At 35.7% G+C, this 144179-nt stretch overlaps 6 protein-coding genes across 6 annotated transcripts; 2 read left to right on the forward strand and 4 right to left on the reverse strand.

The window, feature by feature from the left end:
* Positions 1-795: 795 nt before the first annotated feature.
* LOC117326223 (tetratricopeptide repeat protein 39B-like) lies at positions 796-44120 on the forward strand. Its single transcript, XM_033882886.1, has 18 exons — positions 796-851; positions 4306-4337; positions 20099-20203; positions 24148-24223; positions 24349-24481; positions 26223-26355; positions 26775-26868; positions 28265-28330; positions 29087-29198; positions 29549-29616; positions 30394-30453; positions 30664-30755; positions 31757-31915; positions 32682-32799; positions 33592-33703; positions 34721-34838; positions 35518-35634; positions 36026-44120. Exons 1-18 carry the CDS (start codon positions 801-803, stop codon positions 36273-36275), a joined length of 1896 nt encoding a protein of 631 aa, XP_033738777.1. The 5' UTR covers positions 796-800; the 3' UTR covers positions 36276-44120.
* Positions 44121-47730: 3610 nt separating this feature from the next.
* On the reverse strand, positions 47731-55192 carry LOC117326225 (adenosine 3'-phospho 5'-phosphosulfate transporter 2-like). Its single transcript, XM_033882888.1, is given in 11 exon segments — positions 47731-48843; positions 49825-49894; positions 50783-50894; positions 51278-51370; positions 51732-51829; positions 52349-52456; positions 52837-52977; positions 52980-52990; positions 53305-53426; positions 53995-54325; positions 55063-55192. Coding segments are annotated over 10 exon segments (1212 nt in total). The 5' UTR covers positions 54283-54325; positions 55063-55192; the 3' UTR covers positions 47731-48674.
* Positions 55193-55207: 15 nt separating this feature from the next.
* Positions 55208-72270, forward strand: LOC117326224 (THO complex subunit 1-like). The gene is given in 20 exon segments (XM_033882887.1): positions 55208-55274; positions 56249-56322; positions 57014-57074; positions 57669-57735; positions 59010-59128; positions 59680-59728; positions 60145-60240; positions 61657-61727; positions 62208-62266; positions 62700-62802; positions 63640-63735; positions 63737-63772; positions 64523-64623; positions 65119-65236; positions 66708-66805; positions 67902-68033; positions 68568-68651; positions 69104-69348; positions 69852-70033; positions 71132-72270. Coding segments are annotated over 20 exon segments (1941 nt in total). The 5' UTR covers positions 55208-55223; the 3' UTR covers positions 71231-72270.
* A 7481-nt stretch (positions 72271-79751) lies between these two features.
* Positions 79752-91010, reverse strand: LOC117326226 (myosin heavy chain, clone 203-like). The gene is made up of 11 exons (XM_033882889.1): positions 90872-91010; positions 89171-89228; positions 88506-88792; positions 86219-86300; positions 85168-85366; positions 84325-84392; positions 83982-84058; positions 83464-83573; positions 82151-82254; positions 81216-81374; positions 79752-80573 (listed from the first exon to the last, which is right to left on the reverse strand). The coding sequence occupies exons 1-11, from the start codon at positions 90947-90949 to the stop codon at positions 80500-80502; spliced, it is 1296 nt and encodes a 431-aa protein (XP_033738780.1). The 5' UTR covers positions 90950-91010; the 3' UTR covers positions 79752-80499.
* A 6861-nt stretch (positions 91011-97871) lies between these two features.
* On the reverse strand, positions 97872-99665 carry LOC117326573 (prostaglandin E2 receptor EP4 subtype-like). Its single transcript, XM_033883332.1, has 2 exons — positions 99204-99665; positions 97872-98141 (listed from the first exon to the last, which is right to left on the reverse strand). The coding sequence occupies exons 1-2, from the start codon at positions 99663-99665 to the stop codon at positions 97872-97874; spliced, it is 732 nt and encodes a 243-aa protein (XP_033739223.1).
* A 12848-nt stretch (positions 99666-112513) lies between these two features.
* LOC117326227 (prostaglandin E2 receptor EP4 subtype-like) lies at positions 112514-115872 on the reverse strand. The gene is made up of 2 exons (XM_033882891.1): positions 114955-115872; positions 112514-113850 (listed from the first exon to the last, which is right to left on the reverse strand). Exons 1-2 carry the CDS (start codon positions 115810-115812, stop codon positions 113569-113571), a joined length of 1140 nt encoding a protein of 379 aa, XP_033738782.1. The 5' UTR covers positions 115813-115872; the 3' UTR covers positions 112514-113568.
* Between the last annotated feature and the right edge of the window lie 28307 nt (positions 115873-144179).

A 144179-nucleotide genomic window follows, 5' to 3' on the forward strand; every position in this document is an offset into this window, starting at 1 on the left:
GTCGAAGGAGCAGAAGACGCTTAGCCTTCCGGAACACCTTCGTGTTATTATGTTTCTCTCGTTTTATTGATTTTGCGTTAAAATCATTTCCGTTGACCCATCGGTATCCTCTTTTTAATTCTAGAAATATCGATAAACTAAAAATACGGGAACCAGGTCAATGTCTCACAATTGATGCATGGCTTCACATGATATTTCAAATTATAATTATGTTCCTAAATCTATATTCTCGTATATTTACTTTACAAGTTCTAATTTTCATGAAACGTTAAAAGATTTCGTTTTTAGTTTGTGAAAATTTGCGTCAACTCGCGAACATTGCATATGCATTATCGGACTATAAAATTTCGCATTTTGTTAAAACAACCGCCACGAAAATAACTATAAAGACTTAACGCAAATTTCCAACACGCTGTTTATTGGTACATATGATACGCATACTGATACTATGGACCGTGGTTTGCGTATCTGTGCCAAGTACTCTCAATTGTTACGACGTTTTTAAAAGTTCATTTTCATTTGCTAAAGTTACTATAATCTAATTAAACCAAGAAACCTATATGCTACTGTAGTTGTTTCAAAGTTTCTGTTCTGGTATTCTGATTTAATAATTAACTGTTTACCAGTAATCTAAAGTTACCATATTACGTTTTAAGTCATTGTTTACTTACAAATTTTTTTTTATTTACTTTCGGTATAAATCGGACGTAACTCCGATCAGGTAAAATCCGTAATATTTAGGCCGTCACAGTGTATGGTAAGGTCTTTAGTACCACCCCCTCACAACCGGGAAAAGCAACATGGCGTCCAATGTTGTGAGTTCAACGACATCGGCTGAAGAAGACGACGAGGTAATGTTTCTGAGCACCTGTCAAATTTCATTTTATTCTAATCTCGATATCGAATTTCATTACTTGCTGTTGTACATGGATGGCTGGTGGTTTTGAGTGACATTCAGAGTAAAAATAGAAACTTGTGTTACATGTATTTGGATGTGTTGACGTTTTGCCAGGTGACAGCTTGTAAATGTTTGACAGCTTATCGACTTTTGTGTGGATTCAATTCTAATGCGCCAGTCGGTTTTATTTATCTTATCCATGGTTGCTGTATGGCACTCGCTTTTTCAAACTCGCATAGCACTTTTATCTTCACTGGATGTAGTGACTTCCGTTTACGCGTTCAGTCTTGGTAAATGTTACTAAACAGGTCGCGATCGGATACATTTGTAATGTGTAACAGGTTAAGACAGGATATGGACTTAGAGTACAAAAGTTGCCAAAAAAAAAAGTGACAGTCACTTACACATAAAAGGACTTCAACAGCTAAATGATTTACGATATGTTATTACTAGTGACCCTGTCCCTTCATTCGTTCGTTTGAAGTTCAAATGATGTGAAATTTATATCAAATTAAAGTTTGAAGTTTTTTCTATCAGATAAATGTTGTTATTGTAATGTTACTGCAGTATAGGTTTAATAGTATGTAAGAGCACACGGGTACAAAGGACAGTAACCCTGACATTTACAGTGCACTTGGGAACTCTACTCCAACAATGTAAGAGGTTTTACACGGCGAGATACTTTTGACAGGCGCTGTGTATAACCTCTTACTGCCCATAGCTGATTTTCGCGATGCTGACGATGAAATTTTCAAAGTTCGTATATTGTAAAAATATATCGTGTCAACTTACATTTAAATGATCAACAGGGTCCAATATATATTTCTTTCCATAATCCCATGATTAAATGAGAATAATTTCATAGCAAACACACAAATTATGAAGTTTTCTTTTTCCGAAGCGAAGCAGAGCTCAAGCAGACAATACTGCCGGTAGTGATATTAGAAATACCACGTGATTTGCCGGTTAATACAAAAATGGATTGCAACCTATGTCCTACAAGCGGAATACAACAAAATCTGTATCATTTCGTTCCGTTTGAAATAACTAAAACTATTTTGTATCAACCTTTAGGCAGCCATTTTTAAAAGCGACTAGAAAAGTGCAACACGGCATGGACATGTATTTTGTGTGTTCTATACCGGATTATATATACTATATATTTGTGTCTGCGACATGCATATGGGATATATATTACATACATGATGCGTAGACATCGTTGTAATGACCTGTCAACCTTTTAAGTGGTTTTTTCAAGCATATTTCGTTGCGCCCGGATTTCAGGCGGAAACTGCATCAAAGAATTAGTGCTTCGGAAATAAGAGGTCGCAGTCGGCAAAATCATATCCGATAAAAAAAAAGAGCCGACCAGCGGCCTCTTATGTTATAGGAGTATGGGGAACCCCACCTGGGGAATTTCCGCCTATGCTACACCTCAAATCCTACATCATTCTATTTTCAGTAGGAGTGTATGTTTTTGATTTTCCAGATCTCAAGACCCTACTCTTTATTCTTGTATATAGAAAGTATCCATTTCATGTGTTATTTACTCAGGAAAACAGCTACAAACCTAAGAAACATATATTTTCCTCAGGGACTTGGTTAAGGTGAAACACCAGCTGATTGGCTGATTTAGTTGTTTGAGTCCTAAAATGATAGAGAATATCATTGTGAGAATATAAATAAATCAGTAAAGTATGCTACGAGAGATTCTACATTCAAACCCCATCAATGATCAGATGCACTCATCCCTCCTCTTAACACCAATCATAACATATTCAATATCTGCCCCCTCCCCTCCTCCACCCCACCCAGACCCCCACCCCTAAGCCAGTCATAATGCAATTACCCTCTTCTCTTCTCCACTAATGATATTGCACGCATTCCTCCCATCCCCCACAATCATAATGCACTCCCCTCTACACTCCCTAATTACCAATCATAATGGAATTAGATTGTCCCCTTCCCCACCAATCCAATCATAATGGAATAATATCCTCTTGTCTCGACTCCCCTCCCTCACCAATAGTAATTATGCAATAACCCTCCTCCCCTCCCTCCAATCATACTTTAATTACCTCCTCCCTTCCTTCCAAATATAATGCAATTACTCCATATCCTCCATACCAATCATAATGCCATTATCCTTTCCCCCACATATCATAATCATCAATGCCATTAGGGGTTATAGGCGGGGGAGACAGTAACTGCATTATAACTGGTAGGGAGACTAAAAAATTCTCAGTCTTGCTCCATAAGCATCTCTGTTACCCCTAGAAAAACTTGAGGACAACTTCTTTCCTGGAACGGAAGGATGTAACCCTTGAAAAATACTAGCTGCAATATACCTCTCAGCTAGAGCAGAGGTTAATCTAGACCATTTTTACTACCAAAATTTGGTAGCATTCCCACTGATGGTGTTTTTCTCCTTTGAAAAAATCCCATAAAACAAGGAAAAATTCTCCAAAACAGGGGAAATCTCCCAAATTTTGATGAAATATTTAAGGATTATAGCAAAGAATAGCTGTAAAATTTCCAAAAGTTTAAAGAATAATTCAAGACACTACAGCCTTTCATTTACCCTAAATTTCATAATGGTTAGGTAGTATTCCCTAAATCTTAGATTAACCGCTCTAGAGCTTTTCTTTAGTTTGATCGGTTGAGCTTAGATTAGTAAGCAAGGGGTCCCGGGTTCGATCCCTAGTTGAGGCAGTGATTTAAATTAAATTAATCATGCACTCTGTTACATGTATTTAACCCCTCCGCCTCTTCAAGTTCTCTTTTCCCCATCTCCAGTGTTTGTTTTAATCGTAGAGTCATGGGACATCATTATCAAAGGGTGTTGATCTGATTCTAAACCATAGAGCTATTTTTGACTTGAAACATGAAATATTTTTGTGTTTTGATATGTAAGTTTTTATCAATAGTACTAAATAAGCTAGGCCATCTTTAAAAATATCCTGGTTTTCTGTAACCCGACCAGGGGGTTTTACATATGGGTAGGTAGGTAGTGCTGACCTTCTTTTTTTCATTCATTTCTGAAAACAGATTTTCAACCTTCAATACAAAAACAGACCAGAATATAAACTATTTAGAAATCATTATTTACTTTGTAATCTTAAACAAAAGAAATGCACACAAAGCTTATTTGGGTTTGCGAGACGTATTTTCAAACTTGCAAAGCAACTTCTGGGCATACATATCCAGAAAGGTCAAGTCATTAAAAAAAAAAAGTTTTATTTTTCACTATAAAAAAGGTAGGTACACTTTTTCTGGGTCAGGCGGGTTACGCCAAACCAACTATATTTTGGACCTAGAAGGTAATAACAGTTGTTTATGGTGAATCCTGATCATATATTACGGTAGCTGTATATATATCAGTATAAATGTTTCTCTCTGTTTTCTAGGAATTTGAAGATGCAGTGGATGTGGTGCAGATGTAAGTATCAGATTTATTAAGTCTTAAAATGTTTATAGGTTTCCAAAGCATGTGTTTTTATCTGCAGTCCATTGAAGTTTTGAGTCCAAAATGCTTGAAAAAAAAATGGAAAAAATTAATAATATGGAAAAGGAGCTAAAAGAGTTTTGAAAATACTTATAGAAATTTTTAATTGGCTATATGCTTATGATTCCTTAAACAAAAAGATACATCTTAATGCACCCAAACAGTCACAAAAGCGATGCACTTCATAAAATCATTTTCAGGGAAGATTTTTCCATTAGAAATCATGGTTGGAATAGAAAAATCAATTGTATAAAAAAATTTGTTTCAGAAATAGATATTCCATGTCATTTCTCTGTTCACAAAAAATATCAGAATCAGATTGTATTGCCATAATTTAATTTGCACTCATCCATTTTACAAGAAAAATAGTGTTACCCATGTCCGCCTCGTCCCGTCCTGATGCAATGTAACAAGCTAATCTCAGGAATTGTTGATGTGATCCTCACAAAAACTGTGTTTCGGGGTGTCAAGTGGCAGCGGGGGCATTTATGTCTTACAGACATTTTCTAGTTTTGAAAAACACATTTTATCTTAGGACTTATTGAAATTTGGTTGTGATCTGTTTTACATAACTGATGTGTTGAGGTTACAGACTAGCAGTGTGATGCTTAGTTAATTGCGATGGCTGTTATGGTGGGCTGTTTTGTACTGGCCAGACTTGTCCTTGTTAAAAAAAACCTCACTTGTATTTTGTAAAGGTATATGTAATTTGTGATCAGATTGAAACATAATAATATATATAATCTGCACACTCATATTTCATTGCTTAGCTAGGGGATGCATAATGTGCAATCAAATAATAAGAACTTTGATCATTTGAAAATTTGGGATGAGGGATATGAATGTACATATTTATGTATATAGAAGTGATGAAAAAGCTGTATGTGAGGAATTGGTAATATGAATTTTTCTGGTAATAATAATAATAATCATGATTGGTGTTTTTCTCAGGACATATCTTTAAGATGAGCATGACTTCACATTTTGTGTCAATCTTACATATATATATATATTATGTAATGAGTCCTACATGTATCTATGATTAGCTATAGGTGACAATTGTTTGTAGTGATTGGCTGTAGCCATATAGGTTATATACCATTGTTTACAGTGATTGGCTGTAGGAGACCATTGTTTGTAGTGATTAGCTATAGGTGACAATTGTTTGTAGTGATTGGCTGTAGCTATATAGGTTATATACCATTGTTTATAGTGATTGGCTGTAGGTGGCCATTGTTTGTAGTGATTGGCTGTAGGTGGCCATTGTTTGTAGTGATTGGCTGTAGGAGACCATTGTTTGTAGTGATTAGCTATAGGTGGCCATTGTTTGTAGTGATTGGCTGTAGGTGGCCATTGTTTATAGTGATTGGTTGTAGGTGACCATTGTTTGTAGTGATTGGCTGTAAGTGACCATTGTTTGTAGTGATTGGCTGTAGGTGACCATTGTTTGTAGTGATTGGCTGTAGGTTGCCATTGTTTGTAGTGATTGACTGTAGGTGCACGTGGCCATTCTGTGTAGTGATTGGTTGTAGGTGACCATTGTTTGTAGTGATTGGCTGTTGGTGGCCATTGTGTTTAGTGATTGGTTGTAGATTACCATTGTTTTATTGTGACAAGCATCACAAAAGAAAGAGGTGAGGTTTAAATTTGATATTGGTCCTACAAAAACCAATTTTTATGAATGTTTTCAAAATTAACACCAGTTATTTGAAAATAGGAATTTTACATTGATTTAATAGCTAGTTCCATGATTTCAAATTCAATTAATAAAAACAAAACCTAGTGAGTCACAAACTGGTCCCTTAATCTTGCTCACCACTGACTTTGTAAGGTTACATCAACAAAATTGTAATAATTCTTAGACTCTTTAATATGAATTTTTTTTTTTTGTGTAAAATCCTCGCTATATTGGCATGTACATGTAAAGCAACTGTTACAAACTCAATACTTTAATCAGGGAAGTGGTGGGATACAACAATTAAGCCTGGATTGTCAGTTTCTGTGTTTATTTGGGAAGATAACTGTCGACTTATGTTTCGCCTGGCTTCGACTGGACCTAAACTAAATAATTTATCACTTTACCTATATATATCTCTTAGGGAAGTGAACACTATCATGAGAAGTACAGCTGAACAACTAATTGTCAGGCCTAATTAAGCAATAACAAATTATCTGGCCAAAGTAAGTGATATATAGCGTATCATTTAATTAAATCCATTACTAAAAAAAGATTTTGTGAAATGAAAACGAAATGGTTTTCCTAATCCCCACCAGTGCCCATGAAATCCTGGATTAGTTGAGGCTGCAAAAACGTTTATTTGTACCAGTCTAAACAAGAAATAATCACTGAATTCTGGTTTGTTACTTTTTTTCATTAAAAAGAAAAAGGTTTTGGGAAACTTGGGTTTTAAAACAATGCGGAAAAGAAATTGAGACAATCCACCGGTTATTCTTAGGAACAAGAGAAAGCCGACTGCCAACAAGCTAAATGTAGAAATGAATTGTATATAGCCCACACAGTACACTTGACAATCAATAATGACGGGATGTAGCTTTAGATAGAGCTGCAGGGCACTCTCTGATCGCCAACATATTCATTTTCTGATCCACTGCATTTGGGTTGTGAAATGGCTGCTTCTCAGATAATAATAATGAGTGGGGCATTCAGTAAGGATTAAGTTCTCTCTGTTACTCCAGCCCATGGATTATTCACGTCCTCAACATTTCTGTGCCATTTTTGTGTTCCTCTGAGTTATTGACTTTTGTGTAGTCGTGGGATCTTCAGTGTAACCCTGGCAGTATGGCTTCTTCTCAGTCCCAGACAGCTCTCAGGTAATGGTAAACCTCATTCATGTATATGTTCTATTAAGTTTTATCCATGTGTTTGGAAACTGGTTTTCATTAAGTTTTCCTTTTGTTTATACAAATGTACATCTCTCAAACTGACAATGTTATAATAATCAATGTCCTGCTCAGCGTTGTTCTTTAAGACATGAAAAGAAGGTTGGGGAGGCTAAAGGTCAAATTTAAAGGTTATGAGAGTGAGCGATGGGAAGGTTAAAGGTCAAATATCAGATCAGGGTCATGACCCATGAGGTCAGATGTCAGGGTTGTATGACAGAAGGATCAGGAGAGATCAGATGTCAAATATTAGTCATGAAAGGAGATGAAAATGTCAAAGGTCAAATATATGGTTCATGACAGTGAAGGAGGAAGAGTTCAAAGGTCAGATCTGAGGGTCATGAAAGTGAAGGTTGAGAGACTTATGGTCAAATGTTAGTTTATGGTCAAATGTTAGGGTCATGTGAGTATTATGATGGCTGTAGATATCATTTTAGATTGCATTGTTGATATTTGAAAACTTTTGATTTCAACGAAAATGATGTGAATGTAAGCTTAATGATCTGTTAGAGTTGCTGACTGGCTGAGAAATGGTGGGAAATCTTGCTCTGTTAATATCACTTTGTAATTAAAATTCTCTGAACAATCATGCTAATTATGGCAGTTCCTAATATAAACACGATGACTATAGAATCTCGTACTTAACATCCAATATTGGATTACCAGATATTGATTTCTTGTCGTGTTTGTATGTAACTAATATCAAAGTTCACTCAATCATCTATCATTGATTTCTCCTCATGTATGTTTGTAATTAGGGCCCTGAATCGAGATGTGGTACCTTATAGTAACCTGCCTGTCCATCTGTCTGTCTGATTCTTGGTTTCTGTGTAATATTTCGAGTTCTGTGTCAATTGCAATACAGTTTATATCCAGTATGTGCTTCGTGCAGAAAGTGCTTGCTTTGGATGATAATTTTTCAAGTTCAGAGATCAAAGATCAAGGTCACTATTACTTTTAATAGAGAAAAATGTTTGTATGCATAATGATGATTTATTCTGTGCAGGGCCAATTTGCATTCAGTCTTTGTAGAGTGATTAAAAAATGCTTACTTGGGATAGCTTTTCAGACCAGAATAAGGTTTTCTAATTTAAAACATTTCATTTACTTAAATTAGAATCAGATGTATATACATGTACTGTCAAAATACATCATACAAGGCCCAACCAGAAAGCCAAACATTCTGAAAATCCACACGATATTAAAAAAAATGTGCTGTGATACACATTTTAAAAATGTCCGAAGGGTTCCAATCAAAGGAGTATGAACACACTCAATACAATGAATACATATATACCTAAAAAAAAGGATTTTAGAGGCTGAAGGTCAAGGTCACAAGTAGAAAATCAAAGTCAAGGTTACAAGGTAACAATTTGACATTTAAGGTCAACCCAGGTCATGTTGATAGATTATAATACAGTCAAATCTGCCTTAGCGACCACCTGGATTAAGTGATTCCTGCCATATGTGTATTTGACCATATTTATCACTCCCATTATTGTCTACTATAATACTACTTAACTGACCTAGATTAAGCGACCACCTGTCATATTTGACTTTTTTCATTGCCTCTGAAGGTCACATATGACAGGTTTGACTGTAAGGAAAATAAGTATTTCACAAATATTTTTTTTTCAACTTTGTGAAGTTTATGTTAATGCCTCTTTAGACTAAAAATGTCAGTTCTATTAAAGGGTAAGGAGTGCCTTCATATTGAAGAATACCTATAATGTTAGTTGGTGTACTGTTGGTGAGATGGTATTTATAGCCCTGTAATGATAGTCATAATTATATGACCTATTGTGTAATGTACATAGGAAGTGGCATTTAAGGTGACCATTATCTTCATATTACATTTATTTCTGTTCTTCAAAGAAAAAAAACTAAGTGAAATAGACAATTTTCTATTGTCAGGGGAACCACTTAATACCCTTAGGCATATTGATAGGAAATTTGTCAGGGTATTTTTGCATCTTAAAACCGTGTTTCTATAATTATATATACATACCTCAAAAACTGGAAAGGTCAGATGGTATGGATCTCACTTTTGACCTTTCTTCACAGAAAGTCTCCAGGTGAAGCAGTGTACATGTGTGACTAATTGGACATATATTGATGTGTAATTGACATCTACAAGCTGAAATCTCCAGGAAACCTGGGAGTAGAGTAAAATGAGAAGGTCAATATGGGTTGTATGTAGTATTAAATATAATCTCTGTCACTGAACTGTCGATGTGGCTTGTACATAGTATTAAATACAGTCTCTGTCACTCAGCTGTTGATGTGACTTGTACATTGTGTTAAATACGGTCTCTGTCACTCAGCTGTCAGTGTGACTTGTACATAGTATTAAATACAGTCTCTGTCACTCAGCTGTCGATGTGACTTGTACATTGTGTTAAATACAGGTGTTGGTTTGACTTGTACATAGTGTTAAATACAGTCTCTGTCACTCAGCTGTCGATGTGACTTGTACATAGTGTTAAATACTGTCTCTGTCACTCAGCTGTCGATGTGACTTGTACATTGTGTTAAATACAGGTGTTGGTTTGACTTGTACATAGTGTTAAATACAGTCTCTGTCACTCAGCTGTCAGTGTGACTTGTACATTGTATTAAATACGGTCTCTGTCACTCAGTTGTTTTTGTGACTTGTACATTGTATTAAATACAGTCTCTGTCACTCAGCTGTTGGTGTGACTTGTACATAGTGTTAAATACGGTCTCTGTCACTCAGCTGTCGGTGTTACTTGTACATTGTGTTAAATACGGTCTCTGTCACTCAGCTGTTGGTGTGACTTGTACATAGTATTCAATACGGTCTCTGTCACTCAGCTGTCAGTGTGACTTGTACATAATGTTAAATACAGTCTCTGTCACTCAGCTGTCGGTATGACCTTTACATAGTGTTAAATACGGCCTCTGTCACTCAGCTGTCTGTGTGACTAGTACATAGTGTTAAATACAGTCTCTGTCACTCAGCCGTGGTGTGACTTGTACATAGTGTTAAATACAGTCTCTGTCACTCCGCTGTCAGTGTGACTTGTACATTGTGTTAAATACAGTCTCTGTCACTCAGCTGTCTGTGTGAGTACATAGTGTTAAATACAGTCTCTGTTACTCAGCTGTCTGTGCGACTAGTACATAGTGTTAAATACAGTCTCTGTCACTCAGCTGTTGGTGTGACTTGTACATTGTATTAAATACAGTCTCTGTCACTCAGCTGTTGATGTGACTTGTACATTGTGTTAAATACGGTCTCTGTCACTCAGTTGTTTTTGTGACTTGTACATTGTATTAAATACAGTCTCTGTCACTCAGCTGTTGATGTGACTTGTACATTGTGTTAAATACGGTCTCTGTCACTCAGTTGTTTTTGTGACTTGTACATTGTGTTAAATACAGTCTCTGTCACTCAGCTGTTTGTGTGACTTGTACATAGTGTTATATACAGTCTATGTCATTCAGCTTATAATGTTAAATACAGTCACTCAGCTGATTGAGGGGGTCAGTGTGGCTTGTACATAGTTTTAAATACAGTCTCTAGCTGTAACTCAGCTGATTAAGCAGGTCTGTGTGTGACTTGTACATAATGTAAATAATGTCTCTGCCACTCAGCTGATTGAGTAGGTCAGTGTGTGGCTGTATACATGTACATAAAACTTAAAATGGGAATGAACTCCACTTTAAGTTAGAGTAACGAATCAGCACTCTTCATTGTTAAAGCTAACTTTGAATGAACTTTATCTTTTGGTAAAGATATACAGGATGTAATGGAGTTTAATTTTACTGTACTTACTCTGTTAAACACCCCGGGAGGCCACACAAAAACTATGTTCCATTTAAGGGGTCAGGGTTAATATGGTATATTTATTAGTTTTTAGCCCACCATCATCCGTCCGTAAACAATTTTTGTTATCGCTATTTCTCAGAAAGTACTGAAGGGATCTTTCTCAAATTTCATATGTAGGTTCCCCTTGGTGCCTAGTTATGCATATTGCGTTTTGAGACCAATCCGAAAACAAAATGGCCGATAGGCAGCCATCTTGGATTTTGACAATTGAAGTTTGTTATCGCTATTTCTGAGAAAGTACTGAAGGGATCTTTCTGAAATTGCATATGTAGGTTTCCCTTGGTGCCTAGTTATGCATATTGCGTTTTGAGACCAATCAGAAAACAACATGGCCGACAGGCAGCCATCTTGGATTTTGACAATTGAAGTTTGTTATCACTATTTCTGAGAAAGTACTGAATGGATCTTTCTGAAATTTCATATATAGGTTTCCCTTGGTGCCTAGTTATGCATATTGCGTTTTGAGACCAATCCGAAAACAACATGGCTGACAGGCAGCCATCTTGGATTTTGACAATTGAAGTTTGTTATCGCTATTTCTGAGAATGTACTGAATGGATCTTTCTCAAATTGCATATGTAAGTTTCCCTTGGTGCCTAGTTATGCATGTTGTGTTTTGAGACCAATCTGAAAACAACATGGCCGACAGGCAGCCATCTTGGATTTTGACAATTGAAGTTTGTTATCACTATTTCTGAGAAAGTACTGAATGGATCTTTCTGAAATTTCATTTGTAGGTTTCTCTTGGTGCCTAGTTATGCATATTGCGTTTTGAGACCAATCAGAAAACAACATGGCCGACAGGCAGCCATCTTGGATTTTGACAATTGAAGTTTGTTATCGCTATTTCTGAGAAAGTACTGAATGGATCTTTCTCAAATTTCATATGGAGGTTCCCCTTGGTGTCTCCTTATGCTAATTGCATTTTGAGATCAATTGGAAAACAATATGGCCGACAGACCGCCATCTTGGATTTTGACAATTGAAGTTTGTTATCTCTATTTCTCAAAGTACTGAATGGATCTTTCTCAAATTTCATAAGTAGGTTCCCCTTGGTCCCTTGTATTGCATTTTTGGACCAGTCTGTCCTGAAAAACAACCTGGCAAACAAACAGCCATTATCGTTAAATCTCAAGTTTCTTATATAGCTAGGATTCCCTTGTTTGAAAAGTACTGGAGGGATGTCTCAATTTGCACAGATTAGTAAAATGAAGGGAAAAGTAGAGAAAAGATCAATCTGACATGGAACCTATGAAGATCATTCAATGGTGGGCGCCAAGATCCCTCTGGGATCTCTTGTTTCATTGAACAGTTTTGGTGGGCTTATAACCAGGCATGGGTGTATTGGCGGATAAATGATGTATTGTTAACTGATGTGCTTGCCCAGACGGTGGTCAAAATTGTAATGGTCCATTATCATTATGATAAAGATTGTTTTCCTGAGATGTTAGTGTATAAAAGTTATCTACTTGGCTAATATATATATATATTGATGGTTGGATAAAAATTAATGTGCCTTTTACCCCCCTGTTTAACCTGAATGGACTGTCCCATCTATTGATGTAGCACTGTCCACTTTTGTGTGAAGGGTGGAAAGGTTACAGAAACTACTTCTCCAACAGCCGCCTTTTTCTGCCAGAATTGATTGAATTTCTATCCCGAGAGTTGTTGATCACAAAATGGATTTCCATATTTCTATTCTTATTTGGCACGCATGTGTATAGCTCTTTCCTGCCATCATTTTATTTCGGACAGTAAGGAGAATTTTTTATTCATTCTCTGGGAGAAATAACCTTCTGTCTCGGTTTCAAGTTACATCATTGCATTTTCTACGAAGATCAATCAAAGTTTAGGTTCAGAAACCTGTCTCTTAAATTAGATTTCACTCTGCACACTTCAGAAAGATACTGTTCCATTATGGAAGAGGTGTATCTGTTGGAAGTGTAAATGAGGTATTTTTATGGTTGCTGGTTATATTGATCATTTCTTACATGCAAGGTCACAGCTAACATCAGATCTTACAAAGCTAGTTACTGTGTAGTGTAGTTCACAGGGGCTTGACACGTTCCTATGACCAAGAATGAAAAATTTATTCCAGTATCTGATCCATTGATCACTTTATGTCCCATATGAGTAATAATTAAGTGATCTATAGGGGTTAGACCCTGAGGGGTTGTTCTCATTCTGGGTCATTCTAAGGAATGTGTCAAGCCCCTGTGCTGTAGTCACTGTATAGTTAGTGTACATTACGTTTCCATTAAGTTACCTTATTGGTCTCCTGAAAGTAATGGCATGTATATCTAACCAGCTAACAATTATTCACGCTGATATAATATTAATAGCCCTGCAAGGAAATGTGAATGGCAGGTTTTTAAAGATATTAATAGCCCTGCAAGGAAATGTGAATGGCAGGTTTTTAAAGATATTAATAGCCCTGCAAGGAAATGTGAATGGCAGGTTTTTAAAGATATTAATAGCCCTGCAAGGAAATGTGAATGGCAGGTTTTTAAAGTCGTGTTTTTGGAATCCGTCTGTCGACTGTCAGCACTAAAATAATTTCTGAAGATTACCACTAGTGTCAAGAAGGTCATTTTTCTTAAATGTCATTTTGTGATAAACAGTGCTGTGCTGTGCAGTTGTGTGACAGGGAATTAAATATTCCAAAGGTCAAGGTTGATACTGCTTTGTCATTTGAGCAGCAGTATCGAAAAATACCCTGCTTCAGCTTGTGATGGGCATTAGAACTCACGATCTTTCGCTTGTCCTCTGAACAGACATCCTACCATTAGGTCTGAGGGAAATTCCTTCTAGCCTGATCTAGTGACCTTATACACTTTTATAAACCATAGACTCAAACATATGTAAATGTGAAAAAAAATTCTTTATTTTTTCACCCAGATTAGGAAACTTTTCCTTGTACACAGTTTTATTTAAGAGCACCCTTTTGTGTTTTTGTTAACACTGTATCTATTAGGTTAAGTTAGCTATGAAAAATCTCAGCAAAATATTATATTGAAACCCGACAAAGTCATACTGAGTTTTGATTACCAGTATACCGTATATCGTTTTTTTTTTAGCGTATGCCAAAAAAAATTTGTTTTCTGTACAAAATGACACATTTTATTTTTAGCGTTTTTCACAACGTGTAATTCGAATTTTAGCGTACATATGTTTCATATACAACAAAAACGAAGAAGTACAGTAATAATAATTTGTCTACGTGTTTGTTTGCTTCAGCAAACTCAGGTCTGTCCCTGACCGGATTTTCTTTGTCCTTCCGTGTAACGGTTACAAATCGTAGCATGGCCATGTTTCACTTGGCAATGCCACTTTCGTTATAATTTCAAATAGATCTATACAAACGACAAAACATATGGTCAAAGGGTGTTCAGTCGAGTCATGGCCAATTAAGCACACCTGTATACGGCATGTGTAAACAGGTGATCAGTTCATGACAACACCCCTACAAGGGAGCTAACTCTTACTGTAAAATGTGACCAATTTTAGCGATATCTTATAATTCGCGACCGAGTCTGGTCGCGAAAATAGCGAAAATTAGACACTTGCTAAAAAAAAAACGATATACGGTATAATGTAATCTGGATATTCATACCTATCACGACTGGCCATCTGTTTATTCTAGTAAATCTAGCAATATCCAATCTCGGACTGCATGGAGATATAAAATAATAAAATGAATTTATTTTAAAATTTTCCCTAATTTAATCTAATGTGTTCTATCCTTTGAGCTGATGTTGTAATCAGACGTTTGAGAGACAAAAATGAAAACAAGCATAACCAATTTTGAATGGTTTTACGTTAAACTGAAAACCTCCAGTTTTCCTATCATGACTCATACTCATACTTATACAAACGTAGGTATAGGTATATGGAAATTCCAGGGACAAAATCTTAAACGAACAGACTGAAAAAACCTTTGAAGAATATTGGTTCAATACATTTATCCTGAACGTACCAGACAGGCTATAGATCTTACAGTCTTGGTGCGGGATGTTCAGTCAATACGGAAATGTTTCCCAGGGGACTTAACTCTCCACACAAATGTTATTTTTATTACTTTTGGCAGTTGGAGGGAATTGATCAAACACAGACGGCATATGACAACCAAAATTATGGTTGTGGTCTCTGAATGTTTTAGGAGGTATGACTGAGTGTTCACGTGTGTGCAATCTTCATTTCCCATTTATATGATGGCATTTCAACAGTTGAAAAAGGATGTCATGTTAAATTTGCAGTAATTTGATATCAGAAAACATTTTTTAGAAATATTTATGCTTGACCTTTTAAATTCATGAAAAAGTGAGTTGAGTCCTTGCAAAGATAACTCGTAGATTAGCCAAGAGTGTCCTTATCTACTGTACACGTGAATCAACATGTCTGGCCCTGATCATGTATAACTAATCCATCAGTGTTGGCCTTGATCATGTATTGCTGTATATAATTCATCAGTACTGGTCCTGATCATGTATAATTCATTTATATTGGCCGTTTCACCATGCAATGATATAATTATAAAGTCATCGGTTTTGGCCATGATGATGTATTGCTGTATATCATTCATCACTATTTGCCCTGATCATGTATTGGTGTGTATAGCCTATAAGTATAGGCCCTGAACATGTATTGCTGTGTATAACCCTCAGGATTGGCCCTGAACATGTATTGCTGTGTATAGCCCATCAGTATTGGCCCTGAACATGTATTGCTGTGTATAGCCCATCAGTATTGGCCCTGATCATGTATTGCTGTGTATAGCCCATCATGCAGTATTTAAGCCCTGATCATGTATTTCTGTGTAAAGCCCATCAGTATATGTATTGGCCCTGATCATATATTGCTGTGTATAGCCCATCAGTATTGGCCCTGATCATATATTGCTGTGTATAGCCCATCAGTATTGGCCCTGATCATGTATTGCTGTGTATAGCCCATCATGCATTATTAACCATGATCATGTAATGCTGTGTATAGACCATCAGTATTGGCCCTGATCATATATTGCTGTGCATAGCCCATCAGTATTGTCCCTGATAATGTATTTCTGTATGTAATCCTTCTGGCCCTGATAATGTATTGCTGTAATATAAAATAATCCAACAGTATTTGCCCAGACAGTGTATTACTGTTTATAATCCATTATTATTGGCCCTGATAATGTATTGCTGTTTATATAATCCATCAGGCCCTGATCATGTATTGGCTACAGATGTAACTTGCCAAGGTTAACCAATAGAAATATTGCTTAAGTCAATCTATGTATTTTTTATTGGGTTCTGCCAATGTTTATAACCAATCCACTCATAGAAGAAGAAATTGATTTTTAACTGTACAGATTATATTTACATTGGAATTGATTGTGTGAATAGTGCTTTTAAGATTATGTTCTTTGACAGTTCTCAATAAAGGTATATTATATTAACCCAATCCTAGGCCCACCAAACACTGCCCACACATCCAAACTTCTATTGAGAGCTGTGAATACAATTATATACACATCATATACCCAGGAGAATAAAAACTATTGACTTACAGGAAAGTTAATGGGAACATTTTATTCTTAGGCTTGGACGCTGTCCAAGAAACGCTTTTCCACAACAGTAGTCTGTTTAGTGTTAGTGAAAGAAAGAAATGCTAAGTATGCAGTGTAGTATGTCATTTTGTGTCCAAGTATAGGTATTGTAAGATGTCTCATTGGACAGGAGGTGTCCATTTTGATACTGTAATTTGATTTTCTAGATAACTAAGTAAATATGGTGTTACGTAACTGATTTTCAGACATTTTCTTTTTACCATGGAAACAACTAGCTGAAAAGCACACAGTTTCATGGCCTACATTTTGATCTTTGACCTACACCACAATTTCCTGGTTCTATTTCCTTTCACTACTTAACACTGAAACTTTCATGGTTGTGGCTTGGGTCACCGAAGTGAGGTGATGGTAAGTGTTAAGAGTAGGTCACCCTGACCTAAATTTTGACCTTTGACCTGGTACGACAAAGATTGTATCATGGCGCTATATCTCCTACGCATTACTTGACTCTAGAACATCAAACTTCGGGCATGTGTTCCCCTAGGTGAGGTGGTGTGTTGTGTGTCAAAATTAGGTCATTCTGTCCTTCATTTTGACTATTGACCTAGATCATGGGCAAATTTGGCTAAATCATCTACACTAGTCTACACGAGAATGTCATGCTTGTGGCTTGAGTTTACTTAGGTGAGGTGATGTTTTATGTGTCAAAAGTAGGTTACTCTGAGCTACATTTTGACCTTAAATTTTGCCTACATCAAACAATTTTTTTTTGATGGTCTATCACATATTCACACTGACCTATATTTTGACATTTGACCTACATCAAAGTTCTATCACATGTTCATACTGACCTGTATTTTGACCTTGATCAAAATTAAAGAACAAGTTTGTCAGTACTATATACAATACAGTATCTCGTGGAACAAGATTGTTTATTATAAATTCATCATCTATGCATATAATTTGACATCTGGTGGGGGACTAATTCGTTGAATCATCTTGTTGTAAGATTTATTTAGTGCAGAAGAAGGAACAGCACAATAATATAATTTGTAAGTTTGAAACTTAAGGAGGTCCATATATGTATTGTTCTTAGGTCTAAGAATTTTAACATGCCAAATTTCCTGTAGTAAAATTTCAAGAATTATATACTTGTACATTTATGTAACTATATGAATGTAGTATCATAACTGTCTGAAGCATAGTTCAGAATCCAATCAAGATGACTCCAGAAAACTGCATATGTATTAAAGCAATTTTTGGTGTACATACATGTAGCAGGCTTTTCAGTTTGTATTTTCTTGATATTTTGAAAATTAAGAGAGTTCCCCATCAATAATTAAACCATTTTTACATAGTATGCATATTATATGATCAGAAGCGAAAATATTCTCAGTAATGGGGTGACAACGTCCCAACTCGTCAAGGCTAATGATGTAATAAAGCAGAATATTTATACTCAAAAGCCATTCAAAATATCCTGCAGTATCTCAAACATGGTAATTTAAGTTTAATTAAAAATTGTTCTTATGGAATCAAATGATATTCAAGCATACACATAGCTGAACAAATCATGTGTCCTCAAAGTTTTGCAGATTTGCAGAATAATGTTTCCACCTCACTAGAAAACATTGAGTGTACGTGGTTTAAACCTGTATACATATTACATGTGTATTCCATTTGAGCATCACTTAACCTGTCAACAAGAAAAATTACTTGGAAAATGTTTGTTATGATTACCAGTATAATGATATTTATCCGTTACGTCCACAAAAAGGATATTAGATTATCATGATATAAAAGTGGCCCCTATATGCACAGACAGCAGAACATTTTGAGAGCCCAGAAGACTAAGTTCTTACAGCGGGAATGTGATAGATCACTTTATATATTAAACAACTGGATTTAATGATGGTACTGTTCAAATTCAGTGTATTCACACCTGTCACACTAATGTGGGAACAAGTATAATGTAAAACTTCAGAGAAAAGCTAAAATCTGTTTGAAATGGATTTAGTGTACAGAGTTATACTGACAAGGCAATGGCTGTCTGTTTGGCTGTTCCTGACACTGCTTTTAGCACTAACGAGACTTTCTGTGTCGTATCAATCATGTCGTTAAGTCAAATTGTATGGCTTTGGGAAACCTGTTTTACGATATGGGTTGCAAATTGCTAGATCAGTGTATAATTTGACAAGTGATCGTGATGTATCTCTGCTGTAATGGATAAACACGAAGGTTAGGAAGAGAGTATTATAATCAGTACAATTCAAAACCTTGTTAGTCTGGACACTGGTTTGTGTGTACAGTAGAACCTTGTTAGTCTGGACACTGGTTTGTGTGTACAGTAGAACCTTGTTAGTCTGGACACTGGTTTGTGTGTACAGTAGAACCTTGTTAGTCTGGACACCTTGGCTTGTGTGTACAGTAGAACCTTGTAAGTCTGGACACTTTAGTTTGTGTGTACAGTAGAACCTTGTTAGTCAGGGTTGTGTGTACAGTAGAACCTTGTTAGTCTGGACACTTTGGTTTGTGTACAGTAGAACCTTGTTAGTCTGGACACTTTGGTTTGTGTGTACAGTAGAACCTTGTTAGTCAGGGTTGTGTGTGCAGTAGAACCTTGTTAGTCTGGACACTTTGGTTTGTGTGTACAGTAGCACTTTGTTAGTCTGGACACTTTGGTTTGTGTGTAGAGTAGAACCTTGTTAGTCTGGACACTTTGGTTTGTGTGTACAGTAGAACCTTGTTAGTCTGGACACTTTGGTTTGTGTGTACAGTAGAACCTTGTTAGTCTGGACACTTTAGTTTGTGTGTACAGTAGAACCTTGTTAGTCTGGACACTTTGGTTTGTGTGTACAGTAGAACCTTGTTAGTCTGGACACATTAGTTTGTGTGTACAGTAGAACCTTGTTAGTCTGGACACTTTGGTTTGTGTGTACAGTAGAACCTTGTTAGTCTGGACACTTTGGTTTGTGTGTACAGTAGAACCGTGTTAGTCTGGACACTTTAGTTTGTGTGTACAGTAGAACCTTGTTAGTCTGGACACTTTGGTTTGTGTGTACAGTAGAACCTTGTTAGTCTGGACACTTTGGTTTGTGTATACAGTAGAACCTTGTTAGTCTGGACACTTTGGGTTGTGTCTACAGTAGAACCTTGTTAGTCTTTACACTTTGGTTTGTGTATACAGTAGAACCTTGTTAGTCTGGACACTTTGGTTTGTGTGTATAGTAGAACCTTGTTAGTCTGGACACTTTGGTTTGTGTGTACAGTAGAACCTTGATAGTCTGGACACTTTGGGTTGTGTCTACAGTAGAACCTTGTTAGTACATCTTTGATAAATGACAATTTACTTAAATTCAGCTAAGATGTCAGTGATATTGTACATTGCAGACCTACACCCCAGGACCTGGCTTCTTGCCTGGAACAAGCAAACCTTGCGCTCACTCTGTTTTTCAACAACAAATTTTCTCAAGCCAGGGAACTACTTCAGCCATGGTAAGTAAATGGAGGAAACTCTTTCTTGTATGACAGGGGAAGTAACTCCTTTTAAAGTATTTCCTGGGAGGAAACTCCTTCAGTCAGTATGTCAGGGAAAAGAAACTCTTTCTGTTGGGGTTTGTAAGGGGAGGAAACTCTGTCTGTTGGGGTATGTAAGGGGAGGAAACTCCTTCTGTTGGGGTTAGTAAGGGGAGGAAACTCCTTCTGTTGGGGTATGAAAGGGGAAGAAACTCTGTCTGTTGGGGTATGTAAGGGGAGGAAACTCCTTCTGTTGGGGTATGTAAGGGGAAGAAACTCCTTCTGTTGGGGTTTGTAAGGGGAGGAAACTCCTTCTGTTGGGGTATGTAAGGGGAGGAAACTCTGTCTGTTGGGGTATGTAAGGGGAGGAAACTCCTTCTGTTGGGGTATGTAAGGGGAGGAAACTCCTTCTGTTGGGGTATGTAAGGGGAAGAAACTCCTTCTGTTGGGGTTTGTAAGGGGAGGACACTCCTTCTGTTGGGTTATGTCAGGGGAGGAAACTCTTCTGTTGGGGTATGTCGGGGGAGGAAACTCCTTCTTATTGGGTATGTAATGGGAGGAAACTCCTTCTGTTGGGGTATGTAAGGGGAAGAAACTCCTTCTGTTGGGGTATATAAGGGGAGGAAACTCCTTCTGTTGGGGTATGTAAGGGGAGGAAACTCCTTCTGTTGGGGTATGTAAGGGGAGGAAACTCCTTCTGTTGGGGTATGTAAGGGGAGGACACTCCTTCTGTTGCGGTATGTCAGGGGAGGAAACTCCTTCTGTTGGGGTATGTAAGGGGAGGACACTCTGTCTGTTGGGGTTTGTAAAGGGGAAGAAACTCCTTCTGTTGGGGTATGTAAGGGGAGGAAACTCCTTCTGTTGGGGTATGTAAGGGGCAGAAACTCCTTCTGTTGGGGTTTGTCAGGGGAGGAAACTCCTTCTGTTGGGGTTTGTCAGGGGAGGAAACTCCTTCTGTTGGAGTATGTAAGGGGAAGAAACTCCTTCTGTTGGGGTATGTAAGGGGAAGAAACTCCTTCTGTTGGGGTATGTAAGGGGAAAAAACTCCTTCTGTTGGGGTATGTAAGGGGAGGAAACTCCTTCTGTTGGGGTATGTAAGGGGCAGAAAATCCTTCTGTTGGGGTATGTAAGGGGCAGAAACTCCTTCTGTTTAGGTATGTAACGGGCAGAAACTCCTTCTGTTGGGGTATGTAAGGGGAAGAAAATCCTTCTGTTTAGGTATGTAAGGGGCAGAAACTCCTTCTGTTGGGGTATGTAAGGGGAAGAAAATCCTTCTGTTGGGGTATGTAAGGGGCAGAAACTCCTTCTGTTGGGGTATGTAACGGGAAGAAAATCCTTCTGTTGGGGTATGTAAGGGGAAGAAACTCCTTCTGTTGGGGTATGTAAGGGGAAGAAAATCCTTCTGTTGGGGTTTGTAAGGGGCAGAAACTCCTTCTGTTGGGGTTTGTAAGGGGAGGAAACTCTGTCTGTTTGGGGTATGTAAGGGGAAGAAACTCTGTCTGTTGGGGTATGTAAGGGGAGGAAACTCCTTCTGTTGGGGTATGTAAGGGGAGGAAACTCCTTCTGTTGGGGTATGTAAGGGGAGGACACTCCTTCTGTTGGGTTATGTCAGGGGAAGAAAATCCTTCTGTTGGGGTTTGTAAGGGGAGGAAACTCTGTCTGTTGGGGTATGTAAGGGGAGGAAACTCCTTCTGTTGGGGTTTGTAAGGGGAGGAAACTCCTTCTGTTGGGGTTTGTAAGGGGAGGAAACTCCTTCTGTTGGGGTATGTAAGGGGAGGAAACTCCTGCTGTTGGGGTATATAAGGGGAGGAAACTCCTTCTGTTGGGGTTTGTAAGGGGAGGAAACTCCTTCTGTTGGGGTTTGTAAGGGGAGGAAACTCCTTCTGTTGGGGTATGTAAGGGGAGGAAACTCCTGCTGTTGGGGTATATAAGGGGAGGAAACTCCTTCTGTTGGGGTTTGTAAGGGGAGGAAACTCCTTCTGTTGGGGTATGTAAGGGGAGGAAACTCCTTCTGTTGGGTATGTAAGGGGAGGAAACTCCTTCTGTTGGGGTATGTAAGGGGAAGAAACTCCTTCTGTTGGGGTATGTAAGGGGAGGAAACTCCTTCTGTTGGGGTATGTAAGGGGAGGAAACTCCTTCTGTTGGGGTATGTAAGGGGAAGAAACTCCTTCTGTTGGGGTTTGTCAAGGGAGGACACTCCTTCTGTTGCGGTATGTCGGGGGAGGAAACTCCTTCTGTTGGGGTATGTAAGGGGAGGACACTCTGTCTGTTGGGGTTTGTAAGGGGAAGAAACTCCTTCTGTTGGGGTATGTCAGGGGAGGAAACTCCTTCTATTACGGTATGTAAGGGGAGGAAACTCCTTCTGTTGGGGTATGTAAGGGGAGGAAACTCCTTCTGTTGGGGTTTGTCAGGGGAGGAAACTCCTTCTGTTGGGGTATGTAAGGGGAGGAAACTCCTTCCATTACGGTATGTAAGGGGAGGAAACTCCTTCTGTTGGGGTTTGTCAGGGGATGAAACTCCTTCTGTTGGGGTATGTAAGGGGAGGAAACTCTGTCTGTTGGGGTATGTAAGGGGAGGAAACTCCTTCTGTTGGGGTATGTAAGGGGAAGAAACTCCTTCTGTTGGGGTATGTAAGGGGAGGAAACTCCTTCTGTGGGGGTTTGTAAGGGGAAGAAACTCCTTCTGTTGGGGTATGTAAGGGGAAGAAACTCCTTCTGTTGGGGTTTGTAAGGGGAAGAAACTCCTTCTGTTGGGGTATGTAAGGGGAGGAAACTCCTTCTGTTGGGGTTTGTAAGGGGAGGAAACTCCTTCTGTTGGGGTATGTAAGGGGAGGAAACTCCTTCTGTTGGGGTATGTAAGGGGAGGAAACTCTGTCTGTTGGGGTATGTAAGGGGAGGAAACTCCTTCTGTTGGGGTTTGTAAGGGGAGGAAACTCCTTCTGTTTAGGTATGTCAGGAGAGAAAACTCCTGTTACAGTATGTCAGGGGAGGAAACTGTGTGTAGAGGGGATTAGTGCGAGAGTTGTTGGTAACTATATATTATACGGAATCAATTCATATAGTTTACAGTGTTAACAGGAGTACTATTCTCTGGGATGGGGGAGTTGAAGGGAGTGGCTAGGGAGTTGGTGTAGGAGGGGTGGCTAGGGGAGTTGGTGTAGGAGGGGGTGGCTAGGGGAGTTGGTGTGGGAGGGGGTGGCTAGGGGAGTTGGTGTGGGAGGGGGTGGCTAGGGGAGTTGGTGTGGGAGGCGGTGGCTAGGGGAGTTGGTGTGGGAGGGGGTGGCTAGGGGAGTTGGTGTAGGGGGGGGATGGCTAAGGGAGTTGGTGTAGGAGGGGATGGCTAAGGGAGTTGGTGTAGGAGGGGGTGGCTAGGGGAGTTGGTGTAGGAGGGCATGGCTAGGGGAGTTGGTGTAGGAGGGGATGGCTAGGGGAGTTGGTGTAGGAGGGGGTGGCTAGGGGAGTTGGTGTGGGAGGGGATGGCTAGGGGAGTTGGTGTAGGAGGGGATGGCTAGGGGAGTTGGTGTAGGAGGGGATGGCTAGGGGAGTTGGTGTGGGAGGGGATGGCTAGGGGAGTTGGTGTAGGAGGGGATGGCTAGGGGAGTTGGTGTAGGAGGGGGTGGCTAGGGGAGTTGGTGTAGGAGGGGATGGCTAGGGGAGTTGGTGTAGGAGGGGATGGCTAGGGGAGTTGGTGTAGGAGGGGGTGGCTAGGGGAGTTGGTGTAGGAGGGGGTGGCTAGGGGAGTTGGTGTAGGAGGGCATGGCTAGGGGAGTTGGTGTAGGAGGGGATGGCTAGGGGAGTTGGTGTAGGAGGGGGTGGCTAGGGGAGTTGGTGTAGGAGGGGATGCCTAGGGGAGTTGGTGTGGGAGGTGGTAGGTGTGAGAGATGTTGGTAAGTATTTAATATATGGACAATTATCTATTTACAGTGTGGATTGGAGTATGTACCATTCTCTGGGATATGGTACCATTATGTACCTGCAAGCTATCATGACTTTTGACATGGTAAGTTTAATTTCTGAAGAAAACATTTGAGATCTAAGATTTGATAAGTATCTTATCAGAGTAAAGGCGATCCAGTTGTATATACTCAGTGTGTGTTTATTGTATACATGTATTGTTGTTTACAGAATGACATCGAGGTCGCCATTCAGACAATAAAGTCGTCACTGGTAGTGTGCAATAAATATCGACGGAAAGTCTCCATGTTGGAGGCAATCACGCGCAGCTCTAGTCGTAACAACTACAATGATCTCTCAGAAGGTAAGTAAGGGGACAGACAGACCGATAGACAGATAGACAGAATGACAGATGGACAGATAGACAGTACTTTACAGAAAGACCTCTAAGGCACATAGATACAGAGTGATTATATAATAATATTTCAGGTAGCTAGGGTAGATGAATGAACAGATAATACAATGGGTGAGGTGGATGAACGGACAGATAATACAGTGGGTGGGATGGATGAATGGACAGATAATACAATTTATTATACCTTTACGTTTTTCTCTATATAAAAGTAATGTGATAATTTGACTATCGGCCTCGAGAGGATTGCGCATGTGTTTCCAGGACTATCACGAAAAAACTGTCACACGGCAAACTGTCACACGGCAAACTGTCACACCCCTGTTGTAACGTAGTCAGAACGTTTGAAAGACACAATGACATGCAAGCGCTTAATTGACACAGATTGTTTGTTGTTGCAGACGATAGCCTAACATTTTGTTTTCTCTCACGAAACTGTCAAACATGGATCAACACACATGTTTTCAAAACGCCACAGACGTAGAGATCGAGTCATTATTAACGGACAGAGATAGCCAAAACACTAAAAGGGTCATACAAACGTCTGTCAAGTTAATGGAAGACTATATAGCAGATTTTCATACCAACACGAACATCTATATAGAGAAAAGAACGTAAAGGTATAATAAAACAGTTATCAAATGGGGTAATTCGGGCCATAGTAATTTTGTCAGCCCCTCATCAACAACGGTTGCCCTCGGGCTAAAGCCCTCATGCAATAGTTGTTGCTTCGGGGCTGATAAAATTACTATCGCCCTCATACCCATTTGATAATTGTATATTAATGGGTGGGATGGATGAATGGACAGATAATACAATATAACATATTAATGGATGAGGTGGATGAATAGACAGATAATACAATATAACATATTAATGGGTGAGATGGATGAATGGACAGATAATACAATATAACATATTAATGGGTGAGGTGGATGAATGGACAGATATTACAATATAACATATTAATTGGTGAGGTGGATGAATGGACAGATATTACAATATAACATATTAATGGGTGGGATGGATGAATGGGCAGATAATACAATATAACATATTAATGGGTGGGATGGATGAATGGACAGATATTACAATATAACATATTAATGTGTGAGGTGGATGAATGGACAGATAATACAATATAACATATTAATGGGTGAGGTGGATGAATGGACAGATAATACAATATAACATATTAATGGGTGAGGTGGATGAATGGACAGATAATACAATATAACATATTAATGGGTGAGGTGGATGAATGGACAGATAATACAATATAACATATTAATGGGTGAGGTGGATGAATAGACAGATAATACAATATAACATTAATGGGTTGGATGGATGAATGGACAGATAATACAATATAACATATTAATGGTTTAGGTGGATGAACGGACAGATATTACAATATAACATATTAATGGGTGAGGTGGATGAACGGACATATATAATGGTCTAGAATCTGTATAAAAGACAGACAGATTTTGTATACACTGGCTACTGTAAAAGAAGAAAGTATGTTAGGTCTCCTTAAGTTTATTAATAAACTATTATAGCTCATGCTTGTTTGAATTTCCCTTTAGCCTAGTTGGAGGATGTACATTCGGAGGGAGATGTCGCTGGTTCCTAGTACGGCCAGTACTCCTTCCCATTACAATACTAACGCATTATATTGTTCCCTTTTCAGTTGAGATCCATGCAGAACTTTGCTATGCAGAATGTCTGATGATCAGGGCACTCCTAACGTTTGTACAGGATGAAAATCTCATCAGTTTCGTTAAAGGAGGACTCAAAATTAGGGAGTGCTACAAAGTCTACAAGTGAGTTATCTCCCTTGATCAAACTTTTCATTGTTATTTCTATCAAGCAAACTACAAAATTAGGCCAACTATCTTTTGTTGTTGATGTGATGACTACTGTGCCCCTCTCCCCACCACACTTTGGCCAGGCTTTACTTTCTTTTCCATTTCCATCACAGCAAGAGCATGGCAATGGTCATTTCATGTGTAAGCATTTTTATCCCCCGTGATGAATGGTTTTTTTTGGGGTAATGTTTCCAATGTCTGTGCCTTAGGTCGTCTCGTTGCAATGCAACTAGCTAATCTCAAGAACTGCTGATGTGATCCTCACCAAAACTGTGTTTCAGGGTATCAAGTGGCAGCGGGGGCATTTATGTCTTACAGACATTTTCTAGTTTTTTTTTCAGATTCTCAATCATATTTTTTCATTTATCTTTCAGAGAGTGCAATAAAATGCTTAAACACCGGACATTTAAAGAAGAGAAAATACACTTTGAGAGTGGTGTGAGAATGGGTGTCGGTGGGTTTAATTTGGTAAGTCTGTTCATCGACATTCTTCATAAGGTCCTTATATCAGCTCATCTTTAATGAAAAAAATCTGCATCCAGCAGAAGTGTATATTTTGATAAGATTCTAAAATCAAATCGAAAGTCACATAATATTGATCTTCAAATTTTCTATCTGAAAGGAAGAAATGCAGGAAAAGGTCATTACTGTTTTTTAAAAGTTATTAAGTTCAGTATTAAGCCTATGTAATTAAAAGTTAAAAGTTTAAATTCATACATTAATACAGTCCAAAGTTTGTTATCTCAAACTCTGGTAACTCAAATACTGCTTACCTCAAAGTTACGTTAGTTTCTGCAAACAAAATTCTGCATAATATATACTCGGTTACCTTGACTAACTCAAAGTAATCTAGCTAGGTTCCGACAGGAAAAGTTCTACATAAAATATACTTGCAAGGTTACCTTCAGTTGATTATGTGGGATATCTCGGAGTTATATTGTTATCTGAAGTCATTGGGGTCCCAATAGCCTTTTGAAACTTAGAAAATGAAAATGAAACCATTTCAAATTAAACAGAAACAATCCATTTTCATCTAAAAAGGATTTTTTGTATAAATACCACAACTGTTTAGCACACTCAGTAGTCCAAGATTGATTATGACATATATCTCTATACATTATGTCATAATCAGTCTTTGACTAATCAGAATGCTAAACACCAACAAATATGAAAACATTCAGGTACAATCCCTGATAGAGGATAAGCAAATTAATTAGAAATGTGCCTTATTAGCCCGCTATCGGTGAAACTGTGGGAGACTAAGATTTCCTCCCTGTCCGTCTGTCAGTCTGTCCACTCGGTTTTTTGCGTTTTTCTCAGCCATGCTTCACGGTTTGTTGGTGAAAGGTGGTATGTAACTTCAGTATGAGTAGGTACAGATCAAGTTCAAGTTTAGAACTTTTTGGTAAAGGTCAAGGTCACTGTTACTATTTTTGCTGAGGGCCAGTAGGGGACATGCATTGCTTTAGCAATACCCATCATGCTGATTTGATTACTAAATTTTTAACTAACATTAATGTTCATTTATTATAATCCAGAGTAGAATTGCTGTGTATGCCCATATTTGGCGACTTTTTCACCATGCACCACCTACTTCCATTTTCAATCCAATATGGCTGACTTCAAAACATTCGCTTCAAACCACAGACTTAGTGATATATCAACACAGAAATCTGAGATTTTACTGAAACTATTGAAATTTATTCACAGGGACGTTTTACACATGCGAGCGCTTATAAAATTTGTTTCCATGTTTTCTTTGATGAAATTGGTGGTCAGTGAGTAATAGAAAATTGACAATTGATAAGAAAATTATTTGTCATAAAATTTATTTCTCATAATTTTTTTATTATTTTTTTTTCAGATGATCTCTTTGCTTCCTGGTAAAGTATTGAAACTACTAGAGTTTGTAGGATTCTCAGGCAGTAAGGTCAGTATAGTCACAAAGGCAACATTTTTATCACAGACTGATCAACAGTACACAGTTTACTCGCTGGCATTAATCTCAGTCATGTAGACAACCTGTTGTTTATTATAAACAAGACAACAAAATTACTCTCAAAAATTATTTTTAAAAGTACTTCAAATTTGTTTTGTTTTGCTTGGTTTATCGCCCTGTGAACAGTCAGGGTCATTTTAAGGCTGGGCCTCCTTGTAGTAGTTGGTGACTACCTCACTGAACAACATACGGGAGGCCTGTTGCATGCTATCCAGGGCTGTTAGGGTAAAGTGTCTTTCCCAAGCACACAACCACGACAGCACATACTGGCCCATTTTCAGCTTTCCCGAGAAACACAAACCAACAAAGGTCAAGGGAGCGAGCGTCAAACCACGGACCTCAGATCTTCACCTGAGGTCATGTGACTTGTGCTCTAACTGAATGAGCTATCGACAACCCATTTTTAGCTCGTCTCTTCGAAGAAGAGGGAGAGCTTATGTTGTCACTCTGGTGTCAGCGTTTGTTTTTCAAATGTTAAGTTTTTGGTTCAAGTTTTGAAAGGCATAGTAATTTATGTAATATGGTCCCTGTGGGGGTTAAACTATCCTCTGCCAGAGTCAGACTAAAATATTTTTTGGGAAAAAAACAAATTTTTGAAATTTTTTGGACTGATAATTTTATCAGATATTGTAGTGTTTTGTGATATTTTTACATTTAGACAATTGATTATGCTATTTATTGTTTCAGAAAGTTGGACTAAGTGAGTTGCAGAAGGGTACAGAGGTACTGTCGAGTCTACGAGGACCACTGTGTTCCATCATCCTTATAGCCTACCACACTGTAGTCTGTTTTGTATTAGGTTTGTATTTTAGAGGAAAATTGAAATGTATTAATACAAATGTTACAGTGGTCCCTTCTTTGATCCTGTAAACAGTTTTAACAGTTTTTTCCCTTTTTTACATTTACTTAAATTTTAAAACGGTAAAATAATGTGAAATACATCATACAGCTGTGTAATGCAGTTTTATTTGTTTTAAACTCAATTTATCTAATAAAATAATAATAAATATAATAAAATTAGTCATAACTTAATTATTCACTTTACTGAAAGGAAAAAATATATTTTACAAAAGACGAATATGTATTTTTAGCAGAACTAAGAGAAAATAGGAGAGAAAGTTTATTAATAAGATCTTTTTCACATTTCAGGTTTAGCAGATGGAGATGTTGGTCTGGCGGATGAACTTCTACAAAATTGTTTAAAACGATTTCCAAAAGTTAGTTTACTGTTTGAAAATACATGTGGTTATTAAGAAAATAATCAGTGAAAATATTCTATACAACTTAATACAAAGTGACCATAGCAACGAGACACGAGAAATGTGTTTGGGAATATTGATATTAAAGAGGAAACATCCTGGTATCAAACGTTTATTTGTCTAGCATGTCTTCAGATATTTTTAAAAATAATATCAGCACTTACTTTTAGTCTATTAAATGTTGAAATGACTAATTAAGAACAAGTTTTACGAGCTGTATGAACATCAGGTTCATGTTGGCAGCTATTTATTATTGAAGACAGGCCACCTTTAGTTATAAGTAGTAGCTGGTCACAGGTGAGCAATATGATACAGGCCCATTAGGCCTCTTGTTATTGAAGGCAGGTTGCCTTAGTGAGTAGTAGGTGAGCAATATCATGCAGGCCCATTAGGCCTCTTGTTATTGAAGGCAGGTGACCTTAGTGAGTACCAGTGAGTAATATTCTGCGGGCCCATTGGGCCTCTTGTTATTGAAGACAGTTAACCTTAGTGAGTACCATCGAGTAAGATTGTGTAGACCCTTTGGGCCTCTTGTTATTGAAGACATAGTCTTAGTGAGTAGCAGGTGAGCGGTAGTATGCAGGCCCACTGGGCCTTTTGTTATTGAAGACGGGTAGTCTTTGGTTAGTAAATCTCTCTGAAGGTTTTATGTGAAGTGTTTTAGTGTTAACAGTTGCACATAAAATACAAAGGTTTATGAAATTACCTTATCGTTTATTCATAATTTATTTTCAGGGTGCTTTGTTTTTATTTTTTGCTGGGCGAATCGCTGAAGTAAGAGGAAATATTGATACTGTAAGTATGTCACATTTATTGTACTGAAATGACATTGTAATTATCAAGGGGTACTATGATAGAATGACTTATGAACTGTGTTGTATTTTATTATATCACATATGTACTGTATTGTACTGTATAATATCTCATCACTTTTTGAATGAATTATACTTCTGTGTCAGTGTTCCATCCATGTTCTTTTTAACTGTTTTTTCTCCACTCATTCAGGCAATATGCAAATTTGAAGAGTCTATAGAATGCCAACAGGAGTGGAGACAGTTCCACCATCTTTGTTTCTGGGAACTAATGTGGTGTTACTGGTATGTATATGTCGAATATAGGGGCCACATGTGGTGTTACTGGTATGTATATGTCAAATATAGGGGCCACATGTGGTGTAACTGGTATGTAAAGATCAAATAGAGGGGCCACATGTGGTGTTACTGGTATGTATATGTCAAATATAGGGCCATGTGTGGTGTAACTGGTATGTATATGTCAAATATAGGGGCCACATGTGGTGTTACTGGTATGTATATGTCAAATATAGGGGCCACACGTGGTGTTACTGGTATGTATAGATCAAATATAGGGGCCACATGTGGTGTTACTGGTATGTATAGATCAAATATAGGGGCCTAATTTGGTGTTAATGGTATGTATAGGTCAAATATAGGGGCCACATGTGGTGTTACTGATATGTATATGTCAAATATAGGGGCCTAATTTGGTGTTAATGGTATGTATAGATCAAATAAAGGGGCCACATGTGGTGTTACTGGTATGTATAGATCAAATATAGGGGCCACATGTGGTGTTACTGGTATGTATAGATCAGATATAGGGGCCACATGTGGTGTTACTGGTATGTATAGGTCAAATATAGGGGCCACATGTGATGTAACAGATCAAATATAGGGGCCACATGTGGTGTTACTGGTATGTATAGATCAAATAAAGGGGCCACATGTGGTGTTACTGGTATGTATAGATCAGATATAGGGGCCACATGTGGTGTTACTGGTATGTATAGGTCAAATATAGGGGCCACATGTGATGTTACAGATCAAATATAGGGGCCACATGTGGTGTTACTGGTATGTATAGATCAGATTTAGGGGCCACATGTGGTGTTGCTGGTATGTTTTGTTCATAATAGGAAGCGTGATTGTGGCTCCATTCTGAAAAATCCTGAAAAAAATATTCTTCAGACCATGTAAAAATTTGCATTGGGACTTGAATATTTATTTGAAAACATGAATTAGATACTTAATTGATTCATGTTTTAAATCTGAACATTGATTGGATATTCTTTTTTCAGTTTTAAATCTGATTGGTTGATGGCTATGAAGTATGCGGAGAAGCTATGCAAGGAGAGTCGCTGGAGCAAGGCGACATATACTTACCTGAAAGCTTGCTTCCTACTGATGTGTGAAGATCGTTCACAGGAGACACAAGATCACCTTGTCTATCTGTTCGGGTAGGAAATATAACACATCCACCACCTGGAAAATCGCCTTAGGTTTACTACAAACAGTATTTCTCTACATTGTTTATTGATGAACTCTCAAAACAGGCGAACAACCTTATAGCCAGGTTGATACATTACAACAGTAATTCTACAGAAGAGGGTTTTAGGACGAGCTTATTTTTGAGATCTACAGACTCTTTATTTCTACAAAGTGGCCGGGACAAAATTTGTCGCTGTTCGTTTGTCGTAAACAGTGTTGGGATGCTGATAATTCCCATGAAAGTTCTTTCAAGGTCTGACATCAATGCTGTTCCATCAAAATATTTTGTATGCCCCTTTACAAATTAGGCATACTGTTTTGTCATGATTCTGCCTTTCATTCCATTACTGCCACAATAGAGCCTTCTAGAAGATTTTAGGCCATTTGTGGGGGACAAATTAAATGGGAAACGGGGGCATTTATAATGAAAGGATGCTGATATTTTGCTTGAAAGTTATTTAAAGGTTAAATATCAATGCTGTGAAGTAAAAGAGGTTTTCTTCATCAGATTTCGACATGTTTTTGAGTGACGAGATTTACGTTTACCAAGATTTTAATCAAAACTGGTCATATATGTTTTAGGATTATACTATATATCTAGTGTTAGAATCTGGTAGGAATGAAAAATTACATTGTCCATGGTTACATTAACGTAGCTCCAGAATTTTATCACAGAGAAGGAATTTTTCCCGAGACTGGTAAAGCTTTATTGACAATTTCTTGTTATATTTCCAGGGAGGTACCGAAGCTGAAACAAAGAATTGCAGGGAAGTCCATTCCATTAGAAAAATTTGCTGTTCACAAAGCCAAACGCTTCCAGGAGGAAGGGAACCATCTTCTCCTGCCAGCTCTGGTGAGGTTGTCTCCATGTTATACCCCCACAGCAAAGTTAGAGGGTATATTGGAATAAGGTTGTCTGTCCATCTGTCAGTGTACAGGATCTTGTCCGTACAACTCTATAGTTTTCGTGAAACCTGTGAAGGAAGTCATCATACACTGAAATTTTCACCTGGACTTATTTTTAGGATCCACCTAGCTATTTTAATGGCAGTTACATATTATGTGTCTTCACAACTCCAGTTTCTATCCAAACTATTCCAAACGTCACTGTTATAGTTAGCACACACTGTGTTTGTCGACCTGATATGACCATTTTTTATTACGACAGTACTAGTTACGCCTTACCTTTATTTGTTTACAAAAATCTTGAACTCGGATTGGGACGGGATGGGGGGGGGGGGCTGGATTTGTCAGTCCAACTATCACTGATATAGTTTGCACACACTGCTTTCGTCCATCTTGTTTTTGATATGACCATTTTTATTACGGCAGTACTAGTTATGCCCTTTTGCCTTTATATGCTTACAAAATCTTGATAATTTTGACCTTTTTCACCTTAGATAACAAGTGTTCTGGGGCAGAGTGGTAATCAGAGTGGATTGGGACAGGGTGGGGGAGGGGGGATTCGTCAGTCGTCCTGTCAACAGTTCTAGTATTATTACTTAGAAAAAATCCACAAGAGTAGAACTTAAGTTTTTTCTTTTTTTTTTCAAAATAGTTAATTGTATTAAATGAATAATTTTCTTTTTTAATTTAAGATGACTGCAGTAATTAGAAAATAACTTTTGGTAATTTTTTTCTTCAGGAAATGGTGTATCTGCTAAATGGTTTCAACATCCTCAGTAAAAATGATCCTCTACTTGAACCATTCCTGTTGATTACTGAGAGGACAATCAATGAGATTGTGGAGAAGAAAGGTAGAGTATACATTCAAGAAGATTTTCTCTGCCTTCTCCTGATAATCTTCGGAAAGCTTGAACATTTTCTGTTTCTGATTGTTAATAAATTATATAATTAATCATAATTGCGATATTGATCCGTCTGCCCCTATTTGTTTACCAGAGTGTAGGGATCATGCAGTGGATATGATGTGAAAACCTGTCATTCTAAACATCATTCATTCATTTGACTTTAAGTTACCAATTGCATTTTACCATTTGATTACTGTATGCTGTAGTAAGTAATACCTCAGATCCCCCCCCCCCCCCAAGTTTTATAAACCCTCAGATCCCCCCCCCCCCCAAGTTCTATAAACCCTCAGATCCCCACCCAGAGTTTTATTAACCCTCAGATCCCCCCCCCCCAAGTTCTATAAACCCTCAGATTCCCACACAGAGTTTTATAAACCCTCAGATTCCCACACAAAGTTCTATAAACCCTCAGATTCTTACCCAGAGTTTTACAAACCGTCAGATTCCCGCCCACAGTTCTATAAACCCTCAGATTCCCGTCCACAGTTCTATAAACCCTCAGATTCCCGTCCACAGTTTTATAAACCCTCACATTCCCACCCAAAGTTCTATAAACCCTCAGATTCCCACCCAGAGTTTTATAAACCCTCAGATACCCCCCCCCCCCCCCCCCCCAAAGTTCTATAAACCCTCAGATTCCCGTTGACAGTTTGATAAACCCTCAAATTCCCACCCAGAGTTTAATAAACCCTCAGATTCCCACCCAGAGTTTTAAAAACCCTCAGATCCCCCCCAAAGTTCTATAAACCCTCAGATTCCCACCCAGAGTTTTATAAACCCTCAGATTCCCGTCGACAGTTTGATAAACCCTCAGATTCCCACCCAGAGTTCTATAAACCCTCAGATCCCCCCCCCCAAAGTTCTATAAACCCTCAGATTCCCACCCAGAGTTTTATAAACCCTCAGATTCCCACCCAGAGTTTTGTACCTAGATTTGTAATAAGCCTTACATTCTGCCCTCAGATTCCCACCCCTGTTTCATGGACGACTACTGCCTTGCTCTGCTACTGAAGGGAGTGTGCCTAAAACACAGATCACAGTATTTCCAGGCACGGCAGTGCTTCACTGAAATTGTGGCAAAGTAAGAGTTTCCTTGGTATTATTGATTGTCTGTCATAGTGAGAAGAAAATTCCACCCCGAGCAAATTGCCAATTTTACCGTTTCTTTAAGAAATTACTGTGATGTTTTTTTTTCTTTTAAACTTGTCGCTTGAAATTACCAAACGGAAGTGGGTTTTTTTAACTGTTAAATGTGTTTGGATTTTAAACAAACAAGGTTCATGGGCTTGAGTGAAGTTTTCATTCAATATGTATTAATGATTTAGAAAAGGAATATTGTTACATGTATCGATTGGAATCGGTTTCACTTTCAGAATTGATAATTGGAAACTTGAAATTGATCGATTATCAATTTTGATATCAGTTTTCTAAATTGAAGGTAATTAACATTACAAAAATTTACGAAACCAAAGATTTACGAACACTTTCAGAAATTTCTGGCCTTTTCGAAATGGTCATCAATGATTGGATTTTCTTTTTTCTTTTTTCTTTTTTTTTTTTGACTCATTTTCCCTCTTGGACCCACCTCTAGTTATATGTAATTTTCAATCATAATTAGATTAAGTAATGTGTTGAGATCAATCTAACATTGTTTATTTATAGGTTGATATACATGCATTTTATCTTTTAATTTGATATTGTCTTGACTTTGAACTCTGACCTGATGATATGTTGAACTTTGACCTTTTTACCCAATAAAGTGAGAAGAACATCAAGAAAGACACTTTCCTGGTTCCCTATGCAGTAGTCGAGTTGGCCATCCTGAATCTGGCAGAAGAGAACTGGAATGAAGTCAAATTACTTCTGGAGAAAGCAAAGTAGGTGTAATTCAGTCAGGTTTTAGATGTCTAATTTTATTACGGACTTTATATTTTTGATCTTATTTTATTTTTCCAGTAGTTTTTTTGTCGCCATCATAAAGTGGTCAAAGGCATAGTGTTACACTTTGTCCATCTGTTGTCTACAAATAAATGCAATTAAAAAAAATATTTTGCCAAATTTACATGATTTTTTTATTTTTTTTTTGTTAAATATTTTACAGGGTATAACTACATGTACTTGCATACATGCTTCACAAATGTTCTGCGGGTTTTTAAGTGAAATAAAAACAGTAATGATTATTGTCTGATTTGTAGATACTACTGGTATAATGTCGGTACTATTATATTGTATAGTTACCGTCATGTCATGTTTGTTTTGTACTAACAGGAACAAGTACAAAGGCTATCTGCTGGAGTCACGATTACATTTCCGTGTCCATGCCGTCCGTCTGTCCATGTCCAATCAGACAAACAGTAACAATAGCAATGATGGAGGTGACGTTGATGAACTTGAATCACCCCTGGGCTCACCGCAACCAGGCACATCTGACAAAGGAGGTGATCGCAGCAGCTGGACCTCAGGACAAGACAGCCTAGATGCTGGAGTGGCAGAAACGAACCACACAACACACTTTTGATGTTGATCAGAATTAACAAGTGTAATTAAACTGGTTAATTGATGACTTTTGTTGTTCTGAAAAAAAAATACTTCTTTTCAGGTGGATTAGAAATTTATTTTATTTTTATTTTTTATATGGGGAAATAAATTTAAAAGACTGATCAGAAATGATTATTTATGTGATTCCGAGTCTTTCCCATTTTCCACAATATTGGTGATAACATTGTCAGATTTATTTTCTCTGCATGAAGAATGTACATAATTATTAAGTACAGTGTGTAGTTAGTCTAATAGGATGCAAGTTGAACAAAAAGACATTCCCATTGATAGCCAAAGGTAATTGTTAGAGATATTGAATAAAAATGTGCTCTAGACTAAATTAAGAGTTAAAGCACCATGTTATAGTTTCAGCATTACAATAGCCAAAATTGATTTTATAAACTGATTTTTTGGAAATATCAAGAGAGTGAAATTTTAATTCATTCAAAGGTTTTGACTCTATATTGAGATTTATTGAAGGTTTTTATCCATATAAGGAGAGAGAAACTTTTAATTAGGAAAAGGGTTTATGCAATATGGAGATGTTATCTAAGAGACCTGAACTTTGAATAGCTGGGTTTAGGTCTTTATTTGATCTCATTAGTTATACTGTATGACTGGATATTTTGTTACAAGAGGATGATTTTGACAATTTACCAGATCATGGAGATACAAAAAAATTAAATCGTGAAAATTCTATCCTTGAAATAATATGCAATTGAAAATCATGCTATCCTGAAATTTTCTGCATTCTTTTTAGATTGTGTTACAAGCTACTTCCTTCTGACTCAGCTAGGAAGAATTTCTTTCATTTCATTTGTCAGAGCATCACACTAGTAAATCAGAGGGCCTGGGTTCGATCCCTGCCGGAGTCCTTGAAATATTTATAATTTAATAACCTAATTTGTTACAGTGATATATATATACGGTATAAATATACACCCGTATAGGAATGTAGAAATATTGACTGATATACTCATTCTTGTCCTACTAGAATCTCTTCTATAGCCTATATGTCTAGAAAGCTCTAGGACTTTCCTGGAAAGACTGAGGGCCACCCTGGTAAAATACTAGCTGCTTCCTATCAACTGAATTGTGCAGATTGAATATTTCGCAGTTTTGTTTACGGAACATATTATTGGAAGTTCAATTAAATTAATATTAATAAATTATATAAGGTTGAGTTACTGTAAACATGATTATTTTTGCAGGGGGTTAATTTCGCGATTTCAATACGTAAACTATACGCGTGGGAGTTATTTTTGCGATCGATCCACTTTCACTTGTAGTTCAAGATTACGCAAATTGATATCAAAATAATACGCGTTGGGGAAATTTTCGCGAACAAAAGGAGTCCGCGTAAGTAGCGTAAGTTCCCTCTCGCATAAATTTCAATGTTTACAGTATATATTCACCGATATGATATGGTACTATGACACTTCTCACTTAATAATATCGGTCGCGTGCTAAATATTTTACTGATGTTTAGAATTCACAAATAAAGTGAAAATATAACTCGTGTAAAATATAACACATGCAAAATATAACTCATACAAAATATAATTTATGCGAAATATAACCACAATACAGTATAGAGAATTTCTCATCGCTCCTTTAGTGGAGAGTGTCAGCCTGGTAAGCAATGGAGGGTCCTCAGGGTTTACAGAAGAAATTTTAAATGATCTCGTTTTACAAAAACCTGGTACCCAATATGTGACATGACAAAGTATTTCATATTTATGCATAATATAACAATAGTATTACATTCTTACAAAAAAACAATGCAAATGTGTCTTGGCATTCACAGAGGACAGGTAAGCAGCTGTAACAAAATACCTGTACAACTGTCTATTCAATACTGTAGAAAGTTGACTAGCTTTTAAGCAACAATTCCATAAAGTTTTAAAATGCCATGAAATGAATTTTACAATTATTCGTAACACCATATATTACTGATCTCATAGAGTCCCATCATATTAAAACTCCTAAAAACTTTTTTAAAAAAGATGATCAAACTGCCATTTTTCTCATTACATCATTTTTAATATCTAGTGTATGCAATCAAGATATATTGTGAACAGAATATTTTGATAAAATTGAAATTAAATTAAATTTTAAAAGAATTTTTTTTTGACTAAACCAACTTGTTTATAGTCATTGTGAATGTCTGCCTATCAAGTGTGTATGTCAGGTATTTATATCTTAAAAGTTTTGAAGCAGTTAAATATCAGGGTTATACAGTTATAGTTAGATATCAGGATTATAAAGTTATAGTTAGATATCAGGGTTATAAAGTTATAGTTAGATATCAGGGTTATAAAGTTATAGTTAGATATCAGGGTTATAAAGTTATAGTTATATATCAAGGTTACAAAGTTATAGTTAAATATCAGGGTTATAAAGTTATAGTTAATTATCAAGGTTATAAAGTTATAGTTAGATATCAGGGTTATAAAGTTATAGTTAGATATCAGGGTTATAAAGTCATAGTTAGATATCAGGGTTATAAAGTTATAGTTAGATATCAGGGTTATAAAGTTATAGTTATATATCAAGGTTACAAAGTTATAGTTAGATATCAGGGTTATAAAGTTATAGTTAATTATCAAGGTTATAAAGTTATAGTTAGATATCAGGGTTATAAAGTTATAGTTATATATCAGGGTTATAAAGTTATAGTTAGATATCAGGGTTATAAAGTTATAGTTAGATATCAGGGTTATAAAGGTATAGTTAGATATCAGGGTTATAAAGTTATAGTTAGATATCAGGGTTATAAAATTATAGTTAATTATCAAGGTTATAAAGTTATAGTTAGATATCAGGGTTATAAAGTTATAGTTAGATATCAGGGGTATAAAGTTATAGTTAGATATCAGGGTTATAAAGTTATAGTTAGATATCAGGGTTATAAAGTTATAATTAGATATCAGGGTTATAAAGTTATAGTTAGATATCAGGGTTATAGAGTTATAGTTAGATATCAGGGGTATAAAGTTATAGTTAGATATCAGGGTTATAAAGTTATAGTTAGATATCAGGGTTATAAAGTTATAGTTAGATATCATGGTTATAAAGTTATAGTTAGATATCAGGGTTATAAAGTTATAGTTAAATATCAGGGTTATAAAGTTATAGTTAGATATCAGGGTTATAAATTTATAGTTAAATATCAGGGTTATAAAGTTATAGTTAGATATCAGGGTTATAAAGTTATAGTTAGATATCATGGTTATAAAGTTATAGTTAGATATCAGGGTTATAAAGTTATAGTTAGATATCAGGGTTATAAAGTTATAGTTAGATATCAGGGTTATAAAGTTATAGTTAGATATCAGGGTTATAGAGTTATAGTTAAATATCAGGGTTATAAAGTTATAGTTAGATATCAGGGGTATAAAGTTATAGTTAGATATCAGGGTTATACAGTTACAGTTAGATATCAGGGGTATAAAGTTATAGTTAAATATCAGGGTTATAAAGTTATAGTTAGATATCAGGGGTATAAAGTTATAGTTAATTATCAGGGTTATACAGTTATAGTTAAATATCAAGGTTATAAAGTTATAGTTAGATATCAGGGTTATAAAGTTATAGTTAAATATCAGGGTTATAAAGTTATAGTTAAATATCAAGGTTATACAGTTACAGTTAAATATCAGAGTTATAAAGTTATAGTTAGATATCAGGGTTATACAATTATAATTAAGTTTCAGGGTTAAAAGATAAAGTAACAGAAAAATCAAGAAATTGATGTATAAATGTTATGGTTTATTATCCGAGTTATAAAGTCAGGTTAGTATGAAGGATTTTTATATCATTTTCATTATAAATCAATGTATCCTACTACATCATACATAACGTGCACTCTTTCCAGCATTCAACTTTACATAATAATTATCCAAGCAATAATTCATGCACATTCACTTTTCTAGATAAAAATATGTATGGGAAACGCACAGTATATAAAACAAATCATTTGGCGATTACAATACATGGCATTTATTGATATCTTATACTTGGAATATATTCTAGCTATCCCTAATAGTCATCAATAGTTATAGATAGGGTGCTGATGTTTTCAGTGGAATTTCTTAAGAGATTAAATATCATGCAGTGATGTATAGTCATTTACCAAGCAGCTTGAATTTTTGATATATTTTGGACTTTGGCAATATTTTTATTTTTGTTTCTATGTCCATCAAAGTAGGGATGGGGATCCGAGCCTTACATTTATTTATTTATTTGTCAATCGTTGGCATGTCAGGTTCCATTTGTCTATTAATATTTCAGTATTACAAGAAAATAACATGTACCATATTTATCCTATAATATGCCCATATTAAATTTTGGCGCTGCAGTCTCCCATTACCTCAATGTTAATCCAGGCTTCATCTATTAGATGCAGTCTAGATCATATGAAGTGCTTGTTACACCATTTTGACCAGAGCCACAGAAATGCTTTGAACTATGCTGAGGATGAATCAAACACAGTTGGGATCCTGATGAGACCAATTGTTTTATCATGACTTTTTGGGCGGTAAGTTATGGCAGGTCATAGTACATGTACTGTGTGTCAGATTGATTTGAAATCAATGACAGAAATGAATTTGATTTAAAGATGCTGTTCTTTCAAATGAACATACACTCAGGGAAATGGGAGTAAATAAAACGTATAAAATGTATTTATCAATTTAAGAAAGACAATATGGATGACAGATAAATATTCATGCCGCATCTAATGGACACCACTAAATTTATCTCTCACCCAGATTGCATTCATATTGACAATAAATACAATCTAACAATTGTTTATTTAAACATTAAATAACCACATTTTAATTATAACCTGTAGCAGTATTCTGTAGTTTATATATCCCTCTATGATTGATTCCTTTATGAATGGTAGAAATATGCATCAACAAGCTATCCCATCTGTAGGACTAGATAGATTTTATTTAGATTCCGTTTCCGTGTCAATTATTTGAGATGTCATATTCTAGCTCTTTCACTACAACTGCCAAATTTTACGCGAGTATATATGGCTGTTGGGTCAGCAGAATGCAGGTTTTTGGGACCAACCAGAATACAGTGTATACAGGGTTTCGGGTTAGAGTGTGATTTATCTACACTGTCTGAAGTGTCAGGTTTGTGAAATATCCGCCTGTGTTGGTTTTCAGGACCAATAAGAATAAAGCTAGGTTAAACAATGATTTAGATGGGTTTGTGAATTTTTCGTTCATGATTTTGAGTTAGAACTCCATCTTTGTTGCTCATTGTTAAGAATTACCTGTTATGTTTTAAGAACAATACAAAATAACTTGTCAATGATCTTTAGGTTATTGTTTTGATAATGTTACAGTGCATGTATGTATAAGACTGGAGAAAAATATAGTACACTGCCATTGTTAATAAATATGCCGCTTGTTGTCAAAATGCCTTAAAGTATAATTCTGTTTTTCATTTTGTAAATATCATTTTTCTTGCTTAGTTGAATATTGTACATGTACATGTGTGTATAGTAAAAGGAATTATGGAGATTTTGTGATCAAAATAATAGTTTCAGTATTAATATTGCTCACATAATTACTTATACACTTATAATATATACATATGCAGAATTTGAGAGTATATAAGGTCTCCATACCAGTTCAGGCCTCAGTTTCATCAACAAAGTTAACTCATTAACTTAAAATCTTCCATAGGAAAGTGCTATTGAATTTATCCATAGGAAAGTGCGATTGGATTTAAGGGGAAAAATTGGTTAAGGAACTTTCCTAAATTCTGTAATACTTTTTTTACAAGAAAATTTAAGTTAAAGAATTTCTTTATATAAAGGAAAATTGGTTAAACTAGGACTTGGCTGGCTGGTTAAGGGTGGTGTCCATGCAGCTAGAGAGAGATAGAGGTTGCTAGTTTGAGCCCAAGTACGCGTAGAATATTAGCTAATACAAATTTGTTTCACCTTTGATTAAGTATAAGCTATAGGAGATTGTGGTGTTTGCCTTTGGGTCAAGTTTGAGATCTTTATTAACTTTTAGAGTCATTTGACTCAACAGTTACTTCGTGAAAGAGGGAGTTTGGTAAAAGAGGAGAATACAATGTCACTTTATTAGCTCAGGCTGGTAAGATTTTTCTTTTATAGAGCTCAGCGAGTGTGAGTTTAATCCTTCTTGTGACAGTTGTTGTAAGCGTAACAGTTGGAAATCCAGGAATTTTCCAAAAGATGGTGTCATCAATTTTGTAACAATAAAAAGGGGTTGGCATTTAAAATTGAAAATCAATTGGATTGTATTGATTTCATAGGGCAAGCTTTGTGTGTGATGGAATTTCTGTGAATAACTGTATTGAAGCTTTGTTGCTAATGTAGCTGTCAAAAAAAACAACTATATTTCCATCTTTAGCACATAAAATCTGTCATGAGATAGAATTGATTTTGAAAACATACAAAGTAGGGAAGATTTTCTGCGGATATCATTTTTTCCCCCTCTAATTTGAATTAAATGTCATAGTTAGAGCATCTTTCTGCTTGGAAACTTATCACTGTGGTAGCCAAGTTTTCTCTCAAGAGATGCAACTTACTTACCTCTGACATTGTTGCCTTTTAGACTTTTGGACAATAAAAAATTGGATTGATCGCGGTTCTGTGTTTGAGAATTTCATGATGGTTCATGTCCACAAATGACAAGTAGCGCTACAGTAGAGTTACGATTCTATCCCAGATTTCAGGTCCTAATTTCGGTTGGTTAGTTTAGTTCATTTCTTTCCTGTAGATCTGTATGATGTTATTAATTATACTTGTTATAAGGAAGGCTATAAAGAACTATATACAATGTTAACTTTGTCTTTGTATAATCAAATACGATGCTCATTATATTTATTTTTAGCACACCTGCCCAAAGGACAAGTGAGTTGACGCCATGGTGTAGTATCTGTCGTCTGTCTGGTACCAACTTTCCATTTATATGTCTTCTCAATAACTAAGGGGCCCGGAGACCTGATAATGGGCCTGTAGCATACTGAAGATGAAGGGTTTCTAAGTTTGTTCAAATGAATTGACTTTGTGTTATATAATTGTAATTGTATTAATTGGTAGCCACATAAATGATACATCAATTAACTTTAAGGCTGGATTAGTAGCAGGTGAGCAACACAGGCCCTTTGGGCCTCTTTGTTTAATTTATAGAATATTGAACATTGATATGAAGATGTTATTTAACAATGAAGTATTATATCTAAGAGCATTCAGATGTTGAATGAAAGTGAATCATGTGATTTTCAATGTATTGATTACATTTTGTGATATGTTGAGAGATTTTTTGCTCACATGTTTGCGAGTTATTTTCATGTGTTCTTGAGAAGTCTTTAATTTATATATTTATTTATTTTTCTTTTTTCTTTTTGTCGTCATTAATTAACAACTTCAACTCAAATTCTACTGGAATCATGAATGTGTTGTCTGGGCGAATTATTTTGGAGCGTGAGTTGATTATCCGGAATTCTATCAAACTTCAATCTCAAATTCTGTTGAACTGCTGTTGTGAAATTTGGTAGATACTACTCCATTTGAAAAAAAATGGTTCTTCTGAGAGATTTTAGTTTAGGTTTTGACTTCACACAGTATTGGATCATTGAACATGCAAGCACATATTATCATATCAAATAGCTGTTTTGTTTTCAAACTTAAATGCTTTCTAGCTCAAGCATCTGACCCAAAAAAAACCTTATGTATCACATGGCATCCACCCAATGCCATTCATTAGAAAATTCTGTAGGTCAGTTAAAGTTTGAGAGAAAAACGAATACAGCCAAATGAAGTCAAAAAAAAAAAAAAAAAAAAAAGGAAAAAAAAAAGTAAATTAAAAAAAAAAAACCAAATAAAATGAAGCATTATGATGTAACTTGTAAGTGTACTTTTTGGTAGATTTGAAAGAGATATCATCTTGGGTACTCCTCGCAACTAAATTTTTCTGCAACAACGTGTGTTGTCTTCTCTTTTGTTTTGGTGTATCCTTTTTTCTGTTGATGCATTATTGTATCTATCCGAGTTTGTTACTCAAAACTGTTTTTTTTCTTTCTGTTAATACCTATGTCAAGGAAACCTTTCTATAAGTATAATATATTATTTATTTATGTTAGTTTCAGATTATAATTATTGAAACAGTCAAATAAAAATGATCTCTGATTTCTATTTAGCACTGTGTTTCTTATACATTTAAACCATTTTATTGGTCTGACCAAACATTGTAATGGTCGAATGTCAATTTAATCAATCTCTCATAATTACAGTGTGTACTCTGTAAGCAACTTTTATATATTAACCAGAAGGCTACAGAAGCAGATATGTCACATAGAATTAAATTGGCAAGCAGTTGTTAGAAAAATAAGAAAAACAGTAAATTTGAATATGAGAATACCTCATGTGTGCAAAGCAAAGGGCCATAACTCCAGCAAAAAAAATCAGAAAAACAGTTAATTTAATTATGAGAATACCTCATGTGTGCAAAGCAAAGGGCCATAACTCCAGCATAAAATGGAATTTAATAGTGATACAAGGTTGGAACGTGATCTGTAATCCATTATGATAAATAAAAGTCATGTACAGTTTCAAATCGATGTGGCAAGTGGTAGCGAAGAAAGGTAAAAAAAAAAATATTTTCTATATGATCATAACTAGTAAAAAGCGGAATATTTACACAGGGTTCAAATTTAACTGATATCCATAACATAATATCGAATCCACATACCAGTTTATAAATTGATTAAGCAAGTAGTCACAGGAAAAAAAAGTACTGAAAACAGTTAATTATGAGAGTTTCCAATGTGCAAAGGGCCATAACATGTGTAAGAAAATTAAGGGAGTATTGACACAGAGTTCAAACTCGACTGTATTTGTTAATACCCAATACATTAAAACCACATATCTAGGCCATTTCCATTTTTGCGGTCCAGACGGTTGGACCAGTTGGATCGGTGTTGTTTGTTTATGAAATAAAGACGGACCTGGTGATATTATATTGTTTTCGACGAGCCTTGAAAAAGACTTCCAGGGCCTGTATTAATATTTACAGGTCCATCAAGATATGTATGTTTAAAATATTACATTTAAAAACTGATGAACCAGTTTGTCCGTTTAAACGAATAGGCCTCAAGTAACAAATTGATGTGGTAAGGGTAGTGACTGAAGACAACGATGTGCGACGATAAACAAAGTGATACCCATGTGTCCAAGATGCTTCGCAACAAAACTTCTGCATAACATTGTATTTCCGCCAAATATTTTCAGTCATGTGAAACTTGAATTTTATACTTTCCAAACAAATTTTGATCTTAAAATGCAAAATCGCTGCCGAATGGACATTTTAAAATCTGGTTGTAATTTTAAAATGTATAATTAAGGATATCTTGTCATATTATCTGAAAAATGTCCAACTGTGAACAACTTAACCAGAACAGCTCGATGACAAGTAACAAGTAACTTTACTAGTAAGCAATATTTCCCAGAGTGCACCTGTCTCTGTAACGGAATCCATTTCCGAATTCCAGGGTTTGTGTTCTTGTATACTACAGTATAAGGACCCAAAGTACAGTGCAGGCCGTAGGAATGAACACAAAGTCACCATGTGCCGGCGTTTGATTTTCTATTCAAGGGGTCAATCACCGCGACTGATCACCCTAAATCCCTATCAGGGATCATGAACACGGCGTCATCGCGATCCCCGGTGGTAATGTGTTCATCAAAATCCGCGGTGATCGTTTCTCCGCGAAACATCAAAGCAATTTGTCCGCCGCGAATCCTGATGATGCAGCCCCGGAGGGCCACGATTACATTCAGCCCTCGGTTTTACCTGTGGTGGTGTGGCTCTCAGTTGACCATTATCGACCCTTATCGTTGTACGTGTACCGATTTTTTTACCGCTAGCAGTCGAGACGATTGGTAGATTTTGTGACTTACATGCAAGTGTCCTATCCCTAATGTAAGACTCGAATTCGAAGTGATACGGTTCTCCGTGACGATCATGGGTATAACTAAATAAAAAAAAACATCTGGATACCGTATAGTGAGTCTACGAAATTCCCTTAACGTCTCAATTGCTGCTGTTGATAAATGATGTGGTTTAAATGATCTGCAATTCAATACTTGTATATAGGCCTATGCATTTAGTCACTACTGATTTAGCTGACCTGTTTATAGATGGCGCTTTGTGCATGACCTCAGATGCCATGACCTCGGAGAGGCCACATAAGGGGCTCGTTATTTAGTGAAAGGTCTCGTACTTATTTTTACGTGATCTAGCAAAGCCCTTAATTGCATAATTTAGTCATCACACATATCTGAAGTATCTAGCTAGTAAGATGTCTGTTTGAGAAATTGATCCATATACGTGTACGACCTGTGACGGATGAGAAGACGATAAACATTGATAAGATCATTATTTGTCCTCGCGGGGACATAATGTATGTTTTTTGTTTCGTAATTGTTTGAAGAAAACCAAATTTTATCCTGAATAATATAGCTTATAATTATTTCGTCTGACTTTTTGTAGCGGGTTTCAAACATAGACTGTATAATTATTTAAACATTTTGTAGTTTAAATACACGACTTAAAGACGTTGTGTGTTTTCTTACTATCATTATTATCAGGGACGATTCCGGCGTGGCTAATAGCATAGACATACACTTGGGCGCATTCAAATTACCGGTAGATATAGAAATCCATGCTCATATTTTCCAAACTATATATACAGTAGTTAATCAACTTCATTATTTCAACAGCCAAATTGTCACAGCAAAATCATTATGCGAGGTCTCTTTTTTTTCGATTACATGCATGATTGGAATCTATGTGTGTATACTATAAATGTTGTGTATATTGTTAAATGGAAATTGTCAAATAAATATTGTTTGAAATACATAGACTACAGAATGATGTGTATGTATAGTCCGATGTGCTCTCTTTATTGTGAGAAAACAATACATTGGTGTATGTAATAAAGAAAAAAAAAAATGTATATATCGAAGAATGTAATTACGCTTTGATAGCAAAGATCAGGGAATCCTGGGAGAGATTGCTGGCTATAAATACAACTTTAATGCTAAAAATATAATTGTTTTTATGTAAACGAATAACCAAATATCAAATAAACATTTCATATATATTTATTTTTAAATAAAAAACCTTTATATTAAAAACTCCCAATATAAAGACAAAGAAATTCATACCAACAGGCAAGCCAGTGTATAAGAGTTGGTGACAACTTCAATAAGTCCATGTACATGTAGTACACTTGCAATATTCCTTCAATTCACATGAATTTCACATGAAAAAAATGAAAAAATGAAAAAAAAAATTTGCCCTTTTCACATGAAATTTTTTCATGTGAAATATTCACATGATTTTTTTCATGTGAATTTCACATGAATTTCACATGAATTTAATGTGAATATTTTTTTCACATGAAATTCACATGAAATTTTTCCTGTGAATTTCACATGAAAAAAATCATGTGAATTTGCTTTTTTTGCCTTTTCACGAATTTCATGTGAAGGAATATTGCCTGTGTACACTTAATCCCACCAGTCTTCGCTTAATCCCACTGGTCTACACTTAATCCTACCAGTCTTCGCTTAATCCCACTGGTCTACACTTAATTCTACCAGTCTTCGCATACAAATGGTATTTTACTGTCCTGCAGCAAGTCCATCCCTACTTTCAGGCGTATTTTGTTTGTGTTGGAAAACCAGGCTTATTACAGATTAAACACAGCAAACATCAACATTCATAAAAAGCAAGGATTGTCTTTTAAAAATGGAAATGTTCAGAAAAGAATTAGTAAAATAAACCATATATATGATATAAAGATTTTAAAATAATGTGGACTTAAGTTGGTGGGTACTAATTTTTTTTTTTGTACAGTAAAGCACAATACAGTCGAACCTGTCATATGTGACCTTCCAAGGGAGTCAATAAAAAAGGTCACATATGACAGGTGGTCTCTTAATCCAGGTTAAACAAAAAAATGACCCGAAAAGGAAAGTTCATTAATAAAAAAATGTATGTTGAGTAGTGATATCTGTTTTACAGAGACAATTAATAGAGACATGATCACTGTCACAGGAATAGTAGCACAGAATTGAAGATAACAGAAAGTGCCTACAACCCAAGGGACCCTCAATTGTCATGTAAGCAAGTTCATTCCAGGTAGCTTGTTTGACTTGGTAAATGTTCTGGTGCTGGATAAAAAGGATTAAAAACACTTAATAAGATAAGGGTTGAAAAAGCCATCCCCTTGCATCCACGGAACACAGATTACGGCAGTGAAAGGAAATATCAATGAAACCAGGAACCAACCATTACCATAATTTATAAATTTTACATTATACATCTGTTAAGGCACTAGTGAACGGTTTGTAGGATTTTTTAACTCTGAACTTTGTTAGCAGACAATCACAGACACTAGACATTGCGGAGTCTATTTTCACTTTGTTTTTACTGTACACGTTTAAATAAATCCCAGCAATCACGATCAGACCGGACCAAATATATCTGAAAAAGAAGAAAAATATAATTCAGCAAATCTTTCCCGAGAAGTTTCTAACCAAAAACTCAACCTCAAAATCATGTCCAAAACATATTTTCAAATTTTAGGAAAACTAATCAAATTTGACAAAACAATGAAAGAAGGAAATACCAGCATTATGTATCTATCACTAATACCGAGTGACAAATTTGTCAAAACTTCTTCATACATGGAAAAGACTTGGTAGTGTAATATGCTCACTAAGTGGAAAATGTAACGAAAATTTTGTCGAAGCATTGAGGATTTCCGGTGGCCTGATTGGTAAGGCTGAATTATGGGACAATAGGATTTCTGGTAGATGGATTAAGGGAAAACAATATTTGTGGATTATTTGCCATATTTCTTTGGTCCATCGATCAAACTGATATAAAATAAATTTGACCGTTTGTGATAACCTGATTCCAACTTATAGTGTATATGTGAACAATGAAATCAAAACTCACCAGACTTTCACACACGAACCATACACACCAACAACATTCTAGAGACATATTACATATGGTGAACGTCTGATTAATTCGAACATGCGGATAGTTCGAACACACATTTTTTTCTAGAAAAACAATAATTTTTTAGCTAGTAATAGTTCGAACTCTGGCTGTTTATAACTGACACCATTTCGGATAGTTCGAACTTGTCAATTGAAGAACGTAAAGTAAGATTTTTTTCGTGCCATTGTTCAGACCGCCGTTGTTACGTATCAGATTTACGATGGATGTGTTTGTGTCTAATGATTTTACTCTAACGAGATTTTCGCCGATATTGACTCGAATAGTTCGAACTCACGCTTTTTTTCTGAAGCATAATTTCGAATAATTCGAACAGGTTCGTCAATATTTATTTAATTTTGCTCGAACTAACCGGAGGTTTACCGTATATGTATTTGTTTACAACATTATAACCCTTTTCTCCTCAACCTTTTCTCCATATCATCTTTCTATACTTACTGATATGTGAATGGTTTTGTGAAAAACATGAAGGATAAGATAATTGTCACAGCCTTCCTGCATGTCGTCACTGAAATAAATAAAACGTGCTTAAATATAACATACATAGATATTACATGCATATATACAACATACTATAAATGTACATATTTTGGCGGTAATATTATTTTCGCGCTTTTTGTGCAGGAAGCATTACGCTAAATCATGATTGCGCTAATTGCAATTTCTATATACTGTTTTTATATGAAAATAATTTTGGCGCGCCAATTCATCAATGCGCTAATCTATTAAAATTTGGAGATGCGCTTCAATTTGAGTGTGCCAATAAGGTATGTTTACCGTACATGTATAAAACATACATACATAAATATCTGTATTTTAACAAAATTGACGCATATAGGAAACAGTTTATTGCTTATGTACTATTTATATATAATTTCTTTAGAGGGCACAATGGTCTGATGTTGTAGAGGGATGGCATGGTCGGCTTGGGTTACAATGGTCTGATGTTGTAAAGGGATGGCATGGTCGGCTTGGGTTAATATTCCATCTCCAGACAACATTATCAGAGCATAGTGCCCTCTAACAGATTCAGCCTTTTTTTGTTTTGTTTTCTGCATCCGGCACAACAGGAGTAGTTTATTTTAATCTCACATCAAATTTGATAGTTCCCTGTTAGAAGAGGCAATATGGCCTCATAGCACCATGTATACAGCAACTGGGAAGTCAGTAGTCTGTCATGTGATATACTAAACGGTCATATTCTATACAAAATTTAATGAATATGGAACTCAAGACATTTTCAGTAAATCTTGAAAATTAGAAATTAGAGAAAGAAACACATTAAACATAACATACTTAAAGAGGACAGTGGTTTTATAACAATTAAACAAATCTTTAATCACACACTGGTCAATTTAAAAAAAAAAGACAACAAGGGGAAATAACTCTGATTTACCTGTCACTGCTATCAAGGCTCCGAATGTTTTCACCAGACTGAGAACAACATTTACCCCTAGGTACCCGAACACAGAAAATATCAGAGCATACCCATATGTTTCTTTAGGATACTGAAAAAAAAATTAATTGGTTATCATAATTATACAACTGTCAAGATGCCATTTACATTTCTTTAAAACTGGAAATATTAAATCATATACAGTATATCCAAATATAGGAGAATTTCAATAAAATATCAATATCATGAAATATCTATACATATCAATGTCATGTAATTCATATTAATGGCATTTATCCAGCATCCGTACTAAATTCTGCTTATTTCTATTGACTTCATTGCAAGAAACAAGTTCTTCCTCCATCATTAACATTACTGATTCTTACAGGATTTGGGTACGAGTTATCTGAATAGGACTTCAGTTATATATAGCATCTGGTGAAAATCTTGAACAACTTAACAAAGCACTCTTTACTTAAGATCACAGTTACTTACATCTTTACAGAATGTGTAGGCTGGTAGTAACGACTGTGAGAGGGTAAGACCCACTAGTATGTACAGAAATCCTATTGAGTATGAATACAGCACCTGGAAATTGATCAAAGGAATTGATAATTCAGCAACTAACATATTTTCATATACATGATATATTGTACACATAATATTTACACAATTATATCCCTTGTAAAGAGATAGTCCTTTCACAGTCATCTCCCCTACATGGTAATCTCCCTTAAAATATTATATGCGTTACAAAGTTATCTCCCTTACCAGGTTATCTCCCTATCGGAAAACCATACAGGCCTTTCTGTCGTATCTTCTAAAATACATCCGAAGATATTTGATGGAAAGGTTTTCCGATCGGTTATCTCTTACAAGGATTATCTCCCATGCAAAGTTATCTCCATTATAAGGCTTTCTGTGAACTTCCATGATATCATGAACTTACCATTTCTGAATTGCTACTGCTGTACTGCTTCAATGCTTTTTCCTGAACATTTCCTATAGCGCCATCAGCACAAAGCGCCAGTGATATTAAGATGACACCTAAAGGAGATTACATATAATATGATAATTATACACAATGTTACATTAATCTGATAAGTTATATGTTTTAAATTGTTTTGTACAAATTCTTACTTACATTCATATATAAAACTGTATTTCAAAAACTTAGTTGGTTTCAAGATCAGCAAATGTCCATTGAGGTGTGCATGGGACTGTAATCAAATCAACAGGTATTCTCAGCTAAACTATTATCTGTGCATAAACTTAATGGTCTGACATTTGTCAACTAAACAATACATTTAAAATATCCAATATTGGTTGTGATATACCAAATTATATCATTTTGGGATCAAATGATGCTGGGTATCTTACTGTGCGTGGGAATCGGAGTACCCAGGGAACATCGACATGGTCAGGCAGATGATCCCATTCCCATCGTGGATAAAAAGTCTGGTTACCCCGTGAAAGTTGGATGCTCTTGCTGCCGTCCGACCTCTAAATGGATGATATATATATAAGGGGATATTCTGTAAACTAAACATTACACGGTTCACTTACCATAGGTATTAAATGATGGTGAGACGCTGCTGTCAGCCAAGGTGAACAGAATCAGTCCAACACACATACACAAGACAGCAGCCACATCGATACAACTGTAGCGTTTACCTGTAAACCGATTAAAACATATTGTTACTATTTCACCTACAATAATACAAACTGTTAGTGACTAATTCTATGAGTTTTCATTTCATATACATAACTTATAAACATGTTAATTATAATCAATAATACTTATTATCATAAGTATTTGCATTATTTATGGAGAGAACTTTGATATAGGCTTAAGCCTGATCTTCAATCCAATTGTTTTCCAATAAAGGATGTCGAAATGAAAATAATGATTATTTATTTTTATCAATTGCATATTAATTATTATTCATGCTTATGAATTCTTAAACTATTTCATAATCCTTATTCCCTACTGTTTGCATTTTGAATTTTCCAATATGTAGGAAAAAGAATGAATTTGTAGTGAATGGACTTACGCTGGATAATGACCCCGCCCAACATAACAGGTATAAGTTTGCAACACTTGAAGATGACTTGTGTTGGATAGTTGAGGTAGCCGACGGATGTGTTAGACAAACCCATGGTGGCCACAGTCAGAAAGGCTAGAATAGCATACATCTTAGTGGAATCCTGAAAAGGAAAGGAAAAAAATATAAGTTCTCAAAATTCATAAATATATGACACTTTTATCCAAAAAAATATCACTCTTCCAGGGAATTGAAAAATTGTTTACATACATGTATTATAATGTTGTTATTCATTAAATAAATGTCCTATCTCAAATATCATGACAAGTCATTTTTAAAGATTTTTTTTTTCAAAATTAATTACAATACATGATATTTTTTATAGATCTATATATTTGCTATTTAAAAACAAATTTATCAATAGATATTTAATTCCATTTTTACCAGATATATACAGATTCAAAAATGAACTCTAACCTTCTGGTTTTGTCTTCTTTAAATTGTAGTTCCACCACTCCAAACATTGTGTAAAAAGCAAACTGGACAAGGGTCAAATACCATCCAAATGGCCGGAATCCTTCCAGACGAAATATTAGCTCCTGTAACAAGTTGTTATGTGAAATATGTACCATGTAATAACTGAGACAGGTACAAGCAATTCTTTATATTTTATAATTTTCTCTAATCTATAGCTTTTGAAATCAAAGGAAGCAGTAAAAACCAAGTAATTCATCAGAACTCTAAAACACTAAATTATAAAATACAAAATTGTTTAGAAAGATTTTTGACTTTCAAGGGAGTTCCCAACCTAATAAAAAGAAATTTTCCCAATCAGGGTTGATAAGAAACAGTTAGCATTTTCTTTTAATGACATACTCTTCTTCAGAAAGACTTTGATATAGTTTTTCAGAGCTCGAGGTAAGAGCACTGCTAGCTAGTGCTTTTTTTCAATATTTCTTAGGTCTCTAAATAGGTACCAATGTAATATAATATATATATAGTTCATTATTTTAACTTTACTGGGAATCAAACTAGAAATGTATGGTTTATTTAGCATAATTAATTAATGAGCCAAAGAGATATTCTCCCAGGTCAAGTCGGCAGTATGTGGCTTTAATCTTTTTTTTATCCTCAGAAATTACCTACAAACAATACATTTACACTTACCTGTATGTAGCCGTAGACGAGGTAAAATCCGAAAGCTGCTGTAGTCAGTAAAGAAAACTGTACAACAGAGGGAAGATGGGATATGTTTATGTAAAGTAGTTTCACCTCAGGTCGACTCATGCTTTGGTTTGGATCAATGGATTGGTCTAATTTCGAAACGTCCAAGACCACCCGGTCATCTCCAGACCTCATACCAGGCGATACTTCACCCATAGCATTCAAAGTAGTAGAGCTGGAGTTTTTTTGACGCAAAATATTGTTGGAAAAATTATTTGAATATCTAGACATCCTGAAGCTTCATCTGGATTTCCGGATTTCTGGATTGCAGTACCTGTAAATAAATTAAAAAAATCATTATATCACTGAAAAAAAAGAAGAGAATAGCTAGTAATTCTGTTTAGAAGATCATTTTGTAGCATTAGAAAGGTATATATATATATATATATGTATCTATGAATCTAGACAGTTGTCACAGGTGTTGAATTTAAAAGAAGTGGAGCTGCTCAGTCAATTTATTTGCAGACTAAGGGTTCGCACTGGGTATATTATGAGTGGGGTCTTCTGATTTAATGAAATGAATCTATATTGCTTAAATAGATTTCCTAACAATTGATTTGTATATATATGTTTCAACACGCTATACACTTGTAAAAGTGGAGAGAATACTGTAGTTCACCTTACTTAGCTCAGACTAGTGAGAATTTCCCTTTAGCCTAGTGGTAGGATGTTTGCCTTGAGAGCAACACTCTCTTCTATCCAAACCAGACTAGTTAAACATGTTCACAAGCCTCCATAATTCACAACATTCACCCTTTCTTTTAAACTGTACATGTTGACTTAAAAAAAATGTTAATATAAAATTATTATACATTTCTGCACACGCGCCCAGGAAGGATGTTACACACTCTTTTCTAAGAGTCAAAGAAGAAGAAGAAGAATAGAACCTTCACCATCTGCTATCCTATCTGTTGAAGAAGAATAGCCTAGGATAACGAGGACATCTGAATGAGTTAGAATTTACATAATTATAAATATCTTTGTGAATTTACCTACGCAACGGATACTCACGCTTTTGCCAATAAATATGCAGATGGAATTGCGGTTATTTGCTGCTCATCTAACTTTTTGCATGAGATCTAAAAATCCAGACAGTCTATCGTGCTACGTTTAGTTGCTAACATTAACCGGAAGTGCGTGCTACGTCACAGATTTTGTGGTAAAACACAAAAATGGCAGCTTCCATGATGTTTGAGTTCGGGAAAGCAAGGAACGATTTTAAGGTAATGCTCCATTAAATATGAAAGCGTTGCTATTGTTTTCATGTTTAAAAGACAACGTCATTCACACAGCATAAAAATGTACCAAGCAGCAGAAGTCAGCGCTTATGTTTCCGATTATAATCCTAATATTACACTGACTACTAATGAGTACAGGGGCCAGTAAAAAAACAATATAAATAATTGACACAGGAATAAAAATGATAAGGTAAAATACGTAAGAACACATAACCTACTTCCGTATAATCGTTGCTAGCACCTGTGCAGTGAGCGGTTCTTGTACTTTCAGCTAGCTGGAGCACCTGCAAACATTTCAAAGCTTTAGCAAATTTTAATCCATTTCTAGTTTGTTGAAATAATATTTTATTAAGGCATAACATTATATCATTACTTTGAATAATGATCACCCATACACTCCATGGGCCATTTTGTGTTTTATAGCATTCTATCAAATTTAGAACTTCGACAAAATCAACTTAGACATTATAAATTATAATCACAAACTTAAGGAAATGGCTAAATTTCATAGATTTCTGCATAGTGTTAAATGTGATCTACATTTTGTATGTCGCTGATCAGCTAGACAGAGCATACTTCTCTGGCTCAGTTGATATAGCCGTGGACTGTATCACGCTTCCAAGTTCCAGTCCCAGGTTTTATTTGGTGCACATCGTGTATACAGCAGACTTAGTCAAATGATTCTGACTATCTATCATTCATCCTTAGTCAGTATATCAGATATGTAGTCAAGTCAGAATCAATCAGACCTGTTCAGACAGGATTGTTTTTTTCCACAATTCCCAGTTCTTGCAGGTCAATCAGAAGTTTTGTTAATCTGAACATGAGCAGGTCAGCTGTCTAAATCATGGCCGGACCCGGGGCCCGGGGTAAGTGACCAGTCACCACATGCATACCTCCAGCTGTCCGACCAGTGTTGTATGATAATAAAATAAATAAAAATACCTTTATACTTTTAGGTTCTGGTGGAGAAGACTATCAAGAACCAAACAGCAGATAAATATGTGGCAGATTTTCGTTCCTACAGTGGTGGGTAAGTATGCATTTATAGGACCCAGATTTTCATGGGACTGAGACCTAGTGATGAGTGTATTACAAAACTGGTGGAATTTTACAGTTATACATGAGTAAAACCAATCATCTTACTTTTGGGGAATTAGTCTGATAAAAGCTTAGTTTGTTGCATTGTCCAATAACAATTTAATTTGTTTATTCAATAAGACTGTCGTGAAATGAAATCTTAATGAATAAAACCTACTGAAAAATGTATACGTTATATGTATATGCCCCTGTACACTGTTGAGATCTAAAGGTTAAGTACACACACTAGTGTTATAGTAGAGAGAAAAATGCAACAGCTCGACTGGGACTCGAACCCAGGACCTCCAAACTCTAGACAGGTGCTTTAATAATTACTTACATTTTTACAACAATTTCGAAACAATTTATGATTGATATTAATCTCTATTCTTGAACGTGATATACGGTAAGTGTGGGAGGGGGTCTTACTGCGAGAGGAAACTGGAGTACCCATGGCCAGGTCCTAACCATTTGAAATACAGGATTCATTCAGGTCATGAACCATAACACCAGGATCAGGCTTTGGAAATCATAAAAATGTCTTTGAGTAGGCACAATTGAACAAAAAGACTTTAAAATCATCCCTGAATTTTGCTATTTTTCAACCATTGTTGAATACTTATTTTCTGACTGTTTACCTCCAGTGATACGGAGAAGAAACTGGCGATGGATCAAGCCTTAAGAGATGTGATGCACACATCTGTGGTAAGTTTGATGTGAATAAAGATAAAAAAATGTTTTAAATCTTGTATGCTTGATATACTGTGCTACACCAACATCTAGGCATCATTGAAATTTGTTTTCTTATTGTTAATCTAGTTATTGTGTTAAAATGAGAGTATGCATCATGTGTTTACACAACAAGTGGAATTTTCGAAGATAAATTTTAGAATTTGTTTCCATCACAAATGTTAACACTTTATAGATTTACTGTAGTATAGACATAAGTATTATGAGCCAGTTATATTTGTGAAATTTTTAATTTTGTACGACACTGGAAGGGTCCTGAATTAAGTTGGTCAGTTATATTTGTGATGTTTCTGTTTGACAGACCAGTCGTCCAGACTATGAAATGTGTCGGTCAGTTATATTTGTGATGTTTTTAATTTTGTACGACACTGGAAGGGTCCTGAATTAAGTTGGTCAGTTATATTTGTGATGTTTCTGTTTGACAGACCAGTCGTCCAGACTATGAAATGTGTCGGTCAGTTATATTTGTGATGTTTTTGTTTGACAGACCAGTCGTCCAGACTATGAAATGTGTCTGTCAGTTATATTTGTGATGTTTTTGTTTGACAGACCAGTCGTCCAGACTATGAAATGTGTCGGTCAGTTATCAATGCTGCTATAGAACTAGCCACTCAAGGTAAGTGACAAGGAGATAATCAGACCTAGGGAAACAAATAACCCCACCATCTCACAACCTGAAAAGTCATCCTGAAAAGTTGCATCAAATCATTTTCATCTGCATTAGCTCAGTCGGTTAGAGTTCCGGCCATGTTATCTCAGGTTAAGATCTGAAGTTCATGGATGGACGTCCATACCCGTGTCGGTTTGTGTTTCTCGGGAAGCTGAGAAACAGGCCAGTCTGTGCTGTCATGGTACAGAATGACTCTGGCTGTTTACAGGGCGATTAACCCAGCAAACAAACAAATATTGTAATTACATGTAATATGTTACAATAATATATAAATATTTGCTGGAAATATTTTGGATTTTATTTTTCAAAATTTTCACAGATATGCAATATAATTGAAACCTGAAAAAATACAAATTCACAAATTCAAAAATTCAATATTTGACAAATGAATCAGATGTAAATGAGTAATAATATAAATAAAAGTAGACATTTATATTGAATAAATGTAGTTATTTTTTCGTTTAAGGTTTTTAGAGTGTAAATACAAATACATGGTCTCACTAATGTATTACAACTAGCTATAGTTAATCATTTCTTCAAACACTCTTCAAATCTGGTCTCACACTCTCAAAATTCATTTTCAAACTTTCCTTTGATGTCACTTTCTCATTGAATTATTGATATGAGGTATTGGTGGAACTGTGAGAATTTTAACCAAATCAACTTAATAATATTATCAGGAGTCAAAAAAGATCTTTTAAAAAGTGTTTACAGTATAGTTTAAGATAACACTTTAGAGGTGATATTACCATTTGAAATTGATAAATCACTTTACGCATTATGTATATCTGTCTGCTTTACTTGTAAGGGCATTTAGTATTGTAGATAAGGGGCCCGTGATAGCTTACTCAGTTAAGAGTGCTGGACACATAATCTCAGGCTGAAGATCTGAGGTGTGTGGTTCGACTCTCCCTACCCATGTTGTTTATTTCTCTGGGGAAGCTGAGAAACAGACCAGTCCTTGATGTCACAGTTTTGTCCTTAGGCTAGACACTTTACCCTAAATGCTGTGTTTGGCATGCGATAGGCTTCCCTTATGCTGTTCAGCCATGATGTAGTCACCAACTACTACAAGGAGACCTCACTTCAAAATGACACTGACTGTTCACAGGGAGATGAACCCAGCAAACAAACACTTATTAGTTGTTGAACATTTAATGTAAGATGGATCAGCTGTAAAGATAAAATGGGAGTAAAGTGTTGGGTATCCTTGTTTACAGAGGCTTGTGCACCATCCACGCCGTTCCTGTTGTTGTCCGATGTGTTTGACATCATCACTCTGAGTCAGTGTGAGGAACTCTTTTGTCTTGTGGAGGATAGATTAAGTACCTGGAAGTCGGTAAGTCGTATATCTAACATGAAAGTATACTTCGTCTGTTGATGTGTTAAGAAGTTACATATAATATATTCCACAGGTTGATAAATCCATGAATCTACCTTGTGAAAGGTTAATAATTGTGAAATGATACATACAAACGTATTTAAAATATGTGTCATTTAACAAAATTTGATTGGTTGAAAATTTTGTGTTTCAATTAAAACACCTCATATCTGAACCACTTGTATGTAAGGGATGAATGGTTTGTTTGGTTATACAGATGTTGGGATTGATCAGGTGAACTTTTAATGACATAATAGAAGTTTCTGGATAATTCAAAGTTTGGATATGTCATATAGGAATATGCCATGTTTTACTATACAGGAACAATGGGTTTAGATTTGAATGCATGTAAATGTAAGAATTCTTGAATAAGATGCTCTAAAATAAATAAACTTAAAAACATACTCTTTATTTATGTTAAAAGTAGAACCATTTTTGTAAACTTGAGAATGTTACTTCAGTAACATTTGTAGCTTGTGTTACATTATTTGATGATTTTATTTTTACAGGAAACATTTTATACTGCCGGAAAAAACTACTTACTTAGGATGTGTAATGGTAAGTAAAAAAAATTACTTACTTACTTAGGATGTGTAATGGTAAGTTGATAAAAATTACTTACTTACTTAGGTGAGTAACACGAATTACTTACTCAATATATGTATTTCAAAGAAGAAATAACCACAATTTATATCTGAGAAAGTGAAAAGATTTTTCTGCAATATTGTTTTCTCAAGGAGAGTATATTTAGCAAACATACACACTGTTTTTCACATTACTAGTTGAAGATGTCAGAACTGGGTTTAATTGCGAAACACAGCTAATTAAAAGTACATTAGATGGGCTTCGTTTGAGTTGATTTTGAAATTGAAGAAATTGGTGACTGGGCGTTTGATTTTTGTATTATTCTGTTTCAGATAAAAAAACATCACTGTTATATATAATTGAATAAGAAAAAATACTTTTTTTTATAGATCTTCTCCGCAGACTCTCTAAATCTCAGAATACTGTCTTTTGTGGACGTATACAGCTGTTTCTTTCCCGACTGTTTCCTTTATCAGAAAAATCAGGTGAGAATCAAACAAATAAAACAGCTGTTATTCAAATCTATTGTTTTAAAGAAAATTAAGATGTATTCTTTTTATGTGTCCCCTCATACATACAGGGTTATGTGGTCGGTCTCCCCTCATACATACAGGGTTAGGTGGTCGGTCTCCCCTCATACATACAGGGTTAGGTGGTCGGTCTCCCCTCATACATACAGGGTTAGATGGTCGGTCTCCCATCATACATACAGGGTTAGGTGGTTGGTCTCCCATCATACATACAGGGTTAGGTGGTCGGTCTCCCCTCATACATACAGGGTTAGATGGTCGGTCTCCCCTCATACATACAGGGTTAGGTGGTCGGTCTCCCCTCATACATACAGGGTTAGGTGGTCGGTCTCCCCTCATACATACAGGGTTAGGTGGTCGGTCTCCCCTCATACATACAGGGTTAGGTGGTCGGTCTCCCATCATACATACAGGGTTAGGTGGTCGGTCTCCCCTCATACATACAGGGTTAGGTGGTCGGTCTCCCATCATACATACAGGGTTAGGTGGTCGGTCTCCCCTCATACATACAGGGTTAGGTGGACGGTCTCCCCTCATACATACAGGGTTAGGTGGTCAGTCTCCCCTCATACATACAGGGTTAGGTGGTCGGTCTCCCCTCATACATACAGGGTTAGGTGGTCGGTCTCCCCTCATACATACAGGGTTAGGTGGTCGGTCTCCCCTCATACATACAGGGTTAGGTGGTCGGTCTCCCCTCATACATACAGGGTTAGGTGGTCGGTCTCCCCTCATACATACAGGGTTAGGTGGTCGGTCTCCCCTCATACATACAGGGTTAGGTGGTCGGTCTCCCCTCATACATACAGGGTTAGGTGGTCGGTCTCCCCTCATACATACAGGGTTAGGTGGTCGGTCTCCCCTCATACATACAGGGTTAGGTGGTCGGTCTCCCCTCATACATACAGGGTTAGGTGGTCGGTCTCCCCTCATACATACAGGGTTAGGTGGTCGGTCTCCCCTCATACATACAGGGTTAGGTGGTCGGTCTAGATTTATAAAGACAGCTTGTAATATACTTGAACAAAGGTTGTATTATTGAACAAAACAAAATTTGTATACATGTATCGGTACACCGAGTAGGGGAGATTACTCAGAATTTTAGAAGATATTTTTGGAAAAATTGATACCAACTCATATTTGGTATAGTATATATGTACCTGGTAAATCTGTTTTGAATATTGATTGCTGCAGATTCAAGTAAGTGTAAAATACTCCAAGTTTGATTATCCATGGAACAAAATACTCTGAGTGAAATACAAAAATTGTATTACAAATGTTGCAGTATTACAAGTTCTGTTCCTGTACTGGAAAATAACTATAACTTAGTAAATGTGGTCTAATGTAAATTAAGGATGTTTTCTTTTTCAGCGTTAAATCTTATGAGTCAGTTCAACCTGGAGAATGTTACAACGTACACAACAAAAGCTGACAGATTTGAGGTAGGGATAAGTGTATTTTGTCAAGGTAAATCACATGAAAAAGGAAATCTTCTGAGGAAATCTTGTCGGTCATTGAGTTATTATTTCTAAAACGTTAAATGTTTACTGGGGATCATGATGGGACAGTATTGTAAATTATTTTGTATATTACATAAACTGACAAATTTCTTCAGAATTATTTCCCCGGTATGATGTCTTTAGATTTTCTCTCCTTATGATTAGGGTCGACTGGACCATGCCAGTTAATACAACACCTTAAGATAAACTACACATCTCTCATGTGATGAACATGTAATTCATGTCTATAAAAGTAAAAATAACTTGATATTTGTGTAAAAATAGCATTCCATTCTTTCTGGTATTGAAGGATAGAAGAATAAAAACAGGAAGAAAAACATCACTAGTCCTATTAAATTTTTATGAGTAGTAATTACTATGTATATTGGGAAACTATGACATTATGTTCGTTTTCTGTTAAAGACAGAGTTAAAGGGAGACGGAATGGAAGTAGAAGAGGGAGAAACAGAGGACCATCCAAAGTAATTGTTTAATTATTTGATTTCAAAATGAACTCTTCCGTGTAGCCATGGCAACCAGAATACAAAAGTTTACAATAACCATGACAACCATATATACATTCAGTGTTATTTGCTCAACTTTGTAACTAGAACAAATAAGAGCATATATGGTTACTATGACAACCATGCATGACAGATTATGGCTATCATACCAACTACTCAGATCATTTGTGGTTACCATGACAACCATTAAAAACATTAGTGGTTACCAATTGCTTAAACCTATTGCAGAACATAACAGTTGTCTTGCCAACCATTATGGTTACATTCATAAACAACCAGGAGTAATTTGTTTTTCTCACATGATTTATAATATGAAGTAAATCTAAAACGTCATCCCTTTCTGATGCAAGATAATTTCACTTTCATTCATTGATGTTTGATTTTCTTTCAGACCTGTTGACTACAATTTGTACAGGAGATTCTGGGCATTACAAGATTTCTTCAGAAAACCAACACAGTGCTACGAAAAAGTTCCATGGAAAATGTTTCAAATGGTAACAGCATGTTTTCCCTTGTGTGACCAGGGTTGTTTCCGTTTATCAAGATCCAAACGGTTGGAACAGATTTGTTTCTTTATGGGATATGAAATGACCTAGTGATTTTATATGGTTTTCAGATAGCCATGCCTTAAGGCTTGTATCAATATCTATTGGTCTGCCAAGATTTATACCTGAAATGTTTCATTAAAGAATGGACTAGCCAGTTTAATTTGTCCACAAAGGAGCAGGCCCAATACGTTAAATGATATAATTCTATCCCATAATTCATACTCACTCACCGTAATTCACCGTTGTTGACGTCATTTATAAGTCTTCGACTACTATCGCTGCATATACTGGAATGACTGGTGTTGACTTCCAGTCATTTTCTGCCATATATCATCCTAGGTTAAATTTCCCTGGGTAGTGTTTCCAAGTTCTGTTCAGACTTGATTAAAAGGTATTCAAAGTTGGTGTCATGACTAATGACAGTGGCAGAGAATTCCACGAATTAACGACTTGGTTCATATTTATTAAAACACTAAATGAAAATTAAGAATCAAATTTTTATTATTCAATATATTTAGAAGCATCAAACTGAATGCAGTATAACATGCTGAAAAAGTCTGGGTTAACAAAGTGCTTGTCTACACTACATAAACATCAGTACCATTACAAGCTTTTGTATATAGTTGATTTGGACTGGTAAACATGCAATCTTTATGAAAATTTTCAAATCAGCCAGTAATTTTCTTACATGCATTATTGTAGTGACTTGCATAAATTTTGGTCAGTTTTTGTTTTAGAATAATGAATTAATTAATCCTTTACAATCTTAACAATCCTGGGCAGAATTCCGATGAAGTACTTAATGCCTTCAACAGTGCTAAGCTGGACGATATGAAATCTTCACGTAAGAAACTTGCCATGCCTCGGCCTGCCGACACAACCTGCCTTCTTTGCGAAGTACCTGACCAGTGAAAAGGTATATATATATATATATCAAGTACTGTTAGTTGTGGACACACGTTCCATAGTTATCCACAAATAAGCCTATGTCTGGTAATAAGCCCGCCCTTTTATGATTCAGTTCTCTATGTTTAAGTCAAAGTTATTGTGTAGCCATCTGGGCTTATTACAGGAGAATTGCAGTAGATTAGTTTTCATTTTAGTGTAAATATTGGTATACACAAGATAAATATGAAAAGATAGAATTTGGTTGAGATTTTCTGTGTTACAGTTAATGACACGGCCACAGATTAGATACTGTGTACAGTTACTCAGAATATTTGTTGTGTTTGATATTTCTGGTTTTCATTGTTTCTATGAAACAATAAATAAATACAAAAAGGTGGTATACACAAGTTTTATGACAAGATTGAATTGAAGTTATGGAATGATGCAGATTTTCTGTAAGATAAATCCATAGCAACAGATTACTAAATAGATATTTAAAACATAGTTGTTTTATATTCCTGGTTTTTCTTGTTGCTATGCAACCATAAAACATAAATACAAATATTCGAAATATCATGTATTGGATATCTCCACTAATTTTCTTGTAAACTTAAAATCTCAGAAGAAAGTACCAAGGCTAATAAATACTTTGTATTATTAGTATTTAGACCACATAGGTCTGTTTCCTCAATTATTCTGTACAATACATTGATGTAGATGTAGATGAGTAACAGAGCATTATTGAAGACTTATCAGCTCATCCTATTGTCTTTGCTAGCTAATGGATCTGCAGCTAAACGACAGTAACTTCCGTAGATACGTCCTCGTCCAGTTCCTCATCCTGTTCCAGTACCTAAATTCACAGGTGAAGTTTAAAGGGTAAGTAGCAGTCAGACATAAAATATCAAACTTTTTTCTGTCAGTCAAGTTTTAGATTGATATTGTGCAATGCTTTTCTAGTAGTACATGTACTTGGACAGATTTATGAGGCAGTTTTGATTTTATGTGGTTTACAGACTTATGTAGTACTATTGTGGTTTTATGTGGAATTTTTGGACTAACACTCGGACAGACTTATGAGACTATTGTTACAGTAGTTTTATGTGGTATACATTGTATTTGGACAAACACTATCACAGACATTTATGAGATAATTGTGGTTGTATGTGGTATTTTTGGATTAACACTCGGACAGACTTATGAGACTATTGTGGTTTTATGTGGTATATTTAAGACTAACACTCTGACAGACTTATTGAATTATTGTGGTTTTATGTGGTATTTTTGGATTAACACTTGGACAGATTTATGAGCCTGTTTTATGGGGTATTTTGGACAGTTTTATGAGCCTGTTTTATGGGGTATTTTTTACAGAAGTAATCAGACATTGACTGATGAGCAGAGTCAGTGGGTTAAGAACACGCAGGAGAAGGTTTACCAACTGATCAGAGAGACGCCACCAGAGGGAGAACAGTTTGCAAGTAATGTAGAGGTGAGGACAAAGTCTGTTGGATATTTGTTTCTTGAATCTGCAAATACTTGTTACATTTCTAATGACATAGTTCCAGATACAAGGGTGTGTGTGTCATAGGCCTTTCGGCAAAAGTTCCGGACTATCACAAGGAGACTTTACACGTCCATACCCCAGACTCCCAAAACACACATACGCACTCACCACACACATGCATGTCGCACGCACGGCTGGCCGTCCTTAAATGACCTTAAAGGGCCTTAAACTAAAACAAACAAACCAAACTTATACCTAAGATACACAAATGACAAGGAAAGACAAATTTTAACTTGTGCTCTGTCTGGGCCTCACAATGTTGTCACCAAATCCCCTATCTAAGAAAACTATAACTGTGCTGTTTTTGTTTGTCATGGTTCAAACAGTTGAACCGGTCAGACCAAAGTTGTTCATTTATGAAATAATGATGAACCTAGTGACTTTAGGGGAGCTTTCGGATTTATGCCTGAAATGTTAAAATTAAAAATTAACGAACAAGATTGTCCACATAAATGAACAGGCCCCAGAAGCATGCCAAAATGACTGCCCACAAAAAAGGAGTTGTTGGTGTCTTATTAGAGTGCTTAATACTCCAGCCAGCATGACAATAGTGACATCTATTAAACGATCCTAAACTCCCAGCCAGCATGACAATACTGACATCTATTAAACAACCCTAAACTCCCAGCCAGTATGACAATAGTGACATCTATTAAACGATCCATAACTCCTAGCCAGCATGACAATACTGACATCTATTAAATGATCCTAAACTCCCAACCAGCATGACAATACTGACATCTATTAAACAATCCTAAACTCCTAGCCAGCATGACAATACTGACATCTATTAAACGATCCTAAACTCCCAACCAGCATGACAATAGTGACATCTATTAAACAATCCTAAACTCCCAGCCAGCATGACAATAGTGACATCTATTAAACAATCCTAAACTCCCAGCCAGCATGACAATAGTGACATCTATTAGATGATCCTATATATCCATATCCAAATGTATGTATACATAGAAACACATTGTACAACATATCATGATAACAGATTCAGTACAATATTATGACAGGTAATTTTTGACTCCAGTACTATATTTATTGGGATGTTGACTTGGCAGGGTTGTAACAACCTTTATTTCTGGCTGTCATTCGGTGCTGAGTTCATCGCCCCTGACACAAGTCAAAAACTGTCTTGATCCGTCATTTCTTTTTCATGGTTACAGAAAAACGTTCTTCAGATGAACAGGCTTGAAGCAAATGTCTGCTTATTAACACGCTAAAATCCCCAAATTTGGCTATGCATTAATTATTTTGAAATCTAAGAACGAATTTGGGATATAAAGAGATATTTCCCCTGGTCCTCTAGAATTTTTTAAAAGCAAGTTTAAATAAGTATATATTACTATGTAACTGAGTAAATTTTCCTCTTTATCTGTTGCAGCACATTTTGTCGAGGGAGGAATACTGGAACGAATGGAAAAATGATGGCTGCCCTAGTTACGAGAGAGAGAAAAGCACAGACAGCAAACAGAGAACAAAGTACTTTATCTATCTGTACATAAGCCTGTTTCCACAAATAAGCCACAGTCCACAAATAAGTCACTGTCAACAAATAAGCCCCTGTCCATATATAAGCCCCTTTCCACAAATAAGTTCATAAGCCCCCTTCATTTTTGCAGAATCATTTATTTTAAAATACATGTAGTAAGATAAAAGTGGCTCACAAATAATCTCTCCTTATTTTAGGATAAATACAGTACTAAACTTTTACTTTAGAGGAAGGGGCTTATTTCAGGATAATAACAGTATTACATTTTTACACTAAGGGAGGGAGTTATTTGAGAATAAATATGATAGTTAATTTTTACACTAGGGGAGGGAGCTTATTTGAGGATAAATATGGTAGTTAATTTTTACACTAGGGGAGGGAGCTTATTTGAGGATAAATATGGTAGTTAATTTTTACACTAGGGGAGGGGGCTTATTTGAGGATAAATATGGTAGTTAATTTTTACACTAGAGGAGGGAGCTTATTTGAGGATAAATATGATAGTTAATTTTTACACTAGGGGAGGGAGCTTATTTGAGGATAAATATGATAGTTAATTTTTACACTAGAGGAGGGAGCTTATTTGAGGATAAATATGATAGTTAATTTTTACACTAGGGGAGGGAGCTTATTTGAGGATAAATATGGTAGTTACTTTTTACACTAGAGGAGGGAGCTTATTTGAGGATAAATATGGTAGTTAATTTTTACACTAGGGGAGGGAGCTTATTTGAGGATAAATATGGTAGTTAATTTTTACACTAGAGGAGGGAGCTTATTTGAGGATAAATATGAAAGTTAATTTTTTACAGTAGAGGAGGGAGCTTATTTGAGGATAAATATGGTAAAATTCATTAATTGCTGAAATAAAACATCAAACCTGATGTTGGAGATTGAATATTAAAGACAGTTATTATAAAATGCTCACACACATCACATGCTTGTAGAGTTCACAAATTTCCCTGAAAATCCCCTCAGTCAGAGAAAGTGATAAAAAGGTGAAATGTTACAATGAAATGTGATATACCATTGTTGAACTAGATAACAGATGAACAGAATGTTAATATACAGGGTTTTCTATTCCAGGGCGAAGCGACGGTGGGTTGGAGACGATCTTCAGGCCAGCGGCGGAAAAATCATAAAGATGGGGAGTTCTGAGCTAACACGTTTGTGGAATATCAATCCCAACAACATGGGAGCATGTCGGGCCGAAAAAAGGTATATTGTCACATCTCGGACAAACCTTCCTGTCGGAAATCCATTGCCACATCTCCGACACAGCTTCCTGTCGGAAATCCACAGAAACCACCCATATCTATGGAGGCCATCTCACTCAATCACATTATGAAGCCAAAGTTTTGTTATTTGCCTACCTAAAGAAAATGTATTCAAATAACTTAAGAGAAATGTAATACAATTTACATGTAGCTATATTTGTGATGATTTTTATTTTTGTAAGTAAAGCTCAAACTTAAGGTAATGCATGTATTACATGTACTAGTCTGTCAATAATAATGATTTAGTACTGAGGGCTATACTAGTAAATATCTACCCAACGGGAGGACTTCAGGATTTTCAAACAGGGACCACTCTTAGAGGTGATTTAATTTAAACAGTATTGTGTAATAAGCTGCATCTTCTCCAGCACCCACCATGTATTGTCTAAAATGTCTTTATTTCTGGATTCCTTCCATTGTATATATTTCCAGAATAGCTCTTAATACTGATAAATGTTTACCCTTCTATTTATAGATTATTTTTACCAACGTTGGAAGATTATTTTGCTGAGGCAATGGATCAGGCAGACCCAGAAGCCATGGTAGAAGATGAATATAAGTAAGGTTTCTGCCTTTTTGTGAAGAGTTCCATGTTGACTAAGAAACGATTAAACTTCGTTAGAAGTACATTTGACTTGTGGCTTCATCCCTGCAATTATTCCCGCAATTTTTCCTTCCCACAGCGTTCCAGAAACAAATGTGTTTTAAATCCTTTTTTAAAATATCAATGAATTTTCTTAGTTAAATTATGATATCAATATACCTTAATTTGATATCTAGATTGTGGGTTGTTCTTCTAAAATATTTGCATTTTACATATTAGGTCTCTTGACATGTTCCTATATATGACCCAGACTGAAATATTACCCCAGACTCTGTCCCCCAGATCACATGTCAATGTGTCAAACCACTGTGGTCTGTAGCCCAAGTGATAATTCAAAATAGTTTGAATATACTGTATATGGCATTGTCATTATTCTATTGTAACATGCCATCACTTTTTCCCTCTAGAATGATCAACGAGCAGATTTTCCAATGGAAGTCGCTACGCTTATTAGCACGACGAAGTCCCCACTTTTTCACACACACCAACAAGCCTGCAATCCCGTTGTCAGAATATCTAGAAGCCATGCTCAACAAGATCGCCAAGGAAATCCCACAAACAGCCAATAATGAAGAAATGAAAACCGAGATCGGCGAGGAGGAGGAAGCGATACAGGAACGACAGGAGATGGAAGAACAAAATGATGAACAAGGTAACATTGTAACCATGACGATAACCGCTTGGGATATGGAGCTCTTCATAAGATAGGCTTAGTGATAGTAAAAACATCTGGGAAATTGGATGTGAAGTATTCAAGATGGGATTTAGAAAACATCCCTTGAATTAATAGGATGATCTCAAATATCTGTAATATTTTACCAACCTTGAATTAAAAGAATGATCTAAAATTTCTGTACTATTTTTTTACCAGTTTTCATGCAAAAAGTTCGTTTTCGGTTTCGAAAGTGACCAATGGATAAAGTACATGACAGTGCAAAATTTATGTATTTATTTATTTTATTAGATTTTATTTTATTTCTTAAATTTACACTTCATTTTTCGATTCTAATGTTTCCTTTAAGAAAAGCGAATTGATGCATGATATGCATCATTGAAATATCCACAGAGTCCGTAGATGGTTGATAGGAATTATTAAATTTATTTCACACAGCACATAGTTTTTGGTCTGAAATTAATCCCCGACAATAATTACAGGCAAAGAAAACACAGAGGACAACCTAACACCGCCCATGCTGGATCAGCTGGCTGCCATACTGAAGGGAGAGTGGAAGAAATTAGCAACTGAACTCAACTTCCCAGAGGACGATATATCGTACTTTGAGACCGAATCAAGTGATGAAAAACAGCAGGCTTTAAAAATGCTTACTGTATGGCATGTAAGTGTTGTGGTCAATGAAAGTATAGAAAATTATGTGTTCACCATTATGGATTTGACCAAGTACCAAATATATTTTCTTTATGAAATTTTGTTACAGTAAGTACCGTAAGTGGATAGAAAAGTTTTATTAACAAAGATCAGAATTTTATTTTAGTGTAACTTAAGTTACCTTTAGTTAAGACTTTTTTTAGGCTCCTATCAGTGAAATTTTGGAGACTATAGGTTTCCTCCCCGTTTGTCTGTCTGTCTGTCCATCCATCTGTCTGTCTGTCCACTCAGTATTTGGCACTTTTCACAGCTATGCTTCAAGGTATGTTGGTGAAAGTTGGCCTGTAACTTTGGTATTTTGGAGGCCCACTCTTCTTGGAAGAGAATCCTTCTCAGAAGATCACATTCCGTTACGTGTTAATCGAGTAAACTGGAAGAACATAACCCAAAACAAACAAGTTTTTAAGTTTTCTCAAACACTGTGACACAAACATGTGCACACATGTGCCAGAAATCCTTCTCTAGTGAAACTAATCACTCGAACACTTAAACATGGTCGCCTCCGTCTTGGAAGATAAATCTTCAAGCTTCAAGACGGAAGAGGTAGAAGATCTTCCAGAAGCAGAGGAGCTACAAATCGAGTGACCAGAAGTTATATTCTAGAAGAAGAGTGCAAAATCGAGTTGGCTTCAGGATTTTTGGGTCAAGGTCAAGATCACTGTTACTATTTTGAGTGGGGGTCGGTAGGGGACATGTATTGTTTTAGCAATACTCAGCATGCTTGTTTAACAAGTGTTGAACACATTAATCATATTTATTACAAAATTGTTCTGGTGCATATGTGTATAAGATACCTACAAACTTTTAATGATATCTAACCTGATTTGTAGATGAAGAATCGGGAATACTCTTTTCCTTTATATTTGATTATCAAACATTTTCAGATGGAAATATTAGGGTATTGTCTTTTGAGTAGTATTTTCACTTTATCATTCCATATTTAGATGCATTTTGAAACAAGAATTTTGGCATTGGAGGCAAATCCCCATGGCATTTAAAGTTTTGGATGAAATTGAAATATCTTTTATCGCCTTTCTTGAAATTTCAGGGTAATGAAGGTGACCGTGCTACAGTTGGGACACTGAAGATCGCCCTGAAGGAGGTCGGACTCACAGATGCTATACAGTCCGTGTTCGGCAAATCTTGACCTCAAACTTTACTGCAGTGTGTAGTTGTGATAGGGACAATTTTTCTTCTGTTCAAACAATGTTGTTACCAGAGTGTCTAGGTATGCAGAAACCACACAGAATTGCTTCAAATGATCTGAAGGAAGACTGTTGGTGTTCTGTAGATTCATGAAATGATTTACAGTAGAATCCTGAAGATGGTGTTCTGTAGATTCATGGAATGATTTACAGTAGAATCCTGAAGATGTCTGTGTTACAGTGATGTTCTGTATTTTTTCAGAATTTCTGAATGATAGAAACTTGTGGTTCCGTTGCAAGAACTTGAAAAAAAAATTCTGGTTTCAAGTTTAGGGCTTAAAATTCTTTAAGACTGTTTGCCTGTAAGACAATTATAAACTCTGGTTTAAGATATGAAATTCTGCAGGAATTCATTAAGTTACATTAACATTTCAGCAAGATTAATGATGTTCATTGTGCGAGTGTGTGTTTAATGATGAGTGATAACAATTGTCCACGTACAATATGGTTTGTATGATTCGTGAATGATTAATAGGTGCTATGAATTGAACTTTTTGTGTGAATGACTCGTTTGGATGAAAGTTTTTATTGATGACTACAAGATGTGAAAGTGACTCGCTCACAAGGAAGAAAATGGATGTGACTTTAATGAATTATTGCAGAAGTTGATCTAGTTGAAAACTTTCCTGACAAAAGTTATTGGACCATGACAACATGATTTTGTGACCGTGATGAAGACTCTGTATGGTATTAAGTGTTGCTAGTGCTAGGTGGTATAGGTTACGAGGTGTACATGTTAATTAGCACTTGTTGTGAAACGTAAGTCTGTAAAGTAGGACAAATTTGTGGATGTGATCTTTGTATATGTTACCTCATACTTCATACCTACAGAACTGGTGTTCATTTGTCATGTTTTATTAATATCAGTCATAGAAAATGAAAAGAATTTTTTTTAGAAATCTGTTTTGTTCGTTATTTATATGTGTTTAATACTGTTAGTTATTGTTACTTGGGAAATGGCGGAATAAAGTGGCAGCGAAGATTCATTCTTGAGAATTTTCACTCATCAAGATCTATCCCTCCTCATACAGATCCCTTCTCCCATATCTTATATGCAAGGTAAAACTTAACCTTATAAGTCCCCTATCGGTGAAATTGGGGGGACCTTCCAATACCTCTATCTGGCTGTGTATAAGTCCATCAACTCAGTGTTCCGTATTTTCTCAGCCATGCTTCATGTTATGTTTTTGAAAATTGCTATGTAACTTCAGTATGAGTACCTACAGATCATGTTCAAGTTTCAGGGTTTTTGGGTTAAGTTCAAGGTCAATGTTACTATTTTTAGCGAGGGCTGGTAGGTGACATGTATTGTTAGCATGTTTTGTTACCGTTGGTCCCCCACCAGTACTACATGTGCTACTATTAGAGGTTTTACATACTAAATAGTTTTTATACCCCCGCAACGAAGTTAGGGGGTATACTGGAATCAGGTTGTCCGTCCGTCCGTCTGTCTGTAGACACATTTTGTCCGGACAACTCCTCCTAAACCGATGGGCCAATTCCAATGAAACTTCACACAAATATTAATGATCATGTGTAGATGTGCATGCCGCTTTATTTTTCTCAAAATTATGGTTGCTATGGCAACTGGTCACTATAAACAGGTTTTCCGATAAGAACCATAACTTTAAGATTGTCCGGACAACTCCTAAACCGAAGGGCCGATTTCAAAGAAACTTCACACAAATATTGAGGACCATGTGTAGATGTGCATGCCACTTTATTTTTTATGAAAATTATGGTTACTATGGCAACTGGTCACTATAAACAGGTTTTCCGATAAGAACCATAAATTTAAGTTTATCCGGACAACTCCTCCTAAACCGAAGGGCTGATTTCAATGAAACTTCACACAAATATAGAGGACCATGTGAAGATGTGCATCTTGCTTTTTTTCCCTCAAAATTATGGTTGCTATGGCAACTGGTCACTATAAACAGGTCTTCTGATTAGAACCATACCTTTATGCTTGTCCGGGCAACTCCTCCTAAACCAAAGAGCTGATTTCAATGAAACTTCACACAAATATAGAGGACCATGGGTAGATGTGCATACCACTTTCTTTTCTCAAAATTATGGTTGTTATGGGAACTGGTCACTATATCACTGGGTTATCTTAGTTTGCCTCTAATTAACAGTTCCAATTCACCATTGACTCGTGCAGATTGCGGGGGTATTATGGCGACAGTTCTAGTTTCCTTTGGTCCAGCGAGTCTAATGGCTGTCAGTTATCGGTGATCTTGTTGCAGTTACTGCAATGGATTACAGAATTCTGGGTAATGATTATAGAGTTATTGCCCTTTGTTCAGTTTGTCGAGAGGCAAGAAATACATGTATCTCACAAGGTTGTTACATCCAAGATGTAGTCTGCACAGTGAATCCGTACTGTATCATATATCTATCACTACAAAGTAAATTATTCCAATATACACCCACCCGATGTCAGGTGATGTCTTTGTCAATATATGTTTATCTTGCAGAGTAGTTGTATCAAAATGCTGCTTAAACTGAAACTGTTTGGGATGGTAACAAATCCTACTAATTTATATAGAGATCAAAAGAAAAGAAAATCCGATCTGCAGATAAGATACAATACTAAAATCGACAAAGAGCAATAATCCTTTTGTCGAATAAAAATGTCGCTCAGGAAAATACAGAATTAGATTTTTCATAATATCAGGATTATAAAGCCTACCAATTTTAAAGAGATCAGCCAAAAAAAGAGAGAAGATCATCAGACAAGACTGAAATATTGATAGGAGAAAAGGGCAATAACTCTTCAAAAATAATTAAATGAATATATATACCACCGAGGAAAACAACTACCTTGGTTTATGTACATATAACAAAGCCTACTAAGTTTCCAAGAGATCGGTTTTGAACAAAGAAGTCTGCATTGGACCAATAAAAGTTTTCGGCAGACAGTGGACGACAGTGCTATACGATAATACTCGTCATTTAAAGGGGCATGTAAAAACAACAGGAAAGCCTTTATATGAATATCAATAAATATATTTAATTGTATAAACAACTTGCATATACATGTATCACAATGTGCATAGAGGACATCACTAACAACATCACTGGTACCATATGGTGTGTGAAACCGGCATGCAGTACAAACTTACCTCTCACAATGATTACAACCTATCTCCTCCAACATGTGATGTAGACGGAAAAAAAAAAAAAAATAATTCCAATAACAACATATTTATTCATTACAAATAATTGTTGAGTTCTGACATCCAAAACTCTCATCCTGTTATGTAGGTAATTTTTATATTGAGGACAAGATATGTATTCAAAATGTTTGTTGAGTTCTGAAAAAGGGGCCGGAATTAATTTTTTTTTAATCACTAGCAAGTGCCAAAAAATTTCTACCAGCAAAATGAAATTTTGAACTAGCAAACTTTATAGCAGTGTTTTCATTAATTTGTATATAAAGTAAAGTAGAGAAAATACAGGAATCACATAGGAAAGATTTCATTCGTCATAAAATCAAAATGTTGCTATCTATTTTCCACTCATATTATCAACATTTATGCTCATGTATTACTTAATTATATGAACAGATTATCAGGGAAAACATACAACAAAAAATTGCGAAGTTGACAAAACTTTAACTAGCATTTCCTGCAATTTAACTGGCATTTTGATAGTTATAAAGAGTTAATTTTGAACCCTGCGACACCCAAAAATCTTATCCAGATATGTAGGTAAACTTAATACTCAGGACAAGATACCTACATGTATTCAAAAGGTTTACTGAGCTCTGACAACCAAACATTTTATCATAAATTTTTCTGTCTACATCACTCCAGTGAGATTTTTTTTTTTACCTGCCATATTGACTCATCAACATTTTAAGTGTAGTTTTGACATTGTGCTTCAGTGATATGAGCATGACTTGATATTATATAATTGTAGTCTGGAGTCGCAAACAATACAGCTAGCACCATCAAATTTTCTGACAGGTTGATTTTGAATATTTCCAGCGAGATATTGAACATGTTTCAACTAATTCTAAATTACAATGATTCTGAGATGTGTTCACAATGACTTAACTGAAATGCTTGTGCAATAAGAAATCTATTCTGAACAGAAGTGGATGCATGCTCGCATTTCCAATCAAAATTGTGATCTTCAGTGTAAAATGCATTTGCGTTATTCAGATTTTACAGTGTAAGGTCACCACCAGGTCATGATGAATATTATTTATTCAAATTAAATGCTTCTTTCCGGGTTGACACTGATTTAAGATTTCTTTTTAACAAACACTTCATGTTATATATAATTCTCTCATACTTGCTTTTTAGTGTCAACTTATCCATTGTCATAACATATATTTGATGCCATTTTGGATTTGACGGCAACTGCGCTGTATGTAGGTACACATGCACTCTTGAACACCCGACTTCTGGATGTTTGTTCAGATTCATTCGTTTGCCATTACTTGTGAGTGCTCTGTATCAAGAACACACCTCTGCTCTTTTGATATACCCGGTACATGTATGTCATTCCGTCAATGAATTGATAAATAATGAATTACTGAATCACTTAGATGATTATAAAATGTTCCTAAATTATTCAATTTGTTAGTTTTCTACGATCATTTTTAAGATACTAATCCCATAAATATAACAAATCATTATCGTAACATATATGTAAGGATTCTTTCAATATAACAGGGGACAATTTTGGTAATTTGGACATACATTGTATATATATATATAGTAAAACAAATAATAGTGTCCTCGTGGAAGAAAATATATTTGAAAATAGTACAAACCGACACACACAAATAAGCGCTTTCGCTCCAACACGGGAACTCTTCAGTCTGAAGACCTCGCGTGATGGAGAGAAAGCTCTAATTTGTGTCTGAAGAGCTCCCGTGATGTGTCTGTGTCGGCTTTTAGTATTTTCATATATATATATATATATATATAAAATCATGGTCAATAATAAGAGATTTTAACCAGAAACAAGAAATTATCACACAAAGCCCTGAACAGCTTTTGTTTCTACTATGAAATGAAACTAGTACATTTCATACTGGTATTCCAAATTCATTTTCTTGAAAATCATTGGACAGTAAAATTAAACCTTAAATTAACAGCCTCCACAATTTCCATTTGTCTCCGAAACATTCCTGAGATCAACAGTCTTAAAATATCCGGGTATAGTATTTGTTGTTCAACAACACACACCCCGAGACAATTGTTTACGGTACTGCAGGAATACAAAAACTTCCTGCTGGAAGACAGGCAACTTAAAACAAGGTTATACAAATCTGCAAAAAATGTCAACAAGAAAACTCAACAGATTTCTTCTCAAGTTTGTTGCATATTTTCTTCTTCTTCTTTATGCTGAGATTCAAATTTTCCTTTTGCATATTGATTTTGATTAATAAATCTTTCAAATTAGCACCTGTTTGAGAGGTGTACAATTTACCTAGGGTGGGATGCACTAATATTCAATGAAAATAAAAATGATAAACTTGTAATATATTGTACATGAAATTGTACTAGCATTAATAATAATAGAACCAATTCACTCACAATAATATTATAAAGACACATTTCCAATAAAATGAGTATCAGAGTATATCATTTGATAAGTCTGAAACAACAATCAATCAACATTTTACAATGTATATTTTATACAGTAGTGCTTTTGAGAAATGGGGCTGGAGAGGGAGGAGGCGTGGGGTTATCAAGTGGGGGTGGAGAGGGAGGAGGTGTGGGGTTATCAAGTGGGGCTGGAGAGGGAGGAGGTGTTGGGTTATCAAGTGGGGCTGGAGAGGGAGGAGGTGTGGGGTTATCAAGTGGGGCTGGAGAGGGAGGAGGTGTGGGGTTATCAAGTGGGGCTGGAGAGGGAGGAGATGTGGGGGTAGAGAGGGAGGAGATGTGGGGGTAGAGAGGGAGGAGGTGTGGGGGTAGAGAGGGAGGTGATAACTTGATGGGAAACGAATGATTATATGGATATAGGAATCGGAGATCATAAGCCTGGGTATGGTTTGGAAACTACAAATAACACATCACACATTCTGAATAAAACCACGAATTCTGAAACAAGAGGCCCATGGGCCTTAACGGTCACCTGAGATTTGAAATATTTCAGTTTATTTAATTGACCCTTTTTGCACCCCCCCCCCCCCCCCCCCCTATCAGCCCCTAGGGGTCAGTCAGGGCCAACATATGCATATTATCAAACTTTCATTCCATGCTGAAAATGTTAACCAGAATGAATTCCAATAGAAATCAAAACAAATCAGTCAAAAATGTGATTTCCCTATATAAACTATAGTAAAATTTACCCCCTCCCCAGGGGCCAACTTGTGACCCCAGCGTCATGAAATTTAAAATTTCAATAAAGCACCACAAGACCCTTCAAACTATAAAGAGTATTTGATTCCACCTTATTTCAGTCTTGAGAAGAAGATTTTTGAAATTTTAGTCAATTTGAACCTTTTTAGCCCCGTCCATCAGCCAAGGGGGGGTCAGTCAGGGCCAACATGTGCATGCCATCAAACTGTCATACCACGCTGACAATGTTTACAAAATTAGAATAAATTCCAAAACCAATAAAAGTCAAAAATGTTATTTCCCTATATAAACTATAGTAAAGCTTAGCCCCGCCCCAGGGGCAAACTTGAGACCCCAGGGTCATGAAATTCACAATTTTGGTAAAGAACCTTCAAACCCAGCCATCTATGAAGTGTATTTGATTCTATCATATCTGAGAGTAGAGAAGAAGATTTGTGAAATTTCAGTCAATTTGGCCCTTTTTAGCCCCGCCCATCAGCCCCTGGGGGTCAGTCAGGGCCAACATGTGCATGCCATCAAACTGTCATCCCATGCTGACAATGTTTACAAAATTAGAATGAATTCCAATAGAAATAAAACAAATTAAAGTCAAAAATGTTATTTCCCTATATAAACTATAGTAAAGTTTAGTCCCGCCCCAGGGGCAAACTTGAGACCCCAGGGTCATGAAATTCACAATTTTGGTAAAGAACTTTCAAACCCAGCCATCTATGAAGAGTGTTTGATTCCAGCATATCTGAGAGTAGAGAAGAAGATTTGTGAAATTTCAGTCAATTTGGCCCTTTTTAGCCCCGCCCATCAGCCCCTGGGGGTCAGTCAGGGCCAACATGTGCATGCCATCAAACTGTCATCCCATGCTGACAATGTTTACAAAATTAGAATGAATTCCAATAGAAATAAAACAAATTAAAGTCAAAAATGTGATTTCCCTATATAAACTATAGTAAAGTTTAGCCCCTCCCCAGGGGCAAACGTGAAACCCCTGGGTCATGAAATTTACAATTATGGTAAAACACCTTAAGACCCTTCCATCTATGAAGAGTGTTTGATTCCAGCATATCTGAGAGTAGAGAAGAAGATTTTTGAAGTTTTAGTCAATTTGACCCTTTTTGGCCCCGCCCCTCAGGCCCCTGGGGGGTGGGGACCATATAATTTACAATTTTGGTTGACTTTTAGCCATAGAAGCTTCCTGACAAATTTCATAGAATTTGGTTTGTGGGTTTTGGAGAAGAAGTCGAAAATGTAAATTGTTTACGGACGCACGACGGACGACGCACGACGCACGACAACGGACAAAAGGGGATTAGAATAGGTCACTTGAGACTTTGTCTCAGGTGACCTAAAAATGTAGCGACCATCATAAAAAATTTGGACATTCAAAAATACATAAAATTGCACCATTTCAACTAAAAAATTATTTAAGATAAAAAGTGAAGAAAAAATTAACTTCAAAGACAATACACACAGAATTACATGTAGCTGATCTATGATACAGATTACAAGTTGTGTACGTTAAGAACTTCATTTTCAGTTCAGAATCAGGAATGATGGGAGCATTTCAATTTGCAAATTAATGGAAAAATAGTCTAGGCAGCACGAAAAAAAAAAATCAATCTGTTTCATTATCTGATTCAATGACATCAAATACTATAACTTAAAGACACTTATAAGTTCAAACTTTTTAAAAATTGATGAAAAATATTTAACAATAGTTATTCCACCCATTAAAATAATGGTTTTAAGTATCCATTGAAATAATGTATTTCAATTACATGAACCCATTGAAATACTGTTTAAACAACACATACTGTTACACTATCAGCACCAGTGTTGATATATGTGCTTAATTAAGTAATTTCAAATTCACAGCGATATTCTACATTGTCTTAAAGGGGCATTCCTTCGTTTGAATAAAGTTTAGGTTGTCAAAATTAAACTTACTGGAAAATACATATATTTTCCTAAGTAGTAAAAGTTGTAATCTTTACATTAATAAGGCAGTTTTACTCTCAAGATAAACCCAAGTTCTTCGAGTATGAAGTCCTGAAAATTCTTAATTTGACCCAAAGAATCACTAATTACCGCAAAGACATGCAGTATTTGTATACGATACGCCTTTTTCTTGTACATTTCGGCGTTAATTTCATAACATGTAGGCACATATATCATATATAATTATTGTTTGGATATAGATTTCATCAATTGAAATTGTGCATGTTTCTGATGTCCAAACGAAAGAATGCCCCTTAATGTAAAAATGTACATTGTATACTGAAAAGTTACTGCTGAACAAGAACCTTAAGAGTCCAGCATGTAAAGTTTTTGTCACAAAGTCTATCTTCAATCAAGATATCTGAAAGAGTAAGCTGCAATATATGCAGGAATAACTAGTACATGTATATATATATTTTTTTAGACCTTTTGGCAAAAATATTTTTGAAACATCAAACATTGTGTTGAACTGGATTGTTTTGAACATATTTTGGCATACTTATTAGGATTTGTGATGGTTTAGTTCAATTTTGGGAGATATTAACATTTGTGAGTGTTTTTATTTTTTTTTTTATTTTTGTGAAACATCTTGACTAACTGGATTGTTTCGGAAATACAATGCATTTTGGAAAATATCAGGATTTGCGCCAGATCTTTTTCTGAGAAACATCCTGACAAACTGGATTGTTTCGGACATACATATATTTTGGCAAATATTAATTCTGACAGTTTTTTTCTGAGCAACATCTCGACGAACTTGATTCTTTCGGACATATTTTGGCAAATATTATTTCTGACAGTTTTTTTTCTGAGAAACATCTTGACGAACTGGATTGTTTCGGACATATTTTGGCAGCTGTACTGGGATGATATTCTGCTGTAGATCGTCAATATCAGAAGTGCTGTGAGTCTAATGACACAGAATCTTCATCGCTGAGGTCAAGATCATCTAAGTCCAAATCTTCATCTGTAAAACATACGCAAAATGTAGTTAACAGCCAGGTCAGTCTCTTATCTACCATACACATTTTATAATTCTCTTTTTTTTTTTAAACAATACAGGGTACTTTATGATGAAAATCATTGCACAAAAACAATTTTATGTCAATGAAATGTCGCCATGCTAAATCTCCCACTTTGAATAATCCCTTGGTGGGAGACTTTGGCATCTCAAGAGGGTGGCACCCCTGAATTCAATCTTGCTTGGGATTCAACATATTTCTAGTGAATAACTCCAGTTTTGACTCCAAAAAAATTTAAATGTTAAATTTACAAAGAATCTACAGTCAGTAGAACTGGACTGGGATTCCCATCAAGAGGTAGATATATCAGATCTCCTGCAGACAAACATGTCCCAGCAAGTCCTCTGACCTCAGCAGAATATAAGCAGACAAAATATCCCAGCAAGTCCTCTGACCCTAGTAGTAGAAAGCTGACAAAAATGTATCAGGAAGTCCTCAGACCCTAGTAGAAAGTACTAAGACACGGGGAGACATTCAGAAATCTAACATTTCGGGATTTTTAGATTCATTTAAAAATATTATGTAGATACTGAATTACTGTTGATGAAACAAATGATTAATTTATTTTTACGTTACATTCCACCTACCTGAGTCAAGAATGAGATTTCCAGGGTCGGACGTCTTTGAATTTTTTCTCTGTTTGGTTGATCCTTCTTCAAATGTGTCCAGACTTATTTCATCATCATCATCACTTAAATTGAGTTCTTCTAGGTCCATCACACTTGTATTGTCTGACCCCCGATATCCTGGACACCACACAAAATTATACATATAGGACTTTTGTACTTAAGGGAATAATACCCCTGATAGGATCAATCATAAAGATAAAGTTTGAGTGTATAACATAAAGAATCTTAGGAGATTTCTTATTGTATAAAATCAAGGGGAGATGTTTTTGTCCTACCCACAAATAAAATAAGTTAATGCTTCTTGTTTTCCACATAATACATTGAATAGAAACCATTAGAAACTTGTGATGGATGTTTTAACATCTGCAGTACATTGGATAAGAGTGAAAATACATTAAACTGCACGGGAAAAAAAAAATCTTGAACAAGAATTTTTTTTTTTTCAATTTCTCAAATTTCAATAATTACATATAATTATGAACATTTGATGTAGGTATGTTGTTTGTATTTGACACCAATGCATAATTCTCAGATTTGCACGCACTAATGTTTTGGTTATATGCTTGTTATCTACCCAGAGTTAGACAGAGTTATCTTTCCCTGACTGAAAGTGTGGACCTTGTTGTCCATTAGGATAGAAATATATGTCCTGGATGAATGGCTGTAAGTAGAAAATCTAATGATTTGGTTATAAATATGCTTGTTATCCACCCAGGGTTAGACAGAGTTATCTTTCCCTGACGGAAAGAGTGGCCCATGTTATTCATAAGGATAGAAATACATTTATAATGTCCTGGATGAATAGCTGTAAAATGGAAAATCTTTTGTGTTGGAGGAGGACCTAGTGAAATACTGTGCTTAGAAAATGAATTAAACATGCAAATTAGACTCACCATTCGTCTGTGTGTATGGTCTGTTTCCGCCGGATAATGTGACGTCACAGTGTATGGTTGCTTCCATGTTGTCAACTTTGTGTCTAAGTGTGGCAATTGTGGACCTGGAGAAAATAATGTTTTATTCTAATGAATCAATTATCAACATTAATTAATAAATTGTCTGTAAATTTATCAACATTAATTAGTAAATTGTCTGTAAAAATCTTTAACTAAAAAGTTCCAAACAAGCATCAAACACATTCAATTAATTGATAGTTTCATAGTAAAGATGGTATAAATAATTAATAAAAAAAAAGGACTAAAAAATAAACATTTTGAAGTGATAATCCCAAAAGCCTAGTTATAGAAGTATGAGAATAAAACATCGTCAAAGTCTAATCAATATTATATCAATTCAAATGGTATAAAAGGACATGAAATGTTAACAGAAAAGGGAAATATCTTCAATTAACTTAATGAAAAGAATAAGAATGACATCTGTGATTCTGGACACAATCAAAAGTGACATGACAGGCATTGATAACACCACATGCCCCCGCCCAATGAAAAGGTAAATCTTAAATAATCATAATCTAATCAGATGTACGAGGGCTGATTGATAAGTTGTGAGCCTCACATTGAAGGATTTGAATTTTGCCGGACATATTGTATTATTTTTTTAACATAATCCCCTTCAGTATCAGGTCCTCAATGCCACTTTTATAGATTCACTATCTATACACTTTTGCCAGCCGTGTTGAAGGGCCTCAATGCCACTTTTATAGAACTCCTTTTCTTGGCTGTTCAAAAAGTCATCCACTGCATGTTAGGGTTAGGGTGCCTGAAATAGCTGTTTTCAGTTTTGGAGATAGATGAAAGTCTGATGGAGCGTGATAAGGTGAATAAGGCGGATGCTCAATCAATTGAAAGCCACAATCGTGAATGGCATCCATGGCAATGGCAGACTCTTTCACCCTAACCCTAACCGATTTTTTCCATTTTGCAAAAGCCGCTTGTCTTGTTTACTTAAGAGTGCTACCTCGTCTATATAAACTAACCAAATGAGACCAGTCCTTGGGTACAACGCCCTATATAGTCAGAGAATAGTAGGACTCAAAAAGAACATCCTTGAGTACCTCCTTCAATATGAGGCTCGCAACATATCAATCAACCCTCGTATATACATGCATAACTATGGATCTGTTGAGAGGATCACAAGCTTTTTTATATGGATGGAAGAAGAGAGACACTCATTCTTTCCATTCACTCTCATTCCTATGTAAAAAGAGGTGACCCTCTTACAGAATTACATAAATACGGACTATAATTACCTGAGTTCTGACATGTGGAGTTTGTCCGAATTTGCAGTGGAGGCTTGGCCAGGTGACCAGTATGGAGTGGACGGAGATTTGGCCGGAGAGGATGATAAGTCCTGCATGGTCTGTATAATGGAAGAGAAAAATTGTCTATTTAGTAGATAAATTGTGATTTTAATTCATCAAATACGATAAAAATGTCATTTTACCTCCCAGTATGTGTTTTCCCACTAGGAATTAATAACAGAAAATTCTCTAACAGCAGAAAGAGCATAAATTCCTCGCTGTAGTAAGGCGGCCTCATTTACCTGATTAAATCTATACAGATTCACAGATAATTCAGGTGTTAGGAATGACAGGTTCCATGTGACATAAAAATATCAATGACCCATAAATATATGGAAACCTTATTGACAAAGAACAAATAGCCTAAAAAGCGATAAATGTTTCATACACTGACGTGCCCTTCCATCCCCCCAAAGATGTGATGGACATTGACCTCCGCTAAAGAAAAACCAATTATTTTTTCTTACCTTGTCAATTCTATCTTGACGACGTTCAATATCTTTACGGTTAGAGTAAATATCGGACATGTCCAGTTCTATTTTCACTGTGAAGAAAATTAATCGTACATGTTTATCTATCTAATGAAAATGACAAAAACTTCTTTTTTTTTTTAAATTTACTTTTTATGAATTTTTTTTTCATGAAATGACAAAACTTAACATGGTAAAAAATAAAATGATCACCAAGGCACAAATCTATATCAGAAGTCTACCTTATACATATACTCATGGAATATCAGTAATGTAACACTTGTAATAAAGAATTAAAAACTTTAAAAAAAATTTAAAAGATGGAATTAAATTGACTTACTGAGTCTACTCTTCAATACTTCAACATCTCTTCTCACAGTTTCCATTTCTTCTCGTAAGGTGTGCTTCCTGTGAATAATAATATTACAATTTGACATTTTTTTTATAAAACATAGACAAGTGTACATACATGTATATACATAAAACTTTAATGAACACAATGGACAGATTGATACACAGGGGCTGTGATAGCTCAGTTAGTCAAGAGCGCTGGCCACCTATAACCTCAGGCGAAGGTCCAAGGTGCACGCATGGTTCAGCGCTCCCTAGCCGTGGCAGTTAGTGTTTCTCTGGGAGCTGAGAAATGGGCTTGTCTAACTGTGCTGTCATGGTTGTGTCCTTGGGAAAGACTCAAACACTTGAGCATACTTACATACAGATTTTCCAATAGTTTACTCAATTTGATTTCTCAATTAACCTTATCCTTACACATCGATTATTTCATTAAAAATATGCATCTGTTGTTTGAAGACAGAGAATGTTAAAAGAATCTACAAGCAAGAAACAAGATCTCAATAAGGGCACTCATTGTCTTGGCTGCGACTTAACTGTACAATTTTAATATTTAAGCATTGATGTCATTTTTTTAAAAGTTTCATAGGGGTATGAACAAAATTTGTTTGCAAACTGTATGAATCCGCGTGTCCGCGTAGCAGATTCTTACAAAAGTTTGCAAACAAATTTTTTTTCATACCCCTCCCCTATGAAACTAAAAAATAATTGACATCAACGCTTATAATTAATTTTTGAAATTGATTTTCAAAATTAAAACATGTTTTATATACAACTTTTTTTTTTCTAAAGGTTTCATTTAAAACACTATATCTTTATAATAAACACTTACATATCCTGCATGTCGCGACTGAGTGAGGTGACTTGAATGTCTGGCGATGAATTGTCTCCCTTGTTTTTGTACATTTGCACCTGATTTTGCAGTACATGTATCTCGGACAACATTTCACGCTTCACCTGCTCCATGCGTCGCTCCATAGTGTTGTCGGAATTCTTGTCGTACATCTTACCACCAAGTGACTTTATCTCTCCTAAAAACAAAGGGCAATAACTCTGTCAAAGATTGTTGGATAAAAAAGAAAGAACATAAATGTAAAAAAAGATAATGGACATTATCGATTTCTCAATAAATAACAATTAAAATATTTCACTTGCAGGATGGATTTACTTCTGTTTCATAGTATTATACATTTAAAATAGATCAAAATCATGGACATAGTCAGTGACCAAAATATCCAGGCTACTTATGAAATATTCATATATTAACTATTTCTTATTCATACATCAAGTTTGTATTGTATGATATCCAAATAACTCTGGTCATTTAAGGACAGCCTCCCCTGTGTGCGAGATGCATACCTGTGTGTTTTGGGAGGCTGCAGTATTTTTGTATTTGTCTCCTTGTGAAAGCAAGGAACAAACGCTGCCGTTATAATAGCATGTTGTACGACCTCACTAAGACATGATACCGAAGACACCAAACAGGACACCACTCCAAGTCAAATTATATCAACATAGGGTGAACTAGTCGTCTAACTCCCAAAATGCTGAATGTTACACAGAGTATCTATCATTTTAATAGATTCTGGTATGTCTCTGTCTTCCTCACAAGAGCGAAAGCTCAACTAAAGTCCAAAAGTGAGGCAGTATCAAGGGAGACACTGGGAAGGAGAAAGGGTTTAGAAAGAGGAGAAAAGATAGGTACCCAAACATAGTCTTATGATCATGTAATGGGGGTAGCAGGCACCATTCTTATGCCGTACTTGCTGACACCAGTATCGTTTACGTACAGAAGTGTAAGTGTATAGGTATACTTGGTCCTGACTGAGGAATGTATGTCTAGTAACTGTTGTTTAAGTTCTATGATAATTTTCCTGAGTTACCTCTGATGTCTCGAATCTGTTCCCCGTAATTATTCCTTTCGCTCTCCAGCTTGTGGACCATTTGCATCAACTGGTCTATAAGCTGTTAAAACAAATAATTCACATTTCATAAATTCAAAAAATACAGAAGTCATAACGGTAATTTTATGTTTATTTATGATGTCATGAGTAAACACAATAAGAAATCAGATGAAAAGTGAGAGATCTGGGCCCAGCTGTTCAAAAGGTGATCAGGCTAATCGCAGTTTAATAACAATATCAAAATCTTGATTGAATAATTTCTGGTAGAACTACACAATTTTGCGAAACATCAGCACTCTCCTGTCTCTTCCTACCTACCTATTTTAAGAAATAAACACCATCAGGTTTTGAAATAAAGGAGAAATGAGATTTTTCATTAATCAAGTGATTAGACCAATCAACTTTTGAACAACTGGGCCCAAATCTCCAGACCAGAAAAGTTAATGGCAGAGGGAAAACAATACATCACAATATTTCTAGGATTTTAGGAATCCTACCCATTATGAAATTTAGGGGAAATGAAGGGCCGCAATGTATTGAAGTATTCTTTAAACTTCAACATTTCACAGCTATTCTTTGCTATAACTCGTACACGTTTCATCAAAATTTGGGGGATTTCCCCTGTTTTGGAGAATTTCCCCCTGTTTTGGAGAATTTCCCCCTGTTTTGGAGAATTTCCCCCTGTTTTGGAGAATTTCCCGCTGTTTTGGAGAATTTCCCCCTGTTTTGGAGAATTTCCCCCTGTTTTATGTGATTTTTTCTTGATGAGGAATTTGTTTTAATTTTAAGAGAAAAACTCCATCAGCGGGAAATACTACCTAATTTTGGTAGTAAAAATGGTCTAGATTAACATTTGTCCCGTCAAAACATGAAGACAAAAAACACTGCACATTTAACAATGACAGCATATTGCTTCTGGGAATCAGTCTATTATTCAATCAATCAGTTATCAGTCATCACTTTAAAATTAAGAAAGAGCCCTTATGTAATGTATATGTAACTTTGTGATATTAAAAAGTATATTACCAGAATCTCACCAATATTCAGCTATTAGTATCGGCAGAGTGTCGTAAACACTTCACTAACCAGGATTACGTAAACACGGCATGGCTATTGGAAACTTGAATTCTGACAAGTTCGAATAACATATATAAAGGTATTGATCATGGTGAATATGTAACACCTATATAATAATGTCCGCTTAGTAAAAATTACAAACAACAAGCAGTTAGAAATTTTACATTATCGTATTTTACCGGGTATAATCCCCAAGGGGCTAGTGCACTGAAAATGGGCAAATGTGGGGGGGGGGGGGGGGGGGGGGGCTTATCCTTGGATAAGACCCTATGCAAGAAGGGAAAATATCGCCCGCTTTCTTGGATTATAACACAAAAAGAGGATTGGCTGATCTACATCAATAATCTATGACTGAAATGTTGTTTTTTTTAAATAATGAAAAATATGAAATCTCTGATCTTACACATCAAGTAAAATTGATTATTAAACAGGACCTGTGTTATCAGTATCCTTCTATGTATACAGTATTATCAGAGCTATAAACCTGTAGGACTTACAGGCAAAAAGATTATTCTAACCCTGTTATAAATTACAGAAGAAAAACAGATTCTTACCTGGTTGAAATTACAGGAGAAAAACATCCTAACCTGGTTATAATTTACACTGGAAAAACATATTCTAGCTTGGTAATGATTTAAAGAAGAAAAACAGATTTTAATCCAGTAATAACTTACAGGAGAAACGCAGATTCTAACCTTGTTATTATTTACAGGAGAAAAACAGATTCTAAACAGGTTATAATTTACAAGTGAAAAACAGATTCTAACCAGGTTATAATGTACAGGGGGAAAACAGATTCTAACCTGGTTATAATGCACAGGGGAAAAACAGATTCTAACTCAGTTATAATTTACAAGGGAAAAACAGATTTTAACCATGCAGGTTTTGATTTACAGCGGAAAACCATTCTAGCCCAGTTACAATTTACAGCGGAAAACCATGTTCTAAACCAGTTATAATTTACAGTGAAAAAAATAAATGTTCTACGAGAGAAAAACAGTTATAATCTACAGTGGAAAAACATTTTCTAACCTAGTTATAATTTAAAAGAGAAAAACAGATTCTAACCTAGTTATAATTTGCAAGAGTAAAACAGATTCTTACCCAGTTATAACTTAAAAGAGAAAAACAGATTCTAACCCATTTATGTGCAGACTATGGTTAAAAGGTAGGTTTCCTTTCTTCTCACCTTATTTTGTTGGTCCAGTTTTTCCTGCAGTGATTGTGTGAACATTGGATTAGCACCACTTGTGGCTCCTGTATATGTGGTGGAATGTGCTCCACTTGTGGCTCCTGTGTATGCGGTGCCATGTGTATAGGCTTTTGTATCTAAGGCACTCGATTCATAGGCATCTGGGATTGTACTGAGTTGTGTCCCCTGACGGAATGATGTCGTACCACCAGGGAACTGGGAGGTGTGTGGTGATATGTCGGACATGGAAGAGTACTTCCTCATTGTTGGAGATGAACTGGAATCTAAAATGATAACTTGTTTTTCAAAAACTCAACATACATTTGAAGAAATAAAAGAACAATTTTCAATTTTTGCAAGAAAAAGTTTCTGTCATTTACATAAAATTACCATGTCTTTCTGATTAATTTTATTATTTTTTTTTTTTCAAAATTGAAATTGACAGTTTAAAGATGCATAAATAGAACTTTAAATGACTGCAACATCCTGAATGAGAAAATTATTCCAATCAGATAGGATGTTTTCCTTTTTCTGACAAAAAAAAGTAAGAATTAATAAAAATGTAAACGGGAACATCCTTATTATATATGTATATATACTGTAAACATTGCTCTTTCTGTTTACAAGTCTACAGAGTTTACATAATTACAAAACAAACTTACATCTCCTGTATTTCCAGTCATTGTATCCACGTAAACCAGCACCATCTCCAACTCTTCTCTTAAAAAGACATTTCAGCATTATTAATTGGTCAAGTATATATAATTATATAATCTAAGTAAAGAAAGGTTCTACCATGTAGAGTCTTCAATATTTTTCTATTGTTTTAGCTAGTATTATATACAAGTACATTTTTTATGTATATCAGTCAAGTTACATCAAAGAAAGAATTAATGTTAGCACCTGAAGGAATTTATCCAATATGTCATTTACTGCCAGTGAAATCAGATTTCATTTGAAACGTACACGAAAATGTACATGATACAGATAGCCATATACTTTGTATGTCAATATGATCTTCTCGGTGTGATACAGTACTTTGGGAGTTATATTTTGGTTTCTTTGGCGCCTACGGTGAATGAGCCAAAATGAAACACACCAAAACTTCATGAAAAAATTTGTCAGAACAATATCCGGATTTTAGCAACCGTCTTTCGGTTCATTTACTACATTTACCCATTACTAGCTTCCGCGATTTCTGTTGATGTATGCACGTGTTGGAATATATTGTTTTTTGATAAAAACGCGTCAATAAAGGTATGATTCATCTAAAGTATCATAAGTTTCATTCACGTTGTTTTCATATTAATTGTTGTATTAGCTGTGTTCAAGAACAAGTCGCGTCTCGATCGATCAATTAACTTGTGTAACTTACAAAGCGAAGCCAGCTGTTTTCCTGTCAACCAGGTGAGGACGAAATACAAAAGGCTTATACTGATATGTTCTCAGAAAATACCTATTCAAACAAAGGCTATATATCAGGTAGGTGATCGAATCCTCGATCACCTGTCACTTAGCCACAGAGCTTTTAATCCCTGTGTACGTGTCCATGCGATATGGCTTCTAAATATGTAGACTTTCGTAGCATAATGAACAAACATATCAATTACATAACTACAGGTAATTATAATATAAGTGCCAAAATTTAACACACATGATGGTAAACGCCAGAATTTGACGTACAAATATTTAATCACCCTATTTTGAGCAAAAAACGCCAGATTTTGGTGACGCCAAAATATCCCAAAGTACGATATATAAATTTAGATTATCATTCATTCATCCAAACTTTGAATCGAGATAATTACCCATTAATTAACTGCACACATGATATATTTACCTTATCTCTACAGTACATGTTGTTTGGTTTTGGTACAAATATAAATGTATAGGCCTAATAATTCAATGAAACACTCATATATAAGAAGCAATATATCAAAATAAACAGTGAGGTAAGTACCATATTATCAAATTGATTTGTAATTGATGATATGGATAAAGAGGCTTTAAGTCGCATCCTTTATTTTGCTACTAAATACTCTTTGATATATTATGTAATTATTGCATGATGAGACATATTATCAGATTATTTGGTGAGGCGAGTTCCTGTACATGTGTTTACACTATTTACAATGCCAGGAGGTTAATCGAAATAATTGAATCAAAATGCGTCTGACAGTGTCACTTTATCACGACAAATGTATAGAACGTATCCATTGGACTTAACAATAATCCTGAAACTTGTCAAGACTGTCCTTTCCCATTCTTCTTTTGTTAACGTTATTTGTTAAAAATATGAAACATGACTGGACCGGTGCATGTTCTTCAAAAGAAAGATGCATTCCATTTGCATAAAAACAAACCTTCATCCGAGACAAATTTGATTGCGTTTCACGCAAAAGGGAAGAAACTTTGCCCTCCCAGTCTGTTTTGAGGTTCATGTTCTCTCAAAGTTTGCCTGTCCGTGGTTACAATTTTGACATGTTACGGTTGATTGCGTTGTCCAAGAAGCCAAACGTCTTACTCACCAGGATCAGTGAGAATACTAACTAAAAAACGACCGATGACGATTCCGGAAAAATATGATATTCGTGTTTTTATCTATGAAATACTATACTTTAATTGGGGTTTTAATTAGAAGGAATATGATAATTGCAATCTATCTGGTTTAACCTAACATAGCAACATATCTTTATTTTGATTTATATAAATGCCAAAAGCAAACAGCAAAACTTAATACCTTGATTTTCACTTATTTATTTTTTATCATTTTTTATCAGAGCTCTGATAAAAAATGATTAAAATAAATAAGTAAATAAATAAATAAATAAATAATCAAATCTGAATAACTTTCTTGCTATATGCTAGTTTGTATACTAACTGAAAACACAGGCATTTTTAGTTATAAATTGGAAAAAAATCTATATATATATTATACCAGAGACCTATATACTAGTATATAGGTCTCTGATTATACTTACTATAGGTCCTGAAGTATTATTTATGAAGTACATATTGTATAATCCAAACATAAGGAGATATACATATTGTTGACAATTTTCAACCACGTTTTCCTGAATTATTATCTTTTTCATACCCAAACTATCGTATCCCCATTTCATTATTACATTGCAGACGCTATCAAAAAGTGTTCTGCAAACCTCAAAGAAAAGCCATATTATATAGTTCTGACCTGGATATCGTATCTACTAAGAGAGACATAGGCCAACTTTAGTTAATAAACTAACAACCCGTTTTGTTTGCAACAACGAATTTATCAGCCGAGACAGAATCGCTTATGTAGGTATGATGATAAAACTCCAATGGAAACTCCTTGAGGAACGAAGATGAGACCAATGACTGAATGATCCTCTCTGCAAAAGTGTGTATGGCATGGCAGCCATCCCCACTCATAAAGAAAATAAATAAATTAAAAAAAAAAAATAAATAAATAAATAAAAAATAAATAAAATTAAATAAAAAACAAAAACAAAACATCCCGAGGTGGACGACTTTCAAGATACTTACGTGCAATACAGCATATTAAAACGTCTCATTTATACCATGCAGTTTTCATGACTTGAACCATTTCAGACACTCAAGGTGCACTTCAAATCAACTTTACCATGGCCAGTGACCAAACAATGTCAATGCGCACTCACTCGAATCGTTGAATTTCCCCCTCATATGAAAGCCACTTTCCGAAATAACTAATAGATACAGATACAGATAATGATCGACCGCAGTATGGCCCTTGTTTCACGACCTAGTTGCTAGAACGATACAATTTCTCAGAAAATTGACAGAGAAATATATACAATTAGACATCCACAGTTAAAACTATTGCAACTTACTGTGATGGTAGAACTGCTCTACCGCCGACGTCCTCAGCCAATACATTCTATAGTAGCTACTAACCATCTGGCTTGAACATATGGATGCATGTGATGATGGTTAAGACATACATGGAGCCTCTGTTTGGTAAATGTCCCATTTTGTACGATCATATTCATGCTCGTTAAAAATGCCGTGTTGGATAGCTGAGATTGTACACGTGTCTTCGTTTATCTCTGTATGATGTTTCGCCAAACCAGTCAAATTTTATCGTATAAATTGTTGAAAATGTAGATAACCGAATTTTAATTCTTCAATTTGACAAACAGTACGACGTCATACATTTCCATTCTTCATAAACCCAATATCACTCATTCATACATCGTACCATGTGTCTATGGTTCAACCAATGTCTTTTACTTCTTGACGTTTCTTCGAACCGATCAAACCTGACGTGCCAATTGTTGCAAATGTATTTTTCTTTGAACACTACGAAATGGTTATGGGCATCGTCAAAACACTCCCATTGCTTGTCGTGTGCTGCTGGCCAACGCACCTTTTGTTTCCTTGCACCAGTCGCTGGCCCAGTGTTGGTCTGAGACTGGATAATATCACTTAGCTCCGTCTCTGATTCGGACAGCTTTTGGTTTGTTTTTTTTAACGTCCTATTAACAGCCAGGATCATTTAAAGACGTACCAGGCTTTGGATGTGGAGGAAAGCCGGTGTACCCGGAGAAAAATCACCGGACCACGGTCAGTACCTGGCAACTGCCCCACGTAGGTTTCGAACTCACAACCCAGAGGCGGAGGGCTAGTGATAAAGTGTCGAGATACCTTAACCACTCGGCCACCGCGGCCCCGATTCGGACAGCGTCAACTCCTACGATATCCCATAATTCTTATTGTACTCGTTTTGGTTGTGGCCCTCTTCGGTTTAATCAAATCATTCTTGAATCCCCTTAATCTGCTCTGACGTCAACAAATCCCAAATTCCGATAAACATTCCTTCTGACGGTTGATCAGAAGCACACCAGGCGCACATTATCGCGTGCTTATCTTCACCTTTTTGAGGAAGATCCTGCCAACTTTCTTCAGAGATTTGTCACTATGGATGAAACATAGGTCCATCATTATACCCCAAAGGCCAAACAACAATCGAAATAATGGAAGCACCATGGCTCTCCCCCGCCAAAGAAGGCAAAGACTGTATTATCAGCTGGGAAGGTTATGGTCTCGGTTTTCTGGTATGCAGATGGTATTCTGCTAATAGATTATCTCCAAAAGGGACAAACAATCAATGGCACATACTATGCTTCACTTCAGAGGCACTTACGGGAAAATATTAAACTTCAGCGCCGCGGAAAGCCCAATAAAGGTGTGTTATTCCATCAGGGAAATGCTCCTGTTTTCACGTCTGTCATTGCCATGGCTACCTTTCACGTTTGTGGCTTTAAATTGATTGGACATCCGCCTTATTCGCATGATCTCGCTCCAGCAGAGTCTCATCTATTTCCAAAATCACAACAGCTATTTCAGGTATTCACTTTCAGTCCAATGATGGCGTCATACATGCAGTGGATGGTTTTCTGAACAGCCAAGAAAAAGAGTTCTATAAAAGTGGCATTAAGGCCCTTAAACACCGCTGGCAAAAGTGTATAGATATTGAAGGGGATTTAAGAAATAATTAACGATGATTCGTGTATTGTTGGATGATATACAGCGAGGAATTAAATTAATAACGAATGCCGCATTGTTGCAGGATATACAACGAGGAATTGAATTAATAATGAAGGCCGCAGGCCTGAGTTATTAATTAAAATTGCAAAATATCCGAGTCCGAGTTGTATATCCTGCAACAATACACGAGTCAAATTTGATTATTTCTATTCTACTATGTACTGTTTAGTTCTAAGATCTACCTCTTTCTAATAGAAAAACGACAAAGAAACCCCGGGGAAACTTGTAATTTATTTCTTGAGTATTGCATTATTTGTTGATGAAATATACATTTCTTTACAGGCACTACAGTACTACGATCAAGAACATCTATCATATGGCATTGATTTTGAAAATTAAAAAAAAAAGGGATGAAAAAAATAAAAACGGCCTTCGTAGTATTCGAACTTGCGTCGTGATAAGAATGACCTTCAAACCAAAAAAGTCAAGATCCCTTATCATAAAGAAAGGCAGAGTCATACAACAATTCCAACTGAAGATACAGGGGGAGGATATTCCATCCATCATTGGAAACCCAATCAAATGCCTGGGAAAGTGGTTTGACGAATCACTCGGAGATAAGGTAAACATCCAAAGAATATAACAGCAGGTCAGTGAAGGAATGAAGAATATAGACAAGAAAGGTCTTCCAAGGAAACTCAAAGCTTAGATGTATCAGCATGGACTCCTTCCACGCTTAACCTGGCCCTTGATGCTCTATGAGATCACAACTTCAACTGTAGAGAAAATGGAGCGCATAATCAACAGACACCCCCGGAAGTGGTTGGAAGCTCCCCTAAGCTTCCCTGCAGTAGGCCTATACAGCAGGACAGCAAAACTCCAACTTCCTCTCTCGTCACAAGTTGAAAAATTCAAGACAGGCAAGGCAAGACTCATCATGACATTGAAAGAATCAAAGGTTGACAAGGTCCGGCTAGCCGGCGTGGAAGTACAAACTGGCAGAAAGTGGTCAGCATCAAGAGCAGTTGATGAGCCTGAGGGTTCAGGGAGCATGGACTAGGTGGGACACAGAACCACGTGCACTGTTCTGGTCGGAAATCTAGAAGTACTCTCAATTCCAACTGCAGTTTCTCCTTCGATCTGTGTATGACGTGATACCAACACCAGCAAATCTCCATAATTGGGACCTTGCAGAAACACAAGACTGCCCTCTGTGTGGACAGAGAGGAACCATACAGCACATAATTACCTCTTGTCGCGTGGCTTTTGCACAGGGGAGATACACATTGCGCCACAACCAAGTCTTAAGGGAGCTGGCAGACATTATTGAAAAAAGAACGGAAGAGCAAGGCCAGCCAACCAAGGTCAAAACATATACAGATCAGGTTCGTGAAGGAAGGTGCAACATCAACACCAAGCCCAGAGAAAACTTCTGGAATTCTCAGCCAGGCAGGAGACTTGAAGCTGACTGTAGACCTGGACCAGAGACTAACTTTTCCGGACATCGTACCAACCAACCTCAGACCGGATATGATTCTTTGGTCACTAACGACAAAGACGATCATTGTCATAGAGCTAACAGTGGCATGGAAGGAAAGGTGCAGCGAACCCCACGAAAGGAAGAGAGCAAAGTACGAAGCGTTGCTGGTGGAGTGCAGGGAGAGAGGTTGGCAGACGTGGAGCTACCCAGTGGATGTTGGATGTAGAGGCTTCCCCGCACAGTCTGTACTTGGCAGGACTAAAAGATCAACAGTGCAGAGGATGGCCAAGGCAGCAGAAAGATCTTCATGCTGGGTGTGGATGAAGAAGGACACCAGTAGCTGGACACCCACCACCGACGCGCAGTGACTGATCATCACTGTGGAACCCCCCTTCCCATCCTAAGAGTGTACTGAGCTAGGGGTCGAAACACACGATGAGGGATGGCCTCGGCTGAGGACGTCGGCGGTACAGCAGCATTGGCATCATTGCTGTATATAGGTAATTAGGCTTACAACATATTAATCAGCCCTCATTTTAATATATTTTAGAGTGACGTTATCTTCGGTTGCTAAGGTAGTGTAAAACTGAAGGTTGTGTTGATGTTTCATCCTTCCTTAAAGTAATTTTTTAATATTTTTTTATCTTAAATATACTGCATATGGTCTGTTAAGTTATCATAAAGACATTGTCATTCTCTATATACCCCACCACCACATTTTATCAAGAAAATATAAACGCCGATACATTAATCCCTACATCTACCTACAATTGTATGCTAGCTACATATCAGCACCTTGGGTCTTGTGAAATTAAAAAAAAAGATACCCATATATTGGACCAATGTGGAATTGAAAAAAGTCAAGGTCATTTATATGAGGCAACTTAAAATGGGTCACCCTTCCAGGATACGACTGGCAAAAAGCAGTACATTGTGTTTGGTCATGTGGTTTTATATATAGGACACACGCGAATAGGACCTTCATAATCGATTTATTATCATATATCCTAACTGCCGAAATGAATATGAGTCTGCACCATACAACACTGTCATCCTTCTAGGACTTGTCAGAGATACTAGGGATTAAAGTGTAACAATCCTACACAATCCAACTCTGAATTATTGCAGGGGAAATGGAATAGGATCCATAACGTACTTGTATATCTTTGATATATTTATTAGCTTACCTATATAGCTTAAGACACAAATAAGGGTATACATATGAAATTGTCTTCCATGCATTGTGATGTACTGGAAGAAAAATAACTTAAAAGACAGTACTTTGAAGCAAAAGGATATTTATTAAGTCAAAATGTTTAAAATCCTAGAGAAGACGTTAGAAACTTATCAACTATGTTCAAAGGAAATATGAACTATTTACAATCTATCTTACATGTGCATGTAGTATGTCATAAGTAAAGACATTTGTACCATATGCGAATTTATATTGATTCGGCCAGAATAGGAATACAGCTTGTGATGCATGTCTAGCTTTCAATCAAACGAGGCCGTCACGATCCAAATCGCTTCAAAGAATCTACTGAAAATGAATGTTTCTCAAGTCATTTCTTAGATGAACGCCTAGAAGATGTGTGGCTTAGCTTCATTGCAAATGTCATTTTTCAAAATCAAACAATGTTTGTTTCTTAGTAACAACAGAAAGCACTCGTTTCCTGCTTTTTGTGACGTTCTGCCCCGCATCACTTCTGAATTATTTATCTATTCCCGATAAAGGAAAATAAAAATAAATACATCTAAAATTAACAAAATGTGGAATTATTATCAAAACTTTTAGGATAAATCAGTATCTAGATATCTACATGTTTATACGATAAAGTTTATTTTGCACTTTAGTGTGAGTGCTGGTTATGATAAGACGATGAACTATGTCTTTTTCTGGACATTTTGGTTGAGATGGGAAATTGTGGACGTCAGTGTCGTCAATTTGTAAACGAGAATTTAAAACGCACGTTTTGTTAATCATTGTAACAAACAAGTACAAATCATTGAAATGCTACCAGATGTTAGTATATAGTCGATCTGAATACCATTTGGCTCACCTTTCTGATAATGGACAATATTTTTTCTCTGTCACCCGTTTTGTTATCATATCGATTTACTGGTTTACCGCCTACATGAATCTGCCTTGTGTTAAGTTTCGTCTTACCGGTTGTAGCCAATGTTCTGTCGCCATTTACATAATAGCGGTCAGTTTCGACTATCCATATGCTTTGTTCTCCAATTACTTATTACAGTGCATTATGGTTCTTTAAATTAACTTAACCCCGGGCCTCAAAAAGTTATCTTTTGTATTGATGTTAACAATCATTTTCGGCATTTACAGCACAATGTACATGCGCACTTCCAACTCTTTACAGTTCTTCATCAGTGGTCGCATCTCCAGCAGTAGAAGTCTCTCTGTTTCTGCTCGAACTTCTTTCATCTGCCAATTCGTGCTGCAGGCATCTTCTAGCAACAATACAACGTTTCACCGCTTTTATGATCGGTTCTAAGGTATCCCTCCGCAAGAGGATATAGACCCATGGATCAATAACTTGATTGGCCAAGGCCAGTCTTGCTCCTGTCATGTCGTATGCATGATTAAGTTTGACGGCCCCGGATTGGTTCAGTATGAGTCGTATCTGTAAAAACAAGACGTCATATGATAACTAATAAATGCATGCCAAATTAAAATAAAGGGTTGATTCCGGAAAATACTTAATCTGATTCCAAGTCATTAATTAGATATTGATCTCGTGTTCCTGTTTTGGATGTTTATTATATTCTGTTTTTACTTGAGAAGATATTTTTTTCAAAAACAGTTTTGAGAAATTATATAAAGCTGGTCAACTAACCATTAAAACTGACATAACGAACAATGAGGTCAATTGGTATGCATACGGGTAATGGTGAATCTTTAACCATATATATTCTAAATACTTTTCTTTCGTGTAAGGCATCGAATCGCCGCGTTTTGTAAAAATGAATTGAATAAAGTGTAGGATATTAATAAAGCTTGTCATTTAGCCATTAAAATTGATGTAACAAAGCATGGCGTCAATTGGTATGCTTTGGAGTGATAGCAAATATTTAACATATATAATCTGAATAATTGTCGTCGTGTATGTCACCACATTGCCAATTTTTGTAATAATGGATAAAGTATAGGATGAGTTAGGTTTATTGTCAACTGGCCAATAAAAACAATAAAAAAAAAATGACGTCAATGATTTGTAATGACAGTAAACCTAAAACTATATAATGAAATATTATATATTTCTCTCAAAATTACTTGTTTTGTAATCACGAAACAATTAAAGTGTTACCTAAAATAAAATGAGATCTATATTTAGATAAAATATACCGTATATGATGAGTACCATTAATGGGAGACAACATATCGTGAAGACCATCGTGAGTACCACCAGAAACACGATGTTGTAAACGTCGCCGGACCTTATTTCGCGGTCGGACCTCAGGACACGACGTTTGACGAGAGCCAAAGTGACAAATATGTTCAAAACCACCATCACTACGGCCATCAGCAACCCGGCAGAGGCGATTATAAATACGTACGACATGTCCACTGGTTCTGTGGAAAACTGATCAAAGAAACACCAAGTTCCTGGAAACTGTATAGAATTGTGATTTACTCCAATCAACGGCAAGCACGCAAATATCAAAGGAAAAGTACACATCCCTACCATTGTGAGGTTAGCTCGACGACTACTGAATGTTCTGTTATAGCTGTATGGAAACCAAATGGCCAGGAAACGGTCTAGAGACATGGCGGCCGCAAACATGGCCGATGTCATTCCAGTATATATAGAGGTAAAAGCCATAAAGTCACATAACGGTTGTCCTCCAATCCACTGCATGTTATTCGCATAAATAATAATCATAATAGGAAGTTGCCCAATAAGGCCCAACAGGTCGAACACCACCAGGACAAAGACCAACCGGTAAAACACCCGCCATTTGTGTTTCTCTGACGTCTTGTGAAGTAGAACTATTGCTAGGATATTTCCAGTTACGCCGGCCACAAGCATCAATGCAATCGGTATTACAGAATAGTAATCCTGTATGAGTTTATGATTGGTTTCGTTCCCTGTAAATACGGTGACATCATCTGTTGTGAGTACAGTCCTGGTATATTCGGTTGTCATGGTAGCGTTCTCCTGCATCAGAAATAGACGTACCCTGTGTTAGATGTTGCTAAGTATATTTCAACAGACAATAATTAAGGGTTGACATAACTTGAATATAACACACACACACACACACACACTGACCCCTTCTCTGTCTGTCTCTGTCTCTGTCTCTGTCTCTGTCTGTCTGTCTCTCTGTCTCTCTCTCTGTCTCTCTCTCTCTCTGCATTACATGAAAGGGTATGAAAAAAGAAGAAATAAACAAAATGTATTTGTCAACCAAGCATATCTCTTCTGATTTTAAATAACAAGTAATACACTAAGATGGAAATACTCAGTTGAATACGAATCTGATTATAAATGCTCTGGTGTATAATCTCATTTTTGTTTATTTTGTTACTTTCGTTAATGTTTAGCCGTGTGTATAACCCATTCAAATAGATTACATTGGAGAAGTACAAATCCATTCATCTTCATTCTCAGACATATGTTTAAGTGTGTGTATATCTTCTTATTAGGGTGACACACAACTTAAGATGTTTTGTTATCTAAATACCTACCCAAGCCTTTTACATTATCTTTGTTAAGAATTTAGAGATATGTTATTCATTCCAGAAAATTAACTCTTACACTTCCAGAGTTATTTAACCATTATATCGCCTCTTTTGTTTGATTAATGTAAATTGCACACTCGTCTACGTGTCAATATATAAACTGGTCAGTTCAATTTGATATGTCCATACTAGAGACGTGTCAGCCAGCAAAGTGATACCAAGTGTGATTGGACATAGTCAATTTACAAAGATGGATCACCATCCATATACATTACACACATTGGAATATCAATTCATGTTTATTATCATTACATGCAAATTATTGTTATATATTGTTATTGTGATATGAAATCACCGCTTTGAAAATAATCACTAGTCATTACAAACGGATTTGAGTTATTTTAAACCAAACAACATCCCAATAAACATTCATTGACAACAAAATCTCATTATGAACTTTAATACATATAACGATTCAAAATATTTAAATGCCTAAAACTTTAACGATTAATTACATTCTGAATGGTTTTTAATACAACCTACCTCAGATTGATGGAATCCCTACATATAGGTCGGCTCACGTAAGTTTGGACAAAGGAGGAAACAAATACTTAACCCTTGAGTGGTGTCCTATTTTAACACATCGGTAGATACATCATATATGCGAATCATCATAGGCAGATTTCTATTGAGAAGTCTGAAAGTCGGTGGGTTTAAAGCCGGTAATTGATATAAATTAACTATTTACATAAAGTATTATATTTACATTTGGCACGATTATACGATTGATTGAACATCCGCCTTATTCGCCTGATCTCGCTCCAGCAGAGTCTCATCTATTTCCAAAATCACAACAGCTATTTCAGGTATCCACTTGCAGTCCAATGATGGCGTCATACATGCAGTGGATGGTTTGAACAGCCAAAAAAAGGAAGTCTATAGAAGTGGCATTAAGGCCCTTAAGCACCGCTGGCAAAAGTGTATAGATACTGAAGGGGATTACATTTTTAATTATGTATGTTGAAAAATAATACAATATGTCGGTCAAAATTCATATCCTTCAATATGAGAAAGGTACTGTGACCGGATATTCTATATCTGTTATCCTCTTTGTAATTGGTATGAATATGATCATCAAAGCAGGAGAAAGAGAGACAAAAGGTCCAAAGACATCCAGAAACACCAGGTAGCCATCAAATAGAGGTTTCATGGATGATCTGACCATCACTACAAACACCCATACTCAGGCAAGATGGATACTGACAGCCCTAGAGGAAACAGCAACCTGGGCAAGACTGACCTTCAAACCAAAAAAGTCAAGATCCCTTATCATAAAGAAAGGCAGAGTCATACAACAATTCCAACTGAAGATACAGGGAGAGGATATTCCATCCATCATTTGAAACCCAATCAAATGCCTGGGAAAGTGGTTTGACGAATCACTCGGAGATAAGGTAAACATCCAAAGAAAATAACAGCAGGTCATTGAAGGAATGAAGAATATAGACAAGAAATGTCTTCCGAGGAAACTCAAAGCTTGGATGTATCAGCATGGACTCCTTCCACGTTTAACCTGGCCCTTGATGCTCTATGAGATCACAACTTCAACTGTAGAGAAAATGGAGCGCATAATCAACAGACACCTCCGGAAGTGGTTGGGAGCTCCCCTAAGCTTCCCTGCAGTAGGCAGTAGGACAGCAAAACTCCAACTTCCTCTCTCGTCACAAGTTGAAAAATTCAAGACGGGCAAGGCAAGACTCATCGTGACCTTGAAAGAATTAAAGATTGACAAGGTTCGGCTAGCCGGCGTGGAAGTACAAACTGGCAGAAAGTGGTCAGCATCAAGAGCAGTTGACGAGACTGAGGGCAGGCTATGACACAAAGACATCGTCGGAACAACTGCAGTAGAAAGATAAGGCTTAGGAACATCTAAAATCACCTTCTGGAAAAACACTGATGCAGAAGAAAGGTGTAGAATGGCCCAGAAGGAAATAATAAGTAGCGAGGAAGAAAGAAGGCAGACCAAAGCAGTTGAACTTGGAGTTCAGGGAGCATGGACTAGGTGGGACACAGAACGACGTGCACTGTTCTGGTCGGAAATCTGGAAGTACTCTAAATTCCAACTGCAGTTTCTCCTTCGGTATGTGTATTACGTGATACCAACACCAGCAAATCTCCACAATTGGGACCTTGCAGAAACACCAGAATGCCCCCTGTGTCGACAGCGAGGAACCATACAGCACATAATTACGTCTTGTCGTGTGGCTTTTGCACAGGGGAGATACACATGGCGCCACAACCAAGTCTTAAGGGAGCTGGCAGACATTATTGAAAAAAGAACGGAAGAGCAAGGCCAGCCAACCAAGGTCAAAACATATACAGATCAGGTTCGTGAAGGAAGGTGCAACATCAACACCAAGCCCAGAGAAAACTTCTGGAATTCTCAGCCAGGCAGGAGACTTGAAGCTGACTGTAGACCTGGACCAGAGACCAACTTTTCCGGACATCGTACCAACCAACCTCAGACCGGATATGATTCTTTGGTCACCAACGACAAAGACGATCATTGTCATAGAGCTAACAGTGCCATGGAAGGAAAGGTGCAGCGAACCCCACGAAAGGAAGAGAGCAAAGTACGAAGCATTGCTGGTGGAGTGCAGGGAGAGAGGGTGGCAGACGTGGAGCTACCCAGTGGAGGTTGGATGTAGAGGCTTCCCCGCACAGTCTGTGTGGAGAATGCTATCTGCATTGGGAGTACTTGGTAGTACTAAAAGATCAACAGTGCAGAGGATGGCCAAGGCAGCAGAAAGATCTTCATGCTGGGTGTGGATGAAGAAGGACACCAGTAGCTGGACACCCACCACCGACGCGCAGTGACTGATCATCACTGTGGAACCCCCCTTCCCATCCTAAGAGTGTACTGAGCTAGGGGTCGAAACACACGATGAGGGATGGCCTCGGCTGAGGACGTCGGCGGTACAGCAGCATTGGTATCATTGCTGTATATAGGTAATTAGGCTCAAAACATATCAACCAGTCCTCATATTAATATATTTTAGAGTGACGTTATCTTCGGTTGCTAAGGTAGTGGAATACTGAAGGTAGTGTTGATGTTTCATCCTTCCTAAAAGTAATTTTTTTATATTTTTTATCTTAGATATACTGCATATGGTCTGTTAAGTTATCATAAAGACATTGTCATTCTCTATATACCCCACCACCACATTTTATCAAGAAAATATAAACGCCGATCAATTAATCCCTACATCTACCTACAATTGTATGCTAGCTACATATCAGCATCCTGGGTCTTGTGAAATTCAAAAAAAAAGATAATCATATATTGGACCAATGTGGAATTGAAAAAAGTCAAGGTCATTTATATGAGGCAACTTAAAATGGGTCACCCTTCCAGGATACGACTGGCAAAAAGCAGTACATTGTGTTTGGTCATGTGGTTTTATAAATAGGACACACGCGAATAAGACCTTTATAGTCGATTTATTATCATATATCCTAACTGCCGAAATGAATATGAGTCTGCACCATACAACACTGTCATCCTTCTAGGACTTGTCAGAGATACTAGGGATTAAAGTGTAACAATCCTACACAATCCAACTCTGATTTATTGCAGGGGAAATGGAATAGGATCCATAACGTACTTGTATATGTTTGATATATTTATTAGCTTACCTATATAGCTTAAGACACAAATAAGGGCATACATATGAAATTATCTTCCATGCATTGTGATGTACTGGAAGAAAAATAACTTAAAAGACAGTACTTTGAAGCAAAAGGATATTTATTAAGTCAAAATGTTTAAAATCCTAGAGAAGACGTTAGAAACTTATCAACTGTGTTCAAAGGAAATATGAACTATTTACAATCTATCTTACATGTGCATGTAGTATGTCATAAGTAAAGACATTTGTACCATATGCGAATTTATATTGATTCGGCCAGAATAGGAATACAGCTTGTGATGCATGTCTAGCTTTCAATCAAACGAGGCCGTCACGATCCAAATCGCTTCAAAGAATTTACTTAAAATGAATGTTTCTCAAGTCATTTCTTAGATGAACGCCTAGAAGATGTGTGGCTTAGCTTCATTGCAAATGTCATTTTTCAAAATCAAACAATGTTTGTTTCTTAGTAACAACAGAAAGCACTCGTTTCCTGCTTTTTGTGACGTTCTGCCCCGCATCACTTCTGAATTATTTATCTATTCCCGATAAAGGAAAATAAAAATAAATACATCTGAAATTAACAAAATGTGGAATTATTATCAAAACTTTTAGGATAAATCAGTATCTAGATATCTACATGTTTATACGACAAAGTTTATTTTGCACTTCAGTGTGAGTGCTGGTTATGATAAGACGATGAAATATGTCTTTTTCCGGACATTTTAGGTTGAGATGGGAAATTGTGGACGTCAGTGACGTCAATTTGTAAGCGAGAATTTAAAACGCACGTTTTGTTAATCATTGTAACAAACAAGTAAAAATCATTGAAATGCTACCAGATGTTAGTATATAGTCGATATGAATAACATTTGGCTCACCTTTCTGATAATGGACAATATTTTTCTATCTTTCACCCGTTTTGTTATCATATCGATTTACTGGTTTACCGCCTACATGAATCTGCCTTGTGTTAAGTTTCGTCTTACCGGTTGTAGCCAATGTTCTGTCGCCATTTACATAATAGCGGTCAGTTTCGACTATCCATATGCTTTGTTCTCCAATTACTTATTACAGTGCATTATGGTTCTTTAAATTAACTTAACCCCGGGCCTCAAAAAGTTATCTTTTGTATTGATGTTAACAATTATTTTCGGCATTTACAGCACAATGTATATGCGCACTTCCAACTCTTTACAGTTCTTCATCAGTGGTCGCATCTCCAGCAGTAGAAGTCTCTCTGTTTCTGCTCGAACTTCTTTCATCTGCCAATTCGTGCTGCAGGCATCTTCTAGCAACAATACAACGTTTCACCGCTTTTATGATCGGCTCTAAGGTATCCCTCCGCAAGAGGATATAGACCCATGGATCAATAACTTGATTGGCCAAGGCCAGTCTTGCTCCTGTCATGTCGTATGCATGATTAAGTTTGACGGCCCCGGATTGGTTCAGTATGAGTCGTATCTGTAAAAAACAAGACATCATACTGATAACTAATAAATGCATGCCAAATTAAAATAAAGGGTTGATTCCGGAAAATACTTAATCTGATTCCAAGTCATTAATTAGATATTGATCTCGTGTTACTGTTTTGGATGTTTATTAGGGATTTCCATCCGAGATGGAAATCACTATTGTTATTGTTATTTTTTTTCTTATTATTATTCTTATTATTATTACAAGCTAACCGGTAATAAGTATTCATATATTAAAGTATTTAAAAGGTAAAAGTTGTAGTAATCCAGACGAGTCTGCCGTTGATACATTTATTATGAGGTGGCCCTATGGTCATAATCAGGGTCAGCTGAGGGAGTCAGATCAGACCTGCAGACCAGTCTATTTTAAACAAAGAAGCACTGTACATGAGAAGTACACATATTCTAAATAGAAACATCTCGCGGATAAGATCGACTATGGTTGAGAAGATGAATTACTTAATATGACCATAACTGTAAACTGGAAAACGAAAGTAGGTCTAGCCTAGGTGAAGCAGAGACTCTGGGTGAAGCAAATACTGCTATTTTCGCAATAACTGTTCGTTTTACTTAATACGATAGCTATGGACGTAATCAGTGTTACTTTCCGTTGTATTTTGGCACATTGGTGTCTCAAAAAATGTGAAAATAATCCGGTAATGTTCAAGAACTTCTGTTTTTATTATCGTCATGTTTTCCGGGTCACGTTCTAATAGCATGTGAGCTTCCGGTTACGTCATCAAATTCATTTCCCGCGAATTTATTGGGAACTCTAAATTACACTCATAATGTAATGAAATGAAAGGAATAAAAAAATGACAAAATAAAAATATTGTGATCAGTATTTAGTGCAACATTAAATTTTCGTTGTAAATAGTTGCTACGATTCGCTAACCTAAAGCGCAAGTAATTGAAATCAAATCATTTTAAAATCCATATTTCGTTTCTATTATAATCTTAAAATTTGCATCACAAGATCGTTTAGAAGCTTTGCAGTACTGACTCTTTCAAACGCACAGATGCTTTGATTTGAGCAAAGATGGCGACCTGAAGCTGTGAGGCGGTTTGGATTGAAATTAAAATGCGTATATTTCGGCAAGTAAACATCGTACAATGTACCCGTGTGGTCAGATCATCTAATTTTGTCATTATGTATTCAGAACAGTTGTTGTTTAGTCGCTACGGTCATTAACATAAAAATTCGGATTATTATATAAATACTTATTTAATTACAAGCTAACCGGTAATAAGTATTTATATATGAAAGTATTTAAAATGTTGCCATATCCATCCACTTAAAGAATAAATATAAAAAGATATTGTGTGACCAGAAGCATTAGATTCTAATACATTTTAATCTAGGGAAAGTATGGTCTTTCGTTGATATGTGCAGTATTTTCAATCTATAGTTACATTATCTTTAACATTATAATATCTCTGCAAGAAGGTAGAAAATTGTAGTAATCAAGACGAATATGCCGTGGATAATATAAACATTTATTATGAAGTGTTTACGAAAGGATACGATCGTAACGTTGACCTGTGGTCAGGGTCAGCTGATCACGAGGAAAATAGCATCAGACCTGCATACCAGTCAATTTTAAACAAAGATGCACTGTACATGAGAAGTACAAATATTCTTAATAGAAAAAATCGCGGATTAGTAATTAGATCGACTATGGTTGGGTAGATGAATTATTATACGACCATATCTGTAACAAACTGTTAAACGAAAGTAGGTCTATCTCAACTAGGTAAAGCAAATACTGCTATTTTCGCAATAACTGTTCGTTTTACTTGATACGATAGCTATGAACAAAATCAGTGTTACCTTCCGTTGCATCTAATCACATTAGTGTCTCAAAAAAATGCGAAAAAAATCCGGTTCAATGATCTTCTGTTTTTATTATCGTCATGCATATTTTCCGGGTCACATTCTAATAGCATGTGGGCTTCCGGTTACGTCATCAAATTCATTTCCCGTGAACTTATTGGGAAATCTAAATCAACACTTGAAATGAAATGAAATGGAAGAATTAAAAAAAATGTCTAAATAGAAATATTGTGATCAGTATTTAGTGCAACATTAAAGTTTCATCGTAAATAATTGCAACGATTCGCTAACCCAGAGACCTATATACTAAAAGTAATTGAAATCAAATTATTCTAAAATTCACATTTCGTTTTTATTATAATCTTAGAATTTGTATCACAAGATCGTTTAGAAGCTTTGCAATACTAACTCTTTCAAACGCCCAGATGCTTTGATTTGAGCAAAGATGGCGACCTGAAGCTGTGTGGCGGTTTGGATTAAAATTAAATTGCGTATATTTCGGCAAGTAAACATCGTATAAGGTTCCCGTGTGGTCAGATCATCTAATTTTGTCATCATGTATTCTGAACAGTTGTTGCTTTGTCGCTACCGTCATTAACAAAAAAATTCGGATTATTATATAAATACTTATTTAATTATTATTATTCTTAACACTTTTTTTGTGACCAAAATCTCTCAAAAATGAATGCAGATAGAACGTTCATATCTTAGTACATGATAGACAATATCAAGTTGTCGATCTTGGTGCAATTTTATGTTCATACGTTCAACGGTCAAGGTCACAGATCTATAAATAGAAAAATTTTGGACGTTTTTTGAACGATCCTAACTTCGTAACGGATCGTTCTATTTCGTTCCCGTTCAGTGTGTTATGTAGATCATGGTCGGGGCTAACTTTTATCCATGCCATATTATCAGAGAATATGTCAAGGTCACGGCCTTGCTAAGGGGTAAACAAAATGTCAGAAAAAAAATTCTGAAACTAAATATTTTTTTCATCTCGCTTGAAAGAGCATGAACCACTGAGACGGAGTGTGCAAATCTTTTAATAATCGGATAAAAAATGACGGAGATATGGCACTTTAAAAATTTCGAAGTTTTTCCCGCCAAAATTCAAAAATCGGCAAAAAATGACTAAAAAATTTTCAGCTCCTTCATTTATACACATACAGATTTGATATTTGGCACAACAATAGCATGTAAGAGTAGCTACAAAAAATACTATTTTTCATTGACCTTGACCAAGGTCAAATTATCAAAAAAAATCAAATTAAAAAAAAATCTTTTGCGTCAGGCTCTTTTTCTGTTCGTTTTATTCCCTGAACAATCAGTGCATCTTGTAGATCATGGTCGGCACTAACTTTTTTCTTATACATGTTATCAAAAAATATCTCAAGGTCAAGGTCTAAGCATGAGGTCAAATCAAGGTCAAAAATTTAAAATTCAAAATTACTAATTTTTTTTATATGAATCGGAAAGCGCATGATTAATCATGACAAACGGTGTAAGTTTTATGGTCGTGCAATAAAAAATGACGTAGAAATGGCACTTTGAAAAATGTTGGTTTTCCCGCCAAAATTCAAATTTGTCCCAAAACCACACTAAATTTCCTTTTACTCCTATATCTTTACTCATACAGATTTGATGTTTGGTACAGAGATAGCTTGGACAAAGGGCTACAAACTTAATTGCTTTTCATTGATGTTGACCTTCGCTCAAGGTCACAAAGGTCAAATGATCAAAAATCGAAAATTTCAAATTTTCAAAATATTTTCATCGTATGTGAAAGAAAACGTTATTTTAAAGATGTTTGCAACGTTAGAAGGTCAACTGAAGAAGGGAAACGAAGAGAAAACGAATAGAAAACGAAGAGAATCGTAGGTAAAACGTTCAAAAGCGTTCGTCAGAACGAGAACATGTCAGCGATCATTTTCTTGTTGGACGGGATAGACGATAAATGTTAAAGGATATATGATACAGTACGGGATACACGATACATGGAACGGGATTCACAGTACAGTAAACACGATACAAGGTACGAGATACACGATTCACAGTACAGTAAACATAATGCAAGGTACGAGATACACGATTCACGGTTTAGTAAACCCGATGCAAGGTACGAGATACAGGGTACAGTTAACACGATAGAAGGTACAAGATACACGATTCACAGTTTAGTAAACACGATACAAGGTATGATATACAGTACAGGTAACACGACACAAGGTACGAGATACAGGTACAGCAAACACGATACAAGGTGCGAGATACAGGTACAGTTAACACGATACAAGGTGAGAGAATCAGGTACAGCAAACACGATACAAGGTGCGAGATACAGGGTACAGTTCACATGATACAAGGTACGAGATACAGGTACAGTAAACACGATACAAGGTAAGAGATACAGGGTACAGTTAACACGATACAAGGTACGCGATACACGATTCACGGAGATCAAATGATACAAAATCTAAAAATTCAAATTCTTTTAAACCGGTTTATTTTCATCGTATGTGAAAGAAAATGGTTATTTTAAAGATGTTTCCAACGTTAGAAGGTCAACTGATCGGTTAAAGAAGGGAAGCGAAGAGAAATCGAAGAGAAAACGAAGAGAAATCGTAGGTAAAACGTACAAAAGCGTTCGTCAGAACGAGAACATGTCAGCGATCATTTTCTTGTTGGAAATCCCGTGTTTTGATCTTGATCAAATCTAGTTACATTCTGTTTTTACTTTTTTTTTTTGAATCTTATATATTCTAAATCATTTTCTTTCGTGTAAGTCACCGAATCACCGCGTAGTGTAAACATTAATGGAATATAGTAGGGTAAATTAGGTTTATTATGAACTGTAATATACCGTATATGAAAATTACCAGTAATGGAAGCCAGCATATCGTGAAGACCATCGTGAGTACCAACAGAAACACGATGTTGTACACGTCGCCGGACCTTATTTCGCGGTCGGACCTCAGGACACGACGTTTGATGAGAGCGAAAGTGACAAACATGGTCAAAGTCACCACCAATTCGACCATCAACAACCCGACAGAGGCGATTATATATACGTACGACTTGTACACTGGTTCCGTGGAAAATTGATCAAAGAAACACCAAGTTCCTGGAAACTGTATGGAATTGTGATTTACTCCAATCAAGGGCAAGCACGCCAAGATCAAAGCAAATGTGCACATCCCTACCATTGTGAGGTTAGCTCGACGACTACTTAATATGCTGTTATAGCTATAGGGAAACCAAACAGCCAGGAAACGGTCTGCAGACATGGCGGCAGCAAACATGGCCGAAGTCATTCCAGTATATATAGAGGTAAAAGCCATAAAGTCACATAACGGTTGTCCTCCAATCCACTTCATGTTATTTGCATGGATAAAAATCATAATAGGAAGTTGCCCAATAAGGCCCAACAGGTCGGACACCACCAGGACAAATACCAACCGGTAAAACACCCGCCATTTGTGTTTCTCTGACGTCTTGTGAAGTAGAACTATTGCTAGGATATTTCCAGTTACGCCGGCCACAAGCATAAATGCAATCGGTATTACAGAATAGTAATCCTGTATGAGTTTATGATTGGTTTCGTTCACTGTAAATACGGTGACATCATCTGTTGTGAGTACAGTCCTGGTATATTCGGTTGTCATGGTAACGTTCTCCTGCATCAGAAATAGACGTACCCTGTGTTAGATGTTGCTAAGTATATTTCAACAGACAATAATTAAGGGTTGACATAACTTTAATATAACACACACACACCCTGACCCCTTCTCTGTCTGTCTGTCTGTCTGTCTGTCTGTCTCTCTCTGTGTCTGTCTGTCTGTCTCTCTGTCTCTCTCTGTCTCTCTCTGTCTCTCTCTCTTTATTTAACCATTATATCGCCTCTTTTGTTTAATTAATGTAAATTGCATACTCGTCAATCATCAACGTGTCAATATATATAGATGGCCAGTTCCATTTGATATGTCCATACTGGAGACGTGACAGCCAGCAAAGTGATACCAAGTGTGATTGGACATAGTCAATTTACAAAGATGGATCACCATCCATATACATTACACACATTGGAATATCAATTCATGTTTATTATCATTACATGCAAATTATTGTTATATATTGTTATTGTGATATGAAATCACCGCTTTGAAAATAATCACTAGTCATTACAAACGGATTTGAGTTATTTTAAACCAAACAACATCTCAATAAACATTCATTGACAACAAAATCTCATTATGAACTTTAATACATATAACGATTCAAATATTTAAATGCCTAAAACTTTAACGATTAATTAGATTCTGAATGGTTTTTAATACAACCTACCTCAGATTGATGGAATCCCTACATATAGGTCGGCTCACGTAAGTTTGGACAAATGAGGAAACAAATACTAAACCCTTGAGTGGTGTCCTATTTTTATCACATCGGTAGATACATCATATATGCGAATCATCATAGGCAGATTTCCATTGAGAAGTCTGAAAGTCGGTGGGTTTAAAGCCGGAAAATTGATATAAATGAACTATTTATATGAAGTGTTATATTTACATTTGGCACGATTATAACCATGCTTGACCTCATCATAGTGTTTTTGATATAGTAAAAGAAAACCGGAATCCAATAACACAGAAAAACATAATACAACATATGTGATATAGCTCATGGAGATACCATATCGTCTGTACATATCAAGTAAAAATCAACGGCCACTCAACCATAGGTGAAGATCCGGGGGGGATTGGTTCGACGCTCTTGTCCGTGTCGGTTTGTGTTTCCCGGGAAGTTGATAATTGGGCCAGTCAGTGCTGTCGCGATTGTGTCTTTTGACAAGACACGTTTCTCTGGATGACATGCGACCTCCAGCATGTTGTTCAGTAAGGTAGTCACCGACGACTAGAAATATACTTTGCCTTAAACTAACCCTGGATGTTCAATGGGCGATAAACAAAAACAAAACAAACTGTACATATCAAGATGACATACACTTCAGATGAAAAGAGGAAGGATACGTTCCCAAAAGTCTTGCTTTCTACCTCCGTAAAATATCTAGAACTGCATACCACATTATAAAAGCCAATTAAATCTGTTATCGTTATGGTACGTTCAGAAGTTATCTTGAACAGAACAGTTGGTGAAGCAGGCATGCTACCATCCAGTCTATAATGAACATTTTTTATAAGAAGGATGAAATAATTAACGCTGTTGGTGTGTTGGTTACGTTGTAAGTAACGATAAAAAATGATAACTATGGATGTCTATTGTGTATTTCATGTCGAAATTTATATTTCCTTAACATAATGTTAACAGCACAATACATAAATAATTATAAGTGATTAACAATTTCTATGCACAAAGCGATAACAGTATTTATCATTAATTTTTCAGCGGGTACTTTAATCGTCATTGACATATGCCTTTCGCAGTTGACTTGAAGATTTTAAATTAAAATAAATAAATAAATAAATAAATAAATAGATAGATACATAAACTCATTGGACGTGAAGAGAATCCAAAACTACTTCCTCGACCATCATCATTGAATCATTGAAAACATCCAACTAGTAGAAGTGCATATAACACAAAGCTTTATTAACAAAGTATCCTCCCTAAAACATTACAATATACATGGCCACGATACGAGAAAAGTTAATAACTATCTCTCAATTCACAGCAGTTCATATTTGGAATCACCTATCAACTGCTATCAGCAAGAATGCCTCTATCAATTTTCGATAGAAAATATATCTAAAGGCCAAATTTACTCCAGTGACAAAAATAAGAAGAAAACAAATCTATTAAGATTAAAATAAAAGTGTTACCCGACTCTCTCTATAATTTACGTAAAGTAAGAATTTCCCACTGTTTCTGAGGGACATTGCTTGAACATAATTTAAAAAAAACCCAGTCTAACTTCAAACCTGTAAATGGCCAAAACATGTTGAACGGCGTAGAAACATCCGAATGACCCAAATATCTAAATGACAGAGTGTTGGTCCTAAACATCGTGAATTAATCGACAATTACGTTGTGACAGTGCACGTGGCTATATTTCATTTGTGCGATTGGTTGGATTGGTGCCTTATGTATTATGGGTAATTTTATCAATCATACAGAGAGTAGCAAAGCTAATAACTTAGACATGAAAAATACAAATAGATTATGGGACACAAAAATTAAGCGTATAACGCGGGAACCAGTCATCTATAAACATATAAAGGGGACAGATATCTATCACTGTCTATTCATTGTTTCTTTGCATAAATGAAAGAAAGTTTAAACTGAAATAAATCAGTATCAATGTTCCTTTAAATGTGTTGCGTCTTGTTCTAACGGCACATGTGCACTAATTTACGTTTCCGTTTCTCCATCTGATGTCCGATCTCCAACCGTAGTCGAACAGGTTCTTCCCGTTCCACTTGGGATATTATCATCGGAAGATATCTGTTGCAGACAACCCCCTTTATTAAGCATCTGTTTTCCTATTTTTACAGCCATAATTATGGAATCTTTCCGCAAGATGATGTAGATCCACGGATCAAGGATCTGATTGGTCAGAGCAAGTCGCATGACCATCAGATCACCTACACGGTCGATATTGCCGAGCGCTGATTGGTTGATTATGATTCGTACCTGAAATGAATTCAAAATTAAATGTTTACAAAACAGCAAATCGGAGTTTTAAAGGCAAACTGCTAGATAATTTTTTAAAGGAAAAAACTTTAATTGGTGACAAATAACCTTTTCAAGAAACAATATGACTCCGTCATCAAAAGGGAAACACGAATATTCATTTCGAGTTTTAAAGTAATTTCTTGAGTTTTTAGTAACGGAATGTATTTATAGTTACATATGTAATAAACACATAATGTAAGTGCATTGAGTGACATTGATTGTTTTCACATTTGTTTCCTTTTTTGATGGAGATGCGATTACAGTAGACCAAACGTTTAACGTTCAAAGGAAGATTATTAATCTACAGTAATATATAATGTCTCACAGTAATTGAAGTGATTCATAGATAATCAAATATTCTACTTTGAATTAAGTTCATATCAATATCAAATGCAGTACAGTTACTATTGAATTCATCTGCTAAAATTCAAAATATACTGAATGGAAAAAGTAACGCATTTAGAATTAGCCCCGTTTAGGGGAAATAAAAAGATCTTATAGAATGAAATAATGGTGTAATTGAATGATAGGGAAACACTCTGTCGTCGGTCGACAAATCGTAGATTAATCTAACAGTACCAATCTCAAAATGGATAGCGTTTTGGACCCATAAATAGCATCTCTAACGGTTGTAGTTGCTTTAATCAAGGATTATGGGCACCTTCCTTCCCGACACTTATTTGTTTAGGACCAATTTGATATGCCCAGACTTCCGGATTTCCTCACTTTTTCTCTAACATTAACAATGGCTTCCAGAAGGATGATACAAACGGCGTAAAAACTAGCAGCTTTCAATGATAAATTGAGAGAAACAGTAGGGCCTAAACATGAATGAAAATGCATCATACAGGTGTTTGATCCTTCTAGAGTCTATATGCTAAGGGCCTAAAATGTTGATAGTTAGAAGGCGATTGAGGATCAAAAACAGGTCGAGAGAAATGCCAAATTCTAGTCTGGGAGAAGCAACAGCACCATAGTTAAATAACTCTTAAAATTTTCGAAGTTGGCTTTCAGAGGACTACCAAATATAGAATCAAATAGGCTGACGAAAAAATACTTAACCATTAGCGGAAGCCAGCAGATTGTGAAGACCAACATCAGTACCACCAGGAATATTACGTTGTATACATCAGCGGCTCGTCGACTGTCAGAGGTCACTCCACCTTCCTGGTCTTTTCTGACCCCCCTCCGTCTGGTCAGAACCACAATGACCAATGTGTTCAGAACTATCATCATCACGACCATTCCAATTCCGAGAGTTGCGTAGAGGTAAGAAAAGAACTTGCCATCCGCCTCTGTAGAAAATTGATTGAAGAAGCACCAAGTTCCCGGAAATTGACGAACGTTTGCGTTGATGCCCATTAAAGGCAAGCATGCCAAGAAGAAAGCAAAGGTACATATACCCGCCAATGTAAGGTTGACTCGGCGGTTACCTAACCGATTGCTATAGAAAAATGGAAACCAAACAGCAAGAAAACGGTCCAAGGACATGGCAGCAGCAAGCATCGCCGATGTCATTCCCGCAAATATAAAGCAAAAAGACATAAAGTCACATACTGGTTGACCTCCCATCCATTTTTTGTTATTGACGTAAGCGGTAACGGAAACTGGAAGTGGTCCGACGAGACCTAGAAAATCGGATACTGCCAAGGTCATCACTAGTCGATAGAATGTACTCCATTTGTGTTTTCTTGACGTGTAGATCAGAAGAATCAATGCAAGAATATTCCCTATACCGCCGAACAAGAGCATCATTACTACAGGAAGTACTGGGAGATTCTGACCGGGCTTCGGCGTTGTACTAACGAGAGTTGTTAGGTTGACGCCATCTATCGTTGTTAAGGTGTTGAAGTGCCCGGATGTCAATGGGAGATGCTGACCTGAATTAGAAGTTAAACTGAAGACTTTCAAAGTTGTCATTATGACGTCATCTTCATTTGCTGAGGTAGTATACCCGGATGTGACAGTAATGTTTCCTTCCATCCTAAAAATAGACACTTATCATATTCATCTTCAAAAAACTTATCTTATGCCTGTTAAACTAGCATAAATATACACACATTCTTTGTGTATCAAAGCAACATATATTACCAAGAAAAAAAGTCTAGAAATTCATACAGGAAGCTAACGAAGTCTGAAAGATATTCAAATTCCTTTATATCTATATTTTAAAACATTTCCGGTTCTAAATTAAGATATACCTGACAATACTACTGATACCCCTTTTGTAGCATATCAGATTATTTTTCTGTGTACTTTCGGTCAAATCGGCATTTAAGGTATTGTGATTGATGTTTTACGATAAGGTATCTTATGTAACTTTAAAATGTATCTTTACTCTGTTTCTGTTGTTAAGATGAAGTAACAGATATTATTCATATGAAATTATGGTCCTGGATGCAGGGTACGTAATATGAAGGTTTGTTTACCCGAAGGTATTATATGAAATATGAGAGCTGAGGGTAAACAGATCTTCATATAACCCTACATCCAGGGCCATAAAATGGTTAATACACCACAGAAATAATCAGTAATGATGATACTCAAAAATAAATATATGAAAATATGAAATGTCATTTCATTACAAACCCATGTGATCCTAGTCGCTCAATTGATACGATTTGAAGTCCAGTTGTGATTGTCAGTTTCTGTTAGAAACTCTTGAAAAAGATTTGCAATTAATATATTTCCTATATATTTGTATATTGTAAATGTAGAGTTTATGGAAATCTATCAAAACACCTACCTTATATACTACCGCCAGTCACTGTATGATTTTTGTTAATTTCTAACACGAGGTTGAGGCCGAAGAGGAAGTGATATTTGATAACACGGAAGTTTTGCTCTGTCGACTTTAGGAACAGAAAATGGAAGTAACATATACAACAGTGTTGAATCATACAAAGGATTGTACGAAAGATACAGAAGGAAATATTACTTCTGTATAAGAATGGAGTAACTTATCTTCCTTATAGGATTAAGGGATATCCCGCAGGGGAGTTATGAAAAACAAACAGTATAAAAGATTGCACAGATTCCACACATGTGAACAACAATTTTGATATAAAGTTTGTAATGGATACATATATCTGAGTCAGGAATATGGAACTTCATTATACAACTATTTCGTCTTTCAGTGATATTAGGAGCCACAAGTGTGTAAATTTAGTAACGAAAGCCAGGAAAATCAAAATGGCGTCTATACAAACGTTTTAAGATAGGAGATGGAGGCGCACTTGTTTGGTAACTCATTTGATTTTGTAAATAGTGGATATGGGATACTTTTACACGGTTAAAAAGCGTGATAGAACATTTCATAAAGCGTGCTCTATTGTTGATTGTAACTACAAAGGAACAGGAACATTCAGGTAACAACTAAACATATATATCTAAAGTGAACAAGTATCATAGTCTTTTTTATCTGATCATCTTTAAAGAGGCTTGCCCGCAGAGAGATCAGAAAAATTGGCTAATAGAAAAAGATTTTTTACACATGACAGATTGTTGGAATTGTTGAGTTTTTCATTTTATTTTCCTTATAAAACGCTGAAAAGTGATATTAAAACCTCATTTTTAAATATTATTTATTTAATCGCAACCCGCAATAAGTCTAATTTGAGTGACACATCAAAGAAACAAGCACGTGCACAGTGCCGCACAGTGATAACTTCAAAGGCAGCGGCGATTTACAAAGAAGATTTGCCGTTATATTCCATACATTTCCCTCTCAGGTTGAGTTTTAAAACGTCTTTTAAATACATATTCTGTAATTGTTTTCAAGAAATAAGCCTCTTTAAAGTAAGATGCATGACAGTTATATATATATATACAGTCTGTGTATGCAAGTGTGTGTGAAAGTTGTCTTTGTTTCTTTCTGTATCATGTAATTACTTTATGTGGAAAATCTGAATAAAAATGTCAAAAGTAAAAAAAGATACATGACAATCCTTCATACCAATCGCTGTCAGATCATTTTTATAATTGTAAGAAATAACAAAAACCAGTTTAGAATGTTTTATCTTTATTAAAAAAACTGACATAATCAAATATCCGTACTATATTTTAACATTTTTGTAGGCCAGTTTTAATATCCTGTTTCAATCTTTAGATTTCGACACTTTTTGTTCCTTGCGTCAGGGAAGAGTCATAAACAGACTTAATATGTGTATGTTTTAGTATTGTGTTGTTAACTGTTATAGCTACCGGTCGTTTGGCAGCTGTTGGAAGTATAAGAGTAGTGAGCTTGACAAATATTCTCGTTTTGACCGTTTCAGCAATAATACGAACGTATTGTATGAGTTTTCGTGTTTAAAGTGTGTTCGAATGTAATCGTTTTACTTCTTCTTATATATTCATGCCAAATATGTATGTATGTATGTATGGATGGATGGATGATGTACGTGTGTGCACGTGCAGCACGGTATGTATGTATGTATGGATGGATGGATGGATGGATGGATGGATGTGTGTGCACGTGCAGCACGGTATGCATGTATGTATGGATGGATGTATGGATGGATGGATGGATGGATGATGGATGGATGGATGGATGGATGGATGGATGGATGGATGTGTGTGCACGTGCAGAACGGTATGTATGTATGTATGTATGTATGTATGTATGTATGTATGTATGTATGTATGTATGGATGGATGGATGGATGGATGGATGGATGGATGTGTGTCCAGCACGGGTCACTCGTTCATATACTGGTCACCGCCGTCACCCCACTTCACTCTCACTTTACCTTTCGACAGTGACACACAGCCCAATCCAGTTACTGCCTTACTCTGCATGTACGAAATAGTAAACTATCATAAGCCTAACAACAACATGATAACTGCATCAACGTATATCCATTATTTTATGGTGTGAGCGATGTGCAAATGATAATGTACACGCCTATATACATATATCATAGGTCCCTTGGTTTCTGAAGTTTGCGTTGCTATTTAAACATACCCTACATATCTCTGTTGTTGGTTGAATGGAAAACAGACGTATAACTCGTACCGGGTCAATCGAGTATAAGAAACCATTTCCCAGTTTTAAGTCCTAAGATTCAAATTTTATTTTACATACCAAGTTTTTACTTATATGTTCTATCTAACCTCGTGATATCTGTTATTAAACAATTTATTTTCCTTTGATTTAATTTGCGTCTTGTTCAGGTGCAAGTATATATATGTGTCATTAATAAAGTTTTTAAATTTAAAATTATCATTGTCTTGAAAAAACAATACAAAAGCACGTGATTGGCGATGACACAAAGGTCAATCGGAACTCCTCGGGTGTACTTCACACAACACCTCGAACATGATATTAGTATGAATATGTTTATATTTCAAAAAGTAATTTCAAAACATTGTTAAGATATATTATATGAAACGGCACTCTGCCACCGATACCACGACTACGGGAAAAGCAATGTCTTTTTTTATTATGATTCGCTAGTTACAAAGTTTTTTTTTCTTTATTACGTCCTCGTGGTGATGTAGCGCGAACAAACAATGCACGATTACTAAACCGTCTAACAATAGGACTGAAACCACAATTAAGTACTTCCGGGTTCAGGCCCCACGAATGAAGTCCCCTTAAAATGTATGTATTTCAGGAAAATAAATGAAATGCCTCTTTGAACTTGATTTTTGTCTATGTAAATTCATAGTAGAGATGTCAATCTAGGTTTGGTGGTGTAAAATATTTATATTGATGATGTATTTTGTGCTCCTTGATCCTGTGTGAAATGTCCTGATTTGACCTCTACACCTGACCCGGATGTATATAATCCACATTGGTGACACATGTTGACAGCTATCTCCAGAAAATGCCCAGTCTGCTGTGTTGAAACTTTTATATTTTGCTTCTCATATGTTGGTCTGGGTCAGGTGAGATGGAAAGTTGTATATGAGATTTTGGGAATTTATTATGAATTTTAATATTACAATGAAACACATAGCGATGCTAATTATGGTCTCAGTCCTAATATATGCATTTAAGTTATATCCCTTAGGCCGCATGTTCACAGCACTACCCTCAAAACAGGAGGATAAGGTATCCATGTTGTCTCCCTTGGACCGTAAAATACAGCGACATTGCTAAAAGAACCACACCAAAACCTGACACACTCACAAAAATTGACGAGATTGTAGGGGAAAATTCTTACCATATCTAAATAAAAAATGTTTTAGGTCAAGATTTTTTAAAAGGATATTACTATAAAGGTGATGTAATACAAATGTGTATTATCTACTTGAGAGTCTAGTTTAGGACTTGGAATAGCCATGAACCAGATATAACCTAAACTGTTATCTTAATCCACTGTTTAATCTCGTACGAGAAGTGTAAGGATAACCAAAGTATCTAAACCAACTTTGACTACAGTAGCGACATGTCAGAGAAAAAAAATCAAGGATATACAAAGTCTCGGTCCCAAGGTGTGATATTAATGCTTGTCCAACCCGTGGCTCCAGTTAGACAACCAAGAATATCACCCCTTATGTTTGAGATTTCTTACACACTCAAGTTAGGGGAGACAATAAATCCAAATGGAAGACGACTTGTGTAAATTCCAATACAGAATTCTAAGATATGCTATCTGGTATACCATTAACAGGGAACTAACGCCCTACGGGTTGATTGAGATATCTGAAATAGCTAAAATAAATCTGTGAATGGTTGGATAAAATATAATGTCTATCAAGGTAAATTAATTATGTACTGCTATTTATATGTATACTATTACCTTCAACCATGAAAAATATCCTTAAACTATTAATAGCCAAGACACACAGAATAAGTTAGGAAAAGTAATCGACAATGTACACACGCAGAAGCTGACCTAAGGAACTCATGTAAGCAAATCTCAAAGCTGAACAATTAAGTCTGAGGTGTAGAGGGATGGTCCACAGGAAGGAAACCCTGGTTAATAGCGTATTTGATAACACTATCCAGTATTCTCAAATGTTAAGTAAAGAATTAACGTTAGCATGCAAACTCAATCGCAGAAAGCTGAAGTGTTACTACTAATCAAAGGAATGTTAATGATCGCGAAGTTATGATGTTTGTCATACAGTCTGGTGGTGAAGCGACCACCACTGCCACACAAGCTGTGACATTAGAAATTTCAATATAATTCTTATTGATATTAAATGTAAAGACTTTCTCGTTCAATAATCGAAATTGCTAATAATGATTCTGAATGTGAAAACAAAACGCTGATAGGTAAATGTATCTTATTCATTCTTAATACGCAAAGAATCTTGACAGATAACATAGGTGCCTGAAACTCCGCATCATAGGTGTAATTACGATTATAGACAATACGCTCCCCTGTTATGTTTTCATTGACAGATATACGATATCTAACAAATTGTAAATACTTCTATAAAAATATATGTATTACGTTTATGTATCTTTGTCAAACTTAGCTTATACGTCTATATCATTTAACGAACTGTACGACAGACAATTAGCCACAAGTGAAAAAAAAAGAAAAAAATATAAAAAAAAAAAAATGATTAAACAACTAATTCCAGTATTCTTTCTGAAGGCAAGGATATGGGAAACCAGAAAAGATGTTGGTTGAATCAAAACGGGTTAAAAATATAGGGAAAGAGGTTATAATCAACCAATTTCCTAACCATTCCCAAATTTCCGAATCTAGAATTTAACACACCGTAACTGTATCCGGATTTGCCATTCGGAGCAAGATTGTTATGTCAGATCGGAAGTGTTCCGAGTGGATTTAGACCAAATGCTGCACTTGGGCTAAGTAGAGGTGCTTGTCCACATAGTCAGAATTACGTAACAATTGTTAGCGGTTATAGATATTTTTATTTGTCAATGTTATTATAATAAATCTACTTAATTGATTTCTATTGGAAAGATCCTCACATTCAATCTGTAATTTAAAAACGGAAGTTATTCAAAGAGCAGTTTATAATGATTACAGGTAAAAGTAATTAAATCTACAAAAACATTGGATTATTATGCAAGGAGAACTACTATTACATCATTATAGAAAATTAGATAGAAAACGAAACCTATTTGAAAATCATCAAAAATTAATGAGTCGGGAAATTTTTTTAATCAATCTCGTCCAAAGCAAACGAATATCTTTTAAAATTAATGATATATTTTTATATGAATATTATTACATGTATATTGATTTAAATATGGCGACCGTAAAACTTGATAATTATACGAAAACAGTCATCTATCAAATATGAAAAAAGCCAAAAATGCCAAGCACTACGCCATAAGGAGACATCTATATCCATTCATTGATAATGGAATCGGGGCGGATTGCCTCGATAATTTGACATTTTTCTTTGTCCTAACTGTTGGAATTACTTCTTTGCGCCCTATTCATTGATACTGGTATATTTTATCATCTATATCTCATCTGAACCTTGAGGCAAGAGAAACGCAACATAATGATATTGTTATCCATTTTGGGACAACGTGTTTGCTGAAAGCCGGTGATAACCTTTTATTTTAACCATTCTTTTCTTTTTCTTTCTTCTTGCTTTCAAAATCCGGCTTTAATACTTAAGATTGTGAACTGTTGAGGTGAATACAATATTATGTTAATTATTCATGGTGAATGTTTGGGTTGTTTCATTTTACTATCAAAGGCAAGCTATGTTAATTGTGTCGTTTGTGAGTGTGTTCCAATTGGTAAATTCGTCGAGTGTTGTGCAAGAACTGGTGATTATCATTGGGAAGAATATTTCATTGTATCGCGGTCTGTAGGAAACATGAATATTTAAATACTTCTGAGGACAAATACGTGTACATTTGTTTGTAACAGAGGCAGTTGTGTTTGTAGTTGTGTTGTGTGTGTCGTGTTCTGATGTTTACTTAAAACAGAAATAAGATACATTTATATTGAATCACTTCATCAATTTGAAAAAGAAACCAATATAACGATAAGTCACCTTAATTAGACAAATTGTTTAATTATGATTTCTATAAGAACTATCTAACCATATGTCAAACGTTCTCGTTTTCGCATCAATTTGTTTTCAATATTAAAAAACTATATTGATAATATATTGTCTTGTATTGAAGTGGTAAGTGGCGTTTGCTCTCTCGGCGACACCCGCTATCAATCTCGTCTAAATCCAGAATGTTACATTTTAAAAGGAGGACCGTGTTGATAACACCTGAACTGAGACATTTCAGCGAGGTCTGAGTAAGTATTAATTAATAACGCAACAAAAGGGTTAAAAATATATATAATGATGACAAATATTTACAAAAACCAGATTTCCTCGAGCATCTAGGATAAATCAAGGTAACGTACCAAACCATTCTTAATATTAGGACAGTTGTAGGAACAACGAAATTATTGAGAACGAAGCACATGGACATATTTTAGCGATAGGAGAAATTTGAGTTCTATTCTACTCAGGCTGGGATATTACTTACAACATTAAGATATGGAATGCTCCAATTATATACCCATTTAAACTGATTGGTCTTGGCAATATTAGTAGTATTAGATTAGGTGTTGATTGCAGGATTTTTAATGACTATTATATTATAATTATTAAATAGTTATCAATATTTACTTCTTTAGCATTTTTAATTTTAGTTTTTGTTTGTATCTATGATGACAATATGCAAAATATCTATATTGGTGTTGTCGCGCGACTGGAGTGAAACTCTATGAAAAAAAAATCTTTAGATATTGGCATTTATTTTCCTTTTCAAGGTTGTAAAAATCGTGCCCCTCTTACCTATATATGTAATGTTAACATGTCACAGTTGTATTTTCTATGTGCATATCCTACTTAACGATTGATATATTTACAATTAGATCAATCCATTGTATGCCTAAGGAAACTGAATCTGAGAATTTACTTAAATTATATGGCATTACTAAACAAAAAAAGAGACGAATTCTTTATGTAAGTGAATCTACAAAAGTCAATTTGCATTAACACTATGTATTATTACTGTAAGCATTGAGGACTTCATCAACAATGCAGCAAGGCTGAGTAATGATGAGGAATGACGAGAGGAGGACCAGTGGAATGAAAGAAAGGGAATATTTTGAAGATTCTAATAAAGGCTAAAACTACACAGAAAAATTACACCCTCATCTACAAGGAGAACCCAAGCAGTAATGAGCTCCTTGGGAAAATTTGGTCTTAATGACACGAAAATACCCTGTTGGAGAGGACAGAGTTATACTGCTAGAGGGCGCTGGTAAGACCTCTTCCTATAGCGGGTTGTTTTCGTGCAGAATAATTTGAGTTGGTAAGATTGGAGTCATTAGCAGCCTCGACGCTGGTATAGCATACATCGAGTGTCCCTCAATCGATGGCACAGTTATCAGATACAAAACTATGGCAGTATCTTCATTAGCGGAAAACATAAAATGTGGAAGAAATGACCCTATGGCCCTTTGATATCATTTATTTGTCAAGATCCCTCTCGCCAATCAATGGCTCCCTTAACGATGTCTCAAGGCGATAGTTTACTCCAGCGAAAAAAAAACCCACTGGAACCTGTCTGCTTGCTATGCTTTCTTAATGAATAAATAAATTCTAGGTTTCAATTTCTACTGGAGCGAAATAAAAAAGATTGGTATCCATAACAACCGTTGAAAATATATACACAGCTTAGTAAATCTGGGATCAACCATTTAGTGGTTTCCATGTCAACAGACGAAATTTGATTTGAAACTACATACTGGCTAGATACGGAATTATGAGTTTGAAGCAAAGATCGATTGAGTTATCCTGACGAAAATCCAAACATATCGGGTTAAGAGTGAACTTTCTGTCAATTTCAGAAATTTGGATGGAATCACGTGATAGGTTACGAAACTATATTTGACAGTTTTATGGAAAACACAAGTCGACAATTTGAAATAAATTTCATTTTAATCTTGATTTAAACATTTAAAGTTGAAATCGTTAACAATTTTAGTAGAAAAGTCCTGCATTGAATATCTCACAACAAAGTAAATCCATAAACTTATTTCGTTTGTATGTGTTCAATAGATTTAGTCACAAAACTGCAAGAGGTCTTTCAAAAACGGAATAATCTTATTTCATTATTTTTATGGCCCGGAAAAATGTTGAATAAATAAATACATAAATAAACCTTGGGCTAACAATAAGTCACCGGTGATTTTAATTGTTTTTTTTTTTTCATTATAAACATTCACTTAGATACATGTTTACATACTAGCATACGTATTGATGAGTTTTCCTGAAGTCTCTCCTATCTATTCATTAATTTATTCGTTTCTTGAAATACCCATAAGCCTAAGGCACTGTGTCGCAAGGTTCACAAATAAAAACTGAAAAAAAAAAGATTTTTTTTTTTAAAGCTGAAATTGGTGTTTTCAATATTGTTTTCTTGGTTCTTGATTTCGTGGACAAATAGCGATTGTCCTTCGGATCTGCAGAAGACTTCAATGTTAGGCAAAATCATCAGGTAACTGCACAACCTGATGTTTTCGAGGCGCAGAGTCTGGAAGATTGAGGCTACTGGGAGCCTTTCGTCGTCGGCTGAGTTGTACTGATAGGCTTTTCTCTGGCAGCAGCCAGCCTTTCTCGTCGGGCCTCGTCAGAGTTAGATTAATAATAAATTCATTCTAAATAAATTCGTTGACAGATGAGTTTGTTAAGAGTACCAGTGACATGTACGAAAATGAAAATTTATGACATTACAGTTTATTTAAGGTTAATATAACGAGTCTACCTCCATACGGTTCCTCAAAAACCTTGGATAAATATCGCTGATTGTACATTACATAGTCGTATTCGTATTGCTTTTAAATGTTCAAGAAAGAAATATATTTTGTTGATTACCTATTTATCTATTTTATTTTGTTTTTTTCGTGTTATTTTATCTTTTATTTTATTTTTTTCAGTTTAGTTTATTGCTTTTTTTCACTTTTTAATTGCAACATTTGTTTACCAATTATGGGACTACCAAAAGATAATACTGTTCAATAGCAAACGATAGAAGTAGGGTAAAAAGCAAGATTTTTCGGATGAGTAGATGCCATTGAACATGCTCGTTAGCGTTCTCAAAAAAAGAACCGGGTTAGTACCAATAAAACCACCAGTCATACAGGATACACCTTGTTGTTAACTAAACAGTAAAAAAATACTGGCATGTACAAAAATGTTATTCCATAAAACCCATAAAATCCCCCCCCCCCCCCCCCCCCCCACACACACACACACACACACACACACACACACACACACACACACACACACACACACACACGAGCAATAGAGCCTACAAGGAGAGCCTTTAAAAGTACATCTAAGATCACGTGTTTAGGGGGTAATTAAGCTATTCTTTTTTATAGATTGTGGACAGGAAATGAGAAAAATACACTAACGGCCTTAAACGTTCCAATCATTTTTTACACATATTTATGTAAAATCAATCCGAAGATGAAATACGTCAGACTAACATCTGCTTTCAAGTTAGATTCTGTCCACTCAGCTGTGCCTGTGCCGTTGTCTTGGTTGTAGAAGTACTAGTATATCGGTGAGGCATCGGATCCGTCAACATCAGCGGCACTATGTGACAAGTATGGGGATCAATTCTGCACTCTGCATTCTGTAGCTCATTAGTGCATTCATAAAACGTATACATTGTTGTACATGGTTGCAGTCTCCGCGTTGTCTGCACCATTTTGTGTTTTCAACGTTCGCTGTAGATGTGTTGTATTTGTTGCTTAGATAATGGAAAACAACATTAAACAATGCCAGACATGAAAGCATGTTTACGAAAAACGAAAAATTTCGAACTAGAAATCAACTTTCACCAGATTTACTTATACTTTCATTAAATACTGTTGCCATGGAGTGTTCAACAACACAGAAGAGTTCTAAAATTGCGAACCAGCATCTACACCCAAACCCTAAAACGGGTCAGCGAAACATTTCTCCGGGTATAAGAGATAGGATGAGTAACTTCAAGTAGGAGAAGTGACGAAACATTCTTGATAACGTCTAAATTTAAGTTTGTCTAGTGATAGTTGTGACTTAGTCGGAAACCTGCCCGTTTATTCTGTTATCTATTCCATATTTACTTGAAACTAATTCCACATGTTACCATGCATTATATTTAATAATTTACAAAGCCAGTTGAAATCTGACCGTGTGATATAAGGACAAAGATTGCACCGGTAGAATTTCTCGATCAGTGTTAATGTTGTGCATTTCCGGTCACCTGACAGGTCTTAACGAACGATAACTGCGTTGTACATTGACGACTGGTCCACAATTTGGGCAATCTACGCATGTTACCTGTATTTGTTGACTTGAATTAGTAAATTGCTTGTTCTTAGACATGGCTATATTTTCTCAGATCTATTCAAGAAATTTAAGAAACCCAAGCGCACACTGAGTTGTCTGGTTGTAGAAATATTTGTTTGTTTACATCTTGAAGATTGAGAATTTCGATGAATCTGAAATAAATGAGACAAAATACAGCTAATACATTGTATATTTATATCAGAAATGAAATTATACAATAAGCAAATGACTCAATCTTTATTCACATTTTATACTATACATTTTAATAGTTTAATATTTTATTTCGATTTCCCCGAATTTTCTTCTGGATTTTTCACACGAACAGATGAAATTATGTCCCTTACATCACTGACGAGTCCTGAAAGGGAGAAACAGCTGTACGATGTCCTTAACATCACCGACGAGTCCTAAAAGGACGAAACAGTTGTATGATGTCCCTAACATCACTTACGAGACCCAAATTACGAAACAGCTGTATGATGTCCCTTACATCACTGACGAGTCCTAGAAGGACGAAACAGCTGTATGATGTCCCTAGCATAACTAACGAGTCCTACATCGACCAAACAGTTGTATGATGTCCCTAGTATCACTGACGAGTCCTAGATTTACGAAACAGCTGTATGATGTCCCTAACATCACTGACGAGTCCTTAAAGGGAGAAACAGTTATATGATGTCCCTAATATCACTGACGAATCCTAGAAGGACGAAACAGGTGTATGATGACGATTCTCAGAAGGGTGAAAAATCTATATGACGCATTTCTATATCATGTCGGCATATATTGTACCTTTGACTAAATTCAGATTTAATGGAGCAATACAGTCGTATGTCTTTGGTAAGATCATTACATGGACATGATAATTGTCGCCAGAAAGTGAGATACGTCGTACGGTGTAACAATGGATGCTCCCTCTGATGGCCACTGCTGTTTTCAGCGAAGATTTTATCTAACAATCAAACTATGCACTAAACAGTATGTATGACTGTATGACACTCTATGTCATTTATATTGACTGTAAACATTCACATAGAGCTTATTAAGTGGTCAATTGTTGAGGTATAGCAAAAAGGGATGTTTCTCTCCTCCGTTGAGTGAAAATTACATTCAAAATAACATTAATCCTGATAACCCTTATCTAGTATGTTAGCGAATGTTTAACTTTATTATGACGTCATCGGCTCGGAGTTTGAATCATCATCTTCGAAATATAATTTGTTGGGTTATCGTCGTTGTATTGGCCGTGATGCAAGTGTGATAGTACAAATGAGTTTAGCTAGCCTAAAGTGTGGTCAGGAAAGCACGGCAGAACTTGCAATATATTTGTATTTATTGCCAAACAGCACGAAGACCTCCGACTAATGGCGGTTCAGTTTGACTGACACTCTCCTGTGTACTGTTGCTTCCACCGTCATTTCTGCTCAGTGCCGAATCTTAAATTATTCAGCATGTTTTTGGCGAACGTTGATTGGTTAACTGCGTTTCGGTCCAGGAGATTGAATTTAATGACACATTGTTAATAGAGTATACACTCAATCCGGATCGCAGATACTTCTTCATCCAACCAAACTATACAATTCATCACAAAATGGCGCCAGTCCTTTCAACTGTCGTCTGCTCTGACTTTCTGTGAGAAAACAAACACATTTTGTATCAATAGAAAGTTAAGATTTATTCAAACTAGAAGCGATATATGCCAATTTTAATCATCATCATATGAAATGTACAAACATGTCAGATAAAAATTTGGGAACGTTCGTGACAATAAATGTTAAGCAAATAGATGAGTATATAGTTTTTATTCTAACTTTAAGATTAGAAAATGCTATCTACCAATAATTCATTCATACAACACAAAAAAAATATAGTTATTACTTTTCACGGGGATAACATTTCACAGTCGTCCAAGTCAGACCTACTTCGCTGGCATGAAATTCTATGGGGATGATATTTCACAATCGTCCCAGTCAGACCTTGTAGCGGTTATTAAATATTCACGGGGCTAATATTTCACAATCGTCCCAGTCAGATCAAGTTCGCGGGTATAAAGTTTCACGGGGTTTAATATTTCACAGTCGTCCCAGTCAGACCTTTTTCGCGGGCATTAAACTTCACGGGGCTAATATTTCACAATCGTCCCAGTCAGACCTACTTCGCGAGTATTAAATTCCACGGGGATAATATTTCACAGTTGTACAAGTCACACCAAGTTCACGGGTATAATATTTCACGGGGTTAATATTTCACAGTTGTCCGAGTAAGACCAAGTTCGCTAGAATTACCTTTCACGCATTTACGCATTGTAAACGTTCTGCAGTGAACACTTGTATACTTCTGTTTGCATATAAACATATTCGCTGGATATTTATTTTCGTGTTGTGTCCAATGACCGCGAATATTGCGAAAATAAAGTCCCGCAAATATTACCAGCTATACAGTACAGTATTATTATTTTGACCTTATAGGAGTCCTTCACTTTTTTTTCAGGTTTAATGCAAATGAAGCGAAGGAAGATTATGTAGTCGTTTCTTCAGCATATTTTTGCACACTGCACTTTCTTTAAAAAAAAAAAAATAAACCGCTTAACTGATAAACAGCCAAAACAGCAGCAAAACTCTTCAGGTAACAGCAGAAAACCTTAACATTTGTTGAATAGCTGATTTAAAGCAGGTGCTTTGATGATGTGAAGCCATGATGTCAAACGTACCATTATTACAATTCAACATCGCCAATTATGTTACAGACTTCCACGAGGTTTGTTCTGTCCCTCTCATGGTAAAATGTCATGGGTAACCTCCAGTATTTCGATCCAACGACATTAATTCGATATTTGTCACTTACCTGCAAAATATCAATATTTGAGTACTCTGTCATACCCATGAAATGCGTTTGACATTCAATATCATCTACTTACAATTTTAATAAATAATTGATATTTGTATAAACGTTAACTCTAAATCTCTAAATTATCTCCTATTCTCCTTCAGAAATGTTTACTGTCATTTTTCCATTGTTGTTTAATCAGCTATGTTTTGTCAGGTGTTAAGGACTCTAAAAAAACATAGAATACGTTCTTAATCTACCGCTACGTCATTCGTTTATTTAGTGGTGAAGTTTCGGTAAAGATTGTATACAATCTTGTCTTTTATACTTAATGGAATATACAAATGATTTTAGCCAATGACACGCCCCGTTGCCATTTCCTGCTTTATTCAAAACCTATCTGCGGTGACATAGTAGAGTGCAACACTAAGGCCAAGATGGCGACGTTATTTTGGTGTGGAGCGAACGATTCACTAATGAAGACGAACGACAGGTATTGATCGAAAATGGTACAAAGATATAAAATAAACCACATTTGTTTCTCTGACAAATCATCTTGGTATCAAACAGCCAATTTAATCAATCCCAGGCAGATAGGGAATGGATAGATATCAAATAAAGGCCTATATCAACATAAGAAGAAGGATTGGAAATATATATCTTAGGCCTTAGACAGTTTTGAACTGTACAAATAAAACAGCTTTGGTGAGATTCAAATTGGGTTTCTTTCTGACTGATTCTTGGAAATGACGCCAATTTGTTTCAGAAGACTTGTTCTCCGATAGCAATCAGACGTCTATTGTAATTGATTAGAAAGTATTAATGAAACTGAATTTATTTTAAATGAGGATTTTATTGTGTGAAATCAAATAGGGCACATACAGTGGACACTGCGTATTCCGTGTTTTATTATCAGCATATCTGTATACCAATATCTCCCATAACTATCCTCCAGATATGTAAACAAGTGATCGGGTTTCCTAAATATATTTCGTTCTTAAGTACTTTAACGTATTGGTGTCGGTATTGGTGAAATTATATTCCAGATCTTGTCAAATTAATTTAATTACGCAAAGTACAACTCTGTGCAGAATCAACGGAAATATGATCAGGTATTTTTATGTTGTAGTTTTCCCTTTCTGCTGTTTGTGTGGTGCCTCCAACAGTGTGTGTTTAACTGTGATTAGGCATGTACCTTATTGTACGGCCCTATTAGTATAACATTATAGCATTATACTGGGTTTTAAGAGATATAGGTGAATACATCATGTAGAAAAAATGATGTCGATATCAGTCTCTCAGAGAATGTTTGCGAGATAAAATGTGAAGCGCTCGATACTCAGATACCCAAATTATTGCATTACCAGTGCTCCGGTTTCCATTTTGAGAACATCACATTTTCTGAAGTTGATAAGTGTCGTCTATGCAGTAGACTCTTACTCTCCGAAAAGTTGGTCTTGTTCTGAAACTCTTCAAGTATTTCATCTATAAATATATATATATATGCCCTGGTTTCATCTGTATTCTTTTGCTGTATGCATTGTGGATAACATGCAACCGCTAAAAATGTAATATGTTAAATACAACAATTACTTTACAGACATAAAAAGAGATTCCGAGATTTGAGATTAAATGTCGTCGGAGATGATAGAACCCGAAATTTTAATTTTTATAATGAAATAGAAAAACGAAATTAGCAAATAAAACCAAAAAATAATCAATTCAAGTAGTATCAATATTTATATTTCCATGTTTTGTTAATGATTTTATGACCTCCATTTTAGCCAATGGGGAAGACAGCGTCTGTCAAAACTTCATCTACATTATTAAATGGCAAATTTATAATAAAAGATTAACTTAGTCTTAACTCTACGTTATGGAGAAAGCATATTTCATTTATACTTTTGAGCGATATTGTTTTTTACAGAAACGAAATTGTTATAACTACTTTTGTTAATATCGAACAATTTCACTGATTCAGACCGTTATTAACACAGACCGAGCAGATCTCCACCGTCAGAGTATATTTAGCATATGATAAGATATGATAAGATAAAAATAAATAAACAAAGTTTAGATAGTTTAGTTTATTAAACACATTTAATGGCTAATCTACAACAAAAAGATTGGGCACAAGTTTAATGAACATTATAGACCCCCGTTCCTAATGATATCATTAAACGTATATATGCAACATAAGATGGCTATATAGTGATAATTATGTTCAATTCGATTGTAATTGGATAGAAAAAAAGAAAAAAAAGGGGGGGGGGGGGGGGGGGGGGGAGAGGAGAGAGACAGAAAGAGTGAAAGTGGGAGAGATCATGGTATTTGTATGTACCAAAGGAAAATGATAGTTATAAACAGGTTGATAACTTTTTACATCTCAAGTCGTACATCATTTAATTAGTAAACTAATTAACACACACACGCATATAGTATACGTATACATTTGAAGCTACTTCTTCACATATACCTGCAATCAGACACATATATATCATCATTTCTATCAATAGTATGTCAGACCATGTGGCAAATCTTTCCCGGCAAGGACAGCACAAGTGTTACAATGGACCACTATACATAGCTTTCAACTATTCTATTGTTCGTTAATAAATATTTATTTTATTGTTCTCAGAGCTGAAAGTCTAAATAAAAGGAATGAAGATCGGGATTACGTAGTAAACAAGAAATAGTGAAGAAAAGGTAAGTATGTCAATATTTACAGCTATATAGGCAATATAATTATGTCGACTCCATCTTTACAGAATCGTATATAACACATTCATTACAGTAGAATTGCGTATTTGACTCTCTTGTGAAATAATTATATTCCATCGATAATATGGTGGCAAATTCCTGGGTATACAATTAAAACGGTTACATATCAAAGCCAACAAAATACACAACTAACATATATGTGTTATAATATATAGTATTATATTATATCATATTATCATTTAATAAATTACATATCAATAAAATGGAAATCTTATCAAATATTTACACACTTTGTACTACCTGTAAGCTTGCTTCATATCTTCAAACAAAAAATCAGAATCGTAGACAGAAAATCGTTATTTAAAGCGACTGTATATGTAAATTTCATATCCTTTAAACGGTGATTTCTTCTTTTAAGCAGTGAAATGAGTTTCAAAAATAGCGAAACCCAAGCCGACATGTGTACGAGTTTTAAACACTGTTCACCACGTTTGATGTCCAGTCCGAACACAGCGTTCTACTTACGACCGGCAGCATATGCGCTGATTTAGGTACTTATATAACACGGATGTAGACACAATTTTGTAATTAAGAGAAAGTCTTAGTTATATGAGATATTTTAAAAAGATATAACGCCAAATTACAATTTACAAAAGTGACTTTTACTGTTAAAGTCGCTTTAAAGAAAGACCTCGATGAATGTATTAAGAAAACAAGATACAAAAATGTACATAGAAATAATAATACAGTTGTAAAATTTAATGTGTACAAGTAGGTTAATGATATCTATTGCAGGCTCCTGTACATAAACCATGAGTTAATAAGTGTGTACAAGTATAAGTGTATGTTTATCGTCTTCGAAGAATAAACTATTTGAGTTATACTATTCAATAATACTTTATTCATATGATATATCCAAAAAGGTAGAATGACAACTCTTAAAAATTCATCTTAAATATAACTTTTTTTTGTGTGTGTAGAAAATATTGAATAACAAACAGAAAATAAAATACAAAATGTATATCTTGTTTTAATGTAGACTTTTCACAGATCCCTGAGGTTTTTCTTTTTTAGAAGGTTTTAGAACCGCTCAGCTGTAGTACTACAACATACATGTATCAATTAAATTTATAAATAATTTCCATACAATGTATATTAATGTATATGATTAAACAATTTCATAATCAATCAAAAACGAAATCGAATATATTTCTATCTAAGAATGCTAAAGCAATGCCAATTTTAGGATATGCTCATTAATGCTACATATATAATTTAGGTGGAAGATCAGGGCTAATAATCCTTAACATTTTGAGGTAGATATCACTAATATAATGCTAAAAAGTTTATTGCAAACGGTTTACCTCAAATATTGGGCTGTCAAATGTACTGAATCTATTTTAAATGTTTAGGCTTGTGATTTTGAATTTCACACCTTATATCGCCAGTATCAAGACGAGTCCACAAAAATAGATATGCGAGTTGAATATAATTTTAGTATTGATTTCTTCTGCATTACTAATTTCTTACAACTTTTCGAAAAATTTTGATTAAATTTTAATACTTCTGATATTTAAGATTAATCAAAGTTCATCTTCAAGATTTGTGTACAAAGCGGATATTTGCATCTGCTTAATATAGTTTCAATATACATTGATTTACTAGATGATTGACCAAATTGGTAATATCCAACTAAGTTTGACAGTCAGAAATATCATTTCAAGGACAATAAATCATGCGGTATTTAATATACGTCATATCCAATCAAATACTTGGAAATGAAATTAAAAGTAATATTCGCGGAGATATAAATAATAATGAACGCAATACAAACACGTAACGACAAAAGAAATACTGAGGTTGTTAACTTGGACAAGCTACCATGCAAACGAATCATTTTTCAAACTTAATCAATATTGTTTTAAGAACTGAACTTATTTATTAAAGAATATCCCTCAATAGTTATGATGTTTTATTCATTCAACACAAGGAATTAAGGAAAATATATTTCTTGTATGTTTTTTTTTATTGAATTCGTGAATTACTTTGTGCATGTAAGAATGTAGAAAATCATGCAGAACTTTGAAGTGAATATCAGAGGGGGAACATGCCATGGGATTGGCTCGGTATTGAAACCGAAAATGACCAGGGAATGGATAATGAGGCAAGATCAGGGGTATTATTTCTCCTGAAGTATTAATGTAATTACGCGCTAAACAATTATTGGGTGTTAATCAGCATAAACACGACATACAGTCATGCATTCCACGTGCACAATCATTAACGGTTTCCAGAACCTCCCATCGGTAATACAGTCAATCATTTTTTTTTATACTAAATTAAAAACAAGATATTTGTTGATTGCGATATTTTATTCACGAATACAGCTAATTTGATTGCTTCTGAATTTGTTAAATTACGAAATTGAATTAAATATTGACATATTAAACTTTATTTACACAACAATTTAAAAATATTGAAATACGGTTTACAAGCATGTTAAATGTCTGTTATGTTATTTTCTCTGGTAATAGCACACATCGAACGATTTTCCGGAAGTTGATATTTCACGGGCGTTTCTTAGGTTACATAGGCATGCTTTTAATTGTGATTGTTTTGTGATCGATAAAGCATCATAAAATATTTTAAAAACTTACCAGGTGTGACCGAGCTGTGCTTGTTGAGAATCAACTTTTTTTCTTGGGTTCCATGGAGGACTGCCTTTTACGTCAGTGTTTGACTTCCACACAATTGTTGCTGTTTTGTTAAATTTTAAAACTCAATTTTAACCACCTTTTATGATTTTGAATAATCAAATATGATTTTTTGCAAAAGGATTATGTACATTTTAGTTTTTACTAAAGATAAATAATGTGAATTAATTGCAAAATTGTACGTAAGTAATAAAGGTATGCAAGGATATGCAATATGGTATGGTAGGAAAATATGGTATGGTAGGAAAAATATCATTGAGTTTTCTAATGATGTAGAATTCTGAATCTTCTTGGGTTCTTCTCAAGCCCATACAGGGAAATAGAATAGAGAAATTAGAATTGATATATGAACAAAAGGCTAACATATGTTGATATAAGTATTATAAGTATAATGTATATAATAGAAAACAGATATTTCAAATGATGGAAAAACGGCATCATATTGCTAGGACCAAAACACAAGGAATCAAACTCGATCAGCCTCACAGGTATAAAAAAAAATATATCTAACTAGATAGATACATTCAGTCTAAAGCAAACTCCAGGACTAAATCTTCACTAGCTGATCAAATATAGCGACTATCAACTTTTAATTATTGTATGAATTCGATACAGGTAAATACGACATTTTAATGTTAGTTTATCAACAGACAAAATATATACTAAAACTTTAGTTGCTTTAAAGGTAAAATGTTTTTTTATGTCTAAAGAGTGTTTATGGTTATTAAAAAACACATTAGATGAAATGTTTTACTTTTGTTATTAATCATTTTCATTTGCAAATAATATATCAATGATAATAATATCAATTACAAAATTATATCACGCGGGCCAACTGTCTGCTGCCATTTTTCTTAATTAATATATTGTCTGTTATTAATCATTGTGTTATTAATTAATTAACAAAATGAAGAAATATAATTATCAAATTATGAAATTACTTGCATTTGTAGTCACGAAGAAAATTATGAAAAGATCACCTGTTGGTTCACGCCTATCTGTAACAAGGACATCTATTGGCTGGACAGGATAACTAGGTGTGATTGACAAGCGCATGTAATGACAAACCCGAGTAAATCAAATCTGTCGAGACGTGACCACACCGGAAACTAATCGAGCGAGATTCTTATATTGATTTAGATATCAAAGTTAAGTAGACACAGGCTACTTGGTACAAGATAATTAATTGTTATTTTCTCCTCGCACGAATACAATCGCATGCGGCAGGGAATGAACTAAACACGAACCAAGAACGGAAAACACGGTTAGTAGTTGTTACGTAAACCAGAGACAGGGAGGTCCTAGAAATAAGCTTGTAATGATGGAGGTAATTATGGGGAATACCATATCTGGTGAAGCTGAGCTTTTTATTGTATTTTAATTAATGAATAAATTTTGTTTTTGAATTTTATTGCTGGGTGTAGCTCTGTTGAAAAATTCTTGTAATAACGTTTTTATTTAAAATATATTTTCCGGAATATAAAGAACACTGTAATATCGTGATATGTGAAAATTCCAGCACATGACGTAATCAGTTTTTGTGGTGTTTGTTATGTTTAAACAAATCAGTACACATGACGTAATCGGTTTTTGTGGTGTTTGTTATGTTTAACAACTCTCACTTTTCATGTATTTATATAGTGTAACCGACCAACCATCTATTGACGAAATAAATATCCATATGTATGTATCACATACATATGTATTTGATAAATAATAATTCTGATAAGTTCTGATTTTTTCGCCCTGGGTTTGTCATGACAAATGATTTCATACCCAATTATGACCACCACTTGTAAATATCTACATATCTAAATCTCTTGACGGCAACAATGCTGTCGTTTTCATCGGTGCAGTTTCATGTCAACAATACCGATTTGTGATGAATATGCCAACAGTTTAAACGAAAAAATAGGGTATTCCATATGACCTTTCCCGACCTATAAAAGGCATTGCATTTTCCAGATATCTTATTACATTTTTTTTTTCTGCAGAGTTTATGAATAACAAAATTAATTGGACTGGCGTTAAGGAGGCTTAATATGCCAATGGTGTCATATAACGGTCTTCACCATAATTTCAGTATAATGATATGACATCGATGCCTATTAACGTGAAGAGAAAAGGATGTGTATTTATAGATAATAGAAGAGGGCAACTACCGCTAGGAAAATTAGGATACTAAGTATTGTACAAAAGGCAAGGAGTGAATAAAGTTCGTGACCGATAGAGTACATGCCGAATGGTGAATTGAAAGCTGCGGTAACCTCTTACGGCCACGCACGCAGATGAACGTAGTTAGATCTAATTATAGTTTACCGCAATCAACCATGTTGAAGTACATTGCAGTTGGTTTGGGGTAGGTTCAAAATCAGCAAAATTTACCTTGCAGATTCTAACTTTCCGTAGTTACGGCCAACTGCGTTCGGAAAACAGTGAAAGAAAGGTCTTGGCATCAAAGCTGCAAGTAGAAATATTTTGAACATGTTGAAAGTTTTTGTGCGAACCGCGGCCAAATCATTGGTTTCTTGAAATTTAAACTAGCTCTATTACCACGTTGAACTGCAGTATACTACGTCTAACTACGGTAAAACGTTCAACTAAGGTCAATGACGGTCCAATAAGGCTACCCGCAATACCATCAACTAAAAAGTGTGTGAGCGAAAGATGTGACGACGGATTAAAAGTACATTTACTGATGTTGTTCTAGGATTCGTCAGTAATGCTAGAAGACAATGGTGTGGAAATCAAGAAGAAAAATCACAATGGGCCTTAATGTTAAATGTATATGTAGATGAAGAAAAGAAAAAAAATCACTTATGAATTAAGTTACAAGTACATAATGTAGTCTCGTTAGTATTGTTTGTATTGGATAAAATAAGCATCATATACTTGTGTATATTCTGAGCTGGTATCACTTTTCATAAGAAGACTAATTTCAGCTTATGAATTTACATACTATGTAAGAGTTTTCAAGCGATCTTAAAAATGTAATACTATATAAAGGTTATGACAACATAGGACCTACTCAGTTTTACCTGCTATATAAGAGTCATAAAGACATCTTCAGATGATTTTTGATTCATTTGGCATAATTAGTTATTACAATATAATTATGAAATACTCTGACGTCATTGTCAGTGACAGGGTAAAACATACATACGCACGTTATTTTGTTAACCAATTCGAATGCTTTATGCATAAAATCAAATCAAACATATTTGATAATCACTACTTTACTTCAAAATGAAAATGCAAAAAAAAAAAAGATTAGGAACTTATCTGTATCGATAGTTAACGCTCACAATCTTCTATATTATACATGGGATTAATTATTATGTAGAGGACCTAGACTTAGCTGGGTGCCGGTGGCCAGTTAACTCAAAAGGTTAGAGCGCCCATCTAGAGATAGGAGATACGGGGTTCGAGTCCCTGTCTAGTCGTTATATTTTCCCATCTCAACAGACCTAGTTATTTCGCTCACCGTTGTAGTTATCCAGGATTAATATTCGCCAGTTGCTGTGACCTTGAATCGCGTGAACTGCTGACACGAGACCTCATAAAAGAGAGTAATATATTCCTAGTTTATTATTCGCCCCAAAGTTCACATGTCCGACAGGTCACGATATCCTAAGTCACGGCAACTGTTCGATTAAGGACGACTAAAACAGCAGAAATAATGCCAGTTATATGTTGTGATTAAACATGCTGCAGTACTCTAACAACGGAACGTCTATAACGTTCATTACAGATCCAGTATTAGGTTATCGCCCTTTCCCGAGGGAACTCTTTAGTATCTCTCTTGGGAGGCTCATAATTTCCTCTGCTGACCACTCTATTTGAGAAAACCCCATTACCAATCTAATACATTTCCGGTTACTACTGTATAACAGATTTTTATTAAACAAACTAACACTGTATCAATATTTCTTGATTTATTATTGCAAGCAGGTGCAAATATTAAACATATGTCGCCAATAATACAATTGAACTGAACTATTTATATCACAGTATTGATTTAGAGGTATTACTGATATTGATCTACCGGGACTGAATAATTGGGAAAATCAAAACAGAGATAGTAATATGGAATACTTGACATACCTAATGCATCTCGGAATCAGGTAGAGAAAATTGAAGTCATTGTTAAAATCCATGAGTCAAGTTTGACATCGCCAAGTCAAGATCTCGTTCTGAACCGTTGTGCTAAAAATAGCACTCCTTGGTCATCAAATATGACAAGGAAGAAGTAGATGTGTCGTTCCGAATCAAGGACAACAGTTGACATATTTTAAATCTTAACGACGCTTTTAAAACATCATCCAAAAAACACTATCTATATTTTGAGTATGTTCCTTACAATACTGATATCAATAACATTTAACTACAGTATGACAATAATGGTCACCTCACTACCAAACTATGATACATTTACCTACAGTATGGCAATAATGGTCACCTCACTACCGAACTATGTAACATTTACCTTCAGTATGACAATAATGGTCACCTCACTACCGAACTCCATAACACTTACCTACAGTATGACAATATTGGTCACCTCACTACCAAACTCTATAACACTTACCTTTAGTATGACAATAATGGTCACCTCACTACCGAACTATGTAACATTTACCTTCAGTATGACAATATTGGTCACTTCACTACCAAACTCTATAACACTTACCTACAGTATGACAATAATGGTCACCTCACTACCAAACTCTATAATACTTACCTTCAGTATGACAATAATGGACACCTCACTACCGAACTCCATAACATTTACCTACAGTACGACAATAATGGTCACCTCACTACCGAATTATGTTACATTTACCTACAGTATGACAATAATGGTCACCTTACTACCGAACTATGTTACATTTACCTACAGTATGACAATAATAGTCACCTCAATACCAAACTCTATAACACTTACCTTCAGTATGACAATATTGGTCACTTCACTACCAAACTCTATAACACTTACCTACAGTATGACAATAATGGTCACCTCACTACCAAACTCTATAATACTTACCTTCAGTATGACAATAATGGACACCTCACTACCGAACTCCATAACATTTACCTACAGTATGACAATAATGGTCACCTCACTACCGAATTATGTTACATTTACCTACAGTATGACAATAATGGTCACCTCACTACCGAACTGTGTAACATTACCTACAGTATGACAATATTGGTCACTTCACTACCAAACTGTGTAACATTTACCTACAGTATGACAATAATGGTCACCTCACTACCAAACTGTGTAACATTTACCTACAGTATGACACTAATGGTCACCTCACTACAGAATTATGTTACATTTACCTACAGTATGACAATATTGGTCACCTCACTACCGAACTCTATAACACTCACCTTCAGTATGACAATAATGGTCACCTCACTACCAAACTCTATAACATTTACCTACAGTATGACAATATTGGTCACTTCACTACCAAACTGTGTAACATTTACCTACAGTATGACAATAATGGTCACCTCACTACCGAACTATGTTACATTTACCTACAGTATGACAATAATGGTCACCTCATTACCGAACTCTATAATACTTACCTTCAGTATGACAATATTGGTCACCTCACTACCAAACTCCATAACACTTACCTACGGTATGACGATAATGGGCACCTCACTACCGAATTATGTAAATTTACCTACAGTATGACAATATTGGTCACTTCACTACCAAACTGTATAACATTTACCTACAGTACGATAATAATGGTCACCTCACTACCAAATTGTGTAACATTTACCTACAGTATGACAATAATGGTCACCTCACTACCGAACTATGTTACATTTACCTACAGTATGACAATAATGGTCACCTCATTACCGAACTCTATAATACTTACCTTCAGTATGACAATAATGGTCACCTCACTACCAAACTCTATAACATTTACCTACAGTATGACAATGATAGTCACCTCACTACCGAATTATGTTACATTTAACTACAGTATGACAATAATGGTCACCTCACTACCAAACTCTATAACATTTACCTTCAGTATGACAATAATGGTCACCTCACTACCGAACTATGTTACATTTACCTACAGTATGACAATAATGGTCACCTCACTACCAAACTCTATAACACTCACCTTCAGTATGACAATAATGGTCACCTCACTACCAAACTGTGTAACATTTACCTACAGTATGACAATAATGGTCACCTCACTACCAAACTGTGTAACATTTACCTACAGTATGACAATGATAGTCACCTCACTACCGAATTATGTTACATTTACCTAAAGTATAACAGTAATGATCACTTGTGTTATTTATAGATAATATGACAACAATGGACTTCATTCCCAAGAAATGTTTTCATCACAGTTTAACCAAATTAAGAATGATGATTAACGGGCGATTACTGTTATTTATTACAGATTATGGTATAATATTTCCACCAATAGTTATTATTTATCATGGCCGCTGATCACTAATCTAATAATGGAACCAAATCACGGTTTTTATGCTAACAATTGTAACATGATATTATAATTTAGACGCGCAAACTTTTAATTACATTAGAGCGTCCATTTATATCGATTCAATATAGGTCACTCCGCGTGACTTCCTTTATTTGATGCTTAATGGCCCTTGTGAATGTTTATCTCGACCTTTCAAATAAATGGAAAAAAAATAAATAAAAAAAAAAAATAAACAAAAATACAAAATATTTCTTAAACCGAGAAATTCAGTTTTCATATTCATTCTAGTATTACATTTCAAGCATAAAAACACAAAATCTACCTTCCTTTGTATTATAGAATGTTTTACAGCAAAATTGACAGCGTTCAAAATTCTTACAAACATTTAAAAATAAATGTCATTTTAAGTTAGTCACAACAATATATACATGTGTATCCTTCGATGCGACTGATTTCTCTCATGTTCTTACACCATATAGAATCGCTATTTCACTGCGTTCAAACGACTGATTTTTATGTAGCATGTAGGGAATCTTGAGAGCCATAAATTTCTCCTGAACTAATGATTGACATTATCTGTTTGATGTAAACTCTGGGGCTAATATAAATCAACGTTGGGTCCAGATAACCATTTAATGGGTGACTTAATCGCTACATCTTGCGTATTGGTTCCTCAAGATGTTGAGTAATTTTACCCTGAGTCTGGCCCCAATCTTTGATTTAGGTTGAAGATTACTGGACAATTCGTTTCAGTCGGACATTCAAATCCCCTATCGGCTGTAAACTGGCAAATTAGTCTATGTGTTTCTGAATGTTTATCTCTCTTGTAGTTCTTTTACCTGTCTCAAGGTGCGCCGGACGACTGCCGTTCACTCGTAAATCTCCACAAGACGTTTAGAAGTTTATTCCATATTTTTTTATTGTTATTGTAGTATCACAACAACGGATGATCTAACCTTTTCAATGAAACGCTTGATGTGTAACGTACTTCCACGCCGTAGGTGTTAAACATCAAAGTGACTCCAGAATGTAGCAGTAGTGTTGTCAAGGTTACTTCGGTATCAATGCAATAACAACACAGGCACAGCATCCTCATACTTATACTACTCTGATGTTCTTTTTAAATGATCCACAATTTAAAATAATTAAATTCATTCTATTATTTGTTAAATATTTAAATATTTAAGAATACTTTAATATTTTTACGCATGTTTAAGGCCATTTAAATAGCCTCCTGGATTTCCGCACCTCTAAGAAGATATTATCTCTTCAGAGCACCAGGATAAGTTATTTGTTTTATGTATATAAACCGGTTTAGATAAGTGGCTTATAAATTGCACTGATAGAAGTCCCTGCAAGCCACTTCTAGATTTCTAAGATAGTGACACTCTTTCAGAATATACACTATCTACTATTATTTTTAAAGTATCAGATAACAAAATAAGTCAAAGTTATAATGCTATGAGGTTATTGCACTTACTGTTCTACATATTTAAGACAATATACATGGCATACTGTCTTCTCTTCTAGATCTACTATCAGAATTCTCTGCTAAGAAACAAACATCTTCAAGATGCAATTTCATTCATTTTCGGCATAACCTGTTTAAATCTATAAATGAGCTGTATGATGCACGTGATGATTTCAATTCCCTAATCTTCATTTTTCCATTTCTAGATAGTAACATCCATACTTCCCTTGTCTACGGTGTTCACATATTCTAGCTGATTCGATATTCATGGACTTTTTCCCAAAATCACGATTTTCGTGACAGATGACAAGGTTTCGAGAGATGCAGGTTAATACAAGTCGTGGGACAATCGAAAAATAATGGTCGACATGCTGATCTTTTCTGGATTTCTTTCATTTCCTTGTGCGATATAAATTCAGACCCGTCCTATGTTTGTTGACATACCCATTGCTTCCGTTGTCACCACACTTGTTACAAATGATCATGATCCAAGTCAAAGATGTCAATGCAAATCTCCTTGCCACTGTTCCCTTTCAATAGCCGCCAAGCAAATAATTGAGTTGAGCCATCTCCAACAGCATCGCCCCATCCTGTGGACTGGTCCCCTATCTCTCGAATATTTGAATTATAAATAAAATTGTTTTAAACTAGGGATAAATAAGCTAAATAATAACAAACAAACGTAGGAGCTCTTGGCCGGTCTAACCATCCTGAAGCATATGACAGTTCAGAGGAGTAATTGTA

The sequence above is a fragment of the Pecten maximus genome, chromosome 4, assembly GCF_902652985.1.
Source record: "Pecten maximus chromosome 4, xPecMax1.1, whole genome shotgun sequence".
NCBI classification, from domain to species: Eukaryota; Metazoa; Mollusca; class Bivalvia; order Pectinida; family Pectinidae; genus Pecten; species Pecten maximus.

Coding starts and splice junctions, on each gene's coding strand:
- LOC117326223 (XM_033882886.1), top strand. CDS start 801: ATGGCGTCCAATGTTGTGAGTTCAACGACATCGGCTGAAGAAGACGAC. Junction 4,338..20,098: donor GCAGTGGATGTGGTGCAGAT/GTAAGTATCAGA, acceptor TGTACATTGCAG/ACCTACACCCCAGGACCTGG. Junction 26,356..26,774: donor GAGTGCTACAAAGTCTACAA/GTGAGTTATCTC, acceptor TTTATCTTTCAG/AGAGTGCAATAAAATGCTTA.
- LOC117326226 (XM_033882889.1), bottom strand. CDS start 90,949: ATGAACCTCAAAACAGACTGGGAGGGCAAAGTTTCTTCCCTTTTGCGT. Junction 85,367..86,218: donor ACAGATTCGAGACATCAGAG/GTAACTCAGGAA, acceptor CTTTGTTTTTAG/GAGAGATAAAGTCACTTGGT. Junction 82,255..83,463: donor CTCCACATGTCAGAACTCAG/GTAATTATAGTC, acceptor TATTTTCTCCAG/GTCCACAATTGCCACACTTA.
- LOC117326573 (XM_033883332.1), bottom strand. CDS start 99,665: ATGACAACCGAATATACCAGGACTGTACTCACAACAGATGATGTCACC. Junction 98,142..99,203: donor GTCGAGCTAACCTCACAATG/GTAGGGATGTGT, acceptor TTGTTTTTACAG/ATACGACTCATACTGAACCA.
- LOC117326227 (XM_033882891.1), bottom strand. CDS start 115,812: ATGACAACTTTGAAAGTCTTCAGTTTAACTTCTAATTCAGGTCAGCAT. Junction 113,851..114,954: donor TCTGCTGGCTTCCGCTAATG/GTTAAGTATTTT, acceptor AATTCATTTCAG/GTACGAATCATAATCAACCA.